This window comes from Ceratotherium simum, chromosome 28 (genome assembly GCF_057802395.1).
Source record: "Ceratotherium simum simum isolate JZ-2026a chromosome 28, ASM5780239v1, whole genome shotgun sequence".
NCBI classification, from domain to species: Eukaryota; Metazoa; Chordata; class Mammalia; order Perissodactyla; family Rhinocerotidae; genus Ceratotherium; species Ceratotherium simum.
Genome location: NC_141927.1, coordinates 196,631 through 318,526, shown reverse-complemented (window position 1 = coordinate 318,526; position 121,896 = coordinate 196,631). Strand labels below are relative to the sequence as shown.

At 45.3% G+C, this 121,896-nt stretch overlaps 1 protein-coding gene across 3 annotated transcripts; it reads right to left on the bottom strand.

The window, feature by feature from the left end:
* Window positions 1-455: 455 nt before the first annotated feature.
* FBXO25 (F-box protein 25) lies at window positions 456-68,001 on the bottom strand. Of its 3 annotated transcripts, XM_087418261.1 has the most exons (11): window positions 66,984-67,074; window positions 66,403-66,467; window positions 59,738-59,878; window positions 36,894-36,997; window positions 35,909-35,958; window positions 33,351-33,443; window positions 26,177-26,270; window positions 24,830-25,014; window positions 18,314-18,496; window positions 14,359-14,502; window positions 456-9,105 (listed from the first exon to the last, which is right to left on the bottom strand). In XM_087418261.1, exons 3-11 carry the CDS (start codon window positions 59,869-59,871, stop codon window positions 9,016-9,018), a joined length of 1,077 nt encoding a protein of 358 aa, XP_087274387.1. In that variant the 5' UTR covers window positions 59,872-59,878; window positions 66,403-66,467; window positions 66,984-67,074; the 3' UTR covers window positions 456-9,015. The 3 variants fall into 3 exon arrangements, with proteins under 3 accessions (XP_087274387.1, XP_004440645.1, XP_087274388.1); XM_004440588.3 differs by lacking the exons at window positions 66,403-66,467; window positions 66,984-67,074 and adding an exon at window positions 67,933-68,001; XM_087418262.1 differs by lacking the exon at window positions 18,314-18,496 and having other exon boundaries at window positions 66,984-67,093.
* Between the last annotated feature and the right edge of the window lie 53,895 nt (window positions 68,002-121,896).

Here is a 121,896-nt window from a genome sequence, read left to right as displayed (position 1 = left end):
TTATGTAAACTTTGCAGTTTTAAAAATCATATAACTTTTCAAGAATGCTGAACAATCTGGACAAGGGAGGTGATGGGAAATACCTTCACTTGGAGTTTTCTTTTTGAGAGGTGATTTTTCTTTTCTTTAGAGACAGGTTTCAAAATTCTCTTCTCTCTGGAGACTTCTGAGCTGGCGCAGAAACTAGCGGGAGATGCCAGGAATTCTTGTTCTATAAGAACTCTTCAAAGCTCAGCAGGCAGAAGCACATGGGAAACCAGTTTCCCTGGGGACCAGGGGTTCCTGCGGAGTCGCCCTTCCCCAGGGACACAGCTCCAGGAAGGGAGAGGAGGGCGCTGTGTCCTCACAGTTACCTGTGTCTCTCACTTTGTATTTGGGAGCTTATGTGTCTTCAAAAAGTAACATGAAGTAAAATACTAGAAAGATATCAAAATATGAATAATTATCTCAAAGAACAATTTTAAATTTTTTGTGTATTGGCTTTTTAAGAAAACGTTTTACAATGAATATACATTGCTTTTGCAATCAAAAACAGGGTAACAAGGATAAAAAAGTAAAATTATCTAACTTTTTAAATGGAAAACGTCAAACATATACAAAAGAAGAGACAAAAGTATAAATAATGGGTTGGCAAACTACAGCCTACTGGCTGAGTTTGGCCACCCCTGTATTTCATGACCCACAAGTTAGGAATGGTTGTTACATTTCTAAATGGTGAAAAAATGTAAAAGAATAATATATCATGACACATGAAAAGTACATGAAATTCAAATGTCTGTGTCTATAGAGTTTGACTGGAACCCAACCATACTCACGTATGCCCTGTCTGTGGTGGCTTCGCCCTGTGATGATGGAGCTGAGTGACTGCAAGAGAGAGCGCGTGCCCTGCAAAGCCAGAAACATGCAACACCTGCCTCCTGACAGACGCAGCTGCAGAACGCCAGTGTGAACACCTGTGTGCCCCGTCCTTCCAGCCGCAGTCATTACCAACTCCTGCCATTCTTCCTCTACCTACAGTTACCCCCCGCCCCAACCAAGTGAACTACCTTAAAGTAAATCACAGACATCCTATAATTTCATCATCTTCGTGTTGTTTAAATTTTTAAAAGTTGAGAATTTATCAGGAAGATATAAACGTATATGAACCAATCACTGAAGGAGCAACAGCTCTATTATAATAGTAAGAGACTTCAATACCCCACTGTCAGTAAGGCAGAATATCCATTGCTTGATAAATCAAGTTAATACACCACACTAACAGAATGAAGGAAAAAACACACAATCATTTCAATTGATGCAGAAAAAGCACTTAAAATTCAACACCCTTTCATGATAGAAATACTTGGAACGGAAGAAAGCTGCCTCAACACAATAAAGCCCATACAAAAAGCCCACAGCGAACATCACTCTCAAGGATGAAACACCGGAAGCTTTTCCTCTAAGATAACCTGAGCATTTAGGCAAGAAAAAGAAAGAAAAAGCATCCAAATTGGAAACGAAGTAGTAAAATTATCTGTTTGCAGGTGGCATGATTATATATGTAGAAAACCCTAAAGATTCTATAAAAAAAAAATGTGGAACTAATAAACTCAGGAAAGTTGCAGTATATACAATCAACATACAAACATCAGTTGCTTTTCTATGCACTAACAGTGAGGAAAAGGAAATTAAGAAAGTTCCATTTATAACCAGCAACAAAAAGAATAAAATATTTAGAAATAAACTTAACCAAGGAGGCTAAATATTTCTACACTGAAAACTACAAAATGTTGCTGAAAGAAATTAAAGCAGACACAAATAAATGGAAAAACATCTTGTGTTCATGGACTAGAAGACTTTTTTTTTTTTATTGAGGTAACATTGGTTTGTAACATTATATAAATTTCAGGTATACATCATTATATTTCAATTTCTGTGCAATTAGATTTTGGGTGGCGAACACGATGTAGTCCTCACAGAAGACTTCGTATTATTAAGATGTCGATACCACTCAAAGATCTACAGATTCAGTGCAATCCCTATCAAAATCACAATGGCATTTTTTTGCAGAAATAGAAAAATCCATCCTAAAATTCATATGTAATCTCATGGGAGCCCAAATAGCCAAAACAATCTTGAAAAAGAAGAACAAAATTGGAGGTCTCACATTCCTGACTTCAAAACTTATTACAAAGCTACTGTAATCAAAACAGTATGGTAGACGCGTACAGACAGACATTACACCAATGAACAGAACAGAGCCCAGAAATACAGGCATACCTCGTTTTATTCTGCCCTGCTTTACTGCACTTTGCAGATACTGTGATTTTTACAAGACCCTCCACCAGCAAAGATTATGACTTGCTGGAGGCTCAGAGGATGGTTAGCAATTTTAACAATAAAGTATTTTTTAATGAAGGTCTTACATTGTGTTTTGAGACATAATGCTCTTACTGCACACTGAACAGACTCCAGTGCAGTGTAAACATAACCTATATCCACTGAGAAACCAGAAACTTCGTGTGACTCACTTTACTGTGATATTCACTTCACTGTGGGGTCTGGAACCAAACCCTCAGTATCTCTGAGGTGTGCCTGTGAACTCCTACATTCTGGTCCAATGATTTCAACAAGGGTGCTGAGACCACGCAATGGGGAAAAAAAGAGTCAACAGAGTCATTTGTTCCCAACAAATGGTGCTGGGAACACTGCATATCCACATGCAAAAGAATGAAGTTGGACTCTTACCTTATACCACATACAAAAACTAACTCAGAATGGATCAAAGACCTAAACCTAAGAGCTAAAACTATAAAACTCTTAGAAGAAACCATAGGGAGAAAGCTTCATGACACTGGATTTGGCAATGATTTCTTGAATATGACACAAAAAGCACAGCCAACAAAAGAAAAAACAGAGAAATTGGACTATATCAAAATTAAAGACCTCTGTGTATCAAAGGACACAATCAACAGAGTGAAAAGGCAACCTACACAATGGGAGACAGTATTTTCAAATCTTATATCTAATGAGGAGTTAATATCCAGAATATTATAAAGAACTCCTACAACTCAACAACAAAAACACATAACTCAATTAAAAAATGGGCAAAGGACGTTAATAGACATTTACCCAAAGAAGACATATAGATGGCCAATAAGCACATGAAAAGATGCCCACCATCACTAATCATCAGGGAAATGCAAATCAAAACCACAATAAGATACCACCTCACACTCATTAGGATGGCTACTATACAAAAACAACAAAAAAACAACGCCAGAAAATAATAGGTGTTGGTGAGGATGTGGAGAAACTGGAACCCTTGTGACCTGATGGTGGAAATGTAAAATGGTACAGACGCTCTGGAAAATAGTATAGTAGTTCCTCAAAATTTTTATTAAACATAGAATCCCCATCTGATCTAACAATTCCACCCCAGGGGACAGATCCACAAGAACTGAAAGTGGGACCCTGAAAGAGATATTTGTACGCCCACGTTCCAAGCAGCATTATCCACAGCACCCAAAAGGTGGGAAGCAACCCAAGTGTCTATCCACAGATGAATGGATCAACAAAATGGTATTATCCATAAAAAGGAATATTATTCAGCCTCGAAAAGGAAGGAAAGCTTGTCAAATGCTTTAACATGGATAAACCTTGAGGACACTATGCTCAATGAAACAAGGCAGTCACAAAAAGACAAAGACTGTATGGTTCTAGTTAAATATGACATATCTAGAGTAGGCACATTCAGAGAGACAGAAAGTAGACTGCTGTCTGCCAGGGGATGGGCGGGGGATGGGAAGTTATTAGTGTCTAATGGGGACCGAGTTTCCGTTCAGGAAGATAAGTGTCCTGGAGATGGATGGTGGTGATGTTTGCAACAATGTGAATGCACTTAATGCCACTGAACTGTACACTTAAACATGGTTAATGTGGTAAACTTTAGTGTATTTTACCATAATTAAAAAATTTTTAAGTGACATTAGAATTTTTTATGCTACTCTAGCATTTATCTGTGCAAATTTCTCAAATGACTATCAAATAAAAGTGAAATTTTTATCCAAAAAATGAGACAACACAGGTGAGGTTTCCCTCCTGTCTGACATGGAAAGTCTTGTCTTGAACAACTGTATTTGTGTGAGGAACCCACCATCCTGAACTCTGACCCCTGGTGAGGTGCGGGGGCTGAGCAAGAGGCAGAGAGACTGGGCAGCTTATGGACAGCCTCTCCCTGGCCCTCCTTTTTGGCTGTGCTCTAGGCATCTCTTCTGTTCTCGACTCTCCGTCACTCGCTGTGTCGAGGCAGGGACAGTGGGAAGGAGAGGACTGCAGAGACAAGGACAACTGGACGGCTAACAGCCTTTCCTAGGAACTCACCTTGCGGGACAGGTGACCTGCAAAGGTGGCAATGACGAGGTGGTCTGTGGAAGAACCAGATGTGAGAACGGAAGAAGGGTGACGGCGAGGAAGAGCGTGCTGAGTGTGGGACCCAGGGCCACACGGCCAGCAGCACCGTCCCAGGAAGGGGGCTGGCGCCTCTCTCCACACACACTTCGGCACAGTTCCCTGTGCGGGTTCTGGAGACGGAGATCACGTCCGTGAGCAGCTGAGCTCAGCTAAGTCATGTGGCTCTGGTGTTCGGCACGTGGGCCATGGGGACACTGCTCTCCAGAGGCTGAGAGTCTGCTCCCTCTGGCAGGAACACCAGAGAGGGACGAGCAGTGGCCTGTGTTGGGTGAAGACGTAAGAGACAACTGTACTCAGACAGAAGCAGGTGAGGTTAAGTTGAGAACAGTGTGGAACCCGGGACTCCCGGCCAAGAGGGCGCTGGCAGCCAGAGGTCACTGAGCGGCTGACGCTGGGCCCCAGGGCTGTCAGGTCCTCCAGCTTCCCTTCACACTGGCAGAGGTCTGGCATTTCACTGGTGAGTGACTGATGTGTGTTTGGTAGGGAATGGAGGTGAGTGGAGTCACGTACGCATTTGCACACACAGTTAATGAAGGAATAAAATGACATTTCATGAGCCACTTATCTTCTACCTTTTAAAACTGTGATTTTTCAGAGGGCAGCACCCCTCACTTTTGGTAATTATGGAGATAAGCATCCGAGATTAAGCTTCACAGCCCATTTATCTGCTAGCTTAGGCCTCCACAACGAAAAGGAAAAGCTTTAAAAAGACATGCCACAACAAAATAGCCTCATCCTGTTAAAGGCAATAGGCAGAGGACCCTCCAAGAGGGAAGATGTGACTGAACTGAAAACTGAAGCTTCTCCTCAGTAACCACAAGTCTCATGTGGAGTTCCACCAAATGTTTAAAAAAGGAGAATTAACACCAATCCTTCACAAGCTCTTCCCAAAAAACAGCAGAGGGAACACTTTCAAGGCAAGCTCATTCCAGGAGGCCGTTTTCACCCTGATACCAAAACCAGACAAAGCCATCACAAGAAAGGCACAGACTAATATCTCTTATGAAAAACCCTCAGTACAACACCAGCAAACCAAATCCAACAACTATTATAAAAAAGATAATAAAAAAGGATAAACACCACAACCAAGCGGGACTGAAGCCCGGGAACGCAGAGTTGGTTCAATACACAAAAACCAATAACGTGACACGCCACATTAGGAGAATGAAGGACAAAACCACATGCTCATCTCAATAGATGCAGAAAAAGCATCTGACAAAACCAATACCCTCTCGTGACAACAACAAAGCAGGACTGAGAGGGAACACCCTCACCCGATAAGGGCGTCTACAAAAACACACAGCTAACATCACACTGGAGGGTGACAGACTGAAAGCTTCCGCTCAGATCTGGAACAGGACGAGGAAGTCTGTGCTCTGTCTACAACACTGCAGGGGAGGCTCTAGCCAGGAAAATCAGGCCAGAAAAGAAAGGGCACCCAGCCAGAAAGGAAGAAGCACAACTACCTCTATTTGCAGACGACGTGATCTTGTGTGTAGCAACTCATTCTCTACAAAAACACTACTAGATTTAATAAATGATTTCAGCAAGGCTGCAGGATAAAAAGTCAATACACAAACATCTTGTAGGTATTTTGTTTGCATATGATCCTAAAAGTATTTATGGCAAAAATTATACATAGATCCCTAAATATTGTCTGTAAAGCAGACACAGTTGTCCACATACAAGCCTGTACAGTGAACATGCATGATGTCCATGCAGATACAGGGTCACATGATGAACTATGACAGAGGCGCACCTTAATCCGCTGGGGAAATGCTACCAAGCAGCTCTTTCTGACTCAGATGTATTCACGAGTAGGTGACAAAACGTCTTTTCATCCACACAACACTGGCTTCTGGGCACAGCAGCTCCCGTGGGCTCGGCTGGGGTGGCTCTGGGCAGACTCCGTGGCCTGCTCCCCAGGCCCTGTGTGGCAGTGCTGACTGGGCACGTGTCCCACGTGAATGCCCGGGGACTCCATCCTAAGAGGCGGCCTTGCCTTTGTTAGGGAACAAAGGGCGCGTGAGACTCACCGCCCGGTCTCCGGCTTGTGGTGTGAGAGCTCTGGCTTCACTGCCAGTCCACAACACAGAGGATCTGTGCATCCAGGGAGCAGTGGCATCCCCACCCGGGACGGCCCCCAACAGAGCCTGGATTCAAAATACTGTCAACTGTGTGAATTAATGACGACCCCACTTCTCATCTCTGCCTGTTTGGTGTCATCTGATCTGTAAATTGTTGATCAGTGTCTTGAAACCATCCTCCCTCTGTCTGTGCCCCCTTCGGTTCTCCCGTCTCCTTCTCGTACTCCGGGCCTCACGCAACTGCAGCGGGTTTGGGTCTGAGCGCCCCTGCTGCCTGTGGAAAGGTGCTGACAGAGTAGAGGGACTGCGGGACCCTCTCCCTACACTGTTCATGTTGTTATTTGGGGAAAAGAGCTGCAACAAGAGAAAAAATTAATACAAAAGAGACCAACACCGCAAAAGTAAAACTGGCAAAGAACATACATTAGGTAATTTACCAAAAACAAAACAAAAACAGAAACCAACAGCCAGTAAATATACAGAGGAAATGTCCAACCTCACATCCCATTCTTTACTTATTAAAACAGCACCAGCAGAAAAGAAACGACAGCGCCTGTCCTCAGGGAGTACGGGCCTCAGCAGACTCCACCTCTTAGGAAGACCCCAACAGCTCCGTCCTCACGGGGCATCTGGAAAGAGCCTCTAATACCCAACTCGTTCCCTGTCCTACTTCTCCTCTATCTGGACATACTCAGATGCAGAGAGTTACTTACTTACGTTAATAGCAAAAATCAGAAACAACCTGATGTCCAGATGATAAGACTGTTCCATTTGCTGATACTATGTAGCCAATAAAAACCAGGTTTTCACCCATGCTTTTGAAAAAAAGGCTGGTTATAAAATGAAAGTGGTATATAGGATGCTTATGGTTTTATGAAAGCATTTACTCCAACACACACACAGAGGCACTGGGTCTCTACACCGTATCTGGAGGGAAACTATCATTTGACAATTAAGAAGCATATTCTTGGCCGTTAGTATCAGTTTAGCACAGAATGTGGTGCTGAAAAATCCAGAATCTTTATTTACAAATATGCAAAACTGCAAATTTTAATATGCTTAGAAGAAAAAAAATTGAAGAAGGAAGTAGAAATGATTTTTCTTGGTCCTCTGATCCCATTCAAAACTGAAAATACAGGGGTCGGCCTGGTGGCGCAAGTGGTTAAGTGTGCACAGTCCACTGCAGCGGCCCAGGGTTCGCCAGTTCGGATCCCGGGCACGCACCGACACACTGTTTGCCAAGCCACGCTGTGGCGGCGTCCCATATAAAGTGGAGGAAGATGGGCACGGATGTTAGCCTAGGGTCAGTCTTCCTCAGCAAAAAGAGGAGGATTGGCAGATGTTAGCTCAGGGCTGATCTTCCTCACAAAAAAAAAAAAACAACAAAAAAAACACAAAATAAACACAACATATCTCTCCCCTGTAGCTGCTGGGGGCAAGTGTTCCCTTTCTGGCACAGTCATCTTTGGGGGGCGGGTTATGGGTGATGTCTATTTTCTTTTATAAACCTTTATTTTCAAAATTTTCTAAAATGCACATGCATTATTTTAAAAATAAAACAATCTTTTAAAGGTTTAAATAAAGATCAGAATCACTGACACTAGTTTTTTCAGTAAGATGCAAAACTGACGAAGTGACATCAGTAGATAAACGTGATTTACTCCTTTGTCTATGAAAGCAGTCTCAGCACAGTCGAGCTCAGGCTGCACTGGGCTGTCCCTGACTCGGTCGTGGCAAATGATCAGGGGCTGTCTGGTCCCCCCACAGGCCAGCTAAGAACAGGTCCCGCAAAGCAGAGCTCCCTGCCCGCCAGTGTCTGTCCTGGAGCCCCAGGACCACAGCCACACCACTAACATGTTTGTGGGTTACAATCATTTTGCACAATTCACAACGCAATCGCTAAACACCAGAATGGATACACAAATATTTCCCTAGGTTCATTTTGCATTCAAAGAGGATTCATTTGGACACAACCAATGCCGTTAAAATACATCTTAAGAAAAATAAATATTCTGTGCAATGTATTTACAAGGATCAACGGTTCTGTCCCTCACCCCAATTACTACAAAATCAAGAAACTATCATTTGACAATTAAGAAGCATATTATTGGCCGTTAGTGTCAGTTCAGCACAGAAGGTGGTGCTGAAAATCCAAAATCTTTTCTGAACTGTATTTATAAATATGCAAAGTTGCAACTTTTAATCTGCTAAGAAGAATTTTTTTAAAGAAGGAGTAGAAATGATTTTGCTTGGGTTCCCTGACCCCTTTCAAAAATGAAAATACCCAACAATGCATTCCTCCACCAAGGAACAGTTTTTCACGTCCTTTCTTGTTCTTTCCAGCGAGCACAGGCCCCGCAGGAGGCCTCTAGTCACCGTCCCATCATCACTGTCAGTCACCAAGAACACCTCCTCCCAGCTATTGCACACACACACGGTACCACCTTTGGCAGCGATGCAGGGGGTGAGGGAGCCTTTAAAACTTGAAGAGATCGATGAAGTGCTGCGGAGACACGGGTGTGAAGCAGCTGTCGGGGTCGGCGGCCGTGCAGGGGTGTCCCGAGTCCTGTGAGGAGGGAGAGGCACTGTCACAGATCAGCCACTGTTTAAACAGACTGTTTGTTTCAACGGGCCCCGGACCCCACTGCAAAGTGCAAAATAACAGACGAGGATCATGAAAACAAGGCAGCACAGCAGTTTTTCAGGAGATTTTTGTCAGAATTTCTGCTCAAGGAGACGGAGAGGCAGATGGCCCAGAGCCGGTCCCGGGAAGCTGTGTCCGGCCCCGGGTTAGAGGAACGGAAACCCTGGGCTTTTCTGCCTCCCTTGTCCTGGCGTGCTCGCTTCCCACTGGGAATATTCTGACACTGCACTCTTTAATATCCGCTTTCAATGCTCCTCCCGTCCTGGTCTATGCTGGGGTTCAGGTTCCCGGCTACCCATCAGCCACCCCTTGGTACCGCGTGGAGGGCGCCCCCACCCTCTGGAAGCAGCACCCGTGGCCCCATCTGCTGCAGTGGAGCGCAAGGGAGCTGGGAGCTCCCACTCAATGGAAGACCCAGAATTGTGTTTAATAGGAAAAATGACAGAAAAAAATAGGTTTTGTGTACGAAGACTGACAAGCTCTTAAGAGAACAAAGACCCTACAGAATACAGGCCAGAGGGCATTCGAGGCCACGTTAGGCCAGCGTGTGCACTCAGTGTCCACCAGCTGGCGAGTGACCACCCTAAGGGGCTGTGCGGTGCCTTTCACCTGAGTGAAATTCTTACGCACAAGCCAACAACCCCCTTAGGGCTGGGCCTCTGTGACTCAAGCGTTGCTCTATAAGACAGTTCATGCAAATCCTTTGGTGGCGGCTGAAATAAGCAAGAACGAGTTGTAGTTCTGGCCGCGGGTCAGACACGCATGCTGTGTCTGGGGCGGCGAGGGCTGCGGGCTAACGGAGCTGGTCCTGGGGGTAGTCGAGGGGGCCACGTGAACACTGCAGACACACCACCATGCCTCGGTGTGCACGCGCATGCGTGGGGCAGTACGAGGTACCTTGAATAACAGAGCGAGGCGGCAGTCCTTCGAGATGGTGAAGGAAGAGTCAGGAAGGAAAGCAGTGAAGGGAGGAAAAAGAGGCAAAATCAAGATTAGAAAGAGCCAGGCTGTGTTCAGGTGCTTAGGTCTGATGCCTGTTATTTATGAAAACAACTGAAATCATCTAAATGTGGGCAATAAAAATATTAAAGGAAGCATACAAGGCACCTTCAGATACCCCGGAGATCCATACAACCCGAAGACAGGAGACAGTGATAAATGTTCCCACCCCCTTGTGAGGCTCAGACTGACAACTGATGAAGCTGCAGGCTCAATAACCTTCAAAACTGCGCCCTGAAAAGACGTGAAGCCATGCTGGTGTTTCCATGTTTAGTTTACATTGAACAAACGTGTCACAGATTTCTTGGACAGTCACTTATTCCTTTTTAAAGCCCACGAGTCTGCTCTGTGCTGAGTCGTGTGTTAACGCGACGCTGGGGACACCCAGGAGCCAGCGGACAGGCTCCACCTCCCACACTCCTTTCTGCTTGTTCGTGGTTTGTCAACACAAGGTCGGCACCAGCCTGCTGCCCTCACACACGCCGTCCCGGCCAGCCGCCCGTCCCCACTCAGGATGCGCGAGAGCCAGCACTCCTCGCCACCTCCCTGCCGCGCCCTGGCCCTCATCCTCGCCAGAGCTGGGACTGGCTGGTCAGTGCCGGTCAAGGGGGAGCGTGCCGCAGCTCAGCCCAGACTAGCCAGGTTTTCACCCGGGAGTCGCTCCCTGGCCTCCGATTCCAGCCACGACTCTTCCTGACGATGCCGGCGGACCTGCAGTGTGAACACTGGGCTCTGCGCGTGCTGCGGCAGGGGACAGACTCTCACTCCGGCTCTGCCTTTAACTGGACTCCTTCTGCTTCCCAACCACCCGACACCCTGTTTTAACTGAAGTTTCGTAAAGCTGAGAAGTACAGAAATCCAGCTGGAGAACAGGCAGGAGTAGGGAACACAACAGCCTTGCTAAACCACATAGTGACTGTCTTCCCACCCTCGACCTCAGTGACCCCAGGGCGGGGGTCATCTCAGTGGAGCCTTCTGAGGGCCACTGAAATCAGATCCCAGGCTGGGCAGTCTTTAACTCAGCTGGGTGACCACAGAGACCATGCTGTATAGTTTTTAAAAGACAGAAATACTATTTCTCCCCTCCTGTCACTTTGGAGGTTTCTCATCGAGGCAGGTGGAAAAATTAAATACCTAGCCCCAGTATGGTTAACCCAGGGTTTAACGGATGGAAAACCAGCTTGGCAGCAGAGGAGGAGGCTGCATGGCAGATGCCTGTCAGAGAGCTCCAAATTCACATGGAGAATGATAAAATATCTGATATGAGACAGAGAGGGCCCGGCTCACACTGGAGTCCAAGAGCAGCTGTGACTCAGTCATCAGCGCCCCCGCCCAGCTCCGTTCTCTTGAGCGTTTCACGTCACTTCAGTTCTCAGTCAGCACAAACACTCACTGGGCTGCTGGAGAAGATGAGCACCGCCGTAGGGACTGTTCTCTGGGCACCAACCGTGTGCAAGGTACAGTACTGCTCCGTCCCTACCACACTCTACGTGGCAGGCTGCATCATGAAAACGAGACTCCATGAGACTGGACACTTCGTGTGGCCACAGCACAGTTGGGGCCGAGCCGGGAGGCGGGTCCGGCTCCGTCTCTGGACTGCGGAGCCGGCCAATACGGCAGAGCAGATGGAGGCCAAGCAGGAAGACTCTGCTTCCTCAGGAGCTAACTCAGGAAACAGGTTCTGCCAGCAATTCCAAAGACGGATCTTCTTCTTTACACTCTCACGCAGATTCAGGAGTGTAACCCGCGTCTTCCCGAATGACATACGGCAGAAAAGGCTGCGACGTGGCCCTGTGAGCTGAGGCCGATCCTCAGAGCGGCCGCTGCGTGAAGTGTGGTTCACACAGCCTTCAGGAGTGAGATCAAGAATATTCAAGAACTGGAAGAAGCAGCGTCTTTATTAGGAAGCTTGTTCTATTTTCATAACTTGATTAAGTGTGATAGGAAGACTCACTAAAAATAAGAATTCTCAGGCAAATTCTTCTGGAAGCTAAAAATTACCTCTCAATTTAAAAAAACAATCAGAACTTGTATTCTTCAGGACAGGGCAGCACATTCTCACACTGCCTGACGGCACAGACGCTGAGGGACAGTACCTGTTTCTTTGTTAATTACTTAAGAGACAGGGAGGGTGCCGGTATTCTCAAATAGTGTTCTTAGAAAAATGTGTGTCACAGGCAAGACTGAAAGACTTATATATCCCATGAATAGTTGTTTTCCCCAGAAAAACATCACCACTTGCAATATTTCTTTAGAATAAAACAGTTTGCTCAGGAGAAAAGCAAAGAACTCCTGGGAGAATCGATTCAAAGGAGAAACCCAGAGCGTCTCATCCGCTCCTACCGCACCACTGAAGACACGTCCTCATGCGCTTCCAGCCAGGGCTGGCGATTTCCAGGCATGCAGGGCCCATCCGGGGCGCAACCCCGAGCCCCACGCGCTCGGTCGCCTTCTCCACCCACCCGCACCTGCCTGTGTGCTTGCTGCAGAGAACACACCACCACGCTGTGTGTCTGTGCCCCGTGGCTGGGACCAGGGACAAAAGAGGGCTCTCCTGTGTGTCTGACTCCGCTGATGGGCTGACGGACTCACTTACTGACTCATCCACTCCCCAGGCACTGACCAAGTGCCTCACGGTGTGTGCTGAGCACAGATGTGAGAAAAAGCTTGAAGAAGGTATTCCCTGCTCCTGGGGAACGGTGCTCTAGGAACAGTTGAACTACTGCAAACACAGTACGTTTTCTCTTTTCAATTTCGAGAAAGAAGTCATACTAAAATATAGGACAATCAGTTAGAAGTAACAGAGTCTCATGCTATTCACGCATGGAGGCACCAGAAATTACTCACGAATGCTCACCTCTGACCCAGTAAATAAGGCTCTATCACAGTAACACGGGAAGCGTTCACAACATCTCTACATTCACTGCTCAACTGTGGATTATAATTAAAAAAAAAGAAGCCACACTATCATAAATGTAATGTGAAATGAAAAAAATTTAAAGTGGCTGTCTGTTTTCCAACAATCTAGTTTGCTGTGTTATGCATCTAACAAATTACAGATAAATGTAAAGCAACAGAAGCGATCAGTGTGGTGTCTACCAGGCAGAAGCCTGATGGCCCTCACCCCAAAGGCGGCGGGAGGCCCCGGGGCCACGCTCTGAGCAAGGTCCCGAGAGGCAGGGCCGCGGTGCGTGTAGGACGGGACAGTCATGCTCGCGGCCGGCCCACCACTTTTGGCCACTTTTCTTCCCCTTGTGAAATTTCACAACATTAAACATATTCAAACTCAAGGTAAACCACGGACAAGCATCCTGGGTAAAACAGTACCAGACAAGCATCCTGGGTAAAACAGTACCAGCATGGTAAGAAAATAAAACTTCACCCAAGAGGAGGCGCACAGACCTCTCCTGTGGAAAAGCTGCCTGTATCAGACGCAGTCTGGACAGTGAGATGTACAGCTAATAACGGGAAGGGCAGGGGTGGAGATTCCCGATTCACCCTGACGCTGACACTGCTGGCGCCGAAGCTCCCAGTGCACGCCTCTCACCCCAGGGCCAGGCTTGCAGGTCAGGAACCGTAAGCTTGGTCAGTTCTGACCTCGTGAACCAGGAAACCGCAGGTTTACTTCACAGTCTGTGACCTCTGCAGACCCTGCTCTAAGAACCGGCTCTGGGGAGAGCCTCCTGGAGGCGCTGCTGCGGGGTGTGGGGGCCCCCGAGAACAGCTCCAGGCTGAAGGCCAGTGGGGGAGGCAGTGGGAGGGCTCCTCCCCACGTTTATAAAGGGGGGGATCTTAACCCAGGGCGTTCCAAAGCCGCTGCCAGGAAAGGCCGCCAGCCACGGGGCCTGCCCCGGACTCAGCCCAGAGACACTCCTGCCTCAGGTGCCCTCTGGGACGTGCCTCCCACATGCCAATGTCCACGGAAGGGAGAAACTGAGTCATCTGAGGGGAAAAGAGGTGTCTTTCAACATTTCTGATTCAAACCACAAGTTGTACGTTTTACTTTTATGAACCTATTCCCCTACCCAATATTTGGTGAAATATATCTCATTATTATCCTTCTTATCACAAATAGAACTTCCCATTGTTTTTACCATTACAATTAAAATAAATGTGAATAATTGGTTTCACCAAATTTTAATCCCCAAATTCCAAGGGTGTATTTGAAATTATTACCTTCCAAAAGAGGATGCTGCAGTGCCGACAGAAATGTAAAGTGTCCCCATACTGCTCTCGGGTTGGGTAATACTTCTGAAGGGCAAAATACGTGCGCTTCCATTCAACGTGACCTTCTTCTGAGAGGACCAAATGTCTACAAAACTGGACAAAACAAGTTCTGTTCAGAACCAGCAGATGGTCTTCACAGCATAGTACTAGGTACAAAGCGATTTTAAAAGGAAGTGCATGAAACATTCAATTATTTGATCAAATAAATCATGGAATACCATGCAGCTGTTAAACAGATTTACATGTTCTGATCTGATGTCCATGATATATTATTAAGTTAAAAATAAGTTACACACATTATATATCTGATGAGGGACTTGTATCGAGAATAGACAAAGAACACTTAAGACTCAGTAATAAAAAGACAACCCAATTAAAAAATGGACAAAGGATTGGAAAAGACATTTCTCCAAAGACATACAAATGGCCCATAAACACATGAAAAGATGCTCACCATCTCAGTCATCAGGGAAATGGAATGAGATACCACTTCACACGCACTAGGGTAGCTATAATCAAAACATCAGATAGCAAGTGTGGACAAGGACCCGGAGAAATTGAACCACATACACTGCTGGTGGGAACAGAAAATGGTGCAGCTATGCTGGAAACAGTTTAGCAGCTCCTCAAAAATTTAAATCTACAGTTACCATTTGATCTAGAATTTCCACTCCTAGGACAAATGTCCACACAAAATGGTGTACACCCATGCTCAGAGCAGTATGATTTGTGACAGCCACAGGGGGAAACAACCCACGTGTCCGTCAACTGATGAAGAGAGAAACAGGATGTGATCTGTGCGTGGAACGGAGCGTTAAGGAGCCATGGAAAGGCCTGGGGCACTAACACTCTTTCAACGTGGGTGAGCCTTGAGGACCATGCGCCCAGGGGAAGAGGCCAGTCACATGAGGCCCAGAGATGACATCCACTCACAGCAAACATCCACGTGGGGACATCCAGGGAGACTGAGGTAGACCCAGGATGGCTTAGGGCTGGGCCGAGAGCTGTGGGGTTTCTTTCTGAGGTGATGAAAATGTCCTAAGATTGACTGTTGTGTGTATATCTCAATAAAGGTGTAGAAGAATGTTACAGAGTGGCATGATTTCAGTTACAGGAAAATATCAGTGCACAGCTAGATACACGTTATGTCTGTGTTGGTGGAAAACCCGAGCACCATGCACACGCTGAAGGATCAGCAGAGGCTGCCCTGGGGGAGGAGGCCTTGTGCTCTCTGGACACTGCTAGTCTTGATGACTGCAGTTGCAATGAGCATGTTCTACTTTTTATAATGAAAACAACCACGTGGATAATATACACACACTTGTCATGACTTCTGAGGACTTTGTTTTGAAATTACGATGGAGTCAATAAGAAAATTCTTGTTTCTAACAGCATTTGCAGAGGACAGCTTGGAAAATAAAGAAAAGCAGTTAACGGCCTGGTTATATTAACTTCTGTATCCTCCAAGCAGTGCTAAACCTCAGTTCCTAGAGAGAAAAACCACTTGTGTCTCACTTCTACTTCTCATGACCCTGGGCCACATGGGCATTCATCTGGGAGAGCCCCGTTGTTTTCTCCTCAACAACCAACCTCGATTCTTCTGAACTCAAACCCGACATCTGCACCAGACACTCCAGTCAAGCATCTGGCCACCTTCTCCTTCCAGCGCCACCTCAGATGGACCGCCAGTCCACCTTGCACGCCCACTCAGCCTCACGTGTTGGGAGCTGCCCCACCTCACCATTTCCATGAAGCTGTGTCTCATATACATGTCATTTTAGTGTCATTTACCATTGGCTACTGAGCCCCAAAAAACAGATAATTTTTTCTGGACGCTGTGTTTTGATATTGGGTCAATAAAACGTGCACAAAATGCACTGTGAGTGCTAACTGCTAATGACAACTGTATGACATTAAACACAGGTGCAGAAGACACAAGTGCTCTAACGTGGTTTCTTTAAGGAAAAGCAAGGGTCTCACAAATGGTCAACAGATACTCTCTGAAATGCCCGACAGGCCCTCTGATTAACACCTAAGTAAACAGCTGGGGCCTGAACTTGGCGAGGGAGGTGAGAGCACACGCAGGAGCAGTAGGCAGCTACGCCATGTGTGACCCAGCACACCCGGGGCCTCCTGGCTCCCAGTCCACAGAACGGCCGTCTCCATCCTAGACATACCTTCATCCCCCTTCCCTCCAAAACGCTCAACAGCCCCACTGCCTATGCTGACTAGAATTCAACCTACTTTCTTCCCTCTTCCAATTAACCCTGACTTCACTGCTTCTCCCCAGCACGCCCACCTGACGGAGTGTCTCCCAGGGTCCCCACAGCCTCTGCAGGACTGAATCGACGGGCTCTTCCTAGGGTTCTCCTTAGCTGAGGCCCTCTCTTGGGCTCTCGGGGACGCTGCATCCTTGCAGGTTGTGCTCCTTGACTCGGCTGCTAGAGCTGCTCCTCACGGCTCTCCAGACTGCCTCATCTTCTGGTCCTCCTCTCCAGGCGAGCCCGTCGAGGGACCCGTCGAGCCCGTCGACCACCACTTCTGTGCTGGTCCCTCTCAATCTGTGTGTCCAGCTCAGACCTTTCCTCAGGACACCCACTGCCCTCTTGACTTGTTTCCCTCAGATATCTGGAGGGCACCCCAAACCCCACCTGCCTCCAGTTGTCACTCCTCCCGCCAGCCTGGCCGCCCCTCCTCAGGGCATGCACTGCCGCCCACCAGCCCCTCCAGCCGACCTGTCATCCGTCCATTGGCTTCATCTCTCTGCCACGCCAGTCCCTCCCGGCCACCACCCTCTCTTTCTCAGCACGTCTCTCAGTGGGTCTCCCTGCACCCCACTCCCATCTATCCCTCAAACAAAAACAAGAAGGATCTTTTAAATCTGCATGTTGTTCCAAATGCTTCAGTGGCTCTTCTAGGCCCGCTGGGTACAGACTTGGATCTGACGTGGCCACTCAGGCCTCCTGGCTACTGCTCCACCGGCTCCTTCCACTTGCCCGCACCTCCTCAGGCACACAACGCCCTTCCTTCTCCACTCAGGACCCTGACATGCAGAGCTCCCTCTGCCTAGAACCTGCTTATCGCCCACGGAACCTCGATGCCCTCAAGGAATTCCCCTGCCCTGCTCCGTCCTCCAAGAGTGGAGAACGTTCGCCTGTGCGGTGCCTCACCGCGTCTGTCAGTTTCCACCAAACCTGAAGCGAGTGAGATGTGTCATGTCTGTCTCCCCTCTCAACAGAGCCTCCGTGGGAGCAGGACCACACCTGCCCGACCCCGCAGGCACCCCACACACCTGTGTGACGCAGGAGCAAGTACATGAGTCAGCTGCGGTCCAGACACAGCACAGCAGGACAGAACCCTGGACAGCGGATGAGCAAACTGCTTGGGAAGAGACCCCCAGCAAGTGCACACAAACTGTTCCACACCGGTTCCCACGACGGGTTCTCCAAGGACAGGACGCAGGAGGGGACGAGTGTCCCGTGGACACGGAGGAGCGGTGTGCTACCCACTGGTAACAGAAACTAACGGTGTCGTAACTGTGAAAAGGTACGCGACATGGTAAAGGGCAGAACTGGAATTCGAGTCATCAAATTAAGGAGGAAAGATGATAAACCAGTAACTGTGAAACACCTTGACTGCGACAGAGGTAAAAGAGAACTCAGCTCTTGTTCTCTTGTGTTGTTTTGGGTTGTTTTCAGAATCATTGTTCTTTTTCAATATGAAAAATGAACTTCACAAGCTACAGAAGAGAAACCATGAGCGATTTTAATAAATCCTGATTATTAGTAATTCTTTAAAAACACACCTGAAAAACAACACCCCTGCAGTGGCACGCACGAGAGGCCCGCTAGTCAGGCACTGCAGGCGAGAGCGCGGCTCATGGGTGGTCTCTGCACTCACTCACCTGCTTGTCGGCGAAGTGGTACTGGCACAGCTTCTTCCACAGCTGCCTGTCTTCACTGAGCACGGACAGCGCCGGCGTCACCTGGCCCAGGGTGACGATGTCCCAGCCATCCGAGAGTCTGTACAGGATGTTGCTCAGCACGTGCAGGGGAAGGTCACTGAGCGTGAGGCCGTGGTTCACGTGCTGGAAGGAACACACCGGAGGCATTTCACTGAGCACGACACACATCGGCTTCAGTGACACTGAACCCTGACGGCCAGCGAGAATAAACACTTCCAAACATGGCAACAGGAGAGACACCTGAGCCCCCACTGTACCCACACTTCAGAGGGTCAGTGCCCACATCCTCCTCTTGGCAGCGTGTGCGAGGCAGCCGGACGCGGGGCTGCCACAGTGACCAGTGGAGTGTGGAGACACCAGAAGCAGAACAGATGGCTCCTCTACGACCCCTCCACGTGTTCGAGAATTATTTACTAGACGATGACACTTAAAAAGACACACCTGGAAAATGGCAGATTCTGAGCACATGGGATTGAAGAAACAGAGCAACAGACAGCATCTGGGGCCCGGGCAGAGGGGCCCGGCCTCAGTCAGCACACTGCGCTCTGGGTCCGCACCTCGGCCACGGCCTGGGGCCGGGACAACGCGTGAGTGTTAATGGGCACAGTCTTTTCAACTCAGTGTCCAGGGAGGGAGACTAACCTCGTCAAGGTCCCTCCTGGCTTTGAATCTCTGGCTTCAAATTCACGAGCCCTGTGCTCCCTCACACAGGCCTGTGTGGACGTGACGTGTTCACCCCAGAAAGGCTGCCAGAGTGAAGGCCACACGAATACGCACACATGGAGGGCAAAGGCTGCCTGTGCCAGGAGGGATCTCAGCCTGACCCGCTTTGGGCTCACACCCTCTGAGCCTTGTGTCCCCATGGCACATCCCCAGCTCTCACCAGAAGAGCCTCCGACTGACGTACAGACGGACGGGGGTGTAAAGTTTCGGCAGGAGGGTGGGGGGTCTGACCCCCTGCAGGGGCCTGGCCAGCTGTGCACACAGACCCCTGCTGGGCCGCACACCTGCTTCCAATGAGAAGGGTGAATGGTTTCCTTGTCCGCAGCTGGTCAGCCCCGAGGACGACTGGCTGCCTTCTAGGACCCTAGCGCCCTGTACATAGTGGACATTCACGGAGGAATTAACTCCTCGAGTCTGGTGCCAGGAATCGCTTGACATCTCCTTCCACTCCCCGTCTCCATCTTCCAGCTGTGGAAATGCTCTCCCAGCCCTTCAGAAACACGAACTGCCGGAGGCCTCCTGTGCGTCCACATGGGCAACTCGAGGTGGACATTTCTGAGTCACACCCCCACCTTGTGCGAGCGCATCAGGTGTGCTGCTGGACACCATGGGCCCAACACCTGGACGTAACCGCATGGTGTCTGTCACAAGTGTCACTTCACTTCACTCCTCTGCCACCACCCGGACGGCAGCCTTGTAGGGGCGGCCCCTGAGCCGCAGGACCACACGGCGCCCGCAGGCACCAGCAGACGTCCTCTGGTCATGAGCAGGTGACAGGTCACCAGGGACTGAGCACGGCTGAGTGGAGACACAGCAATCCTCCCCCTGCTGTCCACACAGCCAGAGCACATACAAAGATCATGGTGTACATCTATCCCCAACCACCAGTCTCAACATGAGGACAAGAAGTAAGTCTGTTCTGAATGGAGGCTTCACTCTTCCTTCTGAGAAAGCTCTGTATCAGACAGGAGTCCGTAAATATCTGCTGCTAACGTCGCAGGGCTCGGGGGTATGAAGTGGTGGGAAAAGTCCTGTGTGAGTGAGGAGTGACAGATTCCAGCGGGACCATGCAGCAGCTGGTTTTCTGGAAGGGTCCAGGTTTACAGCCCTATTATGACTGTAAACAAGAGAGGACAGCAGAAATGCCGATATTTTCCACCTAAACGGTATCTTGCATTCAAACGTGAGTGGCTCCCAGACAGTCTGTCAGAAACCGCTCACCGTCATGGTCTCTCGTGACCACGAGAAAATGTACAGGGACAGAGGCTCCTCCTCTCTCCCTCCAGGGCCGTCTCGGCTCCTGCATCCAGACAGCACTGCCCCACCCCCCCAGCAGCGAAGCTCTCTGGCCAACAGAAACCTGACTTATGTCCATTCCAACCCCACGAGCCGCGGTCCCTGCTCCTCGTTAGAGGAGAACTGAGGGATAGTGAGTGGAGTGCCCCGTCTGCTGCTGCCCCTCCGCCCTGGCCTTCCCCACGGCGCCCTCCCCAGTGTGGAGCCCACCCTGCTCTCCCCTCCTGACCACATGGAGGAAGTCACCCAGCACTGCCCTATCTCTCCCCGAAGCATCTCCCAAGCATCCTGCCCCCCCACCTTCAGTCCCTCAGGGAGTGCTCCCCACCTGTCAGCTGCATGACGGTGATGGGGTCTGGCCTGCTTCCCCCAGGCTCATCCCCTTGCAGCACTGAGGGGCTCCTCTCAAATGGTGGTCATGGGGTCTGCCTCCCCCAAGCTCATCTCCTCCCGGCACCAGGGCTCTCCTCTCAAACGGTGGTCACGGGGGTCTGCCTCCCTCAGGCTCATCCCCTCGAGGCATCTGGGGGGCTCCTCTCAAATGGTGGTCACGGGGGTCTGCCTCCCCCAGGCTCATTCCTTCGTGGCACCTGGGGTGCTCCTCTCAAATGCGGATGTCTCCATGACCCTCGCACTGGAAACAGCCGGGGCTCCTCGCACCCAGCGGCTACAGCCTCACCTTGCAGTCTAGCCTTGAGTCCTGGCCGGGCCTTACCTCTCACGCCCTCTTCCAGGCACCCTGGGCACCCAGCGCACCTGTGCCTCCCCCTCCACGCAGGTCCCCATGCCTCAGGCCACGCAGTTCTCTCTGCCCGAAGGCCTGATGTCCCCTGGTTTTGCAGTGGCGGGCTGGAGCTGGCCCCTACTGGCTCCCGGAAACCAATTCTGCGAGCCAGCTGACTTGGTGCTTGAAATCAGGCAGGTGGGAAACTGACAAACGCTACAAACCAGGGCTTTTAAAAGCCCCCGAGAGTCAGGTGTGGAGCACTGACCAGCCCACCACCCCCTGCGTAGCTTCTACTCATGATGCTCTGCATGGGCATCTCTGCTGGACACTGCCCCAGCCCGAGCCCCAGGGCGTGGTCCATGACCATCTCCCCTGGGCACTCTGAGGCCCTGGGTAAAGCCATGCCTACTGACCAACGTGCCCCCACCTCACGATGGTCCTGGCATACAGCAGTTGTCTAATAAGTGCTTACTGAGTGAGGTCCTACGTGGGGTCCCCGAGAAGATACAAGAAGATATAGACACGACAGCACGTCAGCTTTATCAGCACCACCACACCTTCACACGCAGCTTAAAAGCACAGCACACTTGTTTGAGGAGCAGAAGAAGAGAGTCTGGGGTTTCCTTTTCATTCGCACACTGCTCACAAGCCAACGTCTCAAGGAGACAGGAGCAGGCACACATCTCCAGCGGGAGAGACTTCACCACGTCACCTCCGACGCGGGCAGCGGCTGGGCTGTTCCTGAACCCGCCGAGTGGCACCCGTGTGCCGGGGCCGCCAATGCTCAGTAAAGCACCAGCACTTGTTATGGAGGATTAAAAACCAGCCTTTTTATAAGATTAAGTCATAAAAATGAATCCACTCAATGCAGCCTGAAGACACTACCAAGATCCTTGGAAATGTTAACACAGAATTATTTGCTTCTCCTTTCTGCGCTCTCTGCTCCGTCTCCCTATGGCTACACCCCACATACTTCTGCCTGGATATGGGGTGGTTCTTCGTCTTTTTCACTGTGGAGATTCTGACTAGAACACTGACGACCTGCAAGTTCAGGAACCACCAGACTTACAGGGGACGCCGGACGGTCACAGGAGAAAGCTGTGTGGCCTCCTCGCGCAGCCAACACACCCCTCACACCAAAGATGAGCTGAGTACAACTTTCATGAAAAGTTTAAAGGTACTTTAAACTCGGTAGTCTGATGGCACACAGTAAATCTTAATTTTATTTCTAATAAGCCACCAAGAAATTAAAGGAAAACTGTCATTTTTTCCCAGAAGAAATTTTTTAAAAAGAGAAAGTAGAGGCTTGACACGACAGACATGGCTTCTTTCTGCTGTTTCCCGGTCACAATATCGGGTGGTGGGGACTTCTTAATGAGCAGTGACAGATTTTATTGCCCAGACGCATATATAGACGTCACTCCCAGATGAGTGGATCCATAAACTCGCAGAGTGGACCAACTGCTGGAGTAAGACAAGGAGAAGCCTTTCTGATGTTCTTAGAAAGCTTTCGACGCCACGCAAGGCTTCTACGTACTTCTCGGGGGTATGGGAACTTTGATTTAAGGGTTATCAAGCTGTCTCTTGTTAGAAGAATGTAGAAGAAAAGACGAACGCCGGCTCATGGAGCAAACTGGCGACTGCGTCCCGGGAGGCTGAGCTGATCTCAACTGCACGCGGTCTCTTGGCTTCTGCTGTCCGTGAGCTGGGAGTTCTGGGCTGTGCCTCCCTGCCCTCCATCGCTCGTGTCCCCTTAAAACTGGCTATGAATCGACACGAGGCAGCAGTTCACCCCCAGCCAGCACCCTCCACGAAGCACCTCCGACCAGTGTGGCCAACAGGTCTGACACCCGCGAGTGCAGCCAAGCTACTGGACGCAGGAGGGTGACTCTGACCAACCACACCACCAGTGCTGACCCAGCTCGGGTCCAACGCCCAGCTCACCACAGAGCCACAGCCTGCCTCCATGTGGAGCACCATCGATGGGGCCCAAGGAGCTGAGGGACGCGACCAAGACACCAGCACCCGGCCACCGAGTGCAGGGCTGTCTCCAAGTCTGGACAGGACACAACCGTGCTCTGTGCTGTCCTCAGCTTTCTTTACCTGCTCCAGGACATCCTTACTTTCCTTTCTGCACCTTGCTCCTCCCACATGATCAGCACGCCGGCATGGTGACACCAGGCTCTCCAGCCTGGGCAGGGCAGTGACCTCGGAGCACCAGGGTGGGGGGTGCCCTCCTCCCAGTCCCTGTCCCCTCGCGTGGCTCTCAGCCGCCCTGGTGGGGCAGCTGGGTCACACCGTTCCCCTCACATCTCTCCCTGGCCCTCCTCCACATTGGTGTGGGTGGGAGGGAAGATCCGACAGGAAGCTGATGACACGCTGACGCCCGTGTCTGCTCCCCCTGCCCACCAGGGCGAGGACGAAGGAGTTGCGTGGCTTCCTCCCTTCGAGGGCCCTCCCAACCGGGCTGAGGCTGTCATGCCCCGTTTCCCTCTGATGACGCACAGCAGCTGGCCCTCCAGAACGTCCCAGCCAAGCGCCCCTTCCTCAGGAATCCTGACCCTCACACTCCACCACTGACAAGCACAGACTGCCCGCCCCAGAGCTCCCCAGCTGAGGTGGCATTGCCACTTGACTCGGCTACACGAGGACCAGCGGGGCCCCACAGCAAACCATGTCCGAGTGTCTCACAGATGGACGTGGACAACACGAACCCTCCCCCGTGAGGCTTCGGTGAGAGCGGGCAGAGCCGGACCACAGAGAGCTCCAGACCACCGTGGGGCACGTCCCAGACGCGCTCACATCGAGTCCGTGCAGCGCTTACTGACACTGAACGCTGGCCTCCTCATTTTAACTTCAGACCCAGTCCTCTTTTTGTAAGTCTCATGTTTAGATGGCAAATAAATGGCCCAAATTTAAGGTATTCCAGGGTCACTTCTGAAACAACAACCTCAACGTGGAGCCCCAGCACAGGGATAAGCTCAACCAGGAGAGTAGTTTATCCTTCAGGCCTGAGATGTACATTCCGTTATTCTTTCTCTTACAGAGTACGAGAGAGAAATAAAACACACCCTAGACACCTACTTTAGTCCACGGTGTTAATATTTTTCTGGTTGAAACTAGTTATCAGAATAAACAAAAAACAAGAAAACAACTGACATGATTTACACCTTCTTTTCCCCAGGTTCACTTTGGCAAAGAACTACAAACACACAGGTGTACACAACACACAACAAGAAGAAGACAGCAAGCAAGAGGAGAAGCAACAACTAGATAACAGAGAATTATTGGCAGTACAATTTAGCCTTCATTTATTGAATGTTATTTTAGCCTGAAACACCTAATTTCCTTTAAAGGCAAATTAATTTACCACTTCATCACCCATAGGATCAGCTCTTTTTAATGATTACTGTCTTCACTGTCTTTCCAACAACTATAAGCCATTACAACAACTATAAGCCATCCAACAACTATAACCCCTAACCCTAACCCTAACCCCTAACCCTAACCCTAACCCTAATCCCTAACCCTAACCCTAACCCTAACCCTAATCCTAATCTATCTTAAAAAAATTTAACGAATACTTATGAAAAGGTAAAGAAAAAGAATCTTTCAAAACACTGTAACACTCTTTCACGTACACTTAGAAGACACGACGACTTTTCTCACATAAAAACAGAGTAATCGTTTTTAGGCCAAGAAATCCATACCTTAGTCATCTGAAGATTCTGCAGCTGCTGCTGCCAGGTGAGAATGGTTTCCAGTCGGCAGAGCCAGATATTTATATTTCCCACCAACACGGACTTCCCTTCCCCTCTGATCAGAATGCAAAGGGTGGAGCTCAGGTCTTGGAGGAGATCCTTGATGAGGCGAGGATTTTGGTGGTCATCGAGAACTGGGATCAACAAACAAAACCACGGATTGATACAGTTCACCGCCACTGTTAAAAATGATCCGGAGTCCCTCGACAAACAGCACAAGTCAACAAAATGTGGCGTGTACGGCACACATGATGGAGTACTATTCAGCCTTAAATGGGAAGGAAATTCTGACACATGCCACAACAGGGATGAAGCCTGAGGACATTATAGTAAGTGAAATAAGCCATCACAAAAGGACAGACACTGTGGATTCCACTTACATGAGGTCCCTAGAGGAGTCAAATCCAGAGACAGGAAGTAGGTGGTGGTGCCAGGGGCCGGGGAGGGAGTGTTTAACGGGGACAGAGTTTCAGTTTGGGAAGATGGGAAAGTTCTGGAGATGGACGGTGGGGATGGTTGTACAACAGTGTGAATGTATTTAATGCCACTGAACTGTACACTTAAAAATGGTTAAAATGGTAAATTTTACGTTATGTATATTTTAACACAATAAAAAACAATGGTCTAATTTCACTGCAACCCCAAAGTGGCATCATTTTTGAGATATCACAAGTATGGTGAGATTAAAAAAACCTAAAATATTGCCTGTTACTGTATTTTCAGTTAAGTCTACAATTTTACCTCTAAATGCATCAGTCTCTATTTTCTTTTATACTTATCATAAAGAGAACTGATATTTAAAAATGGCTTATACATACAGTCCAATTCATATATATGCATAAACTCATGGTGTGAAATTTAAAGTTCCACTTATTATTAGCCCCTAATTAACCAAGACAAACATTAAATTAAAAAGAAAATTACAGTCTTATTTGATGCCTAACTGACTAAGTCACAGCCTTGCTCATTATGGAAACATTATACAGCTGAAGTGACTGTGACTGATTAACCATGAAAAGGTAAAATATCTTTTTAAAACTCAGGGATTAATTATCTTTCTTATTATAACACATTCCTTTGTATGCAAAAGCAACTTTAAAAAATGTAAACAACAGTAACAGAACATTAAGAAGTGGAGGGACCAACCCCTATTCTTGTCTCAATACTATCGAGTTCTTTGACATTATTGTTTTTGACAACATACACACTGGGGAAACATTTTTAAGAAATCCCATCTCCTTGCACTAAATTTCTAATTAAGATTTAGGTTATTAAAAATATCAGCCATCGTCTTACCCTTTCGAACGATTTTATCCAAAATGTTGAAGTAATTCTTCTGTGCAACACCACTCAATGAAGTTAACTGGGATTTTGCAATTAGCTGCAAGAGCTTAAAAGAAAGAGGAAACAGGCTCAGCACAGGTCCGTTCAACATGGACACACAACCACAGTGACTAGACCCACACAGGGTGAGGACCTGCTGACGGGGAAGAGCGGGCCCCCTGACTTGCTCTCCCTGTAAGACTGCACGTTTGTTACTTCCTCTCTGGCATGTAAGGATTCTCCCAGGACGTGACACACTTATCATTCTGGGTCAGTTTCCCCAGCACACAGGCTGCTCTTTCAAATGCAGGTTCAAGGCTCTTTCCACCTCAGGAGAGTTTTCTTGGACGTTATCTTTAGATATTTGGTTGTCCCATTGTTTTACTTTCCTCTCTGAAGATTGCAGTCGTCAATATGCTGGATCTCCTCTTACCGTCGTCTGCAGCTGTGATTTTCTTTACATTCACTCTTACTGTTGGGTTTTGATGAGTTGTCTCATTTCTGTGGCCTCTGTCCCATCCTGTGTCCCCATAGTGTCCGCCTTCTCCTGGGCCCTTCCAGGCCCCTCGCCTCTCTAGGATGCCTCTCACAGCTGTCTCCTGCTGCTCGAGGGCGCGCACTAACACATCTCGCTTGGTTCCCAGCGTTTCTGCACTGGGGTCTGCCTCCACAGTGCGGTTTCTGTCCTCACTCCCAATGGACCGTCAGGGCGTGGCCCCCGCACCCCGCCTCCCTGACACGTTTCCTGGTGCTCCACACCTGTCAGGCTGGCTGCTCTTTCCCACCTCTTCCTTAGTAAATGTGATGCTGTGTCAGCACCCTCTCTGTCAGTACTCGTTCCTGAGTGAGGGCCGACTTCCCAGATCACTTACTCTGCAGGAGGCTCCCGGGGGAAGGCAGGGGAGCTTCCTCAGCCTGAATGCTGTCCCCTCTCTCCGCCACTGCAGGAAAGCTGGTTTTCACACATATGGCTCGTCTGTATGATTCCTGGGTAGCCCCACAGCCCACCTCTCCGTCTAACTGGGTCTCAGAAGTCTTTTGTGGTCAGCCCTCTTCCCTGTAATCTCCTCACTTGCTGTAAGCAAGGAACTTAGCATCCGTCAGCTCTGCCGTGCAGGCCAGGCCTCTTCCCAGATCTGCCCCTGCTGGGTGTTTTTGCCAACCTGAACACATCTACTCACCTCTTCTTGTACTGGTTCTGCCCAATCATAGCTGCTTTTGGTAAGCCTTAAATATATTTAGAATCTGTGAATTACATCTGCCTCCTATTTCTCTGAAAAAGGAATTTTTCATCTGCTCCTTCCAATTCTCCTTGCTGCCTTTGATGACTTTCAGAGGGAGAAACGAAAACGCTAACTCACATACTCACACAGCCATGTTGACTGTAGAAGTCCAAAAATAACATTATAAATACAACAGTCACATGATAATCTTCAGGAAAAAAATCATTCTGCAACTTCTAATATATTACAGAAAAAGTGTCCTAGGGCCGGCCCTGTGGCTTAGTGGTTAAGTGCGCGCGCTCCACTGCTGGCAGCCTGGGTTCGGATCCTGGGCGCACACCAACGCACCGCTTCTCCGGCCATGCTGAGGCCGTGTCCCACATACAGCAACTAGAAGGATGTGCAGCTGTGACAGACAACTATCTACTGGGGCTTTGGGGGGAAAATAAATAAATAAATAAATAAAAGTGTCTCATATTGCAGTGATTACAGAAACACGGTACTTCACAGCCTTGGCCAGAGATCACAACAAACACGCCCGTGAAGCCAGGCTGCAGTGTCCATCCTGCTTCTTCATCTTTTCAAGTGAGCTCAGTATCATCATCAGATGTCTCCCTATCTGACCCTCCTCACCATCAGCACCACTTTGTGCTGAAGAACATCCCCTTCTCCTGCCTGAGTTTAGAACCCAGCTGGAGACAAAGAATTCAGGCCGACTGAGCTGTAAGATCAGCTTGACCCCTAACAAAAGCTGGACTGGGATGTGACTTGGATTTGCAGCCACAATGGGCTTCCTGGTCCTGACCTGAGAGAGGCTCGGGCGGCCAGCCAGGGGCATCATTTAATCACCAAAACCTTCCAGACGGGCTTCTTGCTCCTGTAACACTTAGGACATGAGAGAAACAGACCAGAATATGCAAATGAATTTTTCTTCTATTCCTCAAAGAAAAACGAGAGAAGAAAGAGGAGAGTTACCCAGCCCTCCTCTCACCACCAGGAGTGAGGGCAGAGGCTGCAGTGTTACGCCAATGCGGTGGTTCTCAGAGTGCTGTCCAGGGGCCCTTCCGCAGCACCACTCAGACGTCACTCTCCCTTCCAGTCTCACTCTCTCCTAAGTGTGCAGGGAAGTGTTCCAGAGGCTGCACGACGTGCGGTGCCGCAGCACACTGAACTCAGGGGCAGACTGAGAACTCAGCCGTCGTCTATTACAGCAGACACTAAGAGGATTTGCAAGGGTGTGAGACAACGCCACTCTGTATGTTTAAATTTCCATGTGGTAAATGTTAATACATGTGACTCACATACTCGAAGTCTCTTTGGGGTCCTCAGTAATTCCAGAGTGAAAAGGTCCCTGAGACCAAGTTTGAGGACTCTGCTTTAATGGACTTCCTTCACCCATGGGGAATGAGTGTCCCAGGGAACAAGTCTTCCTAACCACCCCTCCCATCACCAACATACACTACAGTTTTCTGATACCATGTAAAAAATCCTTTACAACAAGACTTTCACATCCCTGGCAGAAGGCTCGGGGTTAGCACGGCTGCTTAGGTAGTTATCCACAGAGGACTGGACAAAGGACGGACACCCACCAGAAGGACCATCAACTGTTATATGCAAACACCGAGAAAACATGAGTGGCAGTGTTTAACAGGTGACAAAGTGAAATTTTAGGTTAAAATGGTAATTAAGAGGAAAAGGCAAAAGATATAATTTACAAAGAAAATACAACCAGGCAGCCTCTATTTAGCTAGATATATGAAGCAAAATCTGTTGGAAATTTAATGAAAATTTGTTAAAAGTACAAATATTGGGCCAGGCCCAGCGGCCTAGTGGTTAAATTCGGCACGCTCTGCTTTGGCAGCCCGGATTTGAGGGTTTAGATCCCAGACGCAGACCTGCACCACTCATCCTGGGCACCTTTCCTGGACGGCCCACCCTAGTCCACCCTCTAGCTGCATGACTCCCCAGTTAAACTCTGTCTCCACCACTAGACTGACTCCACGATGGGAGAGCTGAGCCTCATTTTGTCACCACGGTTTCCCCAGCAGGTTAATGCTGACACATAGGACAAAAATGCAGTGAAAGTGATAGAAAGGTGTGCCATTTAGAAGGACAGCCAGGAACCTAGGGTCTATCCACTGTGAGAGAGAGATAAAACCCTATCTGTCCTCGTCACCCACATGCCCTTCTGTCACCAGACGCACTCAGATGACTGTTTCCACCTCTGTACTTGTCCTCTTCCTGCTCACTCCCTATACCCTCCGTCCTTGGCTCCTGACCACTCAGCCCTCCTGACCACTGGTGGGGAGTGTCCAGCGCATGGAGAAGTCAGAGACGAGATGCTAGGCAGCCAGTGGTCCGCACAGTGTGTGAGCACTCAGCCCGGAGCTGGGCCGTCCAGCAGAGGTGGCTGTTGTGTGCACTGTGGGCCATTCAGAGCTCCCGTGGTGTCCGCATGGCTTCCAAGTCAGGCGGTCAGTCTCCGCCGCCATTCACACCCGCATCTTACTCCAGAGCCACAGCTCACAACCACGACATCCCAACCTGTGTATCCTCCTGGTCAAATGACTCAACAACCCCTTTGAGAAATCCGGTTTCCACTGCTAAGCTTTCTTCTAAGTCATAAAGTCGTTGAAATGCCCTTTCAGAACACTGTAGAGGCTTTGGGAAAATCCTACCCCTTTAGTGAAATGTTTCTGAATGGAGAAATACTATTCTGTATGATCCCATCTTGTCTAAACATGACTCTTCCACACTCACTTCTCATTAAACAGCCTAATAAATCCATTTGTTAACCATACGTAAGCATATCCATTTATTTATTAATATTTCCTAATCTATTGTGACTAAGGGATTAATAAATTCCTTCGCCATGATCCCATACCAGTAGGGATTTAAATACGTTACAGATGGCAGGCTTACCAATACTGCTAGCAAGTCCTGATAAATTCAAGACTAAACTTCCACTCCAAACTTCTTTATTTTGACAACTGAAACAATTTATCATTGAACACTAAACTCTAACACTAATTTTTATTCAGAAACTATGTGGTAATTATTGATTAGTCTCAGTCTAACTGCTAATTTTAGATGAACAAAAGGATTTCATATAAAATGTTAATTGAAAAATACATACTATTAATTTTTTTCACATAAATTCTTAGGGAAAATATTACTGAATGCCACTAGAAACATTAGGAAATTTTTTACCAGGCATTTCAAAAAGATGCTTCTCCATTTCTTGTTTACAGCTGTTCTAACACTGAGTGACTTTACGGACGACTCAGCAGTAATTATGGGAAGCCGTCTTACTGAGCAGAACTGCAGGAGGATCGTCTCAGCTGTGGCTGTCAGTGCTGCTATAGGCACTTAAGACAGGAAAGAAACACCAAACACACGGCTCCTCTTGCACAGCCAGCTCACAGTCGGGTCAGTTCAGGGAGCGCTGACTGTGACGCCCATGCTGGCAAACCCGTGTCGGGAGCACGCGGGCCCAGACCACGGTGGCTTGAGGACCTAGTGGGTAACGAGAGGCGGCTCGGTGCCGGGGAGAGCAGCGGGGCCTGTGCGCCACGTCCACACCCGGAGGCCCCGCATCTCCACGGAGGAGGTGGCAGCAGGTGGAGGGAGCAACTCCACAGAGGCGAAGAGACAGAACACACCAAAAGAGCGAACGAGGGAGGGCACCGGGCGAGGCTGCGGAAGGGAACAAGAGGCGGTGGGGAGGGAGCCTGGGCCACACGGCGTGGCCACGGCAGGCGGACCTTAGTCCAGAGCATCGCTGCGGGCTGGTGTTTGTTTCTATCGGAAGGTGGACAAAAGCACCTGTTTTTGGCAGGTAATTCTGCCGGCCTTGTGCAGGGGTCTGAAGGAGCAGGAGGAGGGAGGACCCCCGCCCGGCAGGAGCAAGAGCGACGACGGAGGAGCCGCACGCGGGACTCAGGCAAGGCTGACCTCGCGGAGGCCCAGCGACGCCGGGAGCCTACCGCGCGCGCCAGCACACTTCCTGAACCTACCAGTTCCCTCCGAGCCACCTCGGGGACGGGACACAGAGAAATACAGCGCAAGACCCTCTCGGTGGGTACGTGGACACACGACACATTTTAATTTTCATAGTTACGTATGTGCATTGGAAACAGCGCAGAGAATCTACAACTTCGCAGGGATTCTTGTTCAGGGTGAAGCTAAGGTAGGTACCTCACTTCTTTTTTTTTTTTTTCATAATTTTATTTTATTATTTATTTTTTCCCCCAAAGCCCCAGTAGATAGTTGTATGTCACAGCTGCACATCCTTCTAGTTGCTGTATGTGGGACGCGGCCTCAGCACAGCTGGACAAGCGGTGCGCCAGTGCGTGCCCGGGATCCGAACCCAGGCCGCCAGCAGTGGAGCGTGCACACTTCACCGCCAAGCCACGGGGCCGGCCCTAGGTACCTCACTTCTAAAAAGACATCTGAAGAAAGGCCATTCCGTAAATAATAGTGCGGCATGCAGACAAAACAAAAAGTCCTGAGGTGGTTCAGGTGACTGAAATCATTCAGACACGGGCCCTGGTCTACAGACTTGCCCTCCCACGGAGCACGCAAGGCTCAGAGCCTCCAGAGGCCAGCCAACACAGAGCCTGGACCAGCAGCACGCACAGTCCGACACTGGAACCAGGCGGAATGGTTTTCTCCTCCCGAGTCTCTGCCCTACTCCAGACTTCCACCCACCGCAGGGATGAAATCCCTCTACGTGGCCGAGTGGTCAAGAATTGCTCATATAAAACAACTAAGTACAATCGGAACCATGAATGAGCGACACGGAGAAATATTTATTGTAAAACAGAACTCTCTGCGGACATATGTTTTTCCTGCCTCCTCAATTCTTGACCGTTTTGACAAGGCTGAGTCAAATCTCAGTTCCACCACCTGAGAAGAGAGAACTGACGCAGTTCTGGCCGGTGTGCACGCACCCAAACGAGAACTGAGAACACCGTGGAGGGACCGGCCTCCGTGCAGCGCCGGCACAGCGAGGCTCCCGGGAAGCATGTGGGCCCGAGGAAGCTCCACGTCCTGGTCACACACGGCCCCCAAGCTGCCTAGGACCAAACCCAGCAGGTGAGACGGCCTCAGGCTCAACGTTATTTAATCCCCCCTTTTCCTGTCCTGTCAGTAACACTTTTAAATGCCTAAAAGCCATTACAAGGAAAATCTTTCCCAAGTCTCAAAGTACCATTAAAAACCCAAAATTAACAGCTTCATGAATCATCACTTAACACTTTTCCTATAATAGAAGGAAGGGTAATAAACACAGAGTAATTAATCTTTAAACAAATAAAAGCAAAAACTAAATGGAATATATGGCTAAGACCCTTGCTTGCTCTTTAAATGTAGGCCAAGATAAAAATCTCTTCTAAAAATACCACATTAACAGAGGAAGGCTTTTGTGGAGTTCTGTTTTGTATAAATTTCCTTTTTTCTATTAGTCACTCTATCTCTATTAAGCAGACCCAGGCTCTGTGAAAAACATGCAGGAGAAAATGCACAGGAAATGATTGGGTGAAAAATCCCACAGGGAGGCTCTGCTCTTCTCTTTGTATCCCCGATGGTGTAAGGTCCATGGAGGATCCCAAATCACGGCACGTGTGCTCTGGTGACATCTCTACGAGACAGGAGTGGCGGCTGCAGGTAAGGCAGCTCCTAGAGAAAGCAGTCGCCAGGTCCCACCGGAGCCTGCTGAGGCCCTTCAACCGAGGGACAGCCACGTCAGAGAAACCCCTCATTATTACCGTCTCTCTCCTAAACTCATTCCTTACGTTTTTTCCTACACAGCAAACACAACTTCATGCAGTTGCCAAAAGCATCTTACATATTTTACACTTACAATCTTCAAAACACAGTCAACCCAAAGCATCATCAAAGTGGCTCTGAAATCAAATACTCACCCTGACCACGTAATTGAACCTCCGGATATCCTGAATTGCACTGGAGAAGTCTAAGCGGTTAAAGGCCTCTCCCAAAGTACAGTAGCTGTGCCTCTGGAAAAACAACACGAAAACAGTGAAAATCTGCCAAATTAGTCAGTTAATTGAAATGGACTAACAATTAATGCCAATTAGTCTGTACAAAAATTTTTAAAATTTTGGCAAAGGGCATTTGTTTTTATTCTGAAGGTTTATTCCATATTTAAATAAGAGTAAAATTACAGAAATGCTAAATTTAAGCCATTTATGTATAATCAAGACACTGTGCATTGACATTTTTACAACACTGTTGATATAATGACAAATAGTGATTGAATATCATCGATTTCTTTTGCTGGGGACATGTTTGGGGAAGACAAAATTAAGCCTAAAATCATAAACTAACTGGATGTATTCTAGTCTCTGCAGCTACAGATACAGAAATGATCTGCTTGGCTACCAGGAAGATGTCCCTGTTATAAACATACAAGTTGAAACACTGAGTTCCTCTGCAGGGACCCGCGTACCCCGCAGGTCTGGACGCCTGCCCCACCACACATGGTCAAGGCCGAGAAGCACCTGGGAGGGGGACCTCCGAAACAGCAGGTCCAGGTAGAGAGGGCCAGAGGTGGTGGGATGTGACCATGGGGAGTTCCCAGGCTGGGAGCAGGGGATGCCTGGCACCCAAAACCCAGGAAGCTGGTAATCAGACCCAGAGGTCCAAGAGTCAAAGAGACTTTTTTAGTACTGAAAACAGTGCGATTCTATTTCAGATGTTTTTCCTTAATGACCCTATATTCTGTATGTACGTTAGGTTTCAGGAGTCATTTAAGACACAATCTTCTGTATTTGAAATACTTAGAATATATAAAGAGGTTTTCGATTCAGAGCTGTGGGGATGGATAAATTGGGGATAATCATAGAAAACACAAGAGGACAGATTATTCCTCACATTTCAAACAGATGGTAGGAGAAGGTCTGGAGAGGGCAGCTGGAGTAGAAATATCCCAGTCTCATAAATCAACAAAACATATTTATTTAAAACATTCAATACTTTTACTGATATCTACTATGTGCAAAATATTTTCCTGGGAGCTATGGGGGAAGCAAAGGTTAATTAGATGTAAATGATAATCCGAAATCAATCACAGCCGATATTTCTACTTTAATTTCTTTCTCTTCTCAATGAACAGAATTCTAAATGCTGGTGTGGCAGATCCCTTTCCAAGTAGCCACCCATCTCACAATGGCCTCTCCTTTTTTGGGGGAATTAAATCTGATTCACAGAGCAGACTGCAAATAGCATGTCTGAACCACATGAGCGCACCCACCTTTCTGGGGGCCTGGAACCACAGTGGAGCCTCAGAGGCTGTGGGGCAGCCACAGTCGGCCATGTAGACAAAGCAGCAGAGACCCCGGGGCTTGCATCTGGTGGGAAGACTACAGACGCATGCTGAGACGCAGAGAAGAGCTGGAGAGAGACTGCCGGCTCTCAGTTCCGGGCTCTGACCCCGTCCTGAGCCTGCTTACAACCCTGTTCCTAGGGTCCACGTGACATCCGTGAAGACCCACGATAAATCCCCCGTCGGTTGCTTATGCTCGCCTACATCAGATTCTCTGTTCCGTAATCAGCATGCTAACACAGAGCAAATGCAGTATTTCACAGTCTTTCATAAGCTCAAACTAGGTTAGATTCTGCCCAACACTCTTCTTACAGTGTGTCAGGGTGCATGGTAAGGATCAGAGCAGTTTCCTACCCACTTAACAACATTCACCACCACCAAATAGGTCAAACAAGTTTTCTCTCTCAGAATCTAACCCTTAAGCTTCCAGGAGGCTGAGTTAGTTTCACAACATTCATAATTAACACTTCTGGAACACTTAACTTATGCTAACATAATATATGCTAAACTAATGCTCCCTAAATTATTTCCCCCAACTTCCTCAAAAGAAGGCAAATGTAGAGTTTCTCAGACTGCAAAAGGAAGTAAGCTTCCCGGATACTAAGTAGAGAATAAGGAAACAGAGCTTGACGTGAACTGACAGCTTTAAGGCTCATAAAAATGCTTCAGCCAACTGGGCAAAGGAAAGAAGGGCAAGGGTTCAACCTGCTCTTTGCAGATTCATCCTTAATTACTAACGTCTTATTAGCTACTCTACACAGCACACAAGGGTCACAAATGTTCTCACCTTCCCAGAACACAGGAGAGTGAGGACACATACCTGTGAGCACCAGAGGCTCACTACCAACAGCTTCTGGGGAGAGGCGGGATCTAGGGGTCCACACTCGTTCCGAAACAGGCCTGCTGTCCATTCAGATTCGTACCGGGGCACTAACCACACACTGTGCACACACATACGTACACACACACACACGCACGCACACACACTTGAGAATCACTGTTTGAAAGATCCTCATATGCTTTTATCTGTTAGAATGTAAACTCTAGATTTGATATTGCAAAAGACTTTATTTAATGTGACATTACATATTCAATAAAAACAATACAAAATATACTCATTTATAATAGAATACTTACTTCTCTTGTGCTTTCTTTATGGACATAGATCCATTTTTCACGATAAAAACCTAGAATAGAAATTAACTTTGTTTTTAAAATCTGGTGACATTTAAAAATTAAGATTTTAAGAAACTTCAATAGTTGCATACACTAACAAAATTATCTGACATCATAGAGAGAGGGAATGGTTTTACTTGGTTAAATGTACACAGACTTGCTTTGTTTTCTAACATCAGTTTAAGAGGTCCTGAACCATATTTACATGTAACCAAGTCATAGTAGCTTAGAAGAAAATTAGTGTTATAATGACTGTAATATCAAAACATAAATGCTATATAAATGCAATTATTAATAAATTCTATTAATAAAAAATCCTGTTCTTTTACTGCCCTTATATAGTATTCTATTGAAATAAATTTTTCACATAACTAAAATCCCAAAGATTCAAGGACCAGGATGACTATTCTCCACAGGATCCCACCTTTTTCAGGAGACTGAACACACTAAAACTGTTTTCAATGACTCGTGGTTGTGCCATAATGCAGGGAGGGGCCCTTTCACAGGAGAGTCACCTCCAGGCCCCCCGACTCCATCCAGCCTACGCCCTCCTAGTGTTTCTGATCCGGCTCTCACCATGTCTACCTCCTGCTCTGAACCAGCAGCATCCCCTGCAAGAAAGCCCCGAGTCCAGACCCCTCACCGTCTGGCCTCACTGCGTGGGAGTGAACGGATGACCTGAGCTCATGACCACTATGCAGTCATTCAGATGCGAGAGCTGTTTTGTGGGTTTTGCTATCTTCTGTTCTGTTTCGGCAAATCTTACCAACGAAAATGGTTGAGCTGCAAAAAGTCTGCTCATCACGTCAGTGTGCAACACTGGAGCAGTGCTGTTGCCTGTGTATCTGTATCAGCTTTTATTTCATAAGACGACACTGTCAAAGCAATTTAGTATATCAACATATTCAACGAGTGAAATATAAAATTATTAATGAAAATATCTTACATGGAGTATTTGCATCATTTCTAAAATGGTCCTTTTTCCTTTTTTTAGATGCATATTCATGCTCTTCATTATTGAATATTTCTTCATCTTCACTATTTAAGATACTGAAATAAAGATAAATTTTATTAAGAATATTTTTACAGGGAGATCTTCATTTGGTTTTTCTTTTGTTAAAAAAAAGCTAATAAATATTTGGTGTGCAATTCAGGAGACCAAAACAAAAATCACATTAAATTCTGGAAGCAACCAGTTACTTTTCAAAGTGACAGCACAGGTTTGAAATTACAAGGCTAATATCTAACACACTGTTTTCGTTGTGAGAAATCTGAGATTTATTCTGGTTCTTTTGAGAGTGTTACACCAAGCAGTGCCGGGCATGCTTTACAACCTCCCCCGGACTCGGACATGGTCAACCCAAGGCGGTTTCCAACTTCAAAGTGCTTTATCAAAACAGAGATCAGACAGAAAACCACACACAACTCTGGAAACAAGTGCAAGGGGCAACCTGACACGGGATGCTGCCTAGTGACTTGCCGTGTCCCTGATCCAATGCTGAGTGAACACTCAACACGTCTGTTTCTCTCCTACATTTTCAGAGTCCACTGCACTGTTACTGCACGGTAACAGCCTCTTACGAAGCCTCGACCAAATATCCTAACTGCTAAGGCACTTAACCAAAGCCACGAGAAGGAGAACATTCGTTTCTCCTATTTAAATACATCTAATTAAAAGCTTTTTCCCACTTCTTCTCTTTTGATGAAATAAGGAAATAAAATCATAAGGCAATAACTAAACAACTTGAACACATGTTCTTTTAAAAAAATTGTTTCTTCCTTGTAGTAAAAAAATAACTACGTAAACAGCAGTCCACCTGTCAACACTAAAGGTGCGCACAATTTTTATTTTCAACACACTGATAACTGAGCTGTTTTCACTCTGAAAGCAGGGAGGGGGCTCTGTGAAGACGAGCCGGCTGGCTGAGGTCCGGGGACTGATGCTCAAACCAAGGAAGTAACCTTGTTTATTCACCCATCATCGCTCTTTGACAAGAAAATCGTACACAAGTTCCTTCCACCGACCAGTATTCACTTTTAATAAAAAACAGCTGAAGTTGCCAAATGAATCTATTTATCACTGTCAGAACAGACTTAAACGGCTTTGGCAATAGTTGTAAATCATGGAGACAAGCAAAAGTGCATTTAGAAAAACAAACAATTTAACATTCAGCAGCAGGCATTAAATAACACCAATTCATGAAAATTGGCTGACCCTGGTTGTATCTCATATTTAATCTTACACGGGTTTGTTGTCAAATTCAAATACTGAATGCAGAAGCTTTTAAATCTGAACAGCTTTTCTAACTACAATCAGAAACACATCAAGAAAAGCAGAAACACTCTGTTCTCCAGAAGCAGTGTCACAGAAATGAAACCAGGCTACAGGCGAGGAGAGAGCTACGACGACCTCATCAGGGGAGGGGAGGACGACGCTGTGTGCCTCAGCTGGGCGCAGGAGAGCCTGCAGCAGAGGAAGGCGGACCTGGGAAATGCCCGGACACGTCTGATCCACCCCACTACGCCCACGTCTGAAGGAAGGAGACAGTCCCATTTTATCCCTGACTGACACATGGGCAGGGCTGGCTGCAGAAACCACTTCCTTCTCGCAAAAATGATCACAGATGCCTATGGACTGCGGTTCCCTCGGAGCTCTGCAGGCTAGTGGACACCGAAGGCAGAGGCAACCTGGCCGGGCAGTGAAGCAGCTCAGCGGCCTCAGAGTGAGGCCCCAGGGCCCTTCTCAGACACAGCACCATGCCTGGGTCTACAGGGATAATCAAGGGAAATGGCTACTTTAAGGAAACTTAGTTGCTGACTTTATAAAGTATTTTAAGCAGGGGAAAAAGCCACATTTTGGTGGTGGTGGTGGTTATACTGTCAAGTAAAAAACAAAAGTAAAAGTGGAGAAAAAAAACAAAATGCTTCCAAAATTAAAATGCAACATCTAAAAACGTCAATTAAGCAGTGTTTAATGTTGTGCAAATCTTTCCATTTCACATGTGTATGAACTATTGATCAATCATATTTCAAAGCTCTATTTCACTTCTTTTTATTACCTTTGGTTTCACGAGCAAGAGAAACATCACCCACCCTGATTTAAAAATCAGTGGAACCCTCAGGAACAAAACGACCTGGTTAAAAAATGAGCAAAGGACTTGAATAGACATTTCTCCAAAGAAGACATGCAGATGGCCAATAAGCACGTGAAAAGATGGTCAACATCGCTAATCATCAGGGAAATGCAGATCAAAACCACAATGAGATACCACTTCACACCTGTTAGGATGGCTACTATCAAAAAACCAGGAAACAACTAGTGTTGACAAGGATGTGGGAAAATTGGAACCCTTGTGCACTGTTGGTGTGAATATAAAATGGTGCAGCCTCTGTGGAAAACAGTATGATGATGCCTCAAAACATGAAACAGAATTACCACATGATCCAGCAATTCCACTTCTGGGTATATACCCAGAAGAGCTGAGAGCAAGGTCTCCAAGAGACGTTTGTACGCCCATGTCCATAGCAGCATGATTTACAGTAGCAAAAAGGTGGAAGCAATTCAAGCGTCCATTGATGGATGAATGGATAAACAAAATGTGGTCCATCCATACAATGGAATATTATTCAACCTTAAAGAGGAAGGAAATTCTGACACATGCTACGACACGGATCAATCTTGAGAATATTATGCTAAGTGAAACAAGCCAGACACAAAAGGACAAATACTGTATGATTCCACTTACATGAGTTACTTAAGAGTAGTCAAATTCATAGAGACAGAAAGTGGAACGGTGGGTGCCAGGTGCTAGAGGAGAAGGAAAGGGGAGTTAGCGTTTAATGGGGAGAGACCATCAGTTTCGCAAGATGAAAAGAGTTATGAGGATGGATGGTGGTGATGGTTGCACAACCATGTGACTGTACTTAACACTACTGAACTGTGCACTTAACAATGGTTAAGATGGTAAATGTTATGTTAGGTGTATTTTACCACAATTAAGAAGAGAGAGAGGGAGAGAGGCAGCATGCTCGTCATGTCTCATCCAGGGTGTCTGGAGTGTGTGCTGGGCAGACAGAGGGAAGAAGGAAGCGTTAGAAAACAGAGCAATGACAGACCCTCACACAGCATGACAAGGTGAACAAAGAGGGGACAGGTGGACCCGCAGGCAGCACAGGACGCCTACACACGTAAACGCGTCTGACTGATGAAGCCGGCGGGTTGACTCCACACCCACAGCTATGCACCCCACCAGCACCCTCCTTCCAGGGGACATGCCTACAAGGCCACAAAACCTGGGGGTTTTCTCATAAACCCACTGAGGGTGCACGGCTTTCCCCACACCTGGCGTTCATGTCCAATCAAGAAAAGGAAGAATGCAGAGAAGAACCATCCACACAACTCCTAACAGAAGCAACCTAGGGCCAAGCACAGAAATTCTTCTTGTAATTCACCTCCCGAAGTCAGCCAGCAGCTTGAACACTGTCCACGTTGGCCTGACATCTCCCTCCATAAGGGTTACACCTCATCCCAGTGGTGACCTGTCAGAAAACTGACATCTTCCTGAAGAGTCAGATAACACGGCCTTATGCCTCCTTTCCCAGACCTCTCAGGGGTCAGTGCGGCCTGTAATGGACCGTGCTGTTACGGGCTATCATCCTCTACTCACTCACACACAATTCTGGGAAAATAAGGCAAGCGAGGGCAAGCCTCCAGTTTTGAAAATGGTTAATCAAGGATGGTAGTTCTAAGCTATCGTGGTGTAAGACAGGTCACCAAAGTTTTGTTTCTAGCAAGAAAAATTACCAAAATTTGTCAATTATTTAAGTTTTAATAATTATAAAATACGCTACACATGATAAAAAAAATTCAAACGGGAGGATAAAACGAAAAGTCTCCCTTGCCAATCTCACATCTGAATTGGCTAAAGTGTTATCTCTGTTTTCACTGCTCTGCTCACTAATTTTATAATTCAGAAAACAGACACACTCCTCTACGTCTCGAGTTGTCTACACAAGACAAGGAGTTACCCGCATCACCGCCCTCTGTTCCATCCGAGTCGGCAGCTCATCATTCTACCATGGCCCATCTTACTCCTCTCTCTCCACCCATTTCTGGGCCCCCTTAACCGACTGCGACTATTCTGATGTAAAGCCCAGCTGCGATATCATTTCAGGCTCAACTGTCTCAGGATGATACTCATCTTGCTGTGATTGGTGTAGTGTTTCTTCATGGATGAGTTCTTCCGAGGCTGAGCTGTCTGGCTCCCAGCCAAGCAGTGTGCTCTCTGCAGCGTCCGACGTCTCTTAAAGGTGCAAGGAAAGCAGATGGGATTCTCGCTGGACTAGCCCCTACCTTTGGGCGCTGAGCCCGGCTTGGGGATGGGCAGGCCCTGCTGTCCGGACGCCTCCTGCCCGGATGTCCCCTGCCTGGTCTTAGTACGAAGTGGGGAGTGCAGAATGTGCTGTTAGACCGTGAGTGTACCAGGTCTGGACTTGGGGACACCCCCAGGCACCTGCGCTGCCCTGACCATCAGCTGCTCCGTGCCTGGATCAGATGACCTCCAGGGCTGGGGAATGCAGGGATGTGCACACCTATTCTGCTGGTGGCTCCTACTGCCTCTCTCAGATGGTTACCCTGAGGTTGTCTCTGAATGCCCGAGCCCCCTGCTCCCACCTTCTGGGTGATTCCACAGGACACTCTCCCCACCAGCAAGGCCTTCCATCAAATACTGTGCAATTTGTGTCTCACCGACTCCTTATCCTTTCATCTCCACCGAGACACTGAGAGTTGCCTCCCCCATTTTTTTCTAGAGTACAATATATACAGTATTTAAGATAATATATTTCCTTGTATCATTTCTAAGATTTTGCATGGGAGGGGAAACTGTAGCATCCACCCCCATTCAACTTCTTGAAATCAGAATGTTATAAACTATATGAAGCCAGATATATTAATTACTGTACAATAAATAATTGTAATATATTTATTCCCATCGAATAGTGGCCCCTCAAAAGATGTGTAAGTCCTGGGGCCAGCCCCGTGGCTTAGCAATTAAGTGCGTGCGCTCCACTACTGGCGGCCTGGGTTCGGATCCCGGGTATGCACCGACGCACCGCTTCTCTGGCCACGCTGAGGCCGCATCCCACATACAGCAACTAGGAGGATGTGCAACTGTGACATACAACTATCTACTGAGGCTTTGGGGGATAAAAAAAGGAGGAGGATTGGCAATAGATGTTAGCTCAGAGCTGGTCTTCCTCAGCAAAAAGAGGAGGATTAGCATGGATATTAGCTCAGGGCTGATCTTCCTCACAAAAAAAAAAAAAAAAGATGTGTAAGTCCTAATCTGTGGTACCTATGAATAGGACCTTATTTGGAAACAGGGTCTTTGCAGATATAATTAAGTGAAGGATCTCATGCTAAAATCATCCTGAATTGGGCCTGGCCCCGTGGCCAAGGTTAAAGTTCCATGAGCTCCGCTTTGGCGGCCCAGGTTTGTGGGTCTGGATCCCAGGCGCGGACCTGCTCCACTCACTAGCCATGCCGTGGCGGCGACCCACATACAAAATAGAGGAAGACTGGCACAGAAGTTAGCTCAGGGCCAATGTTCCTCAGCAAAAAAAAAAAAAAAAAAAAGTCATCCTGAATTAACCAAGTAGGCTCTAAATTCAATGGCTGGCATCCTTATAAGAGGAGAGGCCACAATAAGACAGACACAGGGAGCAAGTTGTGTGACGATGGGGGCAGAGACTGGAGTGATGCCTCCACAAGCCAAGGGACACCAAGCATCGCTGGCCAACACCAGAAGCTGGGACTCCTGCAGAGCCTCTGGAGGAACCAGCCTTGCCCACACCTGCATTTCAGACTTCTGGCCTCCAGAGCTGTGAGGGAAAAAACTTCTGTTGTCTCATGCCACCGAGTTTACGGTTACGGTAACCCTAGAAAACTAACACAATTGTCTATCTTTTTAAATTACTTCCATTTGATACTGATCTTGAAAGAACACACATGCTATCAATTCTACCACTCAAATATAGGAGACTTTGGGAAAGAAAACCCAGGAAAATGTGATGACTTCTCTGAAATGTTTTGTACAGCGCAGTAAATATGACATAAAGTGTCATCACTTTACCAAAAACAAACATACAGAAATCCTCCAACAGTCACTGATCAACGATCCTAAGCTGATCTCCCAGGCATTTCTCCCAGAATCATGCGGCTGCACGTCCTCTCTAGTGGGCGCTGGATGGATTCAGCTCCTCCCCTCAGCTGGCACCATCTCTGCTCTAACACCCCCGGGCTGTTCTAGGTTACATGTCAATTCAACAACGGCTACCTGTTAACCATCTAGCTTTTCATCCACACCTTTTCCAAAAAGGATCAGGGGTTATAGTATTCTCTCCTGCTGGACAAATGTTCACATTTATTCATTTTCTTGACATAAAGTTACTTTTGCACCAGTGTATTATTAGTGTCTCTTGCAAACAAATAGCTAAAAGAAAAAGTCCAATTTCATTTAAGTTTAAGAAAAATGATGCAAAACCTATTTTTAGGATTAACACTCCTTTCCTAAATATCTCACGACACGCTTAAGGAATCTGACGCAACCACGTGACATCAAGGGAGCACTGTGCAGATGGCAGGACAGAGCCCTGCCGGCCGAGGCGAACGGCGGCCCACGCAGCCCCACAGCTCAGCCAGCAAGGAGAAGCAATTGGACCACACACACCACACAATTTCATGAAGGAAACACTGTCTGAGAGGTTCAAACTTGAGCTCTCCTAGAGAAGGGCCATGTCAGGAAGTCCAACTACAGCGGTGCCAAACTGTGAAGGACAACTACAGCACACACAGGGGCGCAGAGCCACCACCCCAGCACTCCCTGACTTCCTGAGAGCACGGCTCTGACCACGCTACCCTCCTGCCTGCTATCCACCTGATCGACACTCACCCAGTGCCTGGTCACAATATTCACGTGGCTACCAACCCTATCAACTTCTCCCCACTTGATTTAAGAAAGTCTGTCCACAAAATGAGAATGAAGAAACAACCAGACAGCAATTTGGAGCAGGGATCGCAGACCAGGGATGGAAGAGGTCCAGGTGACATATTCAACATATTCAAGTGAACCAAAGATTCATCATCTAGATAAAGTGACTTTTTTTTCCTTTTTTTTTTTTTTGTGAGGAAGATCGGCCCTGAGCTAACATCTGCCAATCCTCCTCTGTTTGCTGAGGAAGACTGGCCCTGGGCTAACATCCGTACCTATCTTCCTCCACTTCATATGGGATGCCGCCACAGCATGGTTTGCCAAGCAGTGCGTCGGTGCACGCCCGAGATCTGAACCTGCAAACCCCGGGCTGCCGGAGTGGAGTGCGCGCACTTAACCGCTTGCGCCACCGGGCCGACCCCTAGATAAACTGACTTTTAAGGGTAAAGGCCACAACAAATGTTATGAACGTGCACGAACAACGGAAGTACTGTGACCAGGAGCTTCATGAGGAATCCACCACAGAATGAGCTCGGGAACCAACGGCCCTAGAGAGGCAGAGGCAAAAAGGCTGGTGTTGAGCAAATAACATGTATTTATTTGTAGGACGATGGGTACATGATGGTGGAAGGGACACAGCACAGCATGTAATGGTAATACGACAACATAAACAGAGAACCACCACCATCGTGGAGGAGGGAATGGGGACAGGGAGAGCAGGGGAGAGATCAGGAGCTGTGTGCAGTACTGTATGCCAGAGGGAGCCAACCCCCAGTATTCAGACAAGGAACGAGGGTACAATATACAGGTATTAGCACAGGTGAGAATAAGAGGGAAAACCTCCCATATACCAAGGTATAAAAGCAAACAAAATAAAACACAAGGTGAGAGGCTCTGTCGTGAGTCTGTGAAATTCGCACACAGACACAGGTGTAAATTCAGTGTACGTCCAGAACATTAATTTGAGAGAACCAAGCCAAACAGAGCAGTAAGCATGGATAGGCGTGACTCACCAGTAGAAAGAAATGAGTTCTGGCTTGGCTTACAAAGTAAAATCAAATGCCATGCTGACTATAAGATACACACCTATAAAGGATGGGGAGACGCACATCAGAACTTACAGGACCAAGAAGAACAACTGTCACCGTGTTACCGTGCAAAGGGCACAACCTGCTCGCCACCAGACAAAAGCCAATTGTCAAGAGGCATGATGGTGGCAGAGAAAGGGCATTTATTAAGTGATAAGGTAGCAAATCGGAAGATGGAAGGACTGGTGTCCTAACGAACCATCTTAAGGGGGCACAGAATCTTGAAGCACTTATATAGGCCAGTGGGCTATAGGGGAGGGGTTAGGAACGTTGACCCTTGGGTGTTACAGACTGGGAGTCACCACACCAGATCTTTCAGCTGTCATCGATGATGGCTATCAGCACAGACTCTGTCTCCAAGGGTCATCATATTCCTAAGGAACTCAAAAGAACGATGTTATCAACCTATCAAACTCTCGCAGTTGGGAGGTCCACAAGCAGAGGCCATAAAATCTACTGAGCAGGTAGATCTCCGGGAGGGTGCATATCCAACTGGGTTAGTCAGTCAGAGGTCATTCAAAGTTGCAATAGGGTTTCTTTTCTACAATATGGCTTCCCTTATGTTAACATTGTGTTGAGCTGGTATCAACAGGAAACCTTATGGCATTAAATACAACATTAATAAAAATTTAAATAATAAAAGTAAATAATTTAAACATACACCTTGAAAAGCTAGAAAAAGAATAAACAAAAAGAACTGTGAAAAATAAAAGCAGCTATTAACACGTATAAAAAGAGTAGAATTAAAAAATAAACCTAGAAGTTGGTTCTCTGGAGAAAACAAAATCAGCAAGATAAACCACTAGATAGCTCAACAGAAAAACAAAAGAGAAAGTACAAATATATAAAATCAACAACGACAGGAGGAAAATTAAACGCAGAGGAAATTTTAAAACTCGTAAAACACTACTTTGTAAAACTCTTTGTAAATCAGTAAGAAGAGATGAAACTGATAAGTTTTTTAAAAATATAAATTTAATGCTATTCTAATAAAACATATCAGGTTTTCTTCTCAGAGCTAGACAAGTTAATTATAAAATTCACGTAAGAAGAACAAGCAAGCAAGAATAAGGAGACAATTCTGAACAATAATAACTAGGGGAGGAGTCTAGCTCTACATGATATTAAAATACACTATTAAAGCCTCCCGAAAATTGTTTCTGGTCCCGTTCAAGATGGTGACATAGGCGGATCCTGAATTTACCTCCTCCCATGGCACACCAAATTGACAGCTACATACAGAACAATTTCCTCTGAAAAAAAACTCAGAAACTAGTGCAGCGAGCCCTATACATCAAGCAAACGAGAAAAAAACCACATTGAAGTGGGTAGGAGAGGCTGAGACATGGCAACCCACAATCGGGAGGGAACTCAAAACCTGGAACTTCTTCCTGAGGAGCAAAGGGTTTGAACCCCACTTAGGCACCCCAACATTTAAGATCTGTACCTGAGAGACAAGCCCCCAAAACATCTGGCTTTGAAAGCCAAACGGGGCTCACATCTAGGAGACCCACAAGGCTATAGTGAATTGAGAAAAGGCTCTTAAAGGGCTCGCCTGTGGTGTGTGGACTCACCCACCCTAGGACCCTGGTGGGAGGCAGCTGGCTGAAAAGTACCCACACTTTCTGTAAAAGAGGCTCATTTGCTTATTATCTTAAAGCATCAGCCTGCGGGGCAGGCATCTAATTGAACACACATCTAGGGCCCTACTGAAATACTCTCCAGGGACCAGGCTGATGGACGCCATCTTGGTGCGCTCCTATTGCCTTACTCCAACTTGCCAGTATCTCCTGGAAAAGAGCCTGTACCTTCATCTGGTGCCCCAATTTTTGTGGCTGCTGCCAGGGGACGCCTCTACCTCGCCTGGCTCTGCTGGTCTGCAGTGCTTATGCTCACAGGTCCCACAAGACTGTAACCAACGGAGGAAGAGTTCCTAACCAGCTACCACCCTCAGGGCACAGCAAGAGGCCACAGTCTCTGTGAAAGAGGCCTATTAGCTCATCGTCATAGCTGCAGCCTGAGACGTGGGCTTCTGATTAAACACACAACCAAGGGCTGACTGCAATCCTCTCCAGAGAATGGGGAGGCCCGCAGGTACCATCTTCCCTCTCCCTCTGCCCTGCCCCAGGTCCTTAGTGTCTCTGAGAAAGGAGCTCTGTACACGTCTGGCACCCCCACTTTTGTGGCTGCTGCCCAGAGGACACATCCTTTGGTAGCCTGGCTCCAGTGGTCAGCAGGGCTTATGTTAATGGGGTTCAGTGGGACCACAGCAAAGAAAGAAACCCTTCTTAACTACCTATCACCCCAGGGCTTAACTCAGAGAGAGGAGACGGAAACACCCTTCTCCCAGTCTTCCCCTGAAAGAGGTAAATGTGCATACTCTAAAAGCTGCTGCCTGAGGGTCTGGCTTCCAAGCAGCCTGAATCCAGGTGCTGACCAAGATCCTCCCTTTGGGACAAGGGCAGGCACACCCTCTACTGCTGCCTGCCTCTAAAAACAACGTAGGCTGCCTGGACCATCACAAAGGTTTGAGAGACAACCAAGAGCTAGGGCAGGATTGAACACAAGGTTCATCTCCCACATGAGCCCAATCCTCCGAGACTGGAAGAGGTGCATGTTTTATCTACTGTATAGAAACCAACGCAGAGAGTCAAGGAAAATTAAGAAATAGAGGAATATGTTCCAAATGAGAGAACAAGACAAAACCTCAGAAAAAGACTTTACTGAAACAGAGATAAGTGATTTACCTGATAAACAGTTCAAAATAACAGTCATAAGGAAACTGACAAAGCTCTGGAGAAGAACGGATAAACAAAGTGAGAACTTCAACAAAGAGATATAAAACATAAGAAAGTACCAAATAGAAGACACAGCTGAAGAATACAATAACTGAACTGAAAAATACAAGGGAGGGGTTCAAAGCAGACTAGATTAAGAAGAAAGGATCAGTGAACTCGAAGACAAGGCAGTGGAACTTGTCAGAGCAACAAAAAGAAAAAACAATAAGAAAAAATGAAGATAGCTCAAGGGATTAGGGGACAACATCAAGCAGACCAACATTCACATTATAGTGGTCCCAGAAAGAGAAGAGAGAAAGGGGCAGAAGACTTCCCAAACCCAGGGAAGGAAACAGACATCCAGATCCAGGAAGCAGAAAGTTCCAAATAAGATGAACCCAAAGAGACTCATACCCAGACACATTATAATTAAAGTGTCAAAGGTAATGACAAGGAAAGAGTCTTAAAAGTAGCATAAGAAAAACAACTTGTTATGCACAAGGAAACCCCCATAAGACTATGAGCAGATATTTCAGCAGAAACTTCACAGGCCAGAAGGGACCAGCAATGATATATTCAAAGTGCTGAAAGAAAAAACTTCCAACCAAGAATTCTCTACCTGGCAAAGTTGTCCTTCAGAATTAAAGCAGTGATAAAGAGTCTTCCAGAGAAGGAAAAGCTAGAGGAGTTCATCACCGCTAGAGCAGGCTCACAAGAAATGTTAAAGGGACGTCTTTGAGCTGAAATAAAAGGGCACTTATTACTAACAGGAAAACATTTGCAACTATAAATCCCACTGGTAAAGGTAAATAAGCAGTAAAATTCAGAATAATCTAATGTTGTAACGGTGGTAGGTTAATCACTCATAAAGCCAGTATGAAGGTTAAAAGACAAAAGTAGTAAAAAATAACTATAATTAGAATAATTTGTTAATGAATACACAAGATAAAAAGATGCAAATTGTGATATCAAAACCTAAAACGAGGGGGGGAGAGTAAAAATGTAGAGCTTTAGAATGTGTCCAAACTTAAGTTGTTATCCATTTATAACAGACTGCTATAGATATAAATTGTTATATGTAAGCTGGCTAGAAACCACAAACCAAAAAACCTATAGTAGATATTCAAAAGATAAAGAGAAAAGAATCTAAGCACACCACTACAGAAAACCATCAAATCACAAAGACAGCAAGAGAAGAAGAAAGGAACAACAAAATTACAAAAAAGCCACAAATCAATTAACAAAATGACAATAATTACACACACATCAATAATTACTTTTAAATGTAGGACTTAATTCTCCAATCGAAAAACGTAGAGTGGCTGAATGGTTAAGAAACCAAGACCAATCTATATGCTGCCTACAAGAGACTCACTTCACAGGTAAGGACACACATAGGCTGAAAGTGAAGGGAGGGGAAGAGATATTTCAAGCAAATAGAAATCAAAAGAAAGCTAAGGTGCCTACATTAGAAATAGACTTTAAGACAAGGACTGTAATAAGAGACAAAGAAGGTCATTACATAATGATAAAGGGGTCAATCCAACAGGAGGATGTAATATTTATAACTATTTATGCACCCAACACAGGAGCACCTAAACAAATAAAGCAAATATTAATAGACCTAGAGGGAGAAACAGACAGCAATACAATAATAGTAGAGACTTTAATAGCCTACTTTCATCAATGAATAGGTCATCCATACAGAAAATCAATAAGGAAACAGTGGCCTTACACAATGTGTTAGATCAGATGGACTTAATGGACACATACAGAACATCCCATCCAGAAGCGAGAAAATATACATTCTTCCCAAGCGCACACGGAACATCCTCCAGGATAGATCACATGTTAGGCCACAAAACAAGTCTTAATAAATAAAAGAAGATTGATATATCAAGCATCTTTTCTGACCACAACGGTATAAAAGTAGAAATCAATTACAAGGGGAAAACTAGAAAATTCACAAATATGTGGGGATTAAACAATATACTACTGAACAACCAATGAGTCAAAGAAGAAATCAAAAGAGAAACAAAAAATTGAGACAAATGAAAATAGAACTATAACATACCAAAACTTAAGGAATGCATCAGAAGCAGTTCTAAGAGGAAAGTTTATAGCTCTAAATGTCTACATCAAGAAACAAGAAAGATCTCAAATAAAAAACCTAATGTTATGCCTCAAGGAACTAGAAAAAGAAGAACAAAGGAAGCCCAAAGTTAGCAGAAGAAAGAAAATAATAAAGATCAGAGTGGAAATAAATGAAATAAAGACTAAAAAGACCACAGAAAAGATCAAAGAAAACTAAGAGCTGGTTTTTTAAATAAACAAAATTGACAAGCATTTAGCTAGACTTATGAAGAAAAGAGAGGACTCAAGTAAATAAAATCAGAAATGAAAAAGAAACATTACAACACCACAGAAATGCAAAGGAATACAAGAGACGACTATGAACAATTATACACCAGCAAACTGGGCAACCGAGAAGAAATGGGTAAGTTCCCAGAAACAGACAACCTACCAAGACTGAATCACGAAAAAACAGAAAATCTGAACAGACCGATTCCTAGTAAGGAGACTGAATCAGTACCAAAAATCTCCCAACAAACAAAAGCCCAGGACCAGATGGCTTCACTTGTGAATCCTATCAAACATTCAAAGAAAAATTAATACCAATTCTTCTCAAACTTCCAAAAAATAGAAGAGGAGGGAACACTTCCAAACTAATTTTATGAGGCCAGCATTACCCTGACGCCAAAACCAGACAAGGACACCACTAAAAGAAAATTACAGGTCAATATTCCTGATGAACATAGATACAAAAATCCTCAACAAAATATCAGCAAACCAAATTCAACAATACATTAAAAGGATCACACACCATAATCAAGTGGGATTTATTGCAAGGATGCAAGGATGGTTCAACACCTGCAAATCAATCAATGTGATACACAACGTTAACAAAATGAAGGACAAAATGATATCATCATCTCACTAGACACAGAGAAAGCATTTGACAAAATTCAACATTTGTTTATGATAAAAACTCTCAACAAAGTTGAGTATAGAGGGAATGTACCTCAACACAATAAAGGCCATAAATGACAAGCTCAGAGCTATCATCATACTCAATGGTGAAAAGCTGAAAGCTTTTCCTCTAAGATCAGGAACAAGACAAGGACGCCCACTCTCATCACTTTTATTCAACTTAGTATTGGAAGTCCTAGCCAGAGCAATTAGGCAAGAAAAAGAAATAAAAAATATCCAAATTGGAAAGGAAGTACAACTGTCTCTATTTACAGATGACATGATATTATATACAGAAAACTCTAAAGACTCCATCAAATAACTGTTAGAACTAATAAATTCAGTGAAGTTGCAGAATACAAAATCAATATATAAAAATCTGTTGCATTTCTATACAGTAATAATGAACCATCAGAAAGGGAAATTAAGAAAACAATCCCATTTACAAGTGCATCAAAAAGAATAAAATATCTAGGAATAAATTTAATCAAGGAGGTGAAAGACTTGTACACTGAAAACCATAACACATTGATGAAAGAAATTGAAGACACAGATAAATGGAAAGCTATTCTGTGCTCACGAATTGGAAGAATTAACATTGTTAAAATGTCCATACTTCCCAAAGCAATCTACTGATTCAATGCCATTCCTATGAAAATTCCAATGGCATTTTTCACAGAAATAGAAGAAACAATCCTAAAATTTATATGGAACCACAAAAGACCCTGAAGAGCCAAAGCAATTCTGAGAAAGAACAATAAGGCTGGAGGCATCATGCTCCCTGATTTCAAACTATGAAACCACTTCCTCATTTTTAGATATAGTTATCAAAACTGCATGGTATTGGCATAAAAAAATACACATAGATCAATGGAACAGAATAGAAAGCCCAGAAATAAACTCACACATACGTGGTTAATTAATTTACGACAAAGGAGCCACGAAGAAAGGACAGTCTTTTCAATAAATGGTGCTGGGAAAACTGAACAGCCACAGGTAAAAGAATGACACTGAACCACTATCTTACACCACTGACAAAAATTAACTCGAAATGGATTAAAGACTTGACTATAAGACCAGAAACCATAAAACTCCTAGAAGAAAACACAAGCAGTAAGCTCCTTGACATCGGTTGTGGTGATGAATTTTGGGATCTGGCAACAAAAGCAAAAAGAGACAAGTGAGACTACACCAAACTAAAAAGCTTCTGCACAGCAAGGAAACCATTAACAAAATGAAAAGGCACCCTACCGAAAGAGAGAAATTATCTGCAAATTATATATCTGATAAGGGGTTACTATCCAAGATATAAAAAGAACTCATACAATTCAACAGCAAAAAAACAATCCAATTAAAAAATGGGCAGAGGATCTGAATAGACACTTCTCCAAAGAAGACATCCAGATGGCCGACAGGCACAGGAAAAGGTGCTCAGCATCACTAATCACCAGGGAAATGCCAATCTAAACCACAGTGAGCTATCACCTCACACCTGCTAGAATGGCTATCATCAAAAAGACAAGCCATAACAAGTGTTGGCAAGGATGTGGAGTAAATAAAGGGATCCCTCGTGCATGCTGGTGGGAATGTAAATTGGTGCAGCCACTAAGGAAAACAGTATGGAGGTTCCTCAAAAAACTAAAAATAGAACTACCGTATAATCCAGCAATTCCACTTCTGGGTATTTATCCAAAAAACACAAAAATACTAACTTGAAAAGATATATGCCCCCCCCCCCCCATTCACTGCAGCATTATTTACAATAGCCAAGATATGGAAACAACCTAAGTGTCCACCAATGGATGAATGGATAAAGAAAATATGGTGTATATAGATACAATGTAATATTATTCAGTCAAAAAAGGAGGAAAAGTTGCCATTTGCAACAACATGGAGGGACCTTGAGGGCATTATGCTAAGTGAAATAAGTCAGACAGAGAAAGGCAAATACCTTATGACCTCACTTATATGTGGAATCTAGAAAACAAAAACCAAGCTCGTAGATACAGAGAACAGACTATAGATTGGTGGCTGCCAAAGATGGTGGGTGGAGGATGGTCAAAATGGGTGAAGGGGGTCAAAAGGTACAAACTTTCAATTATAGAATAAGTCAGTCATAGGGATGTAATGTACAGCATGGTGACTATGGTTAATAATACTGTATTGCATATTTGAAGGTTGCTAAGAGAATAAATCTTAAAACTTCTTACCACAAGAAAAAAATTTTGTAACTATGTATGGTGATGGACATTAACTAGACTTCTTGTAGTGATCATTTCACAATATATATGAATATCGAGTCATTATGTTGTACACCTGAAACTAACATAATGTTACATGTCAATTATACCTCAACTAAAAAAATGAGAAATAAACAAAATACTACATTGGGAGCTCTGGTAAGTAAGTTACGATATATCCATATAATGAAGTACAGCATTATAAAAAAATAAGGTAAATCAACATGTACACACATGAAACTACTTCCAAGAAATAAAAAGCAGGGAGAAAAGGAAGAACTGTGTAGTCAGATGAACATACATTGGTAACAGGAGCATAAATCGATACCACCTCACTGGAAAATGAAAGATATGCCTGCCCTGTTACCTGGCAATTCCACTCCTAGGCAGAGACCCCTGAAAACCCGGTGCACACATGTACAAGATGTACATTCAGACGTTACTGGAGTTAATGGAACTCCATCCTTCCGGCCGTCTTCCTAGACTCCTCTTCCCCTACACCCCACTCATGCACTCTCTCAGCAAACCCTGTCAGCTCTACTTGGAGAATATACACAGGATCTGAACACTTTTCATCAGCCCACTACCCCACCCTCTCCAAGCCACAACCATCTGTCACTTGGGTCATTACAGCAGTCTCTTCAGAAGTAGTCTGCTCTGCCCTTGCCTCTGCAGTCTATTCTAACACAACAGCCAGAACGAGCCTGGTAAAACACAAGCCTGAACAAACCCCCTCTGCTCACAACCTCTGACTCCCCATCTCGCTCTGAGAAAAGCCCAAGTCCTCACTACACCCAACAAGGCCCTTCATGTCTGGCCCTGGCTCACACTGGCGTCTGCTCTCCGGCTGCCTCCTCATTCCCCCCAGCCTGGAGTCCCTGCTGCTCCCCGAGAGCGCGACACACCCTCCCTCAGCGTCTCTGCTCTTCCTCCCTCAGATGTCCGTCGGGCCAGCCCTCTCAGTGCCCAATGTGTCACTCAACAGAAGCCTGCTCAGGGAGGCCACTGCCATACACCACCACCCACCCCTCAACATTCTCACCTCCCGCACCAGCTTTTTTCCCTCACAGCACTTCCTATACGCAACAAACCACACATGGACCTCATTCAGTCCGCTGTCTGTCCCATTAGAATGCCAGCTCCATCAGGGCATGGGTTTCTGTCTGCTGTCATTTACTGCTGTATCCCAGCACTAAACACACACAGTAAATGCTTAACATACAGTGTAGACTCAGCGGGTACAACATCATGGGAATAATAAAGCCAGAAGCATCTCAGGTCTGGCTCAGAGGGATTTATCTACACACCAACAGGGCAGAGGTGGGACTCAGGCCGTTCCGTTTCCAAGGAGCCCTTGCTGGAAGGGAAGGGACAGCTGCGTCCTTCCTGTCTACCAGCAGAGAAAAGTCATCTTTTTCTGCCCCCTCAATGTGAAGTGTCTGCCATAGGCTCTCATCCCCCAGGGGTAAGCACTGGGGCAAGGAGGACCAACACACTCTCTGTGCACCATGAGGTAATTAATAAAAAAGTCTGATCCAGATATCTCATGTGTTCTGGATAAAATTCATAAAGATTCAGGATACAGTCAATGAAGATGAAAACTAAAAATCCAAGGTTCTGACGACAAGCCTGACGTCTTCAGATTCTTTGGTGCAGCAGGAGCTGAGGCTGTCTTCTAAGAGACAGTGGAGGCGCGAAGGGACTCTGAAGTTAGAGGAGAACGAAGGAGGTTTGAAAGAGTGCTTATGAAGAGGGGGAGCACAAGCTGACCAAACACATCGAGTTGAGCTGCTGGACGGCACTGAGGGTCCATCTGGCACCGAGCAGACAGTCCATCAGTGCTGGTCCACTGAATGAGTGAAGAATGAGTGAGCACGGGAAAGAGCCCGTGAATACCAGGGGAGAGCGAGCAGACGAATGGACGAGTTAACGAGAGAATTTATAATGGTCCCATTGTGCTCTCTGGTGAGATTTTTCTTCCTTGCATTTCCTAGCTGCTCATGCGTCGGTTCATTTAAGGTTGAGATTTGCTGTGGGTATACTAAAAAAAAAGATTGGAATGGAAGTTTAGGGTACTGGCAAGAGTATTACTGAAACAGTGAATCATGGAATATGAGCTGGACAAAAAGGGACGTGAAAAAGAGAGGGCTGGTATGATGGGAAAACAACAGGTCAGTAGACAAGTGGCGGAAGGAGAGAGATTATGTTTAAAGATCAGGATGCCTCAATTCATGGTTTTGGACCACCAAAGGGTGGCTGGGCTGGAAAAGAGAAGGAAATCCTAGGAATGAGGAGGTCAAGTAGTGAGAGGCCAGGGTGTTGTGACCGCTGACACTGGACACTGGAATCATTCTGGGCACTGAGAGGGCTTGGGTTGGAGAAAAGACTGATGCTTTGCAGACTCTGAGAGCTGGATAAGACAGAGCGACCACACATTGGGTTACTGTGCAGACTACAGTCTGAGCTAGGAAAGAACGTTCGCTTTTCATATTATACACTTCAGGGCTCTATGATTTTTTGTTGGCTTATCATTGACAAAAAATGCAATATTAAAACAAAGAGACAAGCATTTGCAAATCAAGCAAAATCATTAATTAAAAAGGCAGTAAGAACAAATACTGCCTGAAACAGAGCTGAGTCTTACTTTGAAGCTAACTTTCTAAGTCACTTTTCTTTCTAGTCACTAAAGAAAAAATATAAAGGGCTGGCCCCGTGGCTTAGTGGTTAAGTGCTTGTGCTCTGCTACTGGCGGCCTGGGTTCGGATCCCGGGCACGCACCGACGCACCGCTTCTCCGGCCGTGCTGAGGCCGCGTCCCACACACAGCAACTAGAAGGATGGGCAGCTATGACATACAACTATCTACTGGGGCTTTGGGAGAGGGGAATAAATAAATAAATAAAATTATTAAAAAAAAAAAAAAAAGAAAGGTCATCTGGGTTTTTACTGAAACCTGTAACAATACTCTAAATATCTGAAGGGAAAAACACCAAAATGACAATGGGGTATTTATTTAACTAAATAAATGGGTACAAGCAAGTCTCCTCATCTAGGTACTATTAATTAGCGAGCACAGTTCTTACTTGAAGGGCCAGAGGATCCTTGAATTCTCTGTCATGGAGATCAGAGACCATTTTTGCATTCTCATAAGGGAATCAAAAACGCAGCTTCTTTTCTTTTTCTTTGGGGAACCCACAATTTAAAAATGTTTTTTATAGAATTCCACTATTTGGGACTATCTTAGGAACTACTAGAGTTGAAGATAACTTTCATGAAGCCCCAAATTTACAATGACCTCCATTGCCATGCCCACTGAGATCCAAACAACCAAAACAAACCTTAAAATATTCAAAATCTGGATAGGAAACAAAATGTTTAATGAGATGTAAATAAAAATAATGTGATGAAAAGATTTAATAAATTAAATGCAAAGGGAGAAATCCCTAGAAATGTCATTGTTAAGACAGAGCTAAACATGATATATTTGACCATACACTCCTGCATTAAATTTCACAAAAGACAAAGAGCAACTTTGTACATCCTCCACAGAGCCTACAGGTACTAGTAACACTGAAGTCTGATGGGAAATGCTACGAATTCTTAAAGATATATAGTGTGTAGACATTCTTCTTCAATGCCCTTCCCTTACAAAAATCATACAATTTGTGGCAACAACACTGTAACAGAGAGGTTGAGGGCTCCCCTTTCTCCTTGTCCAGTGTGTCACCTGCTCTCTTGCTGATTCTGCCCCTAAGCCCATCCAACTGCACAGACAGTGCCGTGGGTAAGTACTCATCATTCCTCGCCTGGCCTACTGGTCTACTAGAATCCTGAATTGGTTGTCCTCCCACCAATCCGTGGCACAGGCAATCTACCTTCTTTTTTGCACCTACAGCTTATTAAATAAACTTCCTTAGAAGAGGTGAAAGATGAATCCTCTGTATATCAAACTGTGCTCTGTAGTAAAATACTTTGTAAGTTCCAGACATCTTTTAAATGGAGACGTAAGTATTCAAAATAGGGATTAATACCTGCTCTATCATCATTAACTTCCACAATATCACAAATTGCTTGCAAGAGCAGCTTAATCAGGATTCAGAGTATGAGCTGGTTGTCTGCCCCTGAAATGACCATGTTGAACTGCATAACTTCCTATTTCCTCCAAACATTTAATTCTAAAATGAAGTGAAGTGAAAAGTAAGCAGGGGATAGTTAAAGGTCTTCTATTTTCAGGCCCATTTACAAAAAAGAAAATTAACCAAGTTAGTTAGAATATGGATTGCTTAAGTGACTTTTAATACAATAATTTTTCTAATGTTAGAAAGCCCATTCTAAATCAAAGATTAGGAGTGCTCTTTTCTCAAAGACATCTGGAGGAAGATAAGGCAATTTTACACGGTGATTTAAAACGATGGTTATATGTGGTTTTATCTTCTTTATCAAATTTTAGGTTGACAGGTAAACTGCTTTTTCTTCCATGGAAAGAAGGAAATATCAGAGGTTGGCTGCAGCTGCGGGTCATCACGGCCTCTCCCACAGGCCTGGATGTGCATTTTGGTGGGAACAGGCAAGAGGAGGAACAAAGAAGGAGGCAGTGGGAGAGACAGGGTGCCTGGATTCGAGAGGCCACTGGGTGGGATGCAGGAGGGAGGGCTAATTCTCCAGCGTCACCAGTGGGGGAGGGCTCACAGTGGCTGTTAACAGCCATCCGTCTTAGGAGGGACTTTGGACCTCTTCACCTGACGCAGACAGGCTTCAGTGAGCAACTCTTACTATTTCAAAGGACTTTCCTGAAGTTTGAACAGGAGGGGTGAGGGGGAGCATCTGTGGGAGGGGAAGTAAATAGAGGCCGTGGGGGTCACCTGCAGGGAGAGCATGTCCTGGCTGCATTCCCTGGGTCTGTGTGGCACAGGGACATGAACTCTTTGGCACTTAAACGTGTTTGGGATGAGAGGAAAAAGAATACATGAGGCAAAACAGAAATCCAGGCAAATTGCTTAGTGCAGAAGTAGCAGTAACATGGCATTTCATGCATTACAGTTCTTTTACACTGACATTCTGTAACTTATTTATCCATCCTAAAATGGTGACTTTTAGGACTCACTGCATTTAATAGGACATTTGGTGTAAATGTAAACACCTAATATTTCCATATATATTCAACCAACTTTATTTTTTATTTTTATTTTTTTATAATTTTATTTTATTTTTTTTCCCGCAAAGCCCCAGTTAGATAGTTGTATGTCATAGCTGCACATCCTTCTAGTTGCCGTATGTGGGACGCGGCCTCAGCATGGCCGGAGAAGCGGTGCATCGGTGCGCGCCCGGGATCCAATCCTGGGCTGCCAGCAGCGGAGCACGCGCACTTAACCTCTAAGCCACGGGGCCGGCCCTCAACCAACTTTAAATAATTAGCTATAAAAAGTGTAAGATAAAAAACAACCTTGAAAATTCATAACTATGCAGCATTAATTATCTAATACTAATAGCATATGTAATACCAACCTTATATGTATTTTAGAGCCATCAACAGCAAATAAAATTCACAATGGCAAAAATGCCACAACATAAGTTCAACAAGTATTCCGTGTGCTCTTTCCTATAACCTGAAATGTAAAATGAATTTCTGCTTCAAATACTGCAAAAATCAGTCTCTAGTCTAAAGCTACTAAATTTCTGTCAGAAAAACAGACCCATCAGTTTAAAATACACAACTAATAATTATGCAAATACCAAATAAAAATATACAGAAAAATCAATGACTAGGAGGAAGACACTTTGAGGAAGAAGCCCTGAGACCTTCCTAATCCTCCCAAATGCTCACACACCACTGGTGACGGAGACGGCTGGCTACCACTCCACACCCTCTACCCTGCTGCGTGTCCACGCCACCTCTGACTCGGATCTGATGGAGACGGCTGGCTACCAGTCCACAGCCTCTACCCCGCTGTGTGTCCACACCACCTCTGACTCTGATCCGATGGAGAGGGCTGGCTACCACTCCATGGCCCTCTACCCCGCTGTGTGTTCACGCCACCTCTGACTCTGATCTGGACACATGGCTATGCAGGCGAACGACCACAACCCCCTACCAGCCTCCCCTCGGCCAGTGCTCTAGCCAATGAGGAGTGAGCAAGCAGACATGACATGTACGCCCTCCTCCTCTTCTACCCCACCAACTGGAACGCAGATGTGGTGGGCAACACTGCACCTTGGGCCGTGCAGACAAGGCTACTCTTGGGAGAGCACAGCAACAAAACAGAACGTCATTCCATCCCTCAGCAAAGTCACTACACCAACTCAGATTTTCGACAGAGAAAACTATATTTCTGTCTTGTGTAAGCCAACTACTATCGTGGTCTCTGACATAACACTGCCAAAACTGTATCTCTTTTTCCTCAAGTTCCTTAGCTATAATGTGGGGTTAATAACAACACCTCTCATACTGTAAGGATTAAATGTTTTAAATAAAAAGAAGAAAGCAGCATCTGTGTAAGTAGTAGGCTCAGTCTGCAGCTAAATAACTTGTTTTCTCAGGCCAGCCTTGGGTGTCGGCATTTCTCAGCCATATTACAAGTGATAGAGCTTTGCAGTGATCTGAAAAATAGACAAAGCCCTAGACGTTAAGCAGTCAAATGACATGGCTCTGCTTAACTACAACTTACATGCTGTGATTGATGTTACACTGGTTATTCTCTCTCTCAAGTTCCTGACTCCAAGATTCATATCTTTTCCAGCCGTCTTCTGTTTTAATCCAACTCCATCCAGGAGATCTCCAGTCCTGACCCAAAAATGGCATAGTTATCCTATAAAAAAAGTTAGTTTATGTTAAAAACGTATGTGTAATTAACCAAAGTTTCTTTTCATTTAGAACATTTATTCATTACTTTTAATGAATACAGTTCTTACCTAATATTTAAATGTCTGCATATGCTTTAAATGCTGGCTAGACATTGGAGATAAAATGGTGAAGAAAACATAGTACCTCAGAAGACAGGATAAGTACTGGTAGATTTACTAGCCCAATACTGCATATGTCACAAAAGGGTTACCAGATGTGACATCTCATACCTGAGGAACAAGTAGGAGTCAGGGAGTGAGGAAGAATAGGGAGTATTATACCAGCGAAAACTCTCTTTGCTCTAGATTAGAAGCAACTTAACGTGAAACATATTCACGTTCAGCTTACAGTACAGTCACATGTCACATAAAAACGCTTTGGTCAACAACGGACCGCACGTATGATGGTGGTCCCACAGGATTAGTTCATAGAGCCTAGGTGTGTAGGAGGCTGTACCATCTAGGGTTGTGCGAGTATACTCTACAAAGCTCGCACAACGACATCGCCTAACGACACATTTCTCAGAATGTGTCCCCGTCGTTAAGCGTGACCATGTAAGAGAGGGAGTGGGGAGCAGCTAGAAGAATGGAGGGGCTGGCCCCATGGCTTAGCGCTTAAGTGCACGCACTCCACTACTGGCGGCCCGGGTTTGGAGCCTGGGCGCGCACCGACTCACTGCTTCTCCGGCCACGTTGAGGCCGCGTCCCACATACAGCAACTAGAAGGATGTGAAACTATGACATACAACTATCTACTGGGGCTTTGGGGAAAGAAAAGGAGGAGGACTGGCAATAGATGTTAGCTCAGAGCCGGTCTTCCTCAGCAAAAAGAGGAGGATTAGCATGGATGTTAGCTCAGGGCTGATCTTCCTCACAAAAAAAAAAAAAAAAGAAAGAAAGAACGGAGAAGTGACTAACGGAGAGATCAAGTCAAAGGAGTGGACTTTACTCAGGTCAACGAGGAGCCAAGAAAGAGACAAGACTTCAGCAGGTAAGTGATTCCATTAGATTTGAGCTTCACAGAGAACTGAGGGCTACACTGCGGAGAATGGATTGTCCACTCCTCCAGGGCACCTGGAGGAAACCAGAGCTAGGACTGGAGGCTACTCAATACCGGCCTCTAAAGGGTGAGAGAGTGGCTGCATAGGAACAGACAGAAGAGACTCTAGAAATACTTAGGAGGTCGAGGGAAACAGCAATCCAGGGGCTTCCATCTGGTGCGTTCTCTCTCTCGCTCTCTCATTTACTGACTCCAGGGGAAGCCAGCTACAATGTTCTGAGCTATCCCAGGAGAAGGCCCACGGGGCAAGGAACAAAGCCAGGCAGGCTGGAAGTATGGGGGGAAACCAAAGACATCCAGATTTTGATTTCTGGCACCTGGCTCTGAGAAAAGGAATACAGAAAGAAGAGACGATTTCAGTCTTGGACATGCCTCTTGGGTTTGCTATGCCTGTGTGACAGGCACTATACTAGATTCCAGGTACAAAAATTATGACTTAAAAATGATGAAACAGACATTATTACCTTCATAAAGCTTACAATCTGGTGAGAGCAAGACCTTGAATACTAGCTCCTCCATTGCCTGGAACTGCCTTCCTCCTGATCAGTGGTTCTTGACCCCTGCTGTGCATTAACACTACAGTCCTGGAAGCTTTTAAAAAGCACAAGTGCTTAGCCCCATCCCAGACCAACTAAATATGAATGTTTGTGGTGACTGCTAAGTTAAGTATTTTTTCAAAGGTCCACCAGTCATTCTCATGCACAGTGAGGTCTAAGAACTGGCTTGGATGCTCACGCTGCTGATTCAAAATGTCACCGCCCAGAAAGGCTCCCCTGACCACTTGATCCAAACAGCTCTCTCTCCCTCCCTCTCCAGCCACTCCCGGCAGTCTCTCTGCCATTACCTAGTGTCTTCACAGCAACAAGTGCCGTCTGAAATTACTGTATGTTTACTGTCTGTCTTCCTCCAAGAAATGCAACGTCTTGTTCAACTCTGTATCCCAATTACCTTGAACAATGCCAGGCAGGCAAAAGAAGCTCAATAAACTGAATGAATGCATGCATCTACAGATCCACGGCTCAGGAGAGAGTAAGGCTGCAGAGACAGGAAAATCATCAGCACTAGAGAGTAATCAAAGCCATGAGATTGATATCACAGACAGAGCGTATACAGCATGAGAAAAGACGAGAGCCGAAGAAAAACCTCTAAGGGACACTGACATTTAAGGGACAGGCACATGGAGATGAGCCAAGAAAGGAAACGGAAAAGGGAGAGCCAGAGAGGTAGGGAGGAAAGTAGAAGTCAAGAGAAGAATGTACTTTAAGAAACACATGATCAACAGAAAGGAAAACGTTATAAAGAAACCAGTATGGTAAGAACTGAAAAGTATACATTGAATTTAGCTACAAAAAAAAGTAGCTGATAATTCAGTCAAAGATAGTTTAATAGAGTAGTGGGTTATATTAATCTCATGTCCAAAACAGATTTTGGGTACTTCACTAATGTGGAATATTTACATCATAGACTACATGAGAGATGAAAGTGTTCAAATACCATCTCCCAACTACATTTACTATAACTAACAAAGAACAGGCTATTAAGTAGGCATTTGTATTGGCTTAGAAGAGACAAAAACAAGTTCAGAAGGAAACTATAAGTCTCCAACAACATTCCTGAGTCAACCACAAGTGCTCAGTTCCTGAACTGGTTTATGAAACGTGTGAAGTCATTTTCATTTGTACCACGAGGATCTCAACACCTTGTAAACTAACTTATAATTAGAACATCTTTTTCAGTCACATATTGAATTCACTTAAACTCTTGCTTCAGAAGATAAAAATCATTCCTTAAATCTCAGGACTATTTTGATAAGCCTCGTCTTACAGACTCGTCTCACAACAGCTGCTCACCTTGAAATGCAAAAGCCACCATCACATTCAGTCAACCCACAGAACTATCTAAGATGGCCTCTAACAGATGCATCTGATTTTCTGACTCACGAAGCTCCACATACAGGCCAGAGAAACCCCTACAAAGGAAGGCAAGCACTGTGATGTGGCAGATGATGCTTAGGTGGCAAATTCCGTCTCGTAAAACACATACAAGGGAAAAATGTCTGTTAGAACCATCTCTGACAACTGCCAAAGTATCTCTCAATATCAGATTAAAACTGTCTTAATTTGATTAAACTGATTAAAAATTCAGAGGTCTGTGTTAAAAAAAAAAAAAAAGTGGCAACTGTGCAGAATATTGCTAAGTAGACCAAATACAGGATCACTTCTATGACAAAGATTTAAGCACAGACTAAATGTGTTACTGTGCTGTGTCCCTGCCCTAGGGTGTGCCCTCTAGCTGAGGGACTAAAAACAACAGCAAAACCCACACACAATAACGTATGTAAATATATGTAAATACATACATATGTGCACTCTGTAATGTGAGTATGGAACGACTATAAAGAGAGAATAACTTAAGGAAACTCAGAGCAAAAAGTAAACCATCTGGGAAACCTCTGAAGAGAACTAGGACATGAGCTTGGCCTTAATGCATGGTTAGACCTTAAGTCAACGGAGAAACAATGAAAATGAAAAAGTACCAACCACAGAGGTGGTGGGGAAAAAACAAGAAGATGGAACACAGGTGACACATTTGAGAATAATAAGCAGAATGGGTTGGCTGAAACAGAGAAATCGACGGGAAGGTTGGTAGGTAGAAGCCAAGAAAGGTGATTAGAAGCCAGATCACAGAGAACGTTGAAAATAAAAGGCGTTTGAACTTTATTCTCTAAATAATTAAAAGGTTTTGAGCAATGTAGCGACATGAGCAGTGTAGTTTTGAACATAATTTGCCAGGGCCTGCAGGACAGACTGAAGGGGAGAACGGAGGCAGAAAGTACAACTCATTAGGCAACAGAAACTTCTTACTGACACCTCAGCTGACAAAATATTTTAAAGCTTAATGACACACAAACATTGTACCATCTATTCAGACACTATATAACACACTTATAGTCAGGCCTCACCAACAAGCCCTGTAACACTTACTCAGTTTCCACCGTAAAGTTAGGACTCGGCTTGGTGTTTCCAGGGAGATAATCAATTCTTCAGCAATCACTAAACTCTACAGATAATTCATTTTGACTTTAACAACTCTGTGAGAAATGAATATAGTTGGCCTGAATTTTTCAGCTGCTAAGTGTCTGTATTTCCATGGGCTGGAAGGAGTGAAATGCAACTAAATGGATCATGGAAATAAAAAATAGTACATTTCCAAAGTTTTTCTTTCCAACACAGAGGAAAAGATTTGTTTCACTGTAGATTGATTCCATAGATTGTCATGTCATGCTCTTTGGATTACAATCACATTTATTTTAAAGTATAATCTTATACAGTTCATGAACTAAAGCACAGACTCTGGTAGTAGAGTTATTAAACAATAACAAAAAAGACATCGTGGGGGAAAGCAAAAAGTGAAAAAAAAACACAAGTTGCAATTTGAAAGGCCTGAGTCTCAAATTTTCAAAAACATTCCCAATCTAAAGCACCTAAGTTTGCAAACTGGAAAACAATACTACTAAACTTTTGGAATGATCAGGACCCATCACTTTCTATGAGAATTTACTTATCTGTTCTGCTAAGAGACCTGAACTGCTGGGGTTTTAGAAAATTTATTTTAATTAAAATTACCTTTCTTGTGACAATTTCCAAATAAAAAATAAAAAATAGAAATTACTGTTCAAAATTATTAAATGTCTAAGAACAATTACTCAAAGTGTGGCTACTCAGTAGGGAAACAGTTGGAACACATTTTATGCCAACTGATATCACAGAACATCAGGGGCCAAACTGTTGTAAATCTTCCCTTAATTTCTGTTTTATAAGGCAAGACATGAACTTGGAGCACGACAGGGCACGGAGGTGGAGCACTCGTAGAATATGGGGGTGGAGTACGGCAGGACATGGGAGTGGAGCACTCGTAGAATATGGGGCGAAGCACGGTAGGACACGGGAGTGGAGCACTTGTGGAATATGGGGGTGGAGCATGGCAGGACACGGGTGGAACACCGCAGGTCATGGGGTGGAGCACTACAGGACACGGGGTGGAACACGGCAGGACATGGGGTGGAGCACGGGCAGGACATGGGGGTGGAGCATGGCAAGACATGAGGTTGGAGCACAGCAGGACACGGGGGTGGAGCACTCGTAGAATATGGGGGTGGAGCACGGCAGGAGATGGGGCTGGAGCATGGCAGGACATGACCTTGGAGTTCAGCAGAACATGGTGGTGGAGCACAGCAGGACATGAGGGTGGAGTTCAGTAGGACATAGGTGTGGAGCACGGGGAGGACATGGGGTGGAGCACGGGGAGGACATGGGGGTGGAGCACGGGGAGGACATGGGGGTGGAGCACGGGGAGGACATGGGGGTGGAGCACAGGCAGGACATGGGGTGGAGCACAGGCAGGACATGGGGTGGAGCACAGGGAGGACATGAGGGTGGAGCACAGGGAGGACAGGGGGTGGAGCACACGGAGGACAGGGGGTGGAGCACAGGGAGGACAGGAGGTGGAGCACAGGGAGGACAAGGGGGTGGAGCACAGGGAAGACAAGGGGGTGGAGCACAGGGAAGACAGGGGGGTGGAGCACTGCAGAACAGGGCTTCATGAAGTTCATTTGCCAGTGGAAATTCCTGACATGAGCGAGTCAGAACTAACCAAGAAATGTCTTTCCTTCAACAAGCATACTTTCGTTAACTAACGATAATAATAACAGCAAACTTTTATTAGATCTTGGTATGGGTTAAGCATTACCTTAAACAATTTACCTGTATTACCTCATTTAGTCCTTAAGCTACCCTACAAGGTAGAAATGTTAACCCATTTTACAGGTTTGTCTCTATTTTATTTTATTTTATTTTATTTTTTTTTTTTTTAAAGATTTTATTTATTCAGTTTTTTCCCCCCAAAGCCCCAGTAGACAGTTGTATGTCATAGGTTCACATCCTTCTAGTTGCTGTACGTGGGACCCGGCCTCGTGTTGGAGGGAGAAGTGGTGCCTCGGGGCGCTCCCGGGATCCGAACCCGGGTCGCCAGCATCAGAGCGCACGCACTTAACCGCCAAGCCACAGAGCCGGCCCTGTCTCTATTTTATAGATGAAGAAACAGCTGCCAAAAGTTTGGTGGAGCCTGGATTGATGCTCATGGAATCTCACTCCAGGGTCCTTGCTCCATCACTCTATTTTTATAGTAGCAATTCCTGAACACACTATGAAACTAGATGTCATAACATTGCCAGGTTTTTTTTTTACACTTTTTCCTTTATATTATGTATATCACCAGACACGACCTAAAGTAATGACTGATTTAAATATAAAAACGCTAAGACAAGGAAAACAGGACAAGAAATGTAACTAATAAATTGTAAGAGGCTACATGAATTTTGTTCTTTGTGTTTAAGTTAGTTGAAAAAGAGATGGAATAACCAGTACTTACAGCAGTTATTAAGTTGATCTTCAATAAAAACTATAAGGGCAGAGCAAGAGCTGGTGCTATACACACTGTACACAAGAAACAGACAAATCACAATGAAAATAAGTCAGGCAGTTTCACATTCAGAGAAAAAGACTGGCAAAGGAGCTTCTTTTCCCTTTATTTCTTATTTTTCATCATAAATTTTTTTGAGGAAGATGGGCCCTGAGCTAACATCTGTTGCCAATTCTCCTCTTTTTCTTTTTTTTCTCCCCAAAGCCCCAATACATAGTTGTATATCCTATTTGTATGTCCTTGTAGTTCTTCTATGGGGGACACTGCTTTAGCATGCCTTGGTGAGCGGTGAGTAGGTCTGCACTCAGGATCTGAACTGGCGAACCGGGACTGCCAAAGCAGAGGGCGAAAACTTAACTGTTACTCCACCCGGCTGGCCCATCATCATAAATTTTGACAAAATAATTTTCATTGTTCTGAGATAAGAAAGAATGGTCCTCAATTTGATAGGCATTTGATCTTTTTTATTGCTTTCTTTTCCTTACAAGAAAATTCCAAATAATTTAGAGACAAACGATGAATACACTTACAAGTGTGGAAGAATCTGACCGAGACCACCATGAAGAAATGGCAAATTGAGGGCTGAGAATGAGAAATGAGATCTACTGTAAGAAGGCGTGCAAGATAATCACAAATGCTTCATGGAAATAGAGAACATGCAAAAAAAGAGAGAGAGAAATGTAATATGAAAGAATAAGAAAAAATGTGTCTTTTCTGATACGGGCTGGATGGTAAGGATTTGGAGGAGGCAAGAAAAAAGGGCTTCACAGGGAAAGAGACGATTCTCTAAAGTCCTGAGTTTTCAAAATGAGTTTGAATAGGCCTGAGAGAAAGATGAAATTCGGTTGGAAGACAGGCGAAAACTAAGCTTACTGTGAAGTGAAGAATGCAAAATTCAGGAGTGTCAGCTGCAAGAGAAATAAGTCAGGAAGGCATTGAAAAGGAGACGGGAGCCGCCAACGAGGAGCAGAGAGAGGGAGGGGAGGCCGTGGACGAGGCACAGAGTGGACTGCAGAAGGGCGGTCGTACCGAGCCAGGGGTCCCCGCAGAGCGAGGACAAGGGGCCGGGGCCGAGGGGCAGATCGAGGCAAGGGAGGAGCCCCGAACGGTCGAGAGGGAGGCCGAGAGCGAGGCCCACACTGCGGGGGTGGGCGGGAAGGGCGCGCGGGGGCGCCCCACCAGAGGCCGAGCCGTGCTGCCGGCAGACCGCCTCCGTCCCCACCTGGAGCGCCGACGGCCCCCCTGCCCACCTGGGGCGAGGACAACCTCGGTCCCCACCTGCGGCGCCGACGCCTCCCCCGCCCACCTGAGCGCAGACAACCTCAGTCCCCACCTGGAGCGCCGACAGCCCCCGCGCCCACCTGGAGCGCTGCCACCTCACTCCCCACCTGGGGCGCGGACGCCCACCTCGAGCCCGTCCCTACCAGGAGCGCCGACGCCCCCGGCCCCACCTCGAGGGCGGACAACCTCGATCCCCACCTGGAGCGCGGACACCTAGGTCCCCACCTGACGCCGGCGCCGCAGGGTTTATTGCCGGAAGTCGCCCTCCCCGGTCCCAGGAGCGCGGCGGCGAAGTCCCGCCTCCGGCCGCGCTGATTGGTCGGCGGGGCTCCTCGGGCCCTTGTTGCTACCGTGTTTCCCGAGGCCGGCGGCGCGCGCATGCACATTGGGCGCCGCCGCCCCCCGCTCCCCGCCCCTGCCAGCGCGTGCTCAGTGAGCGGGGCGCGGAGAAGCCGGAAGCGGCCCCGCGTGGGGGTGGGAGGCGGCCCTATACACCGTGTGTTCCTACCAGAGGAGCGGGCGAGGGCCTGGTCCCCGCTGGCCGTCTGGGCTGCTCAGATGCGCAGACTCTCTGATCCCAACCTGCTCAATTGTCCAACCCAGCCACGGCCCCAGACGCAATCTGAGTTTCGGGAATGCGGCTTAGATTTGCCCCCAAACCTCCTGTGCACCTCATTATCTTGTATACTTACCTTTAAGGCTCAAGTGCTTTCTATTTATAAACAATTTAGAATACTGTTTAGATCTTTCTAGAGGGTTGGCAGTGTTCTGGAGGCCCTGCTTCAGCATGTGGGTTTTTTTCCCAATTAGGAAAAAGAATGTGGGGGACAGTGGGAGGGATGAGGAGCAAGGTCGCTGAATCAGGCGGCAGAGTTCAGATCACGCTGATAAGATCCCCAGCTCTAAACCCGACTGCTGGGGTTGGGATACCGGATGGGCTGCTGGCGAGTGTGTGGACTCAGTAAAGCCTTAACCTCTCTGTGCCTATTCCCCCACGAGTCCAATGGAGATAGGAGTGGTACCTCGCAGGATGTTTGTAAGAATTAAATGAGTTAACATAGGAAAAATATTTAAAACAGTGCCTGGTGTATACTGAACAGTATATAAGTATTTGATCTTAATATTTTTCATTATAAAATGCATGTTTTTATATTTGGAACACATTGCAGGAAGCATATAGCAGGTATTCATACTTTGGAAAAATATTTTTATAAATTATGCTGTGCTTATTACAATAGTGTTCTTTGACCGCATGCTTTTAAAATAATGTAAAAAGGGGTTCTGGACTGAAGTTGGTAATGTTGCTTGCATATCCCCAATTTAAAAATTGCCCCCTTCTTTTCTTTCCTTCTCCCTCCCTCCCTTCCTTCCTTTCTTTATTTCTTTCACAGTTGCAGATTATTCCATTTTATTCCATTATGTGGATATATCGTAGTTTATTTAGATATTCTCCATGGATGGGCATTAGATTCTTTCCAATATTTTGCCATTAAAAATAATGCCGCATGAATAACTGTGTATGTATGGTTTTGTTTGTTTGTTTGTTTTTAATTTATGGCAGTATATTTGCAAGTAAATTACTATAATTGGAATTGCTGGGTCAAGGATAACTGCATACGGAATTTTGGTAGATGGTGCCAAGCCAAGACCCCACTATCACCATGGGGCCGCAAGAAGACTATTAAATTTAGCCTAATTTGCCGACATCCACATAGCTCCTTGTGAAGGGATTCTACTGGCTGGATTGAGAGGAGGCAAAGTAACAGGAATACAGAATAAGAGCAGGAGCACACAGTAACAGTAGATATCCACACAGTAACAGCAGGAGGCCAGAGAGTAACAGCAGGAGCCCCCACGGTAACAGCAGGAGCCCCCACAGTAAAAGCAGGAGCCCAGAAAGGGGTTCAGGTCAATTCCGGTCAACAAGCATCTCTGAGAGTGTACTTTGCTCTAGTCATTGTACTCTACGCTTGTAAAGACGAACATGTTCCCTGCCCTCTGGAATCTCCACCAGTGGAGGAGGAGAAAACAGGAGAGGGCCAGGAGGAATGCCTCTGTAGAGGTGAGGTGTGGCTGGGGGCTGTGGAGGAGTCACCCAGGTGGAAGGCTCAGTGTGGGGAAACAAGAACTGAAAAGAGGTACCTTCTTACCAAAGATCATACAGGCATTCAATTCATCTAACATGTTTATCTACTCTAAGGAAAATATCAGATTTCTTTATTTTCTTTAAAATAATCCAATTCTGATAAGATCCAAGGATTTGGGGACATTTAAACTCATTGTTGCAGCCCCTCCCCAAAGTTGGGGTCTCTCACAGCAGTAAGCTGGGGCAGTCCGTGGTCACAGGCAGCCCTGGGTGCCTCCAGGCCTCACTGGGGGCCTGGGGTGACAGCCAGCATAGGGCCCCCCATGCTCCCTGAAGTACACTACACAGCCATCTCCCTCACCTTCCCAAATGCTGCATAGATCAGGCTGTGTGTCCTTGATCCTCTTGGGATAATCTCAACTTTGTCCCCTCCAGGCTCAAGGAGTTGTCTCTTTCTCCTTGTTCCATCCCCTCTGGAACACTTATCAAAATATATCTAATGGAGTCTTTATGCAACACATGAAGAATAATTCTGCTTTGCATATAGTGATAATATTGAGATAAGAAATAAAAACCAAACCAAACCACCAAAACAAAACCTTATGACCTTGGTATAGAACTGGCAGAGTAATATGTAAATTCGTGTCTCCAAAGTGAATGTACCATGCAGACTACACGCTGGGCACTGTGAGAGATTCATTCAATGCAGATAAAGGATGGCAAACACAGTGATAAAACGAGGTGATGAGGGCTGTAAGGACGTCCACAATGTGGAGGGAACCCAGGGGCAAGAGCAACAGAGATGCCTCCAGGAGAGCACTGGAAGGTCGAGTGAGCTGTGAGCATCAGAAGCCAACAGGTAGCTGTGGTGAGGCCAGAGGCAGGAGACCGGGTTGGGCAAGCATGTTGTTTGCTTATTTGTTTCAAATCTCCTCTTGGTCTTGAGTCTCTTAATCTTTCAAATAGGGATTAGAATAGAATTTTAGGGTTGTAAACTAAGTTGGTGGCCAGGAGCACATGGTGAGTGTGTGATGTCAGAATGGGAAGGCTAACATGAAGGCACAGCCACCTACGGGCATCTCAACCCCCAAATTTGAAACTCTGTACTTGCCAAACAGAACTTTTCTTCAACAGGATTCATCCTAATAGTAGCCAGTTTGCAAGCCCACAACTCTTTATCCAGCTCTGAAACCCTCTCTGCTCAGCCTGGCACCATGCCACAGCCAGGCTGACCCTCCCTCCTGATGAAGAGGTGGTTCATTGTACTAGAACTAGAGTTGGGACCATCGCCTAATGTCTAGATAGGCAGCTTTGGGTAAGTAACTTAACCTCCCGAGCCTTGGTTTCTCAACTCAAAGTGAAGGTAGTGGTGTCTACCTCTATGTAACCCTACTTGTAGATATATTTACATTCATACGTATGAGCCAGCACATTCCACTTCTAGGTGTGTATCAAAGATAAATTAAAACGTGTCCGCAGAAAGCACACACAATAATACTCACAGCAGTTTTAGTCATTGGAACAACTTAGATATCTACCTACAGGAAAGTGATTAACAGGGCCAGCCCGGTGGTGCAAGCAGTTAAGTGTGCGCACTCAGCTGCAGCGGCCCGGGGTTCGCAGGTTAGGATCCCTGGCGCACACCAATGCACCACTCATCCAGCCATGCTGTGGCGGCGTCCCATATAAAGTAGAGGAAGATGGGCACGGATGTTAGCCCAGGGCCAGTCTTCCTCAAGAAGAACGGGGAGGATTGGCATCAGATGTTAGCTCAGGGCTAGTCCTCCTCACAAAAAAAAAAAGAAAGAAAGAAAGTGATTAACAAACTGGGGGGGGCCGGCCCAGTGGCGTAGCAGTTAAGTGCGTGCGCTCCACTGTGGCGCCGCAGGGTTCGGATCCCAGGCACGCACCAACACACTGCTTGTCAAGCCATGCTGTTGTGGTGTCCCATATAAAGTGGAAGAAGATGGGCACGGATGGGCATGGATGTTAGCCCAGGGCCAGTCTTCCTCAGCAAAAAGAGGAGGATTGGCAACAGATGTTAGCTCAGGACTAATCTTCCTCACCAAAAAAAAAAAAAAACCTGTGGTATGTTCAAACAATGGAATGCTACTCCCCACTATAAAGGAATGAACTACTGATACACACAACAATACAGATGATTATCAAGAATAATATCTCAGGGGCCGGCCCCGTGGTGTAGCGGTTAAGTGCGTGCACTCCGCTGCTGGCACCCTGGGTTCGGATCCCGGGCACACACCGATGCACTGCTTGTCCAGCCATGCTGAGGCGGCATCCCACATACAGCAACTAGAAGGTTGTGCAACTATGACATACAACTGTCTACTGGGGCTTTGGTGAGAAAAAGGGAAAAAAAAAAGGAGGAGGATCAGCAATAGATGTTAGCTCAGGGCCGGTCTTCCTCAGCAAAAAGAGGAGGATTGGCATGGATGTTAGCTCAGGGCAGATCTCCCTCACAAAAGTAAAATAAAATAAAATAAAGAATAATATCTTTTTTTTTTTTAAAGATTTTATTTATTTATTTATTCCCCCAAAGCCCCAGTAGATAGTTGTCTGTCATAGCTGCACATCCTTCTAGTTGCTGTATGTGGGACACGGCCTCAGCATTGCCGGAGGAGCAGTGCGTCGGTGCGCACCCGGGATCCGAACCCGGGCCACCGGCAGCAGAGCGTGCGCACTTAACCGCTAAGCCACGGGGCCGGTCCAAGAATAATATCTTAGTGAAAGAATGCAGACACAAAAAAGCATATAGTGTGTGATTCCATTCATATGAAATCTAGAACAGGCAAAACTAACATGTGGTGGTAGAAATCACATCAATGGTGGCTTTGAGGGGCAAGGGGAAGGGACAGAGGCAACTTTCTGGGATAATGGAAATATTTGGTGTTGTTTGGGATGCGAGTATGAATGTGTTAAATCTGACATAACATTTCACTGCAAATATGTTATACCTCAATAAACCAATATGTATTTTTTCCTTTGGGAGGAACATTTTTCTATCTGACATATTCCTAGTCAAATTTTATGCAACATATTGAATAAAAATCAAACAACCAGCATATGTTGAGTGCTTACCCCACACACAGACCTATGAAGAGTTGTGGGAAATGCACAGAAATGTAGAACCTTCCATGACCTCCAGGAGCTTGTGCCCTGTGATTAATGAGGCAGGAAATCTATATAAGAATGTTAACAAGCAATGAAAGATTTAGACAACAATTCAGAAGAACCCAAGGAAGAGCCAAATCAGTTGCACAAATTGCTAATAATTTTTACAGGGCGTCATAGGTGCAAAGAAATCACTTTAGCCTGGGGTAGTCGTAAGAAGATACTAAAATTCACTTTGGCAGGTGAGAGAAAAAAGCATAGCTTCATAACTTAGTATGGACTCTAACAGGGCAGGTGTTTCTGGTAGCATCTCCTGGAGCCACACTCACTCTCCTCTAGTGGTTAGTCCTAGGGGGCAGACACTCCGGTCTAGAAATAAGAATGGTAAATCTCCAAGGGTCTCCCAGCTCTAGTGTCTTGAAATTCTATCCACAACTTCAAGGGAGCGTCTCCACAGGGTCCCAAGCTGCTCTTGGCCTGTCCACATTACTTGCTCCTCAAGACTCAGATCAGCTCCCACCTCTTTTTGTAATTATAAGAATAGCATGGAGAAGAACAACAATGATGTCAGTGGCTAGCATTTACTTAGTGCTCACTACACACCTAGGCTCTGTGCCTAATGCTCTGCTTGACTTATGCTCAAGGGAACCCTAAAAGGTTGATCCTATTATTATCATGTCTTGAAGACGAGGCCCCTAGGGCTTCCAGAAAGCTAAGTAACCTTGCTAGGACCCTACGGGTAGGCAGAAGTGGATCGACCTGATCACTGCTTATGCGTCCCTAGGAAGCCTCACTGAGCAGGCCTGTTTAAGTGTCCCCTATCTCCCAGCCCTCTGGACACTTGCTATCCTTACCATTCACTAGAAAACCATAGCATCTTGTAACTTCTTTGTTATTTAAATCCCAGCCCGGCCTGGCCCTTGAGAAGAACGGTAGCCTCTCTGAAGGTAGGGACTCAAGTCTTACACTTGCCAGCCCTGCAAGTTGAACTCCCTGTGGAGAAGGGTGGGAGGGAGGTGCAACAGACTGGCTGCCCATCCTAGCTGGAATTATTGGATCTAGACAACGCAACCAGTGCTGAAATGCTGGGAGCAAGTCCAGCCTTCAAAGTTGCTTCCAATATGGTGTTGATGTTAGCTCGTCATCTGTGTGACTACTTCCATGGTGACATGTGCTCGTTTTGTTTCTATATTGCTTTATGTGAGATCCAAGCAATGAAAGGAACTAGCAATAGATTGTTAGAAGCGAGAGAGACCTTTGCTTCGGAGGCTAATCCCTCCTTGCAGATAAGGCCCCACCTTTACAACTCACACAACTCGTGTAGGATAGCAGAACTGGTACTGGAACCAAGCCTCCTACTGCAAACTTGGTTTTCTTTCCCTAACACAATAGATAAGTTTCTGTGTCTGTTGTCATCTAAGCCTGAAATTCCTAGATCCCTCTCCCTCTGTGCATCGAATGCTAGACCACCATGAGTTGGGCCTAGTGGCTAAGGTGTCTGCAGCCTTTTAACAATAGCACCTCTGGGTGCTCGCTGGGCTGGCCCTCTGACTGCCCCAGACTTCCAGTCACCTTAGGTCACCCTGGTCTCTTGCCCATCATGACTCTGTCCCTCTGTTTCTTGGGGGGACAACTGACCATATCCTCCTGGGAGGGAACACAAAGGCACAGCCTCTGGGTGATGGATGAGGAAAGTCTATGAAGGGGAACATTCTTTGGGGGAGATGCATGAGGAGAGCAGAGGGGCTCTGGGAGGCCAAGTGGGAAGCTAGGAGGAATGGGAGATCAACTGTCAACAGAGAGGAGCTGAGGATTACTGGCTATTTGAACAGAAGGTAGGTGAGGAAACTATGCCACTGGTTAGACACTGGAAGTGGTGTGGCTTAGGAGAGAAAACTCTACTACAGGGGATAACATCAGTGAACTCATTAGCCCTACGTGGAGATGAGCTCTCAGGACCATCACAAATGAAGTGGGAGAAGTTGTCCCTATGAGAAGGCACAGGTTGTGAGGCATTAGGGAGTTCTGAAAAATCATGGCCCAGGTAGCCAACTGGGAGATGTCCAGTGGTGTGCTGGTAAATCAGCTCTTCAGAGGAGTGGGGAGGGAAGCCCTGATTTGTAGCGTCTGCCAATTTCCGTGCTGTAAATACTCCCACCACGGCCAATTTCAAGAAACAACATGATGTCACTGAATGAGGAGCTGGGAAGAGACGCACTTAATCAGCTCTCACAAGCCAGTGTGAGGCAGCTCCAGCACACCACTGGTCTACGCCTTGGAAAACTGCGATAGCTATCGGTATTCCCATTTCTTAATGAGACCTCATCCTAACACATTTTGATAAGAGTGTTTATAAGTGCCAGATTGCTCAGTCATGAGAATTCTTCAAGCTTCTGGTTAGGTCACTAGTTGTACAAATGATGACAACCTGCCACAGGTGCCCAGTCGCCAGGGCTACAATAAAAACCTAATAAATTGAAGATAGCAAAACTGCATGTTAAACAGCATGGGTTTTTCAAAGCAATTTTGTCAGCAGAAGTTTACTGCTTTTCTGATTGAACTGAAAAAAACAGGAACAATAAGAAGACAGCATGTTTAATGCATCTGGGTTTTAGTAAATCACTATGGTAATATGCCACATAATTTTGGAAAATTAATTCTGGTTTGGTGATGAGCAATAATATGATGAAATGGCTAATGGGCTGCATTAATCATTCTTCCAATAACATCTGGGAGGAAATGAAGTTAAAACAAATCCAACTAATCTAGAAAAGATAGTGGAATTGAGTGGGCAGAAATGCCATCAGAAGTGGTTCTTATCTTTTGAAGAAAAATGTCTAATGCATACATGGAAACGATAAAATCAGAACACAGAAATTTAGCTTTTATGTTCAGATGAAAACCTCAGCTTCATCCAAAGTGCTGAAGATGGCAAGACAAAGAGGAGAAGGGATTCGGGCAATCGGGGGGCTGGATCTTTAGGAGCAAGTTGTTGAAAGCCAACAATGGCCTGGAGAAGAGGTTTGGATAAGAGCCAGAACTTACTTCTGTATACACCGGGACCCATGCTCACAGGGACAGCCACGTCCAGTGCACCCTGGTTAACTAAACAGGGAGACCCCTCCTGGCCTGGTGACAGCCTCACCTTTTCTCTATCTGCTGACCCACAGAGGCCACATTCCAGGAGTCTTTCTCTACCTCCAAGGATAGGTGAAGCAAGAATAGCAAAAATACCGACAATTTTGCTCAAACTTTCTACAAATGCTCTTTCTTTTTGCTCCAACATAAAACCTAGGCAATGTAAGTGGCATGAGCCTGTCTCTCTAAACCCAGAATAAGCATAGCTTAAACCAGATACAAGTTTATTTCTCTCTCACATAAAAGAAGTCCAGAAACAGGAAGCTTGGAGATTAGCAGTCCAAAAACAAGGCAGCTCCATAAACTCATCAGGGTCTCCTATCTCTGGTGTGTATATAAGGTCAGCCCATTGCCCAAGATAGTTGCTGGAGCTCCAGCCATTATATCCACATTCCAGGCAGCAGGAAGAAAGAAGGGGAGAAGGGGGCATATTTCCTCCTTCTTAAAGAGATTTTCTGAAATTCCCACACAACACTTCCACTTACATCTCAATCATGTGCCCACCCGTAGTTGCAAAGAGGAAAGGGATAAGAAGAAAAATCAATAAGGCCTCAGGGACCTGTGGATAGCAGGAAGTGTACCAATATGTGCATAATGAGAGTCCTAGAAGGAGAGGAGAAAGAGAACGGGGCAGAAAGAATATTTGAAGAAACAACAATATGTGGGAAGTATAAATTTCCCAAATTTGATGGAAAACATTAATCTACACATCCAAGAAGCTCAACATATCCAAGTTTTATCCCCAAGTGGGATAAACTCAAAGATATCCACACCTAGACACATTATAATTGAACTGTCAAAAGCTGAAAACGGAGAGAACTTTGAAAGCAGCAAGAGAGAAGCTGTTCAAGGGCTACTCAGCAAGACCCAGAGCTGATTTCTCATCAGAAACCAGAGGCCAGAGGCAGCGGGTGACAGATTCAAGTGCATCAAGTAAGACTGTCCAACAAGAATTCTATTTCCAGTAAAATTACTCTCCAAAAATGAAGGAGAAGTTAAGACATTCCCAAATAAACAAAAACTGAGAGAATTCATAACAAGCAAATCTGCCCTACAAAAAGCATGAACGAGAGTCCTTCAGGCTGCAGAGAAAAGCTACGAGATAGTAACTTGAATGCACGTGAGGAAATAAAGGGAACTAGTAAAGGCAACCACGTAGCTAAGTATGGAAGACTGTGCAAATGTATGTTTTGGTTACAACTCTTTTCTCTCCAGTTGTGAAATGATCAGAAGGACCCTGTCCAAACACACGGTTAGATGCATTTCTCCGGGGCAGGAGAACAATGATGGTGATGATGGTAGTTGCTGTTTTTTGGGTGATTACCATGTGCTCCACTCTCAGTTAATGAGAGGAGGGCTTCCCCCGGCCACATGGACCCGAGTTCACCTGCCTGGCTATTGGCAGTGTAGCTATGAGATGTTTCAGTCCTGCTTTTACTCCTCTTAAATCATATTAATTCATATTTAGGAAACCTGTTTGAGGAAAGGAAGCACCAAAGTTGGTTCTGCCCAGAGGGCTGATGTTGCATCCAGTGTGCGTAAGTTGATTCTCTAAAATTCTGGGAGGGAACCATGCAGAGCACTTAAAACATAATTTAGGGCCTTCTAAACACCACCTTAAAGGAGGATGAAGGACAATTAAAGTGTGAATGTCTCAACAGGAACCTCACAGAATCATCAATGAACTTGCCTGTGGTGGTTTTAAAAGGCAGAGAAATTTTTGAACCAAAATCAGAGTTTGTCTTCACTTGATCTCCAGATGGGTCTTCTCTACTGTGTCATCAGCGAGCTTCACCATTTTCTAGCCCCACCCAAGCCCTGGTGGGGACACTTTCCTTCCAAATCTCTGTATTCACCGGGTGTCAGGTGCCTTGCCCTCTCTTATTGGAGGGGGGACCTGCAAGTGTCCTGGGCAGAGAGCAGGCACCAGCTATGAACTAGGGAGAGGACCTTCACCTGACCACGCTGGCACTTTGGTCTTGGACTTCCAGCCTCTAGAACTGTGGAAATAAATTTCTGCTGTTTGTAAGCCACCTACCCTGTGGCATTTTGTTATAGCAGCTTGATTGGACTAAGACCATGTTTTCCTTCCTTCTTGTATAAGCTTTAGAATAGTAAATATTAATTTGCCACAGCAATCCTGAGAGGGAAGAACGAAGCTGAGGCATCACACTTCCTGATTTCAAACTGTATTGCAAAGCTATAGTCATCAAAACAGTGTGGTACTGGCATAAAAACAGACACACAGATCAATGGAACAGAGCAGAGAGCCCAGAAATAAACCCATGCACATATGGCAAAGTAGTTTATGACAAAGGAGCCAGGTGTACAATAGCCCCCCCTTACCCGCAGTTTTGCTTTCCCCGGTTTCAGGTGCCCATGGTCAACTGTGGTCCGGAAGCAGATGATTCTCCTTCTGACGTATCAGAAGGTCAATAGAAGGGGCTGGCCCAGTGGTGTAGCGGTTAAGTTTGCGTGTTCTGCTTTGGCAGCCTGAGATTCCCCAGTATGGATCCCAGCGCGGACCTACTCACTGTTTATCAAGCCATGCTGAGGCAGCGTCCCACATAGAAGAGCTGCAACTCTACAACTATGATACACAGCTGTGTACTGGGGCTTTGGGGAGAAAAAAAGAAAAAGAGGAAGATTAGCAACAGATGTTAGCACAGGGCCAATCTTTCTCAAAAAAAAAAAAAAAAGAAAGTCAATAGTAGCCTAACATTACATCATTCACCTCACTTCATCTCATCTCATAGGCATGGTACCATCTCACATCATCACAAGAAGAAGGGTGAGTAGAGCACAATAAGATATTTTGAGAGAGAGAGACCACATTCACATAACTTTAATTACAGTATATTGTTATAATTGTTCTATTTTATTATTAGTCATTGTGGCTAATCTCTTACTATGCCTAATTTATAAATTAAACTTTATCATAGGTATGTATGCATAGGAAAAACCTAGTATATACAGAGTTTGGCACTATCTGTGATTTCAGGGGAAAGGACGGTGTCTTCAATAAATGGTGTTGGGGAAACTGGACAGCCACATGCAAAAGAATGAAACTGAACCACTGTCTTACACATACACAAAAATCAACTCAAAATGGATTAAAGACTTGAACATAAGACCTAAAACCATAAAACTGCCAGAAGAAAACATAAGTGGTAAGCTCCTTGACATCAGTCTTGGTAATGATTTTTTGGATTTGACACCGAAAGTGAAGGCATCAAAAGTAAAAATAAACAAGTGAAACTACACCAAACTAAAAAGCTTCAACTTTTTGGAAAGGAAAGCAAAGGAAACCATTAACAAAATGAAAAGGCAACCTACCAAATGAGAGCAAATATTTGCAAATCATCTATCTTATAAGGGGTTAATATCCAAAATATATAAAGAACTCATACAACTCAATAGCAAAAAAACAAACAATCTGATTAAAAAATGGGCAGAGGATCCAGATAGACATTTTTCCAAAGAAGACGTTCACATGGCCAACAGGTACAGGAAAAGGTGCTCAACATCACTAATCATCAGACCTTGAGGGCATTATGCTAAGTGAAATAAGTTGGACAGAGAAAGACAATACTGTATGACCTCACTTATTAGCAGAATCTAAAAAAAAACAAAACCAAAAGCAAACAAAGAAACAAAATGAACTCACAGAAATAGAGAACAGATTGGCAGTTGCCAGAGGCGGGGGATCGCAGTGGGGGAAATGGGTGAAGGGGGTCAAAAGGTACAAACTTCCAGTTATAAAATAAATAAGTCCTGAGAATGTAATGTACAGCATGGTGACTATAGTTAACAATACTGTATCGTATATTTGAAGGTTGCTGAGAGAGTAGATCTTAAAAGTTCTCATCACAAGAAAAAAAACGTGTAAGTATGTATAGTGATGGATGTTAACTAGACTTATTGTGGTGATCATTTTGCCATATATACAAATATCGAACCATTATGTTGTACACCTGAAACCAATATAACGTTATATGCCAATCGTACCTCAATTAAAAATTAAATAAATAAAACACCATTTTAATCATATAAAAAAGATATTAATTTGCTACCATTGTCTATACTTTGTGTGACGCTTTCCCTGTATTAGCTAGGGATTCAGTGTGGAGGCGGAGAGGATGAGGAATAAGACAGGTAGGAGCAGGAACAAAAAGAGGTGGCAGAAAATAAAAAGACAAGAAGGAGACAAAGTGGCAGAAACCACACCCGGTGGGTTTATAAAACCGACGGCTCATCGGAAAAGATCATGTAAATGTACGTCAGCTTGCTGTTGATGACACAGGCCTTGACGGACTGTCGGGAAGTCTATACAACAGACGTGACACGAGTTCCGTGAAGAAGGAGGGCAAGAACTGAACTGTAAAAGAGTGGGCAGGAATGCCGTTCTAAAATTGTTGTTTAGAGAGGAGACAGGTTTTCCTGTTGTATTCCTATTTAATTATCATATTTTTAAAGTATGGTCACTATTATTTTGCTACTGAAACAATATAGTAGATGGGATATACTATATGCTTAATAAATATTTGCTGAATCAATAAATGGATGAAAATAGAAAATGCAGACCAGCATGAAGAAGGAACATTTACAAACCACCCATAATCCCGCCACTCAGAAACAACCACCGTTGTTTTTAAGTGAAGCTGTAGTCTAAGCCTCAGAGAGTTAGGAAGGAAAGAGTCGTCTTTGGAAGCAGGAAGCCATCAATGGCGGAGCTCCAGGCACTAGGCACACACAGGCGCCGCACCTGCGTTGGCATATTTTGGGGACCCCCTGCATTGGTGTTTCTTTACATATGGCCCTCCCACTACTCGCGTTAGAGTCATCTGGAGCATTTATTAAAAGTGCAGATTCCCAGGCACCATGGTGGCTACTCGACCAGAATTTCTAGAGGTGAGGTCTAGGCACCTGCTTATAGACAGGCTACTCAGGGGATTCTAACGCACAACACCCTTTTCAACCGCCAGTCTAGATGAACAGTTCCCACACCTGCCAGGCGGTACAAATGACGATTACGCAAAGAGCCTTGTTAAAGCTCCCAGCCACCCCCTCGAGATTCTGCTCAGTTTGAGTGTGGGAACACCTGCTTACTTCTGTTACCAGAAGTCTGTCCAACTGATTCTGTGCAGACAGATTTGGAAACCCCTGCTTCAGATCGGTGGTTTCCTATTTTTTTAAGCCCTCAAACTCTTTGTCCCAATGACTGAGCTTTCAGTGAATATGCAAGACAAATGAAAGCAGTTGCTCTGTTTGAATCAGAGAAATCTGGGCAAAGCTTTGCTTCCCTCTCTGCCCAGAGGGTCTCCCAGTGTGCAGCCTTAAAGTCACTGCCGTGTAAAGGGTGCCCTGGGTGGGTGAAGTCACATGGACTCCCGGGGCTGACAAGGCCCTGATCCACCTCGACGGTCTGAACTACAGCCTCTCTGAAGACAGGACCAGGTCCTATTCATCTACTTGACCTTCCACAGGGGACAGAGCAGAGAGCCTGGCAGATAGTAATTAAGCCATAAACATTCACGGAGCAAATGAGGTGCGAGAGGAGCACAGCCCAGTCCACTCAGATGTTCCCCACGTCTGGAGCTTGGCCCAGTGTGGGTGTCAAAACACGTACACAAGAAGGACAAGGTTGGCGTGCTATTGGCTCTGCTCTGTGAACACTCTGTGTGCATGGAAAACATTTGGTGGACATCCTATTAACAAGGTTGGTTTCCGAGAGCAAACGAGGACTTTCCCAGCAAATGGTGTCAAGAACACAATGACCACAACTTCTGAGACAGAACTAAATAGAAAATCATCCCTGTACACTTGACCCAATGTCAATTTCCAAAGAGTACCTTTCACAGCGGCGACAGGAACATGATAAAAGTGTTTCAGACAGCATTTTGGTTAAGAAAAGCACAAAAATAAAAAGAAAAGAGCATTCTATGGCAGAGCTACGCCAAGAGTGTGGCAAATCAGACTTTTCCGTGGTCTTCCAGCCTCTGGGGTCCTAACTGGTATAACCTGTGGCTTTGACGTTCCTTCTGCCCTCCAGTCTTCTCCCAAGAAGAGGTGAGAAAGCACAATGAAATGTCACATATTTGCACCATCCAGATTAAGAAATAGAACACCACATGCTTCTCTGAGCAACTACATGATGCATTTATTTTGCCAAAGGGAACGGAAAGAGGCCTATGTCACATATTTGGTCTTTCTCTACCTTTTCGGGTACATCAATTAGAGTCCCAATAGGAAACCGATGGAACATTCAAATCAGGGTAATTTAAGGAGGGTTTCATAAAGGGACTGTGTACACCGGTATGGGCAGGGTCAGGAGGCCAAGGAGGGACCCTGAGGTCCCTGGGGCTGACAGCAGCGAGAGCTGAGTCCTGTGTTGGCACTCGGAAGGCAGAATCAGTGCCGGGGGTACATCAGCAGGAGACGGGACGGTCTGAGTTACACAGTCATTAGTTGTGAGAGGGAGGACAACAGGCTTATGAATATTACGGAAAAATAGTAACATCTTACTGACGATGAGGACAGACACCATGAGTTTGCTTACCATTTCTTTGTCTGTAAACTTTGGTTCCTTTTACGGCTCTCAAAGGGTAGTTTGTTAAATGTGTAACTAAACAATGTAATTTAGTGTTTAGAAGTGAGACCTCTAACCTGGACATGGGGAGGGCGGTTCTCCTTAAACAAGGTCTGAGACATGCCGTGTTTTGCATAGTAATCCCCTCTGATCATACCGGAGCCCAATGATGTGGTCATGGGTGTGGGAGGAGGGGAGTGTTCTGTTGTCCTACGATCAGGTCTCAGGTGTCTGGTGAGCCTGCGACAAGGGCTGTGACCTTGACCAGAGCCTCTCAGCTCTGTTTTCTCTCCACCGCCTTAGGTTAGACTAAGAGTGGCCAGAGGGGCTGGAGTTGGTGTTTCTCTCCCCCTGGTGGGCTGGCCTCTGCTGACCCAGCAGGTCAGGCTCTACTCAACTAGCTTCCCTGAGGGCAGGCCTTGTCAGGAAGAGCAGAGTGCTCTGCTATCTTCCCTGCCCCTTGCTAGAAGCACGAGGGGTTTCCTTCCAGTCTTCACTGTGAGAAGCTGGCGGAGCTCCCAGAGGTAAGACTCACAAAGTTATGGGCCCCTCTGGTGACTCGGCCCCCTGGAGTTTCTGACTCTCAGACTTGTCCCTTGAGCCTCCAGGGAGTTGTCAGTTACGGTTTGGGTGTCCCCACCCCTCTGCTGAATCCCGCAGAGGCGTCTGCTCCGCGTACTGTGGTTCTACCTACCTGTCTGTGTCTCCAGTTGGTCTCAGTTCTCTGGTGGATCTAAAAAGAGTTGTTAGTTTTCCATTTGCTCAGCTTTTTACTTATTGTAAGGAGGCAGTGACAACATCCACACTCCTTACCTGCCAGACGGGAAGCGGGAAGGCCCGGGGGCTCAGCTGCATCTCAGCGCCTGGGGGCTGCATCCTTGTGTCCCAGGATGCACAGTTCACGCCTCAGTCTGGCCTCCGGTCACCCTGCACAGCCATGGGGCCTGACCCTGTCCCTGCACCTGGTCGGGCCAGCTGAGGCCCTCACCAGGAAATTAGGCCCTGAAGACATGTTTGCAGAGGCAAATTTCCCTCCTACCCACCCCACCTGATAGCAAGCCACCGCTGGAAAGAAAAGCTGTCCGTCAGCGCACACTCTGTGCACGGCATGGGAGGTGAACTAAGGCAGTGTGGGCAGCACATTGATGTCAGATTTGGATTATTCTTCCTGGGCGGTAACAGGATCACCAGAGGGAGTCGGTTTTCCCCTTTTCAATCATGGTAGAAGCCATTGTGGAGGAGAAAATCTTACATTCTAACAACAACCAGTTGTGGGCCAATGTTGACCCTTGATGGATGCCCGCCCTATACTTGATACTTTTCTTTCTGGTTTTTACCCTTTAGGATCGAGGTCTCTGGTCGTGTATCCCCTGAACCTAGGCATCTTTCTGCCATTTTCCTCACCATATTGGGTTGTGATTCTCTGTTCCTCCAGTTCTTACTATGAGCTCCCCAAGGGCTAGTAGAGCTGTGTTTGGTTCATCCCTGAATTCCCAACGCCTGGTCCAAAGTAGGTGTTGAACAACAAGTGTTGAGTGACTCAGTGGCTGACTGACTGAATGAGCGAAGTTTGGTGGCCCCCTGGGGAGGTGTGGCTGGCTGCTCCTTCCACTCCCACTGGTGATACGCTGTGTTCCGGGAAGATCAAACGGGTCAAACTCTGGGCTGGATCGAGGGTAGTTTTTCAGGGCCACTGCAGAACTAGGACGGTGGGATGGGACAACAGCAGCTCCTGGGTATTCCATTTACCCAGAGACAAAACATGATGCAAATTTCACTGCTGCTATTTTTTTCTGTCAGAAATTCGCAAATCCATTGCAGCTAACTAAAGCTTCACGTAGAATTGACTCTGATGTCAAATTTGGTTAAATAGACAGACATACACTGGCACACACACCACACACACACTTACACACACATGCACATACATTGCACATACACACACTCTCATTTACGTACCACACACATATGCACACACACATACGATCTAAATGTCAGCCCAAAGTTTCTGCTTTAGAAGCTGGGGGAGTAAAGTACTCTCCTCTTGATGCCAATACAGTGGAAGTGCCAATCATCATCCTGGCTGAGAAAAGCTCTGGATTGGGATTCTGAAATCTGATCTAAACCTGCAACTAATGACTCCATCTGGTCAGTAGCTCTTTTAGGCAGGTCCCTTCACTCCTCTGAGTCTGCATTTTCTCATATGTAAAGTCAGGCTATTGCATTTATACATTTAAAATATTTTTTGTAATTGTGTTTGCACTAGACTATAAGCTCCATGAGAGAGAGAGAGAGAGCGTGTGTGAGAGAGAGGCAGAGAGAGAGGGAGTAAAAGATGCTATGATGCTGGCTTTGGAGACAGAGGAAGGGGCCACAAGCTAGGAATTCCAGCAGCCTCTGGAAGCTGGAAAAAAATAAAGAAGCAGATTCTCCTCTAGGGCGCCAGAAGGAACCCCCTTGCCAACACCTTAATTTTAGGACCCCGACCTCCAAAGCTGTAAGATAGTAAATCCATGTTGTCTAAAGCCACTAAGTTTGCGGTAATTTGCTACAGCAGCAACAGGAGACTAACACAGGTGTGGAGAGGGGGTTGTTGATTGTGGGGTGGTGAGTTGCAAGGGCTCAGCGGGAAAGGAGAAGGCTGCTGCCTTAGAGGCAAGCGAGCCAGGGCATTATCGAGGGAGAGGCAGTGTGGTGGAGGGCAAATGCTCCTGCTGTGGGCGGGACACCAGCGGGCAGCTCTGACCTGCTCTGTCCGCTCAGGAGCAAGCCGTCGAGACTCGTGGCCCCTCGTGGTCTCACTGGCTTCCTGAGCTCCAGTGGTACTGTCGGCCTCTCTCTGGAGGAGGGGACTCTCAGCAGAGACCCTTCCCCGCTCCAGCCCTCCGCATCCTCCAGACCATCCCACAGGGGATCCCAGGTAGCAGGTGTTACAAGCACCTCGTGAAGGCAGCCTCTCCACTCATCCCCTTATGGGTCATCACCGCAATGTCCCCTAGGGAAGAAAACAAATCCAGTGGAAACAGAGCAAAAGCAGGTTTTCTAAAAAGAAAGAGGATCACCCTGAGGGGCATTATCAGAATCCTGACTCCTGGGGCAGCTTTTCCTGTTTTGATTAATTCACCATTGGGCCACGAGATAAGGTTAAGACAGCATAGAGAGGAGGGGAAACGTTTCTTTTACCACAGACTCTTTCCTACTAATCTTCCTTCCAATTGACAGCAGGAAGAGGGAGAAATAAAAGCAAAAATGCAACGTAGGCATTCCACCCTTTAAAATAAGCTGATAAAGGCAAATCCAGGCTTACAGAGAACATGAATTTGGAGTAATAACTTACCTTGCAAAGGATTCTTAAGTCTTCAGCGAAAATGGAATTAAATATAATTAGGCACAGTTTTAAATATTATTGGAAGCAAAGGCACACATACGTGACTAGAATAAACGACAGTGAAGCATTCAAACACTAGTTTACAAAACAAGAAGTGATTTTATGTAGCAGCACAATGACTAATGATTGGGGGGACGTTCAGGTCGGAATGCTCAATGGTCACTTTAAATTAAAGTTCTCATTCTTGAGAATGCTCTAGAGGTTAAGACCTTGCACATCAGGCAGAGGGCTATAAACTTCACCTTGGAGGGAGAAGGTCCCAGACAGTGGTCCTGGGACCCTTGGGAACCTGTATCATAGGGACCCTTCTACTAAGCATGGTCTGAAAATTGAATGTTTTTCACGTGTGGCTTCTTGTCTACCACTGTACTTAGACGTATTTGTGATGGATAAAATACAAATTTATTAAATGTTACTGAACAAATAGTACCTTTTTGTCATTATGCCCTTTTCCAATAAATATTATGAATGCAATAATATCAAGTATGTGTTGATGAGAAATTTTGAGTAAAATGGGTTTTCATACCATCAAATTTGGGAACCACAGCAAAAACAATAGGAAGGCACATCACAGATGGTTTTGAGCAGGGAGATGGCAGGCAAACTGGAGTGTTGGCCAATCTGGTTTGGTAGCTATCTCCCAGAAAGAGCAAATGGTGGAGTGGGAGAAGACTGAGCCCAGGGAAGGAGATATAGGCCTTTTCTGGGTGCGGGAGGGTTTCTGTAAGCTGTGTTCTCCCATAGGGCCTTAAGATTTGGCTGAGAAAATTCTGTTTACTTGACGGACATGGGACTGGCCTGTCATCATGAAAGCCTGTATTCTAAGTGTCACCAGCCTGTCCAGCAGGTCATCTCCTTCCATTGTGCCAGGGCACAAGCCCACTCTTCTCGGTTCCTCTACGTGTCTCCGCTCAAGACTGCCATATTTCGGGCCGGCCCCGTGGCTTAGCGGTTAAGTGCTCGAGCTCCGATACTGGCGACCCTGGTTCGGCACCAACGCACCCCTTCTCCGGCCATGCTGAGGCCGCGTCCCACATACAGCAACTAGAAGGATGTGCAACTATGACATGCAACTATCTACTGGGGCTTTGGGGGGAAAAAAAAGGAGGAGGATTGGCAATAGATGTTAGCTCAGAGCCGGTCTTCCTCAGCAAAAAGAGGAGGATTAGCACGGATGTTAGCTCAGGGCTGACCTTCCTCACAAAAAAAAAAAAAAAAAAAAAGACTGCCGTATTTCAAGAATTCGGAGGCACACGTTGTTTTCCTACTTTATTTCTGGAATCAGAATGTATCTTCAGTTACATGGTTGATAATAGTTTAATTGGAAGTGTTTTTCTTTCTTGATTTACAAAAATAAAGATGTGTCTTCCCATCAAGAGCACCTTAGAGTTGATAAAATGCAGCTCGTGGCCTGAAAAACTGGAGAGCTAGACTATAAAGCGTGGTCCACAGCCTTTCTTACACAACCACGATCTATTCCCTACAATGCTGATCTTGTTACTCTTCAGAAATTAGGTGAAAGCACTTTTGTCTGTTTATAAAAATAATTTGTATAGCATAATTTTTAAAAAAAATCATAGTAAAAAAAAAAAGCTATAGTAAAGAAGTGATTATAAACTGTCATTCTTAGATAATAAAATCTGACAATGACCAAACCAGTACAGACCCCCAAATGATGGAGTTAGAGGCCCTGGTGCTAGTCCCAAGTCTCTCCTGTTTTTGCATTAACACGGGTGCCAGGAGTTCTGCTCACCTCATAAATTGAAAACAGCAACATCGAACATGTCTATGTGGTTTTGACAGTTTTGAGAATATTTCTTCTTGGATAAAAAGGAGGAACATAAAGTAAGAGAAGCTAAATCCTGCAAGTCTTTGTCCAAAACCCAAGAGAAAAGCAACAATACATTTTTTTATATTTCTACAATAATCACTTTTTTAAAACTTAGGAGTATAAACACCAAGTTGGGCATCATTCAGAAACGTGCCTGGACTTGACTGGCTGGAGGATTAAGTCAATCTTAGCCGCATTTTCATAGTCAAATCTCTTGTTTCACACACAAATCAAGGTGACAAATGAAATATTCAGGAAGAAAATACCATTGAATGACGTGTCAGTTTCCTATTGCTGCTGAAACAAATTATCACAAATGTAATGGCTTAAAACAGTGCAAATTTATTATTTTATAGTTCAGAGCTCAGAGACTGAAAGGGGCCTCGCTGAGCTAAAATCAAGGTGTCGGCAAGGCTGTGTTCCTTTATGGAGAATCATTTTTTTGCCTTTTTTGGCTTCTGAGCCTGCACTCATTCCTTGGCTCCTGGAACCCTTCCCCCTTCAAAGCCAGCAGTGGCTGGTTAAGTCTTTCCCTCCCTGGCCTCTCTCTGCTTTTCTCTGTACCTTCCACTTATAAGGACCCTGTGGCTACACTAGCCCCCCCGCCCCCCCCCCGCCCCCCGTAATCTCGGATAATCTCTCACCTCACCATCAGCTGAGTAGCAACCAGGACAGCCTGAATTTCCTTTACCACTAACCTAACATGTTCACTGTCTGGGGATTAGGGGTTGATCTCTTTGGCCCCTTATTCTGCAAACATAAATGGGGTCCAGGTCTCTATGAGAACAACAGTTCTGCACAGGCAAATGGATCCTGTGCCTGTTTCTAGCACAGAGAAGGGCGGAAGGCATTGCTGATGACCCACCTAACACCTCTGGCCTGCAGGCAGGACCGCCGACTCTCACCAGCTGTTGGGAATCCATGTTCCCTTGGTTCTGTCCAGCTCTACCAAAAAGACCACTGCGTTCCCTGCCTCCTCTCTACTGTCTACTCCACTCCTGCAAGCGCAACTGTTTCCTGCTAGTGCCTCTCGACCTTCAAAACAAATGTAAGTTTTGAGGTAGACAGGAAGGTCATAGAAACTCTCATTCCAGCGCAGGCTTATTGTGGTCTCTTCTCGCTCCTGTACTGTTCCCTTTTAGCAATTATCTCAGTTATAACCTTTTATGTAATAGCCACGTGACTTGATTAGCGTCCATCTCTCCTGTTAGACTGTCCTCTCCATGGGGGAGTGGAACTCTGTTTTGTTCCCCTGTGGAGCTGCGACACAGTCCAAAAACCCGCACTTAGAAGGTGTTCTATGAATACTTATTGAATGAATAACTGAATGAACAAGCCACCCACTCAGTGAAGGCCAGACACAGTGGAGATTTACAGAAGATGATGTACAGCAGGAGATGCAGCTGTGGGGTGAGAGCATCACCAACTGAATGACGGACAGTCGACTGGCCATCAGGATGCGGGATCAATCAGCGTCTATCTTTTCATCAGTGGAAACTGTTCACCATGTGGATAGGAGAGCAGGCCCTAACATCAGGTCGAAGCTCCCCCACGGGCCAGTTCCTTAGCCACCCGTGCCTCAGTTTCCTCTTTTGTAGAACAGGGATAAGAGCAGTACTCCCCCACAGCAATGTCGTGACAACTGAGGGAGCTATAATCGCTGTCCTTCGACTGAGGGCGGGTCTGGTGCCTGGGGAGCCTCGGCTCAAAGTCAAACATTCTTATCACCACAGTTATCAGAAAATCCACACCTATGCCACAGCACAAATATCACCCCAGGATCTTGGCCCCGGAACTGGAACCCACTTGGAAAGGAGAGGCAGGGGAATTGTGTTTTTTGAAACAGTATGTCAATGTGTTTTGAATAATGTCATTTGATTAAACCTTCAAAACTAGACCTAAAATTAGTGTCAAGAATCCCTACGTTGATATCTAATGGTCACTAGGTCCTGTCCTCACTTCTTACACCTTTGTTTTGCTCACTCGTGACCATGATATATCAATTTAGGGATTCTTAATCCTGATCTGAGGTCTATTTCAACGATAATAACAAGTTGTCAAGAGCCAACAATCTATTACTTCAAGAGAAGCAGTAGGAAATTTGCTGATGGGAAATGAACTTCAGCCCAGGGGAGGGAACGGGCTGGTGGAGACGGGGAGCAGAGCTGCTGTGCTTCCTGTGCCTGGAGCAGATCACAGGGGCCTTGGAAGGAGGGGCGAGAACTCCAGACAATTTCTCCATTTGATTGGAAAGGCAGGAGGAGGAATGATTCTAATTAGAAAAGAACAAAACGTTGACGGTCCCATACGACACCAGACACTGAACATTGGGCTAATTAGTGCTTTAAAGAGTGCGTCAAGGGCAGAGCAGAGACGGTGATTGCTAACTCCCTAACAAGGAGCTCCGACTCTAACTGGAGAGCTGCCCTCTGGAAGCAGAGCTCAGAGAAACAATTTGCAGATAACATCGGAACAGAGATTTAATCATATGTCTCCCTATTTGAAAATGTTACCCTGCCGCTGTGCCGACACAGCATCGTTAATCTACCAGGTGAAGGATGTAAACTCAGCCCGCCCACTATTTCTTCTTCTCTTTTAAAAATAGATTTTTTCTGATTGTTTTTTAACTGGGAAACTTACTGCTCATGTGGTGATTTACTTCCCTGCTGCTAAGCTATTAATTGTTTAAATTAATTGTTTAAATGTCCTGAGGTGACAATATGGAGAAGCAGATGATGAGGGGCTTCTCAACATACTGTACAGACAGCTGGAGAGTGGAGCCTGAATCTTGCAGTCCTGGGAATGAGTGGCCTCCTCGTCCCAGGAAATGCTGCGTGCCAGTGCAGGGGAGCGGAAGGAGCTCACAGAGCATGAATCGCCCAGGGTTTCCAAGGCCCCAGGGTCGCCTGCCCCTCCCATCTGAGCCCTCTGTCCCTGCTACATCTTCACTTCCCTGCACACCCAGGGCAAAGAGCAAGGGCGGGGAGGAGAGGGAAAGAGCTGCAGTTCTTGGGGACCCCTCACGCACCAGAGAGGAGACGGCGGTTGGGCAAAGCCATGTGCCACTCTGCTAGGAAGCCCCCTCACCCCCCGACCACTCTGCAGTGCTATCTTTGTCCAGAGCCTGGCTTGCCCCAGTGAAACGAGCAAACAGCCATTGATGATGAAGCAGCTAGTAACTATGGGGGATCGGAATTGGCTACCCTGAATTATGTCTCTGCCTGAAAGACGCTTTGACCACCCCCCCCCACTAACTCACCAAAAGAGTTTGGGATAGGAGGCCTGCCCCCGGAACAGGCCATTACCACTGACATCTCCAGGTATCTGGGAGAGTCCTTCCTAAGCTCATTCTTAGTTCTGGTTACCCATTGTAAGAGACATTTACATTCGTAAAGTAAATCTCCATTTGTAAGGGTATCTTCTTCCCTGTTCCAGGAGGAAGGGGGGATGGCCTTACCTGGAAACTTATCAGAATGGGAGGTGAGGCCTTAAATCTGCATGATAAACTTGCCCATTGTTAACTGTGCTGTTTAGGCAATATGCTGACTCCCACTAGGTTCCTATGGATGACATCTCCCTGAGCCTGGGTCACCATAGTAATGGGTGTTTGAGCTATTTTTTTCGAGAATTGGAAGCCTTGTCCACTTCAGGCCAGATTGAGACCACCAACCCATCAACGGGACCCATGCAGACATGTGTCTGATAAGCAACCTTTTGACTCAAGAGGTTGGAACTCCACCCTCAGGGCATGCTGAGGCGCCATTCTGTGAACACCCCTCCTATAAAGAAGCCTGACTACACTTGTGCAGATCCTCAGTTACCTTATCTCCTCACCTCCAATCTTTTCAGACCACCTTGCCCCCTACCCCGTAAATGTCCCCGAGTCCCTGTTTTCGGAGAAGCAGATTTTGGATTCATTCTCCCATTTCCTCACCTGGCTGCCTTGTAATTAATAAACCCTCTCTCTGCAATCTCATTGTCTCAGTGATTGGCTTTCTGGGCGGTGGGCAAATATGGACCTAGTGCGGTAACACCAGTGGTCGGGGTGCAGGTGGGCACCCGGACTGCTGGGCCATTGAGAAGGGAGGAGCTGAGACACGGACCCATCTCAAATGTGGGAGGTAAAACTGAAGGCAAATCTCCATGCTATTTTTGTTGTCTGTGATCCAGTTTCTCAGCTAAGAGAGTCTGCCTGAGGGGAGGTGTATGGGGGAGGAAGAGGCCGCCATCACCATGTGTCTGATGTAGGGGAGCTCAGGACACGGAGCCCTGAGGGATGACCACCAACCCAGGTGGAGGTCGTTGTCTTTCTGCAGCTTGCTCCCCCATTCCTCCTCTCACTGGTCTCAGGACGAGGCCGGCTCAGGGGAACTGCCTCCTTCAGAGATGAGTAATCATCAGGTGGGCATCAGCATGGGGCTGTGTAGAGACCCTGGACAAATGTCACACAGCTAGGCAGGAAATAGACATCAGGCAGATGGAGAACCTGCACGACCCATGAAAATTAGGAATAAAACATGCTGCCAGATCTTGCTACTCTTACCTAACAATGCACTGGCGTTCCAAGCCATTATAAATCATAAAAATGATGAATAAGTTACAGGGAATGACAAAGTAGAGCAAAACTATCATTTTCTTGCAGATGATATGATTGTCTACATATAAAATCCAAGAGAATCTACGAATAAACTCCTGAGATGAACAAAAGTTCAGACAGATTTGTGGAGAACAGGAGCCATGTGCAAAATTCATAGCATTTCTTTACAACAGCAATAACCAAATGGGAAATATAATTTAAAACTGTGTCATTAAAAGTTACAGCAAAATCTATAACATTCATAGTTGCAGCAAAATCTAACAAAAATGTACACGACCTTTATGGAGAAAACTATAAACATGCTATTGAAAGATAATAAGGAAGAATTGAACAACTGGGGAGAAATGCCAATTTCATGGATAGGAAGATTCACCACTACAAATGAATTCTCCAAAATCTTTAAATTCAATCAAAATTCCATCGAAATATATGGGGAACTTAACAAAACAATTCTAAAGAATATATGGAAGACTATGTGTAAAGAAATAGCTTAAGAAATGCTTGGAATTATATAGTCCCTGAAATTTGCTTCAAAAGAATCTGGGGCAGGGGTGGGGACTAAGGGGGGCATAGATGAAACCAGACTGGGCATGAATTGATAATCACTGACCCTGGGGATGGGCACACAGGAGCTCATCCTGTTGGGTCTACTTTTGTAGGTTTAAAATTTTCTATAATACAAGGTTTAAAAAAAGTTTGAGAAGGAAAAATAGCTAAAACTTTTTTTGAGAAAAAGCCGAATTGGGAGAACTTACGAGAAAGCGAATATATTCCAAAAGTACAGTAATAAGAGTGTGACATTAGCACAGCAGTACAAAAATAGACCAACAGAAAAGAACAGAAACAGACTTGTCCACACACGGGACTTGGTGACACGACGATGGTGGCATCATACGTCAGTGGGGAAACACGGACATTCACTGTGTAACATGGGGGTACTGGACTTCCATATAGAAAACCCATGAATCAGGATTCCTGCTTTATGAATAAGATGAATAAAAGCCTAAATGCTACCAACAAAAACTTGTAGAATACAATATAGGCAATATAGGATTTTGTGATCATCACCACGGTGTGAAAAGAGGAAGCAGCAGAATCGGAAAGCAGCGTGGTACCATTTGTGTAGAGTAATTCTCAAAGACAGGCCTGTATAATGGACACGTAAACATGTAGGCATGTGGAATTCTTAAAAAAAGGAATATAAACACACAAACCAAACACACCAACTGGGCACCACTGGGGGAGGGAGGAAAGTCTACGTGTTGTTTTTAAAGGATTTCTATGCTATATAGAAATTTTAAAAGAAATCGTTTAAAAGGACTAGAAACAATATGACAAAATATTTAGCTAAATCTGGGTTGTGGGAACATGACTGTGTATCGTAAAAATTCTTTATACTTTTCCTGTGTCTTTAAAATTTTTTCAAAATTGCAAAAAAGTAAATAAATAAGAAATCATCAGAAGAAACAACAACATCACTAAACAAAATTAGAGTCAAGATAAGCTCTCAGGAAAAAAAGCTGAAGGAAGAGATGCAAGGTTCCCAGGCAAGATCAGAACCAGGAGGTGAAGAACCGGCTCCTGTGGCTGAGGAGTCAGCGGGAGAGAAGGAGTCGGGGAGACGAAAACCGCTCGAGAAGCCCTAAGGAGCAGGACGTGAGTGATGGGGACGCAGACCTGCCATCTGTAGAAATCCACAGGCTAACACGCAAAATGGCAGGTAACAGTGACCAGGGTGCCGGCGACAGCTGTGGAGACAATGGAACATAACGTGTGTGTAACCGTTGCTCTTGAAGAAGAAAAGCTGAGAAATAAAAGGGAAAAAACCAAAGATATGAGAGCATAAATGTATCTTTCAAAAATGAAAAATTTTTATCTGTTGATCTTCTGTTCCAGGAAAAAAGGTGCTACAGAAAGATCAACATCACAAAATATCTTGATTAAGTAACTCAACTTCAAGAACAGAGAAAGACGCCTGGCGTCTAGAAAGAGAAAGATCCGTAAGAGCAGGAGGAGGTGTGGCCCCCAGGGCTTTCTTTGCAGTCACCCTCCAACGGCTGACTTTCAACCTTCACATCCCGTGCGTTCTCTTTCCTGCGATGCCCACATTGGTTTGGCCTTAGTTCGCTCCGTTTAAGTGAATTTTAGTCTTACCACCATTGTTCCACCTTGGCCTTTTCATCCCTCGTACCTTTATTTTGACTGATATTTTTTGGTTTGGGTGGATTTTCCCAGGGTTTTTGATTGCTTGAGACAGTTTGTCTGTTGCTCTTACACTTTTTTTTGTGAGGAAGATCAGCCCTGAGCTAACATCCGTGCTAATCCTCCTCTTTTTGCTGAGGAAGACCAGCTCTGAGCTAACATCAATTCCCAATCCTCCTCCTTTTTTTTTTTCCCCAAAGCCCCAGTAGATAGTTGTATGTCATAGTTGCACATCCTCCTAGTTGCTGTACGTGGGATGCGGCCTCAGCATGGCTGGAGAAGCAGTGCGTCGGCACGCACCTGGGATCCGAACCCGGGTCGCCAGTAGCGGAGCGCGAGCGCTTAACCACTAAGCCATGGAGCCGGCCCCGTTGCTCTTATACTTGAAGGAGAACTTGGCTAGTTAAGAGTGGATCCCACTTCCTTCTCCTCAAAACGTCCAGACATTTTCTACAGTCTTCCAGCTCTGAGTTTCGAGGTGAGGTCCGAGGCCAGCCTAATCTCCCTCCTGTGCGCGCTATACTTTTTCTTTCTCAAAGGACACTTATGACAGACTGATCTCTGCTAAACTTTATTTTCATAAAATAGTATTCACTTTAGTCCAGAGTCTGTGCTTCTGCTTAGGTGTGTTCTCTCCTTCTGGCTCTTCCACTCTCTCCAAACGACACGGCCCAGAACAGCCTGCAGCGTGTGCTTCCTGTACTCACCTCGTTCAGAGTACAACCCATGGCAGAAAAGCTTATGATTTTCTGTCTTTCACACAAAGTTTATTTTTCTCTCAGACAGCCTCCCTGAGTCATTATTTTGTTCTTAGTGTACATCTATTTTACTTTGAGTAACTTTTTCTTTTTTCAGTTTACCTTTATTTGAGAAGTGGCACAATAAACCCAAATATATTTTTCACCAGGGATCATGGCTGATCATAGTCTTTCTTCTCCTTACCCTTCCTCCTCCTCCTCCTCCTCCTTCTGACTTAGAGCAGAAATGTGTGTTTGATTCACTCTTCCTGGTCTCCACGTAGACCAGGCTCTACACCTACAAACCACTCTCAATCCAGCAGCTCTGAGTTGGGGACCAGATCCAGGAAAATGGGAAACAGAAGCAGGGTCTGAGCTTTGGGCTTGAGAATGGAGGGATGTTCTGAAGCACTTAGATCTGGTAGAGATTCAAGACCGGGTCTGAAGTGAGGGGCCGCAGAGGTGGGGAGGGTCGCAAGAACGTCTTCTGGGGAGGGCCCTGGGGGAGGCCCTGGAGGGCAGGAGCCTCTCGCAGCCTGCTGGGGGTCTCATACAAGAGAGCAGGCTGCTCATGGTTCCTCAGCGGGGAAACAAGAACCAACTCAGTGTGGCTGACTTAGTGGGTCAGGCAGAATTTGCTTCCCGAATAGCTGACTTGTGGGTCTGCACCGGTTCCGTTGGATCATAGTCGGTTTGAAAGCTCTGGAAGGACCTCTAGAGGAGGTTCGACCTAATCTTTCATTTACTGACAAGACTGGACCAGGTAGCTTAATTGATGTTTCCAACAATTCACAGCTGATCAGAAAGAGCCAGAACTCAATTCTAGCTTTTATTGGATTCTCTCCACTATTCTTTGTTGAAAAGATCAAATATCTGATATTTGTGTTTTTCTCTGTGTAATTGTTTTTTAAAATATGTTTTAAAAATATGTTATATTCCTCTCCTGCCTCTGTTACAATGTCCCAGGTCATAGTACTCTCAGCACATCCCCAAGGAGGCTCTTCTGCGACCTCCTATGTCCCAAGGTCACAATATATCCATTGGTGACAAGATTGGTTTGTATTTTCTCATTTATGGCATTTCTTTCTCTTTCATACAATGTTACAGTAAAGCTCACTTTTTTCTCTCTCAAGCTTCTAGTATTTTTTCCATTGACAACATTAATCCCCATGGATCAAGCGGCAGTGGTCTCTGTAGGAAATGTCCTCCTGCAGCACAGCTCGTGGAGAATAAATTGGCTGTACACAACCGTAGGTGGAGAGTGAACGTTACTTTTCTTTTGTGCATCCAGAACTGTGCTTCATAGGTTGAGAAAATGTCTTATATAAATAAACTCTGTGAGGCTGGGATTTAAAAGCAGGAAGCAGCTGGCAGCTGAAACTGCCTATTAGACTATCGTCTGTATAAACAGCAAGAGGATCTTGTGAGATCCAAAGCAAGTACAAAGGCGCATTTGAGCAGTCTATAAAAGAGACCTAAAACAAATGCTGTTTAATCCTTCTAAATGGTGCATCTCCCCCAGAGGAAACAGAACATGCCAATTAGTTGAACATCCTGACAAACAAAATCTCTGAGGGCAGGGCTGTGAAGGGAGATGGGTGCATCCATTTAATGAGGTCTTTTAAGGGGAAGCCAGCTGCATTGCTGAACATCTACATGCATAACAGAACGAAGACTGCACACTAGAAAGGGAGGTAATGGCAGTAAGCACCCCAAGAGCCGTGCGAATAGAACGAGGAAGGTAAAAATGGACTTCCACGGCTAATACCACGTAAGGAAACCACTGTATCTCTTAATAGAATCAAAACAGACTGCTTTGCCTGGCCACTAAGTGCAGCTGGTCTTGGATGGGAAAGACCAGCCTTAACTGGCAAGTGTCAATGCTGGGGTTAAATTTTTAAGTGCACGATACAGTATTGTTGACTGTAGGCATGATACCGTACAGCAAATCCTAGAGCTTATTCATTTTGCGTAACTGAAACTTCATGCCCTTTAATTAATGTGACTCATCATTTCCCCTCCCCCAGCCCCTGACAACCACCGTTCCACTCTTTGATTCTATGAATTCGACTATTTTAGATGCCACATGTAAGTGGAATCGTGCAGTACCTGTCCTTCTGTGACTGCTTATCTCACTGTGCATCGTGTGCTCCAGGTTCATCCACGTCGTTGCACATTGAAGAATTTTCTTTTTTCAGTCAGCCTCAGTTTGGATATAACCTCCTCCCTCACCCCCATCACTACCTAGTGTCAGTTCTTGTTTGGTTGTATTGATCATATCTGTGTATTTTGACACATATGGTATTCTAAATGATATTCTAGAATGTGGCAATGGCAACGCAAGAGGAAATGAGGCCTTGAATTAGAGAAGTGGGTTTGGGACCAGGAAGGAAGTGACGGATTTGGAAGACGTCGTGCAGGTGGAATTAATAAGTTGGCAGAAGGAAATCCAGAGGAAGCAGCCTTTGTTCTCATCGGCAATCACCAGGGCAGAGCTCCTGGCTGTGGGTTGATAAAGTCTAGTGGCTGCAATGGCCTTTGAGATCCCAGTTTGACAACTTGCTCAAAATCGTTGAGCATGCCATTCAATAAATTTTCCTAATTATGTAACATCGTTGCCATATCAACAGAAGCATTCTGGAAAGTGACTTAAAGTGAACATATGGGTCATCATATCTCATTTATGAATTTCATCAGTGGAAGAGACATAGCTTCATTTAGTGACATGGATTTGATTAAGTTTAATCATATTAAGTTATTACCACAATTAGGCCACACAAAGTCAGCAATAAATGCTTTGCTGAATTCACTAGCTGATGTGAAAAGTCACTGGGGAACATTTAACCCGTAACGCTCTCAACAGATCGGCAAATAAAATGACAGAGAAACTTGCACACAGGTCGCTCTTCAGAAACGGGACAATATTCTGCCTCCTCTGCAGTGGGCCCCAGGCTTCCTCCTGGTTGCCCTAGAGGGTGACATTCCCACTGCTCCCCGGGGCTGCTGGCAGAGGCTGGGTCAACAGCTGGCTCTGGATCTAGACGACCTGCTGTGAGTGCAGGCTGCTGGTGAGGCCGGACGGGTCAGTATCTCCTCTGGCATGGTCCCTCATCCATGAGACAGTGATAAGAATAGTCGTTATAAAGTTGTTGCAAGAATTAAATTAGTTAATACGTGCAAAATACTCAGAATCATATTGGGGGCACAACCATATTATAGGTGTTGGCTACTATCATTCTCATTATTGCATCATGGTTGTCATATGCATCTTCTTTGGAAATATTTTTATGTGATCCAAAATGTTTGTTTTTGCTGTTATCGTCTTTGTAGTCTTCTCTAACCATGCTAAAGGCTTATGTTGCAAATGTGGCAAATTTCACAAGGAATTGGTATTAATTCTTGCCACGAGAGATCGGAGTACAAGTCAAGGCAGGCTAGACTATGCCGTGGTGACAGACAACTCGGAAATCTTGCCACATACACATCTTGCTTGAGGGCCCCGTTCTGTGGGCCGCGGACTCGGGTTCCTTCCTGCAGAGGCAGGACACCCAGAGGGACGGTCTCTCCTGGCTCTGACGTTTCCACTTGGCAGTGAGGTCGATTTCTGTTTCCATTGCACTGGCTAAAGGAAGTCCCACGGACAGATGTAGCGTAGGAAGGAGGAGGGCAAGAGACATTTGGGAGTGGTTACTCCCTGCCTAGTTCAAGCCGAGGCAGGCATCTCCCCCACCACATGCAGAAACACGTGGACCGCCTGGACCAGCAACCAGCTAAAGGGCTACCACGCAGTGTCTGCAGAGATCGTCCTTAATTGCAGGATCCCACTGCGCTCAACATTGTGAAATTTTTACATCTTTCCCTGCTGCTCTCGAACTACGAAGCTGCTGTCAACTCCTGGAAACAACAAGGAGAAGGGTATTTGTTTGGTGGTGGCACATGGGAAGACAGTGCCAGGAGGGAGTGTGGCATCTGGGGAAGCAGAAGAAAGAGAATCAGGCAGGTTTTCCTCCTGCCCGCCCTGGGAATGAACCGCCCGGAAGAGCTGTGGTGTGGTGCATGTTGCTATACACATAAAAAGGCCATTTGTAGAGTATAAATTATACATTTTTCCAATAAAAATTTTTTTCAGTTCCAAGAAGGTACATAGAACATGTAAGTTAATAATGTGTCCTTTGGGCTGCTGGTTCCCATTCTCGGGTGTAGAGTAAATTGCAATGACTGTAATTAAGGGCTTGAAGAACAGCTTAGGATGGCCTGTGTTTTAGTGTAAGTTGTGTATCACTTAGAGTCTGAAGGTCTTAGTTAAAATCCCAGCTCTGCCACAGTGATCCAGGTGACCTTGGCCACCCCAATTGCCTCATCTGAAAAACCTGGGGAACACTGCTCTTCATCAGCTCTAAGTCACAGTGTACCACAGCGTAATTGGCAGTGTTCTTTTCTTTCTCAGTGACACAAAATAATGCTGCGTTTTTCCCAAAGACGATGTCTGGGCTTCAATGGAATCCAGTAATAGCTGTTTTGGGAGGCTGTTGGGACAATGAAACGAGAGTCTATGAGTGTCAGATGTTTTGAAGTGCTACATAAATGCTAGCTATTATTTTATAGCAGGAATTCATTGGAAGGTTTCTTTTGCTCAAATTTGTGGAAAGATTAGAAAATAGTTTGAGAAAATAAAAGTGGTCTGGTCAGAGAAACACATATGATGGCCGTGATAACGTGCCCCAAAGATTTCACAGGCCTCCCTTGCACATCAGGAGGAGAAACGAGTTGCAGAGATCAGGGATATTAAAGGATCTCTGTGTGCCACTCTGGGTGCCATTTCAGCAGCTAGTGGGAACCAGTGAACACCCTGAGCCCCAATCGCTCAGACTCCAAGCCTTGACACTCCAGTGCCTCTGTGTGCTGAGGCCGAGGCCTCCTATTCACTTATCCCTCTTGAGGATGTGCCTTTGGAGGGCTAGGCATATGTATAATTATAAAGTGGGGTGAGGGCGGCTTAGCCTTTGTAACGATATTCCAGATACTGAGGTTCAGACAGCATGGACAACTGGTAGACCCATAGGATCTCAGAGAAGCTGAGAGTTAAAAGTCCACTTTCCAGATGAAGAATCTAAAACTCAGAACCCAGCAACTTCACAGTGTTTCCTGGTTCTGTATCGTCAAGATCCAGAGTCAGCCACTTGTTCCATTTTCATTCAACCTATTTTATTTATTTAAGCTTAAAATGTGCCAAGCTACACTCTTCTTTTTCCCTCATTGCTTGGCCTGGAAGCCATGCAGTTGAAGGTATGAAATCCCCATGCCTGAGAGAATCTATGGCCAGGAGGTGATTTGAACTCTGGAGAAAGAGAACCCGATTTCTGGAGGAAAATCCACTTGTTTCATGGTAAGTAATGTCCTCAAGTCCCTGGGGGAAGATGGGATAGGACAGGAAGAAGGAGCCTGTGTATTGAACTTAAATTAAATTCCATTAAATTCTGTTTGAAGCTACCTGGGGCTTTAGTGGCTCTTGGGAAGCCTTCTTCCACCTCCCGGTTGTTGAACCATCTAGACACATGTGTTCTTCCTCTTTTATCTTTCACTCACTTTCGAATCATCCCCTTCTAGCCAGCTCTCTAGTCCTAGGTCAAATTCAAACTCTTCCTTCTTTCTTGACTCTCCAGTATGGGTTGAATCCTTCCTCCCTCTGAATCCTGTTGTGCTAACAGTAGACGCCATTTGGCGTTTTCCATTTCTGCTGATGCTGTTATGATCTTTGTCAGTAGAAGACAAGCTTCGTAAGGGCTCACACGGAGCCTAATACTTTTCCGAGTAAGAGGACCTGTCCAGTCGTGACTACACTTCCTGCGACTCACTGATTTGGGTGATTACAAAGCACATAATTACACTTACAAGCTGGATGTCATCCCTCACCATTTTCAAAGCTTGGTCCCTGATTGGTTCCAGGTCTAGGAAGATATGTTGAATATTTATTAGGCTTACTTTCAGGCAAAATTAACCCTTAAAATTGACCTTTCTACACAGTAGACTGCTAAACTGGAAAAGCACTCTTTTTTTTCCCCTCTCAGAATGGGGAGCTCTGAGAGTACGTTTTTCCAATACGTATTTTTAGTTCTGAGAAGCTACATAAAGCATATAAGTCAGTAATGTACGTCTTGGGTTACTGATTCCCATTCACTGGTGTGCAGGAAATTACAATTTCTGTAATTAAGGCCTTGAAGAATGGCTTAGTAGGGGCTGTTTTTCAGGTGTAAAAATCCAGTTTCATTAAATTTATGTAAAGAAAAGTAACAAGGGGAATTTAGTGTGTTGTTCAAGTTTAGCGCCTGGCACGGCCGATGGCTGATATCACGTGGATGAAGTAGGGTCTGCAAACGTCTCCTCTTGCGGGCTGTACGTTTTGCATTCATCACTCAGCTCTGTGGTTACAGCAGGAGACCAGCCACGGAGGATTCATGGATGAATGGGTGTGGCTGTGTTCCACTAAAACTTTATTTACAAAAGCAGAATGGTGGTCAAATTTGGCCTGTGGACCAAAATTTGCTGATTCCTAGCCTAGAGATTTTAAATACTTACTCAATTCTGTTCAACAGACTAGGCACTGTGCTAAGTAATAAGGAGAGAATAATGAAAAAGATGCAATTCAGAGTTTATCAGGAGCTGATAGTTTCCTTTCAACTTCTTGGCTGGAACTATTTAAAACAGTGTTTGACTAAAAACTATGCCCTTGAAGGTTAAAAATGGGTCATACAACAAGAGTATTTACTTGCTGGCCTGGCATGGTACCTAAATTTTCAGAAGTGTAGTTTCTATACTTAGTGAGGTTGGACATGCCCATAAAACCCAAGTATGTCTGGAGTTTTGGGGTACCATTTTCAGCTTTGCTACATCTGCATGAACTTATGTACAGTTAGGGGTTTGAACTAAATTTGGGTCTGTGGGCTGAAAAAGTTCTGTAGACATTTGTTTTCTAGCTGATTAATGTTGTAAAAATTAGAATATTTTTACATAAAAATCTGGGTATTTAGTTCTTTAAAATTGGGATATCTGCCAACACTAGGCCTGTATCCATTTCTCTGGGGCAATAGTTCCCTGGAGCCGAGAGACAGTTACTCTTTCCAGACCGGGCATGTGCCCGACAGCTCGACACAGTTCCCACCGCTCTCTGCTCTCTCTCACCTGGCCCATTTCACTCTTGTAGGTTACATATCTAGCCCCCCTGGACTACATGATCTTCAAGGTCTATCCCAGCAATAAGATTCTGTGATTTGTCTACACAAAGAAACCCGGGAAGGCACAGTATCATAGCACTGATGAATTTATAGGATTCACTCTAGGAGTTTCAGCGGTGGATTGCATTGCTCCTCCAACACCCTCCGCTTCTCCTTGTTGGGAAGATTGTACTACCTACCCCACTGATCTCAGGCCTGCCATGCGATTTGCCTTGTCAACAGAAGCGACTGTGTCACTTACGAGCAGAAACTAAAAGCCACTGAAGCGTTCCATCACCTCTTCCCTCTGTGGAGAGGCTGACAGTATTCCAGATGTGAGAGTTTCTTTCTGCCTGGGACCGAGAAGGAAACTGACTGAACTGATATGCTGATGAAGCAGAGCGGCACCAGCCTATGGAGGATGAGAAGCACAGGTGAGTAATAAAGCTTCATTTCTTTAAGTCACAGAGAGTTTTTGAGCTTGTTTGTTACCATGGCAAAGCTTGGTCTATCCTGACTAATACAGTCATCCAGAATAGCCAGGGCAGAGCTCGTCCACGTGGGCAATGCTGGGCATCCATTCCTTGGTTCGTTCACACGTTCACCAACTACTTTTTGAGTAAACATGGGGATGAGATGAATAAATGTGATTCCACGTTCAAAGCTTAGAGCATTTCAGAGAGACACAAAGCAGGGTAAATCACTGCACAAAACTACAGGAACAGAGATTGTTAAGTATCTATCAGGACTGGAAGAAACCACAGATTTCTGAAACATTCCTGGGAAGTTTCTAGGAGTTAAACATTGGCGAATCTTATTCCCTTACGCGGGTGCTTCTCAAGGGTAGGATTACCAAAAATTTCAGAAAAGTGAACCATTGGTGAGAGGCAGCATTGTTTCTGTTGGAGGCAGGCAGCCTGACCAATCTAGAGGTTCCAAGGGACACGTGTATATGTGAATAAAAGGTATTGTTGTTGAAATCCACATAAGATTCAAAAACAAGAGCAAAAAGCTGACTTAAAGATGAGAGAGAGGAATAAACTGGGGCCTCTCTGGAAGGATACAAGCAATCTCTGCCCCAGGGGTAAACACAAGACCTTTCTATCTGAAGCTCCTCCAAGCATTACCAAACCAATGGGCTCGCCTCCTGGTGAGTCAAATAAGACTCTACACCAGTGGAAGTTGTGTCACAAAGTAAAGTGTATTGCAGCAAATAGGAGGCCATGAAGAATCATTTCCAAAGTCACAGCGTCCCCGAACAAAGGGAAGCAGGAACTTTTATTTCTGTTGGGGAATGGGAGAGGTGGGTATTCGCTTGCACGGGCTCAGTTGGAGAACATGCTTCCACATAATGAGGCCTAAGCTCCTCCTGGAGAGATCTTTGCATTAAAAATAAGGCAAAGGTCATGGGCACAGCTCTTGTGGTGAGGCTTGGTCAGTTTCAGGATGGCTGGTGGTTACATCTCCTTAACACACAAAAGGAAAAGAAACAACTTGGAAAAACAGTTAATTGCTTCCAAATCCACCTTTGAGTTTCCCAAGGTTACCTAGTCAGTGACACAACTGCTTTGCAGAAAACAAGGATGTCAGATGGCTCTAAACTTTTTGAAAAGTTGAAATATCTTTTTTTTTTTTTTTTTTGTGAGGAGATCAGCCCTGGGCTAACATCTGCCAATCCTCCTCTGTTTTTGTGGAGGAAGACTGGCCCTGGGCTAACATCCATGCCCATCTTCCTCCACTTCACATGAGACGCCACCACAGCATGGCTTGACAAGCAGTGCGTTGGTGCACGCCCGGGATCGGAACTGGCGAACCGGGGGCCGCCACAGCGGAGTGCGTGCACTTAACTGCTTGCACCACCAGGCCGGCCCCTGAAATATCTTTTTTTGGCCCCTTTTTTTCCCTTCTTTTCCAATCTAAAAACAATAAAGCTTAAGGCGTAGTTGCAACAGCTCTCTTAGCCTAATGTGCAATTCGTGGCCTCACAATGCAAGCCAACAAACCACACTGGGGAGTAGGTAGGTATGATCATTCAATGTCAGATTCCAGCCTTGATGGACCCCTAGAATCGCAGTGTGGGGAGGGACCGGGGGTCATTTAATCGAGTTGAGTCTCTTGTGGAATCTCCCCAACAAGTGGTCTCCAGGCTTTGGTTGACTTCAGGAAGAACAACCGTGGCCTTGCAGAGTCTAGTTTTTGGAGATGGAGCACACATGTGGAAGTATCCTGGATCAGAACCAGTTTAGTTATTCTTCTCTTCTTATGCCAGGTATTGAGTATTTCATGTGGATAAGTGGTTGTAGAAATGTGAATTAACTGCAATGACCAAGTTAGATAGAGGCCTCAACAAATTGCAAGGAAACATATCCTAGAAGGGAAATAGTAGAAAATGACGTAGAAAACGGAAGCAGATTGGAGCAAGCAGATTGGATTGCTTTGATATTAAGGTACATATGACTTTAAGTCCATTTTTAGTGTGGTCTGGACCCTGGATGGCAGCAGGGTACACTGGAGGTGTGCATTAATTAAATCAGTCCTTATGTAAAATATTTCGAATCCTCCGGAAGAACCACCTAGTTTGCTCCATAATATAAGACAGAGGCTAAAGGTTTTCTTTAGCAAGGTAATACATTCTTAAATATCAGATCTAAGGCATTCCTGTTTCTGAGAAAATTATTTTACATGAAAAAGAAAGATTTACTTATTATTGCCAATTTTAAGCTTAGAATTTTGGTTTACTGAGAAGTCCTACCAATCTGTGCAGAGACATCAACAACATTTTCTATATTAAATGTGACTCGTGACTATTTTGGAGCTGGCTATTATGTCATTAATTGTCCGTAACAGCTATGCTGCGTTATAGGCCTCATTTCAACACCACTCTTCCCTTAGCAGCTCTTCTAATTATAGACATACATTAAGTTGTTTTACGGGGTTCAAGACAGTGATATCTGTTACACATTCTCAGGAAAACTTTAAGTAGAAACGCAGAAAATTTGTGCTCCATTCTTATTCTTAAAACACTAACAGTAGGGGCCAGCCGGGTGGCGTAGCGGTTAAGTTCATGCACTCCCCTTCGGCGGTCCCCGGTTCACTTGTTTGGGTCTTGGGCCCAGACCTACTCTCCACTCATCAAGCCATGCTGAGGTGGCGGCCCATATAGAAGATCTCCAACTCCACAACTATGATACACAACTACATACTCGGGCTTTGGGGAGAATAAAGAAAAAAAGAGGAAGATTGGCAACAGATGTTGGTGCAGGGCCAATCAAAAAAAAAAAAAGGAAAAGAAAAAATACTAACAGTGAGTTCTTACGATCTGTCTGAGGATCTTTTGCTCAAGATGCAGAACTACATGCAATGATACTTTAAGAACAACTGATCCATTGTGGTCCCTTTTGTGATCAGGCACAAACACAGACAGTGCTTTGAATGTTTTCCAGCTGCTTTGGTTCCCGAAAAAGCAAAATTTTCTGATGCTATATTCACTAATGTGGCGAGAGTTTCAATGCACAAGGAATCGTCTTAAATATATTGTAAAACCGTTGACATGCAACATAACCATTCATGCACAACAAGCCCTGGGGTGACAAGATGAGAGAGCTGAGCTCAGCACCCCAGTCCACAGATCCTCACGAGATGCATGAAACAGATTCCGTGCCGCTCCTGCCCCAGGAATGCATGTTTTTCAACCAACAGTTCAGCAATCATGCACTAGTAGCTGCTGTCTACCAGGCCCCTCCTAGATACAGGGGTTCAAACACAGTTAGACTGAGATCTGCTCGGTGGGAGGCGGTCCAGCGGAGGCAACAGACCGTGAACACGCCCCTGCAGCAAAGGCACGGGTGACCCCACAGAGCGACATGTGTGGTGCCGAGTCGTCTACGGCACAGGGGAAGATGCCCAACTCTCTTGGTGCTGTAGTCACTTGTAATGCTTTCTGGTCACCTATTAACGTTTGGAAATCTTATTATGTTTGGGGAACTTCCCACCTTGTGAATCTCTCCTCTCCAAGGTAGAAGTCTGTTTTCCAAGCTTTCCTTGGCACCTTGGGTCCAGGAACACCTAGCTTATTCTGTTTATATACAACCGTTTGAGGACTCGATTCTAAGGAAAGAGATGTGAGGAGGCAGTGCCATGGGGGAGGAGACACATCCAGCTTCCAGGAGCCTCAGTGGAAGAGTCCTGCCTGAACGTGGCAGAGAGCGTGGTGCCTGTGCCCAGTGGAGAAAGCAACCCTGTCTTTAGGGAACTCAGGCTTTGTTCTTGGCGGTGCAGCCCTGAAGCACAAATCTATGGGCTGATTTAGAGAGCCACCTTGTGTCCTTTAATAAATTCCCCATAAGATAAGGTATAATAAAATAGCTAATGCTTGTTGAGAACTTGGCACAGAGCTAAAATCTTTATGTTCCTTTTCTCATTCAAATATCACAAAACCACAGGAAGTATTTTTTTAACACCCACTTAACAGATAAGGAAACAGGCTCGGAGGTATTGGATCACTTGTCTAGCCTAAGGTCCTGCATCTTCAAAGCAAACTGATTCACTCAGGTGATCGTTTCCCCAATGTGGCTAGGAAGCAGAAGAGGCAGATGGGTAAGTTGGAGCCTCCCTGAGCTCCAAGGGTCACAGCCCAGTTCAGGGGCAGAAACTGGAAAGAACTGGGCGCAGAGCTGGGGCCTGGAGACTGGTGTTAAGGTGGACGGTGAGGAGGTTGTCATGGTGGGTGTTATGGACAGAGCACGAGCACCCATGGTTGACTTGACTGGTCTTTGAACCCTAGTGAGTCGGTCCAGCTCCAGGTCCAGGGTCAGGTGGACAGGTAGCCACACTCCTCTCAACCTCTGAATCCAAGGCACAGAAACCTTTGAAAGTAGAAGGTAAGGACTGACTCCTGTGCTGTTTGGGGACAGACGAGTGACTCGGGGGTTTGCTTCTGCATGTTTTAGGGCAGCACTTGCTGCTGCTCTGACTGCGGAAAACCTTGCAGACTGAATTCCTCCTAAGATGGGGGAGAAAAGCCTGGGAGAGGCACACGTCCTGCCTGACTCAGAATCCTGGGTCTGTAGCATCCCTCAAGTGGGCATCGAGAGGCTGTGGACCCTCTGCTCTAACTTCCCTAGCAGTTCTTGGACTTTGGTGCCAAGGAATTCTAATGAAGCAAACATTTCCATTAAACAACAACGACATCACAGTGAAAGAGTATTACAGATTCAATCAGTCGAACAACATGTTGGGGATTATACGAGGAGTTAGATTTGAGAAATTTCAACAATGAATCCTGTGCTTCTCCACGAGGTCAACACTCATGGCTTTTGAGGACACGTTTAGACTCAAGCATCAAAGGAAATCAGAGATTAAGAGCATCTTTATTTATGTATAGCAACTTGCAACAATATGGTTAATTTAATACATTAATTTTGTGTTTTGGGAGGCAATTGATCCTCTGGAATTGATTTACCTTGTCAACCTTAGTTGTCTTATCTACAAAATAAGAGATTTGAAATAGATGATTTCTAGATTTTTTCTGATTCTAGATTTCTACCATCTTTTACAGCAAGAGATGACATCAATGTGGAAAGTCACAACCTCCGGACTTTCACCACAATACTTTCATTTAAGGTTTCTCCCAGTAAGGGGCAGAATGTCGGCAGGAAGCACATTTACAAAGTTGGGGAAAAAGCTTGCCAAGTCTTAAAAAAAAATGGTAAGCTGGATTCATTTTCATTCTCATAATAAGATAGTACCATTGAGTGATGAATGTCTGAGTAATAAAAGAAAATGACTAAAAAGGAGCCTGTGTCAACAGTCCAAGGCAGCACAAATTGGTTTAGCCATGTGCTTGGAATGCAGGAAAACTGCCCGCCTCAGAAGCTCAGGAGGGGGGTGAGTGCATGAGAGCCGCTAACAGGATGCATGGGCGACACAAACAGGAGATCAGCACTGAGCGAAGAGCTGTTATTGGTGGTGAGACGGTGCTCTTAGTCAGCCCTGAGCATCTCCACACCGACCTGGGAAGAAGGGGGAAAGGGAGAAGACAGCTTCATCACTGCTTGGGTATAAAATAGCGTCTCTGTGAGGGTGGACACGGGGTCATGTGACCTTTGAAAATCAGATTTGGCAAACACTCCCAGTGTCACAGAAGACGTTTCAGGGGTTCAGGGCAGGGAGTGAGTTGTGTGCTTGTGTGTGTGTGCTGTGGGGGGTAGGGTGGCCGTGAACGACTACCTGCCACATTTGCACAAGGGTCTTCCCCAGTTTGTGGAAGGTCTTTTTTTTTTTTTAATAATTTTATTTATTTATTTTTCCCCCAAAGCCCCAGTAGATAGTTGTATGTCATAGCTGCACATCCTTCTAGTTGCTGTATGTGGGACGCGGCCTCAGCATGGCCGGAGAAGCGGTGCGTCGGTGCACGCCCGGGATCCGAACCCGGGCCGCCAGTAGAGGAGTGCTCGCACTTAACCGATAAGCCACGGGGCCCGCCCTGTGGAAGGTCTTTTAAGGCTGTTCCAGTTAAGTGGATTTGATTTAAGACAAGCAGAATAAAGATCTTACAATCTTTCAAAATTCTCAAAGCTGCAGGATTCTAGCAAGCTAGCAGAGATAGAATAGTTTTGAATCTCTTTGAATTGCTCCATAAAAATAGAACAGCTAGATAACAAAGTCCAAAATACTTTCAATAAAATAAGTGACTAGCGTCCTCTACAAACCCTAGACTCTAAGCAGGTGAGGACGAACCACCAACAGCCACAGACACCTGACACCAGTGTCTGCAGGAGGGAGCAGAAGGAGGACGGAGAGCAATGGAGAATTTTGGGGAATGCCCCAAACAAGCCACAGATGTTCACTGGGAGCACAGCCAGCCAGTTGGCCAGTTCGAGGGCTGCCGTCGAGGCTGGGTGAGGTTGTGCATTTGGTATCACTGATTGACAAAGGACAGCAGAGACTGAAGCCCTGGCCCTGGGAGCTATCAGTTCTGACTAGCTGGCTCCCTTCTACCAGCGAGAAAAACTTACTGGGAGTAGAATGAAGCATGAGCAGGGGAGGGACACTGGAGACAAATGAAGGGAAGGTCCAGGTAAAAGTGGAGGGAGGGAACCAAGTCAGGAGAGCTCAGAAATCAAGCTTCCGTGTTTTGGAACATTACAGGAAAACAACTAAAGAAAGAATTCTATAAAGTTAAAAAAATCTGGGCCGGCCCCGTGGCTTAGCGGTTAAGTGCGCGCGCTCCACTGCTGGCGGCCCGGGTTCGGATCCCAGGCGCGCGCCGACGCACCGCTTCTCCGGCCATGCTGAGGCCGCATCCCACATACAGCAACTAGAAGGATGTGCAGCTACGACATACAACTACCTACTGGGGCTTTGGGGGGAAAAATAAATAAATAAAATCTTAAAAAAAAAAAAAATCTACACTGAATCCCACTTGAAAGAACTGGCCCAGAATGCAAACACATGGATGCAGCATGCATGCCCCAAGCTGTGAACTAATCCACCTGCACTGTTGTAAAAATATAAATTGGCTCACCTGCCTTCAATGCGTTCACACTGTTTTCCAGTTAATTTTCTGTTCTCTGAATTAGAAAGTGCACGGATACTCTCGTTTCAATTATGTAATTAGATGGAGGCCCTGCTTGCTCTCCCTGGTTTCCGCCTCCCCCAGGCCAGCTGGCTACACTGGATCCCACGTAAAGACTGAGTACAGCTACTCTACTAAAAGCAGGATATTTAATGGTACTTGAGTTGGCAAGGATTTTGGCAGAAACTGTGAGTAATTTGTAGAAGGTTTCTGTAAGACTCTTTTTTATAACTTTGCCAACTTTCCTAATTTAGACAGTGACTCATGTTTCATGTTAATCTCTTTCTAGGATGTGATTATATTGACAATGGATACGCTGTGCATGAGAGGTGATTTGGACTTGAAAATAGCATTTCTTCAAAGAGTCAACCTCTGTTTCACCAAAAGTAGAAAGGCTCCTGAGAGTAGCGACTGAACAAACAGACAGCAGATGAAAATGACCTTCCCTGCTGTAGACTTGGGTCGCGGGCCTACGCTCACTGGAAAGAGAGACAGCGGGACTTTAGTTTCTTGAGTAGCTGGTTCTAAAAAGTCACTTGTTTGTTTCCTACACCTGATCAACAGGTCTGACTGACTGAATGGGTCAATTGCTGGAGAGAAAGCTTTTATTTTTATTTGTTTTGTGTGTGTGTGTGTGTGTGTGTGTGTGTGTGTGAGGAAGATCAGCCCTGAGCTAACATCCATGCCAATCCTCCTCTTTTTGCTGAGGAAGACCGGCTCTGAGCTAACATCTATTGCCAATCCTCCTCCTTTTTTTCTCCAAAGCCCCAGCAGATAGTTGTATGCCATAGTTGCACATCCTTCTAGTTGCTGTATGTGGGACGCTGTCTCAGCCTGGCTGGAGAAGCGGTGCGTCGGTGCGCACCTGGGATCCGAACCCGGGCCGCCAGTAGCGGAGCGTGCGCACTTAACCGCTAAGCCACGGGGCTCACCCCTGGAGAGAAGGCTTTTTAAGAAATCACCTTCTAAGCTTTGTAGGAGCATATAGAAGCCAATGGAAATGTCTTAATTACCTTCCAATAATACCCATTTGCTTTCCACAGGAGACTAGAAATATTTAACCCACTATTTAAAAACACTCTGGGTGTAAGTCCAACCTGGCCCACTAATAGCAGCCATGAGGATTTCAGACATAAGGCCTCCCAGACGGTGACATTCTGACCAAATCTACCAGAAAAGCAATACTGAAAATTCCAATTAAAAAAAAGATTCTCTCTTTTGCCGTGTGGATCCCAGAAACACGTTAGGACAATATTTTTCACACCTAGCCGCACAGCATAATCACTCAGGGTATATTCAACTGCAGGTCTCAGCCTTGCCCAGGACCAGCTGAGTTACTGCCCTGGGCGTGCTGCTGATGGAGATGATGGGGCGGGTGGTGAGGCTCTGGAGGTAGAATCCCTCAGGTGTGCTGTTTAAAGGAGTCCTCAGGTCACCATTATGCAGCTGTTCCCACCCAGGAGAGGGCCTGCATTTGGGGACAACTCATGTCGAGTGTAGATTGCTGTGCAGGAAGCTTGAGTTGTCCTGTGGGAATCACAGATGCAGTTATTGCAGGTGCACTCACTATCCACGAAGTCCTGTGCTATATTACCCGTGGACTCCTTCAATCTGTGCTATGGCCCTGAAAGAGAAGCACCACAGCCCCTACTCTGTAGACCTGGTCACTGACAGAGACGTGAAAGGACCCAACAATGTTGAAGCCGGATTCCACACACAGATCCATCTAATTGCAAAACCATCCAAATAGCATGTAGTAAAATAGCTTAAATTGCATTAATGTCAAATTATATCAATAGCTTAATATTTGATAGCTTAAACTACGTTTTGTAGGATCTGTTACAACCGTTATTCAGGGCTCAGTTCCTTTAGAGTCTTACACAGCTGTTGAGCGCTCTTTTTATGCCTTTATCCCAACCCTGTATTGTATTGAGATAATGTTTGTGTATCTTTCTCCGAGGCTGGCTGGCAAGATCCTCAAGGGCAAGAACCGAATCCTAAATAGACAAACAATGTACTTTTAGTTTTGAATAAGCTTTTTGAAGGAAAATAAAGCAGATTGTGAGGATAACAAATGATGGGATTGGGGAAGTGCGTAGCCATTGTGGTTTGATGTGAGAAGGTCCCACAGAGCAAAGACCCTAAAGATGTAAATTGGTTTTGGGTTGAGACAGGCCTTCCAGACCCTGTGTCAGGCGAAGCCGCACAGCGTTACCAGGTCTTTACCTCGATGAGAGGACCTGGACTTAGACACGTAATTGCAGTGGAGACCCCAGAGCATGACCCTATTTCTGGCCCAATGTGCACTGTTTCAGATGGTCTCGCTATGAGACACTTGTGTCAGCGGAACTATACATTTTTTGAAAAACAACATTAGAACTATTAACACCTAAAAAGATTTTTCAGAAAAATCTTTTCTGAGTGTAGCTTATCTTTTAAAAAGTAGGTAGTGGCTGTACTTGGCAACTTCAGTCTTGTATAGCAATTGACTCTGTGTTTAAACACAGGTAGACTATTCCTGCAAACAGTGACACCACTGGTACTCTTATTTATTCTTAGTTTTTCATGTAGGCAGAACAATTTGAAATAGATGTACAACTGTTCCTTTATGTCCTTAGATTCACATTACAAAGGAAATAGAAGGAATGCAAGGTGATTCACAGTACAAAGGAAATAGGAAAGGGGACGAAGGTGACAAGGTGGCATCTGTAGCCATTGTACTGGCCATACGGAGATAACAAAGGATCTTTTAATGCTGCTGAAAAGTCTCAGTAGACTAAGAGTAACAGTGACACAATCATTTTCCAGACAATAATAAAAGTATTTGGGAGAAGAATAATAACCAAATCAAATAGAGGTCAAAACAATTCAACCCAAAGTTGCCCACGTGACAACGACTGTGAGACCTTGCCCATGTGCTGCTCATTGTGAGGAAAGGGGAAAAATGGCCCCAACCAGGCCAATGCCAGGAATTATTCTCCAGAAAGCGAGTTCTGGGGTTACTGCTGAGGGGTAGTTGAGGATGATCGAGAGTTAGAAGGTTTCTATTCAGCCATCTTTGTCTCTTGCATCTCCACATTTGCATTTTCAGTCAGAAGAAGGGATGTTCATAATGAGACATGAATACGGGCAAATTTATCTGCCACACACTCTGTTTAGGAATGGAGTCTTTTAGACATTCAGAATAAAGATGTTTCAGCAAAGAACCTCTGCTTACACGGAATGCTCATCCACAGTGTCTTAAGTTATGATAATGAGGATGATAACACCTTTCACTTGTTGATCCTTTTATCGTCTACAGAGTTCTTTCATATTACATTATATCAAATGATCCTTGCAACTGCTTTCAATGGTAGAAATGGCAGGTTCTTCTTACTCCTAGGAAACTGAGAGGCGAAATGATTCCCCCAAGAACACTGAGTTTCAAAATGATAGAACGTGGATTTGCACCAGCATCTTCTGGGTCCTGGCCCATTACTCCTTCCAGAAGTCCATTCCTGCTAGAGAGCAGTCATTACAAGGCAAGAGGGGACAGGGGAAGTGTGTATTACCTTAGCAGTGACAATATGACCTTTCTCTGACAGGTATTGGAACTTTGAGTAAGAAGAATTTCTTAGAACAATGAATATTTTGGCAAAAATATATTTTCCACTTGGTAAGGTCACTGCATTGGACCAACATTTTTTATTCTTTTCTGGATGGTAGTTGAGGTCTGGGTACTCACAGTATTATGGTCAGAACCATTGAGTTCCCAACAAGCAACTTGAACATTCTTCCTGGCTTTGACTTTGCTTTCTCATGGTATCATCTGCCATCAGTGGGTCTGCAGGTTTCCATCTGTGGTGTCAAATGCAGCAAAGATGTATGGGGTGCATGATGGGCTAAGAAGAGAGAACTGTCCTTCACAAGTTACTGTCACTGTTTTTGTCCCCTCTCTGGAACCACTGGGCACCTGTGAATGGGCATTTATCTAGTGCTGAATTAAGTGAAGAATCCGTTCTGCTACTTGTCTCTTGCACTGTACTGTGGACTCTGAATTGTGGGATATTATCATGGAAGACCATATGAGAATGTTACAAGAGTATTTGGGACCATTTTTTCCATTTCCTTAAGCAGGCAATACACCCTGCCTAATGTGTTCAGTCGAGCAATAGCACCTTCCTGTGATCCGTGTCATTGAGCACAAGCCCCAGGAATTAGGATTGGTTCAGGTAACTGCATGTTCCCCTACAGACAAGTACCCCCACTCCCAGTGGCCTCCAATACGCTCTCTTGCAGACACATGGATAGAAAGAATGACTGCTGTTGTCTTCATCACCACCATCCTGTGTTCTTGTAATTCGCTGGTGTGGTCAGTCACCGCGTTTCCATCTGGACACTCACTGCTTGGCTCTTTCAGCTTCAGGGTGAGAAAGCTTTTGGGTTAGACCTCAGAAACTCTGCTTTCTCCCTGACAGCTCAATATTCACTGTCCAAGAGATGGCTCGTTGTACATTCTAACAGCTGTTTTATGTAGAAACATGGGGACGTATTTTCTGTGGATTAGGATGGCAGGTCAATACGGAAAAGTAACTCAGCGTTGCGTTAAACAATTGTGCTTGCCTGCCAATGGGAACCAGGTCCCAGGAAGCAGCCCCAGCCTCGTTCATGAGGTGAACTCTGCCCACCAGGGATGCTCCCTCAGAGGCGGGACCACACTTCCCTTCCCTCCAGGTCTCAGGGATTTATTAGTAGATGCCTAGCCTTGACGGTCATTTCCCTCCAGTTTTGGACTCATCATCCCCTGAGGTGACCGGGAGAATCGACTTCCTCCCCATGACCTGTGCTACATCCTGCCTAGCCTCAGGCTTGTGTGCATTTTCCTCTTTTGAGCCATGGGGCTGAGATACCACCACCAGGCCATTGATTAGTACATCCACAATGCCAGCTCTTGGTTTGGCTCCCTGGTGTGACGCCTACTCCCATGTTCTGAACAACTCAGACCTGTGTGGATGCTGCAGCGATGTCTCCCATGGCTCCTTGAGGATGAGGGGCGTGCAGCGCCTCACGCATTTTATGTCATATATGCATTTACCTGTTGGGTATAAATAAGCATAAAGATTATTGCTTTCTCTATTTCCAAGACATGGTCAATCGACCTTAGATTAAAACTAAACGAAGCTTGACTATGCTAATTAAAACCAGTCGTGTATATCAGAAAATGCTTTTTAAAGGAAACATCTTATTTATTTCCTATTTGTTGCAATTCACTATTGCTATTTTAATTGATTGGGATTTTATGTTTATAGCAGGTAGATAGCATTTTAGCGGGGAGAGCACACGTGTCAGGAATTCCCACTTCCCTAAAATGACACATATAAATATTCTGCTGACAGATAGAATGAAGAGGACTTCTCCATCTGTAAAAATCATTAATTTTTATTTAAACTTTGAAATTTAGCTATGCTAATGATTTTAAGTAAAACTGTCACCAACAATAAGCATTATTTGACTCGTGAGTGGAAGCTGTGTGGATTGTGCCAGCTCTTGCAGGGCACGTCCGAGGATCGCCCGCCCACACCCTTGCAGCAGCCACATCAGACGTGCTCGTTGAGCGCGTGATTGGCGTTCCTTTAAATTCATCCCACTTGATTGCCGATACCCTTTTATCAGTCGTATTGCAAAGACTTATTAATATCAAGGGCATGGAGTAATTAAGACGGTACGACAGCCGCAAGAACAAACTTCAGCAAACATTTTGTTTGTGTGCTGAGTGGTATTTTATTTTATTGTGTTTTTTTCCTAGATATTGTATCAGTGTCACCTTTATACCTTTAGATTAAGTTGAGTACTTAGATATATGCAGCCATCATTCCTTACCCTTTTCTTATGAAACTACCTGCTGTAGTTTAAGTACAAATAGAAACACAGCATCAATCTCTGGGTATTCTTATGTTTTCATACAAATAAAAATGCAAATGCAAGACAGTAAGAATAATGATGAAAATGCTAGTACCTACAGGAAAATCTCACAAAATAGGATAATTTAAAAATCACCATTAAAACATTTACATTTACTTATGTGATTTTACTGTCTAATTTATTATGTGTATCTTAGGAGCTTCTCCACTTCTTTATGGCAGTGGATGGCATATAAATTACAAGTCAATCAATTAATTATTAATTAACTCTGGTATTTACTACATTTAATTAATTCTGAGAAATGCTTTCTCAAATTGCCCTGGTCAATTCGATACTCAAATCCAACCCATCCCTGTCTTGTCAGAATGAATGTTGTCCAGTGTTAAATGTACGCTCCAAAACAGAAATGCATTCTTTCTTTCCTTATTAGCTGAGCTAAGTTATAATCCTACAAAGTTTTGTTAAATTAATTTTTTAATTCTGGTAAAATATACACAACATGAAATTTACCATTTTAAGCATTTTAAGTGTACAATTCAGCGGCCTTTAATGCATTTACAATGTGTAACCATCACGTGTATCCAGTTCCAGAACACTTGCATCATCCAAGAGGAAGCTCTGTGCCTATTAACAGTCACCTCTCGCCTCCTCTCTCCAGCTCCAGGCAACCACAGAGCTGCTTTCTGTTGCTATGGATTTTCCTATTCTGGACATTTCATATAAATGGAGTCTTACAGAATGTGGTCTTTCGTGTCTGGCTTCTTTCACTTAGCATAATATTTTCAAGGTTCATCCATGTTGTAGTGTGTATCAGTACATTACACTAATTTTTAACTTTGGAAAGTTTCCAGACATAAATGTAGAGAGCACAAAGAGTCTGTATGTACCTAGCATCATCAAGCTTCCACTGTCATCACTTTGCCACACTTGTTTTATCTGTTCTCTCTCTCCCGTTTCTTTTAGTGAAGTATTTTTAAAGCAAATCTCAAACACCAGATCATTTCATCCCTGTACACTTCAGTATGTCTCTTAAAACTGTTTTTCAATTAAGAAAGGAATACATGGTTATGGCAATAAATTTAATAAGGTAGAGAGTGATAGAAACTAAACAGTAGAAGTCCTTTCCACCCTACAGGCTTCAATTCCAGTTCCCCCAGCTAAGCTCTGATGCCCCTCCTCCCTCCTTCCCTCTCTCCCTCTCTTCCTCCCTTCCTTCTTTCCTTCCTGTATCCACTTCCCGAACTACCTACCTACCTACCAAATATCCTCTGTCTACCTACCTACCTGTTATGGACTGAAGTTTGTGTCCCCATCAGATCCATATGCTGAAGCCCTAACCCCCAGTGTGACTGTATTTGGAGATGGGGCCTGGGAGGAGGTAATAAAGATTAAATAAGGTCATGGGCCAGCCCCGTGGCTTAGCGGTTAAGTGCGCGTGCTCCGCTGCTGGCGGCCTGGGTTCGGATCCTGGGCGCGCACCGAGGCACCGCTTCTCTGGCCATGCTGAGGCCGTGTCCCACATACAGCAACTAGAAGGATGTGCAACCATGACATACAACTATCTACTGGGACTTTGGGGGAAAAATTAAAAAAAAAAAAAAAAAAGATTAAATAAGGTCATAAGGGTGGAGCCCTGATCCAACTGGGCTGGTGTCCTCATAAGAAGAGGAAGAGACACCAGAGCACCCTCTCTGCCATGTGAGGACACAATGAGAAGATGGCACCTGCAAGCCAGGAGAGGGGGCTTTGCCAGGAACCAAATTGGCCAGCAACTGTGAGAAAATACTTTTCTGTTTTTTAAGCCACTCAGTCTGTGGTATTTCGTTATGGTGGCTTGAGCTGATGAATACATTATATCATCTGTCTGTCTGTCTATCTATCTATCTATCTATCTATCTATCTATCTATCTATCAAAAAAATGCACATAATTTATGTATACAATTTAGTGAGCTTGGGCATATGTATATACTCATGTTACCATCACCACAATCCAGATAATAAACATACCTATCACCTTCAAAAGTTTCCTTCCTTCCTTCCTTCTTTCCTTCCTCCCTTCCTCTCTCCCTCCCTCCCTCCCTTTCTTCCTTTCTTCCTGCCTGTTAACAATTTTTAAGGACACAACAACCTATTGTTAACTATAGGTGCTTTGTTGCACAGCAGATCTCTGGAACTTACTCCTCTCGTGTAACTGTAACTTTATACCTATTGAACAACACCTCCCCATCCCCATTTTGTCATCTACTTCTGTATAGTTTAAGCGCCTCATGTAAGAGGAACTGTGCAGTATTTGTCCTTCTGTGACTGACTCATTTCACGGAGCATAATATCCTCCAGGTCCATCCATGTTGCTGCAAATGGAAGGATTTCCTCCTTTTTAAAGGCTCAACAATACCACATTGCAGTTATATACCACATTTTCCTTATCCATTCGTCTGTTGATGGACACTTAGGCTGTCTCCACGTCTTGGCTATTGTGAATAATGCTGCAGTGAACATGGGGGTGCAGATATCTCTTAGAGACCCTGATTTCATTTCCTTTGGATAAATATCCAGAAGTGGGATTGTGGATCATATGATAGTCATATTTTTAATTTTTTGAGGAACTTCATACTGTTTTCCATAGTGGCTGTACCAATTTACATTCCCACCAACAGTGCACAAGGGTTCCAATTTCTCCACAAACTTGCCAACACTTGACTTTTGTTTTTTTGATAGTAGCCATCCTAATAGGTGTGAGGTGATATCTCCTTGTGGTTTTGATTTCATTTCCCTGATGGTTAGTGATGTTGAGCACCTTTTCACACACCTGTCGGCCATGTGCATGTCTTCTTTGGAGAAATGTCCACTCAAGCCCTTTGCCTATCTTTTAAATGGGTTGTTTTTTTGCTATGGAGTTTTGGAGTTCCTTATATATTTTGGAAATTAACCCCTTGTCAGATGTATGGTTTGCAAATAATTTCTCTCATTCCATAGGCTGCCTTTTCACTCTTTGTTTCCTTTTCTGTGCAGAACATTTTTAGTTTGATGTCATCCCACTTATGTAGTTTTGGTTTTGTTGCCTATGCTTTTGGTGTCATATCCAAGAAATCACTGCCAGGACTAACATCAAGAAGATTTACCCTGTGCTTTTCTTCTAGGAATATTAGAGTTTCAGGTCTTACGTTTAAGTCTTTAATCCATTTTGAGTTGATTTTTGTGAGTGGTGTAAGAGAAGGGTCCAAATTCATTCTACTGCATGTGGATATCTGGTTTTCTCAGCACCGCTGATTGAAGAGACTGTCCTTTCCCTGTTGTGTATATTTGGCAGCCTTATGGAAGATCACTTGACAGTATACGTGTGTGTTTATTTCTGGGCTTTCTATTCTGTTCCATTGATCTGTGTGTCTGTTTTTATGCCAGTACCATACAGTTTTGATTACTGTAGCTTTGTAATATATTTTAAAATCAGAAAGTGTGATGACTCCAGCTTTGTTCTCTCTCAAAAATGCTTTGGCTATTTGGAGTCTTTTGTGGTTCCATATGAATTTTAGAATTGTTTCTATTTTTGTAAAACATGTCTTTGGGATTGGGATAGAGATTGCATTGAATCTGTAGATCACTTCGGGTAGTACGAACATTTTAACAGTATTGAGTCTTCCAATGCAGGAACACAGGATGTCTTTCTGTTAATTTTGTCTGCTTTAATTTATTTTATCAGTGTTTAGTAGCTTTCAGTGTACAAGACTTTCATCTCCTTGGTGAAGTCTCCTTGATTAAATTTATTCCTAAGTATTTTTTTTTGATGCTATTATAAATGGGATTCTTTTCTTAATTTCCTTTTGGATACTTTGTTCTTGGTGTATAGAAATGCAAATGATTTTTGTATGCTGATTTGTGTCCTGTAACTTTGCTTAATTTGTTTATTTTAACAGTTTTTTTGTGTGTGTGAGGTCTTTAGGGATTTTTACATATAAGATCATGTCATCTGCAACCAGAGACAATTTTACTTCTTCCCTTCTGATTTGGATGCCTTTTATTTCTTTTTCTTGCCTAATTGCTCAAGTCCCATATGTACTTGGACATGTCTCTTTGATAGTCTGTTAACTGAGCTCATTTAGTGGTACAACATTTCTAAATTAACATGGGAAAGTTTTGCCTGAGGATATTTCCTCACTCACAGAACTTATCATTTCTTCCCATTATTCCATCAGCATGTATTTTCTGTTTCTTGCAGTTCATAAAGTAGCCTCTCATGCTAAGTTGACATCATCTCTTAAAAGATTCTGCATATACTTCCCTTTCTCAGCTAACTGTACTACTTATCCCTTGTTTCCAGATGCCATTCCAGGTTGCAAGGGATTGGGGTGAAAAAGGCAGAGGGCTCCAAATGCGGGAAGACATCGATGGTGATGAGGTGCATCCCTTTAGTGCCCGAATGCTGTTGTCAGATCCTGCTCCCTACGATCCCCTCATCCAGTTATATCTGAGAGCTCTAAAGGAACGTCTCAAGCTACCGAAACACAGCTATCACTTTCTTCTCTCCTTTCTTAGCCTCTCCCAGTGACGTCTCTCCCAAGGATTCTGTTATGTGAAGGTGCCCGCGGTGCAGTGAGCACACCACTCCCCGGCCATGGAAGGAAGGTTGGATGACGTCTCCTCCAGAGACATTGTCTCCTGACAGGCCTGAAGCTCCCAGCACTGTCTTCTTCAGCTTGCTGCTGTCCTACTCCTGACATTGGCATTTCTGGGTCCCTCGCATGGTGCTGCCTTGCCCTGGGTGGTTGGACACCCTGCTGGAGGTGTGGCTGATGGGCTCACGTCCTCAAGGCACCGCATCCCCCCTCCTTGTCCTACTCTGTGTTCCGACTGAATTGGGAGAAGTCCCCGCCTCTCAACTCTCTCGTCCGTAAAATGATTTCATCACTCCAAAGCCTACTCAGGTTCCTTATGCAAGCAGACTTCGGACAAACCCAGAAATGTCTTGAATTCTCAGTGAGTACACTTCCAGCTCAAGCTGAAATTCCCTCCCTCAGCACTCCCAGTGCAAATACGTTACAAAATGTACAATTTAACAGATGATTTAACCTAAATACAGTACATCTGACAAAATTGAATCCCTCATACTAGTACTTAAAATTTTTGTAATATAAATTGGCATCACGATTACTGGCAATGCTCAAAATGGATGCTTCATTCTCAGCTTGTGCCATACAGATGGGTGACTAAAAATGTCTCATCCAGTGCAATGGTATGAGTGAGCTAAAATAAATGATTGTTATCATAGAATATATATCCAAATTGAAATCATTGCATAGATCAAATGTAAGATGTTCCAGTTCAAGAATTGTGGAGATATTAAAAACAGAACACACACAAGCTCTTCTATTAAAATTATATTTAATAAATTATTAAATTATTAATAATTATTTTGATTATAATACAATATTTTAAATTTCTCATGGCTAGAACTTAATGTAGCTAGGACTGCAATCCGTATCTTCTGGCCTCTGCCCATTGTGTTTTTCCTGGAACTATGTTGCCTCTTAATCACTTATTAGTGATAATAACAACACTAACTAGGATTATTTCATGAGAGATTAGGGTGTTAGAGTTTGGTAAATTAGTGAGAACATTCTCTAGTAATCTGAAATAAGGATTTTGTTCTTAGGAAGCTGCATTCAGAAAATGCTCACTGCAGCATTTCCCTGAGTGTGTCCTGCAGAGCACCACCCGTAGGAGGCTCTGGGAAGAAGCAGGCCCCTGGTCAGGGGCACCTGGTGGGTGTCTGCTGTTC

Excerpts from the sequence above, each read along its gene's own strand:
- FBXO25 (XM_004440588.3), bottom strand. The coding sequence starts at position 59,871 with ATGCCATTTTTGGGTCAGGACTGGAGATCTCCTGGATGGAGTTGGATT. Across the intron at positions 26,271-33,350 it reads GGTTCAATTACGTGGTCAGG|CTCTTGCAGCTAATTGCAAA; the intron begins GTGAGTATTTGA and ends CTTTCTTTTAAG. Across the intron at positions 14,503-18,313 it reads ACCACTTCGCCGACAAGCAG|TTTTGTAGACATTTGGTCCT; the intron begins GTGAGTGAGTGC and ends TGTTTTGTCCAG.